General features: G+C 35.9%; 2 protein-coding genes across 12 annotated transcripts; one reads left to right on the top strand and one right to left on the bottom strand.

The window, feature by feature from the left end:
- The first annotated feature begins 2,221 nt into the window (after nt 1–2,221).
- Nucleotides 2,222–103,621, top strand: ANO5 (anoctamin 5). Of its 11 annotated transcripts, none has more exons than XM_081238946.1 (22): nt 2,222–2,345; nt 12,797–12,840; nt 25,378–25,428; nt 33,978–34,019; nt 36,603–36,716; nt 41,990–42,058; nt 43,146–43,430; nt 56,144–56,257; nt 59,215–59,330; nt 68,707–68,841; nt 69,333–69,438; nt 69,529–69,589; nt 78,172–78,323; nt 80,470–80,544; nt 82,136–82,358; nt 84,909–85,078; nt 85,735–85,832; nt 92,663–92,793; nt 95,829–96,034; nt 97,685–97,863; nt 99,233–99,338; nt 102,049–103,621. In XM_081238946.1, exons 1-22 carry the CDS (start codon nt 2,306–2,308, stop codon nt 102,268–102,270), a joined length of 2,739 nt encoding a protein of 912 aa, XP_081095072.1. In that variant the 5' UTR covers nt 2,222–2,305; the 3' UTR covers nt 102,271–103,621. The 11 variants fall into 11 exon arrangements, with proteins under 11 accessions (XP_081095072.1, XP_081095075.1, XP_081095076.1 ...); XM_081238949.1 differs by having other exon boundaries at nt 25,381–25,428; XM_081238950.1 differs by having other exon boundaries at nt 12,797–12,831.
- On the bottom strand, nt 82,457–83,015 carry LOC308620033 (glycine cleavage system H protein, mitochondrial-like; the record flags this gene model as incomplete). Its single annotated transcript, XM_081239384.1, has 1 exon — nt 82,457–83,015. The coding sequence occupies one exon, from the start codon at nt 83,013–83,015 to the stop codon at nt 82,494–82,496; it is 522 nt and encodes a 173-aa protein (XP_081095510.1). The 3' UTR covers nt 82,457–82,493.
- Nucleotides 103,622–121,885: the final 18,264 nt, after the last annotated feature.

A 121,885-nucleotide genomic window follows, 5' to 3' on the forward strand; every position in this document is an offset into this window, starting at 1 on the left:
GTGTAGCAATGGAGGAAATTGACAGATCCTAAAATGATGAATGGATAAGCAAAATAAAGTATTTCAGTGATAAGAATTCAGAGAAAATTTCTCAAGATCTCAAGAGTTATGAATGATACATACCTTTATCAAAAGAACACAAAGAGGAGCCAACTTTTTGTTAACAAAGTTTAGAAAAGTTGATAAAGTATTATCAAATTTGGCATCAAAATATTCCATTTAATTTTGCACAAAATCATCATTAAATGTCTTTTCATATATCACTTCAAATATGGTACAGAATCAAGAATAGAAAAAATAATTATATAAAATTATAGAACAATAATTTTATTGTTTTTATTTTTATTTAATCTACATAAAGCAAAGATCGTACCATCTGTTAAATCACAGTATCTACAGCACCTGGCAGAGTACCTGGTATATGGGAAGAACATGAAACAAATCACATCGTAAACCTTTTATTAGACTCAAACAATAATTAATCAAGAAGTAAAAACCAAACACTTGTATCATAACTAGCAATTTATTATAATTACATGTAAGTCTATTGCTTGACTTATGTATATTCACATTTCAAACACAATTCCAGAATGCATCAAGTAAGGAATTGCCTATAGTCTGAAATCACTTGACCAGAACTGATATATTCCTAGAGGTTTAAATAGAGAACAGATAGCAATGTATAGGGAAAAAAAGGTGATTTCCAAACCAAAACACTTGTCTCAAGGCCTATTTTCTCATCTGTAAAAGGTAATTCTTGGTTCTAAAATGTCAATAGAAGGGGGGGAAAATAGAGTAACATGAAAATTAAGAAAGGTCAAGTCTTCCTTGGTTATGTCCTTCTTATGCTTAAATCATCCCATGCCTGCCCCAAACTCAAAGTCATGCCCTCCTCAGCATTCTCAAGGCCCTCAGCTCAGACCTCTACCTCACCCTTAGTTCATCATCACTTATCTGTTTTTCCCTTGTTAGAGGGTAATTCTTCTTATGTCCCAATTATTGGGGAGGTGGCAGTTGATAAGGTCTGAAAAACCTAGAACCAATTCAGAGGAGCCTGTGAAGAGCCTGTGACCATTGGCTCTGCCTGAGGTTGAAGTTCTCAAGGCACTAAGACACACTCTGAGGTGGAGCAGGGCTCAATGGAAAATGGGTTAGTCTTGATAGCAGCTAAATTTTTAACACATTATGCCTGCACTGTATAATGTGACCCTCAAAAGTCCCTTAGGTGGCTACTGTTAGGCTTACAGAAACTTGACCAATGCCATCTAACTTTTAAGGGGCAGAGACTGAATTCGAATTCACGACAAACATGTTTGACTTTCCACCAACTGTGTTAGAAATCGCGTTTGAGTCTTGGAAGCGGACCCTGCCAGCTGCGAAGTTAATACGCACGCGCAGGACTCGCGAGGAAGGGGGCTGCTAGAACCTTGGAGACCTGGCCACGCGCGGGCCACCCTTAAGGGGGTGGGGTCGCCTTAAGGAAGGAGGGCTTTTTCTCACCTGACAAAAAATATCTCCTCAAGTGGGAAGGGGTTCTCTTCGAGTGCCGCCCATGCTAGGTGGAGTGCTGGGCAGATGGAAGAGGACCAGGCCAATTGGCTGAGGACGCAGCTGGCCCGTCGGCTGGCATCGGAGGATAGTTGAGAGAGAGGGGAGGCGGCAGCCCGGGAGAACCAGGAGCCCGGGACGAGGGCCAACCCGGTGGGATGGGACCAGCAAGGCCTGTTGAGAAGGGAGCTGGCCGGCCGAGGGGCCCGGGAGACAGCGGGCCCCAAAGCGGAACAGGAGGCGGCGGAGACGGGGCCGAGTGAGTCAGAGGGCGGGAGCGAAGAGGAGCGGGGTGGCCTGGGGCCCGGCAGGCCGGGGGGCGGGGAGATAGACGCCCCCGTGGAGGACTTGGGGAGGAGTAGGGAGAGGCGGGGAGAGAGCGCCCAGGCGGACTCAAAAGAAGAGCTGCCAGGGAGCTAGAGGAGACAGGGCTCGTGGAAGCCGGGAGACCAAGAGGCCGGCACGTTCCGGGAAACGCACTGGGAGGTCCCAGGAGCGCTACAGGGAGAGCGCGGTGAAGCCGAGGGTCAAGGGCCAGGTCTAGTGGAAGTACCGGCTGGAGAAGAAGCCCAGCTGGCTGAAGCCCCCGACGCTGGTGGAACCCGAGGAGAATGAGGTTTATAAAGAGGATCTCTTGATCCCGGCGCAAGTGCGGCGGCCCACGATCAGATTCAGTCTCCAGGCCAGATCTCGCCTCCAGTCGCAGCGGTCGGCAGTCGGCTGCCCCTCGAGCAGTGTCATCAACGAGCTGGCGAAGATGGGCGACCCGGATGTCCTGGAAATGGTGCAGGAGGAAGGTAGGAGCCGGCGGGGTGGCGAGAGGGAGAGGGTCGGGCTCCGTGAGTGGACCGCGCCAGTCTAGGCGCGGGGACCCCGGGGGACGTTGGCGGCCGTGCGGCCCGGATGCCGGGGATGTTCGCGTAGCGGCGTGCCTTGCGCGAGACGGGGACTGCAGGCGAACACTCCCTGCCCGGACCGGGGATTTTTTCGGGCTGCTCCCGCGAGGCCAGCACCTGTGCAGAGCCACCCGTGCGGTTCCGAGACCGCCCTCCTTGCTCCTCTGGACGCCGCGGAGCAGTCGCACAGTGCAGGGAGGCGAGGCGAGCACGCCGGGCGAGTGAACTGAGGTGCTCAAGCCTCTGAACCCAGGCGGAGGAAAGGAGTCTCTCACCGTGAGAGTCTAAGCTTAGGGCGCATGACAGCAGTTCCCTGTGTGGGGAGCTGGCCCTCGAGTCATGTTGCCCCTTTCTATTCACCGATTATTGCTCAAGCTTTGAGATTATTGTTAATTATGGAAGGGCAGACAGAACCCTAAGGTCCATCAGTTTGAGATTCTTATGCACTTGGGGAGGATGCTGTTTTTCGAGCTTTCATTGAATCTTTAGCTCCGTTGAAAAATGTTTGCCCATTGTTTGCTTCGGGGTTTCCCGTCTCCCAGTACCCATGATACTTGGACTTTCTTCCTGAGCCATGCCTGAGGCCCCAGGAACCGGCCAGAAGCTAAACAGGTGTGGGTCCAGGGAAATACCAAGCCCTCTGGGACAGGACGGAACAGAGAGAAGGCCAACCCGTGGAAACTCCCGTGTGGCCACCCCGGACCTGTATTCTGTGGGTCTATTTTAGTACACGCATTTTCCTGAAAATGCATGCATTTTTCTGGGTCTATCTCCAGGACCCTCAATGATACTCAGTTCTCTCAATGACACTCTACTTTCATGTCTTGTTTAGTGTTAGATCTAAACATGGAAACAGTTTTTTTTTAAGTAATGAATGATCTAAGAAGTCATACTACTTAGTCTTCAAAGACACCAAGAAATAAAGTGCATTATTGCATCCTCCTCCCCTTACTTAACAGCTTGAGATATACTTTATTTACATACAATTAAAGTCACCCATTTAACACGTACAATTCAAATTTTGGTATATTTACAATTTTGTGATCACCATAATCTAATTTTAGAACATTCCCATCACCCCAAATAGAAACCTCTTAGTAGTCATTCCTCCTACCCCACCCCCGCTTCCCTACCCTCAGCTCCAGGCAGCCTCTAGTCTATTTACTGTCTCTCTAGATTTGCCTATTCTGGACACTTCATGTAAACAGACTCACACAATATGTGGTCTTTGTAACTGGCTTCTTTCTCTTAGCATAGTGTTTTTGAAGTTAATCCATGTTGTAACTTGTATCAGTGCATTATTCCTTTTTATTGCCAAATAATTTTCCATTGTATAGATATATCCACACTTTATCCATTCATCAATTGGTGCACATTTGGATTATTTCCGCTTTCTTGGCTACTGTGAATAATGCTGCTATGAAGATTTATTGCAAGATTTTGTATGAAAATATGTTTCTATCTTTCTTGGGTATACACCTAGGAGTGAAATTGCTGAATCATATGGTAGCTCTATATAAAACATTTTGAGAAACTGCCAAACTGTTTTCCAAGCGTCTGCATCATTTTTCATATTTTCACCAGTAATATATAACAGTTTCAGTTTCTCCACATCTTCACTAACATTTGTTATCGTTTGTCTTTTTTATTTATAGCAACCCTAGTGGTTGTGAAATGCTATCTCAACGTGGTTTTGACTTACTTTGTTTCAATGACTAAATGTGTTAAGTACCTTTTTCAATGCTTATTGACCATTCATATATCTTCATTGGAGAAATGTCTTCAGATCCTTTGCCCGTTTAAAAAATTGAGTTATTTGCCTTTTAATTATTGTGTTGTAAGTGTTCTTTATATATTCAGTGTATCTGATTTGCAAATACTTTCTTCCATTTGGTGGGTTCTCTTTCCATGTTCTTGATGGTGTCACTTGAAGCAACTCCCCTTTTTTTAAACAAAAAATAATTTAAAGATAGAGGGAAATGCAACTATTGAAAACTTTAAACTTTGACTAACGGCTCTGCTAAATAATGCAGTAAACTTGTTAGGGAAAATGATTGATGTTCAGTGTGCAAAAGAAGTCAAATGTCTTTTAGACAAATAAAATTACAAGTCCTAGTCTGTACTTATTCAGTGGTTTCCTCCTTTGCAGAGAATTATTTCCTATTGTAATTTCAGTAATCTGAAGCTCTTAATAGATTTTTTTTTCATTTGAAGCATTCAGTATTTACTTATAATCAGTCCTTCTGAAGTAAAGCTATGAGAAATATATTCTTCATTGAAGGAAGAGTGGAGGGAAAAATGTGGAATATGTAACTTTATACATATAATGAAGGAAACAATATATCAATATGGCATTACAGAGATTGACCATTACTCTCTCTCAGATGTTAGAAGATCTAATTTAGCCTCAGGATAATTTTGCTTACTAGAATGTACACGTAAATCAGTGTTACTTGAGCTTGAGGTCATACTGAAGCTTCAGTCCATCCCAGAAAGGTTTTAGAACTTTTCCTGAAGTAATTTCAGTTCCCCTTTTCTTGGCAAAGACTTTTGTAATTGATTTATATTTCCTCTTGTTGTGATAAAAGCTTTGCCTCTGATTTGGGTGAAGGTAGGAGAAAAGGATATTAATGTGGAATACATGTATTTGATAGTTGGGTCTTATGAATGCATCCTGCCCAAATTCCTATAACCTGTTTTGTTCATAGATCCAGAATCCAAATAGCAAAGACAGTGGCATTGGTAAGAGCAGAGCCTAAGGAGCAGGGTGGTCCAGCCCACTCAGATGACTCTTATTTTTCTAAATGTCTTTCAATATGTTGATTAATTTGCTGAGTTGATTTTCTTGCCCATTATTAGTATTTCTGTTACTTCTAGGGTTATATGAAAAGTGCATTGCAATGAGGATGTATTTTTTAACACTGATAGTCATGTGGATTTTTGGAAACCCAGTTCTAAATATATGTTTCTTTCTGGAGTTTAATGACACAGTTATGAAAACAAAAGTGTTGGTTGCAGAAGGCTGAACAATACTGGGTTCCACAGCATGAATTTTTGAGCTACTTTTATTCCTGTGTTTTAAAATATAAATGGATTTCTTAGAGTAAGCTCCCCAATATAGGTAAGCTTGAATCTGTGTATTATGTAGTTCCTAAATCACCTTTGAAGAGTAAATATGAGAAAGTTAAACAATTGATTAACATGTGATAAAATTTCTTCCCGGAGAGAGAATGTTAACATTGTGTCTTTCAGACATAATAGATGTTTCTAGGATTTGTTATATTTTCTCAGTTTATTTTCTTAACAGTTGAACATTTAAGCAATCAGTGATCTCCAATTAGCTGTTTTCCCACAATCTAATAATTTTTAAAATGAAATTATAAGGGCAATGTGTAATAGACCATTTAAATAGTTATATAAAGAAACACTGCTAGTAAAATATCAATGTTGCTGAAATTGAACTATTGACTGGTTGACATTGTAAGGAAGTTCTGATTTGAAATATTCTTCCTTTGGCTGATTTATGACACATTCAGCATTGGAAAAGAAAGTTTAAGAGTTTAACATTGGAAAAGGCAGTTTTAAAATTGAATATAAAGTTGCTTGTGTCTTTACAACTACATCAAGCATTGTATTTAACCAAACCACCTATCCTTTAGTAATATGAATATTTGATTGCATATATGTTATTTTATGCTGCTGGAAGAAGTGTAAACTGAGAAGACCATTTGGTAAATGCAAGGGCTATTTTTGGGTTCTGGGTTTGCTGCAGTGTGTATTCTTAGTAATGTGCTTTCAGTGAAAACTCCAAGCTGTCTTTGGGCTGGCTTAAATTTTAGCTCATATTTTATGATTCTCCATAGTGATTGATATTAAACCCTTCGTAGTTCTGGTTTCTAGCCCACAGGAAAAGTACAGTCAATTCTATTGACTTTAGAGGAAGTTGCAGGAATAATGAGAAGCCGATCTAGAGTTGTTGGCTTCAAATCTTGCCTCTTCAGAGAGGCCTCTGTTTTGACAGAGGTTTGAAGATTATGCACAGTTTCTACATCTTTATACTCTGAGTGTGAAAGTGTATCTGAGTCTATGGCATGTGTGAACATGTGTGTGTGAGAGAGACAGAGTGAGAGTGAGTTAGTGAGCACTATGTGTCAGAGGGAGCATGGTGTGTGAGGAAATACATCTTCTTTAATCTTTCTGCCTTTCAGAAAGGGTTACGGTTTACAAAGTGTGCTCTACCTGGCTCTCAGGGAGCTTGCAGTCTTGTGGAGGGAGGTATAATTGGGCTAGGTACCCACAAAGGGCTTAAGTTCAGGATGGTATGGGGGCAGGGAAGAGGCTAACTGTGGGGCAGATGAGGAGGTTTCAGGCAAGGCTTGAAAGGAGGATGTCAAAACCAATATAAAGTGAAAAATAAGCAAGAATTAGACAAAAAAGATACTGTTGGGGCTTCCCTGGTGGCGCAGTGGTTGAGAGTCCGCCTGCCGATGCAGGGGACGCGGGTTCGTGCCCCGGTCCGGGAGGATCCCATATGCCGCGGAGCGGCTGGGCCCGTGAGCCATGGCCGCTGAGCCTGCGTGTCCGGAGCCTGTGCTCCGGCCACAACAGTGAGAGGCCCGCGAACCGCAAAAAAAAAAAAAAAAAAGATACTGTTGTTAGATCCAGGGCGAGGAAGCAGCAAGTTGAAAGGTGAAAGTGTAAGAGAGAACTAGTATGGACAGGAGATAATCTGGAGGAACAACAGACCCCTTTCCACATTCTCAAATAAATGCATTGCATCAAGTTCTGATAGCAGTTTGAAAATATTTTTTAACTAGGTGTTTTATGTTAAATGCAGCAAAAATAATTAGAGGAAGGAGGGGTTAATGCTTCCAGTTTTTCTACTTTCTTTTCTAAAATACAGAATTATAAAATACTCTATAACTCTAGCTTAAGGTGTGCATTTGTTTGCTCTGTGCTTGGAACTATATTTAGTTCTATGCACAGTAGTGACTGTTTTTGCCCTCAAGAAAATAACAGCCTCCTTACGTCAGTGTGCAAGTACAATACATTGAGAGACAAAGCATGTATTTCTTAGAATCCTGTTCCTTATCAACTCATTATAAGAGTTTGCCAGATTGGTTTCCTTTTTATTGGAAAGTCCAATGAGAGGTGGTCAAGACATTTTGGAATTTTGAGCTGTACATCTAGACAGTATTCATGGGTAAAACCCTTTGATGATGGTACTGTATAATATTTTATATTTTTCAAATAATTTTTACTTATATTTTTAATCTTTTAGATGAGAAAACTTGTACTCAGAAAAGTTGTGATATGGCTGTAGCTACAGTTTTTTAGTTTTCAAGCTTTGCTTATGCTAGCTATTAACTTTTTAATAGATCTTGCAACAAAAAGACCTGAATACAAAAGATATTCTTTCATCTTTATTCTGACACTCTAAAACTCATCCCAAAGAATTTTAAACAGTTCTGAAAATTAATAAAAGAATAGAATATATCCTAATAATATAGTAATATCAACAAGAATAACTAATATCCATTGATCACTTCTGTGCCAATGACTGCATGAAGCAATTTACACGCATATTTTTCATTTAATGCTTGCACATATCTTAGGAGATAGACATTAATGCCATTTATGTGATATTTGGTAACTCTGAATTTATGTCACATTCTTAAGTTGCAAGGAGGCAAGGAAATGTGTTTTTTTGTTTTTTGTTCTTTTTTTGCTAGAGCTCTTTGCTGTACCATAAAATTAGTATCTTGTTAGTAAAGAACAGGAAGAGAAAGGATATTTGTGGGGAGCCAGCAGCATCTGCTGTGTTAATTGCCCACCATTAATAATCTTCCCCATTTCATTAAATGAAATCTCGAATTGCTCAAACCTAGGAGTCTTTAATCTTCTTTGTCTCTCCACCTGCACATCTGAAATTTGATACCAGTTTGTTTCCAATTTTTACTCAGATATCTAAAATCCATTTATGTGCCTTCATTTGCACTGTTCCAACTCCAGGCCAGACTGCCATCATCTCTTGTGATTCATTGCAGCAACTTCATAATTTGTTTCCTTTCTCCATTCTTACTTTCTTTTAACCCATTCTCCAGTCAGCAAGTAGTGCTTTTCATAAAATTTAAATGTAAATTCTATTTAAAAGCTTTTTTGTGGCTTACTGTTTCTCTTAGGAAAAAATACAGGCATACAAGGTCCTCCACAAACTGTCTCCCACTCCATGCCTGTCCAACATCTTCTCAGGCCTCTCTGCCATTTACCTACTCATCTCTAGCTTGACCTTCGTTTCTTTCAACACCTAAAACTGTTCCTGTCTTACAGCCTTTATGTGTTCTTATGTGACTTGTATCCTCTCAACTTTCACATCTCAGTATAAACATTACTCCCTCAGAGAGATTTTCTGAGTTTCTCATGTCTAACTTGCACCCCTCCCTGTTTCTCTCTCCCTCTCTCTTTGCTCTTTTTGTCTCTTTTATAGCATTTATCACAATTTTTGGTCTGTCTCTTCTACTGTACTGTAAATTTCTTAACAACAGAAAATCAATACATGTTAGCCATTATCACCACTGTCATTATCAGTATTATACTGACGATCAATGTCAAGAGCTGTGAAAAGTCTGAGGTTTTACTGTACATGGAAGTTAACCAAGTAGCCTGTTACAATTTCATGTTTACTGGTAGAAGATATGAGACACCTGGATCAGAGACAAAGGACAGTTTACTATTCACAGCATTAATGATAGGGTGAGTAGCAGTGTGTTGCAGTTTCCTGAGCCCAACTTGCCACAGATCAATGCAGGGAGGACCTGCACATTCGGTAGGTGGTTTGCAGTACAGGAGAGCAATCTGAGCTTAGGGAACTTGAGTCTTTTTTATTGGTCAGTAATTTGCCTTCCCTTTGCTCTGGAGGGAGACACTGATCCAGTCTTCCAAGACTGTAAGCAAATGTGTCCTTTGCTCCTGAAGGAGTCTCTATCTCTATCTCAACAAAGATCCTTGAAAAGATAATCCAGAAGGAAGGGAAGTCCGTGTCTCATTTGCAAGATGTGCAGAAACTTGAAAGACCCAAGGAGAATTATATCCCAACAACAACTACCCTTAACTGTTCATCCCTAAGTAACATACTTTGGTTTTGCATAGCTAACTTTATATAACTGAAATATTACTAAATATATCTGCCTTTTTTGCTGAACTATTTTTGGGAGATTTATCTATGTTTTTGCATGTAATTAAAATTAATTCACTTTTGTTGCTAACTATAAAATGTGGTATGATTATACCACATTGTATTGATCCATTTTTCTATTTCTGGATATTTGAGGTGATGTTGATTTTCTAGTTAACCCCAATAATACTGTTATGAACATTCTTGTACGTTCCCATAGTGCATGTATTTCTACTGAGTTTATACCTAAGATAGCATTTTTAAACTTTTTGATATCAGAACCGCTTTATACTCTTAAGAATCATTAGGAACTTCAAAGAGCTTTTGTGTATGTGAGTTAAGTTTACTGGTATTTACCAAGGATATACACTTTTCCACTTCTGTTCAACATAGTGCTGGAAGTTCTACCCAGAACAGCTAGGCAAGAAAAAGGAATAAAAGACATCCAAATTGGAAAGGAAGAATTAAAAGTGCCTCTGTTCACAGATGATATGATCTTTTATTTAGCAAACCCTAAAGATTCCATAAAAAACCTGTTAGAACTATAAATGCAGTCAACATTTATAAAGTATCATAATATGAAGTCAACACACAAAAATCAGTTGCATTTTTATATATAAACAATGAACAATCTCAAAAGGAAATTAAGAAAAAATTTTTACATTAGTATCAAAAAGAATTAGATACTTAAGAATAAATTAACCAAGAATGTGATGACTTGTACAAATAAGACTACAAAACTTTGCTGAGAGAAATTTTAAAAGTCATAAATACATGCAAACATATCTCTTGTTCATGGATTAGAAGACTTAATATTATTGAGATGTCAATACCACCAAAGTGATTTATAGATTCAGTGCTATCTCTATCAAAGTTTTAATTATGTTTTTTGTAGAAATAGGAAAATCCATCCTAAAATTCATATGGACTCTCAAGGGACCCCAAATAGCCAATCAATCTTGAAAAAGAAGAACAAAGCTGGATGACTCACTGATTTCAAAATTAACTACAAAGCTACAGTTATCAAAATAGTATGGTACTGGTGTAAAGACAGATATATAGACCAATGGACTAGACTAGAGAGCCCAGAAATAAACTCTTGCGTGTATATGGTCAAATTATTTTTTACAATGGGGAAAGGTAAGTCTTTTCAATAAATGGTGCTGGGAAATTTGGATATCCATGTGCAAAAAAGTGAAGTTGGGTCCTTACCTAACACCATATACAGAAATTAACTCAGAATGGATCAAAGACCTAAATGTGAGACATAAAACTATAAAACTCTTAGAAGAAAACATAGGACAAAAGTTTCATGACATTGGATTTGACAGTGGTTTCTTGGATATGACACCAAAGGCACAGGCAAGAAAAGAAAAATAGACAAATTGACCTCACAAATATGAAAAAATATTGTGCCTCAAAACACACTGCAAGTAAAGTAAAAAGTCAAACCACAGAATGGGTTAAAATATGAGCAAATCATATATCTGATCCAGTTAGAGAACTCCTAAAACTCAATGATAAAAAACCAAACAACCTGATTTAAAAATGGACAAAGGACTTGAATAGGCATTTCTATAAAGAAGGTAGAAAAATGGCCAAGAAGAACATGAAAAGATACTCAACATCATAATCATTAGGGGAATGCAAATCAAAACTACAAAGAGGTACCACCTCAAATCCATTAGGATGGATTATCCTACTATCAAAAAAAATACAAAAGTTGGAGAGGATGTGGAGTAATTGGAAACCTGGTGCACTCTTGGTGGAAATGTAAAATGGTACAGTATGGTGGTTCCTTAAAAAAATTAAAAAAAGAATTACCATATGATCTAGCAATTCCACCTAGTGTATATACCCAAAAGAATTGAAAGCAGGATCTTGGAGATATTTGTACACCCATGTAGATAGCAGCATTATTCACGGCAGCTAAATGTGGAAGCAACAGAAGTGTCCATCAGTGGATGAATGGGTAAGCAAAATGTGGCATACATATACAATGGAATATTATTCAACCTTAAAAAGCAGGAAATTCTGACATATGCTACAGCATTGATGAAACTTGGGGACATGCTATGTGAAATAAACCACTCACACAATGAAAAATACTACATGATTCCTCTTATATGTGGTACTTAGAGTAGTCAAAATCATAGAGACAGAAAGTAGAATGGTGGTTGCCTGGGGCTGGGAAAGGGGAGAATGAGGAGTTGGTAATGGGTATAGTGTTTCAGTTTTACAAGATGGAAAGAGTTCTGAGATGGATGTTGGTGATGGTTGCTCAATATTATGAATGAATTTAATACTGTTGAACTGTATGCTTGTTAATGGTTAATATGGTAAAATTTTATATTATGTGTATTGTATCACAATAAACAAAATTGGGAAAGAAAAGAAAACTATACAAATAGTAGGTTTATATTTTCTGTATTTTCAGAATATATACTAACATTTCCTAAAATTAGAGTTACTGTGGATGGCTCTTAAGTGGTAGCAATATTTTATTCCATTCTCATTGTGATTTTCTCCTCCAAGTTTTTGACTTGTGAAATATTTCTCAGTGTTTTTCAAATTGGAGTCCATAGAGAATAAGAATCAGAATTCTATATTTAACAGTTTTTAGCATCAGAAACTTATTTGAAGATGTATTTCAGTCCAAATGACTCAGCACATAACTATCATGAAGATATCTGTGTCAGGAAAGTAATTTGGCCTATTTAAAACTGGTAGTCCTCTATTAGTACTTTACTTGTAACCAGTGTGGTTCAGTTCCAGGAAAACACACTGATAGAATAATAAATCTCACATGGTGAGAACTAACAGATAGGGATGGACATCCCTACTGAATGTTTTCCTCTCAGCAGTTGTGTGGCTATGGAATTACAACTGTATTAATCACAGTCAAGTTTATTTCTTAGTGGGTGAGATTATAACCTACACATTAGTATTTGATGATTTTCCTCTATATTATAGACAGTTTTTGGTGCTGAATTCTTTTGAGTTTGTTTTGAACAACTTAGCTCCAGGAAGATCTCGGATGTTTTCTTCCAACATTATTTTCTTTGGACTTCTTTTGTTTAAATTTTGAATTCTTATTTTCTCCTTATGCAGACTTTTAACATACTGTGATTGGTTGGCCATTTGAACATGATTTTGTTGTTGTTGTTGTTTAATTTAGAAAGAAGAGCCAGTGGAGAAAAACATTTTTTTGAAGTAAGTGAGGTAAGTTAAATATATGTGTTAGCCTCCTATAAGTCAGAACAAAAAATTGAGCCAAGGTTAGAAATGCATTTCATATGAATACTTAGGTCTTTGTACTCCAGTTATTTACTCATACTACATTCTTAATGTTTTGTCCTCCAACATATTCATTTTTAAGTAAGTAAAGCAAGTTCCATGTTTCATGCAGATTTAATACTGAATCTTTCTGGATGTTATAAGGAAGCAACCATAAGTTAGGATTTGTTTTGAGGCTTTCTGTGAAATAAACTCAGAAATACTGAGACTTGATGTGCAAGATAATAGTATTTGGCTTAATACTTTGCTTGCCTATAATGCAGGTATAATATTTGATAGCTTTTTTTGTTAAAGTTATTAGTAGTATGTGATTAGTACATTTTTACTGAGGTATAATTGACATATATTAATTTCAAGTATACGACATAATGATTCATATCTGTGTACACTGAAATATCACCACAGTAAGTCTAATTACCATCCATCATCATACAAAGTCACAGATTTTTTTTTCTTGTGATGACAGCTTTTTTTTTTAAACAGCTTCAGTGAAGGCTCCTATATTTTTATAAAGTCTTTATTGAATTTGTTACAATATTGCTTCTGTTTTATGTTTTGGTTTTTTGGCCTCAAGGCATGTGGGATCTTAGCTTCCCCCCAGGGATCGAACCCGCACCCCCTGCATTGGAAGGTGAAGTCTTAACCACTGGACCCCCAGGGAAGTCCCTTGTGATGATAGCTTTTAAGATTTATTCTCTTACCAACTTTCAAATATGCAATACAATACTATTGACTATAGTCACTTTGCTATAAATTACATCCCCACGACTTATTTGTAACTGAAAGTTTGTACCTCTTGACACCTTTCACCCATTTTGCCTACCTCCAGCCACCTCTCCTCTGGCAACCACCAGTCTGTTCTCTGTATTTGTAAGTTTTGTTCTATTTGTTCATTTGTTTTGTTTTTTAGACTCCACATATAAGTGAAATCATACAGTCTTTTGTCTTTCTCTGTCTGACTTATTTCACTTAGTGTAATACCCTCAAGGTCCATTGATGTAGCAATTGGCAAGATTTTATTCTTTTTTTATGACTAAGAAGTATTCCATTGCATATATATATATACATAAAAATCTATATATATATAATATATATATATGTCTTATTTATTAATCATCCATTCATGTATACTTAAGGTTGTTTCCATATTTTAGCTATTGTAAATAATGCTGCAGTGAATGTATGGGTGCATGTATCTTTTCAAATTAGTGTTTTCATATTCTTTGGATAAATAACCAGAAGCGGAATTGTCACATCCTGTGGTAGTTCTGTTTTTAATTTTTTGAAGAATCTCCATACTCTTTCCCATGGTATCTGTACCAATTTATATTCCCACCAGCAGTGGACAGGGGTTCCCTTTTCTTTACATCCTTGCCAACACTTGTTATTTCTTGTCTTTCTGATGATAGCGATTCTGACAAGTGTGAGGTCATATCTCATTGTGGTTTTGATTTGCATTTCTCTGATGATTAATGATGCCAAATGTCTTTTCATGTGCCTGTTGGCCATCTGTATTTCTTTGGAAAAATGTTTACTCAGATCCTCTGCTCATATTTTTTAAATTGTATTATTTATTTTTTTGCTGTTGAGTTGTATGAGTTCCTTATATATCTTGGATATTAACCTCTTATTACTTATATGATTTGCAAATATTTTCTCACATTCAGTAGGCTGCATTTTCATTTTGTTAATGATTTCCTTTGATATGCAGAAACTTTTTAGTTTGTTGTAATCCTGCTTGTTTATTTTTGCTTTTCTTGCATTTGCTTTTGGAGTCAGATCCAAAAATTATCTCTAAGACTGATGTCAAGGAGCTTACCACCTATATATTTTTTTCTAGGGTTTTATGGTTTAAGGTCTTACATTTAATTCTTTAATCCATTTTGCATTAATTTTTGTGTATGGTATAAGATAGTGATCTAGTTACATTATTTTGCATGTGACTGTCCAGTGTCCCCAACAGCCCTTATTGAAGGAGACACTATCCTTTCCACATTGTATTTTCTTGGCTCCTTTGTCATAAATTAATTAACCATATACGTGGGTTTATTTTTGGGCTCTCTATTCTGTTCTATTCATCTATGTTTCTGTGTTTATATCAATACCATTATGTTTTGATTACTATATCTTTATAATATAGTTTGAAATCAGGAAGCATGATGCCTCCAGATTTGGTCTTCTTTCTCAAGATTAGTTTGTTATTCAGGGTCTTTTGTGGGTCCAGACAACTTTTAGGATTGTTTGTTCAGTTCTGTGAAAAATGCCATTGGAATTATGATGGATTGAATTAATCTGTAGATTGCTTTGGGTAATATGGACATTTTAACAATATTAATCTTCCAATCCATGAACATGGATATCTTTCTATTGTTTTGTGTTCTCTTCAGTTGCTTTCATCAGTGTGTTACAGGTCTTTCACCTCCTTGGTTAAATTTATTCCTAAGTATTTTATTCTTTTTGATGCAATTATAAATGGGATTACTTTCTTAATTTCTCTTTATGAGAACTCATTGTTAGTGTATAGAAATGCAACTAATATTTATGTATTGATTTTTTTAACATCTTTATTGAAGTATAATGGCTTTACAATGGTGTGTTAGTTTCTGCTTTATAACAAAGTGAATCAGCTATATATATATATACATATATCCCCATATCACTTCCCTCTTGCATCTCCCTCCCTCTGTCCCACCCTCCCTATCCCACCCCTCTAGGTGGTGACAAAGCACTGAGCTGATCTCCCTGTGTTATGTGGCTGCTTCCCACTAGCTATTGATTTTACATTTGGTAGTGTATATAAGTCCATGCCACTCTCTCATTTTGTCCCAGCTTACCCTCCCACCTCCCCATGTCCTCAAGTCCATTCTCTAGTAGGTCTGCATCTTTATTCCTGTCCTGCCCCTAGGTTCTTCATAACCATTTTTTTTATGTTCCATGTATATGTGTTAGCATATGGTATTTGTTTTTCTCTTTCTGACTTACTTCACTCTGTATGACAGACTCTAGGTCCATCCACCTCACTAAAAATAACTCAATTTCGTTTCTTTTTATGGCTGAGTAATATTCCATTGTATATATGTGCCACATCTTCTTTATCCATTCATCCGATGATGGACACTTAGGTTGCTTCCATCTCCTGGCTATTGTAAATAGAGCTGCAGTGAACATTGTGGTACATGAGTCATGTGCATTCATTTTATACCCTGCAATTTTACAAAATTTAATAATTAGTTCTAACAGTTCTTTGGTGGAGTCTTCAGGGTTTCGGTTATATAAACTCATGTCATCTGTGAATAGTGACAGTTTTACTTTTCCTTTCCAATTTGTAGGCCTTTTATTTATTTTTCTTGCCTAATTGATCTGGCAAGCCAATACTATGTTGGCTGAAAGTGGCAAGAGTGGACATCCTTTTCTTGTTCCTGATCTTACAGGAAAAGCTGAAAGCTGTTTAGTATGATGTTAGCTGAGGGCTTGTCATATATAGCCTTTATTATGGTGATATATGTTCCCTCTATACCCACTTTGTTGAGAGTTTTTAATCATAAATGGATGTCAAATTTTGTCAAATGGTTTTTCTATATCTTATTATTTTTATCTTTGATATGACCATATGACTTTTATCTTTTGTTTTGTCAATGTGCTGTATTATGTTGATTGAGTTGCTGATGTTGAACCATCCTTGCATCCCTGGAATCAATTTCCACTTGATCATGGTATATGATCCTTTTAATGTATTTTTGAATTTTGCTTGCTAATATTTTGTTGAGGATATTTTCATCTGTGTTCAAGAGGTGTATTAGCCTGTAATTTTCTTTTTTTTTCTTGGTGGTGTCCTTGTCTGGTTTTGTTATCAGGCTAATGCTGGCCTCATAAAATGAGTTTAGAAATGTTTCCTCTTCTTCAATTTTTTGGAAGAGTTTGAGAATGATAGATATTAAATTTTCTTTGAATGTTTGGTAGAATTCTCCAGTGAAGCCATCTGGTCCTGGAATTTTGTTTGTGGAGAAGTTTTTGATCACTTATTCAATTTCCTTATTAGTAATCAGTCTGTTCAGACTTTCTATTTCTTTCTGATTCAGTCTTGAAAGATTGTATGTTTCTAGGAATTTGTCCAACTCTTCTATGTTGTCCAATTTGTTGACATATAATTGTTCATAATAATCACTGAGTCTGCTTACATTTACATTAATTGTACTTATTGCCATTTTGTTCATTGTTTTCTGGTTGTTTTCCTCTCTGTTCCTTTCTTCATCTCTTGCTCTCTCCCCTTGTGGTTTGATAAGTTTCTGTAGTGGTATGGTTGGATTCCTTTCTCATTATCATTTTGTGTCTACTATAGATTTTTGCTTTGTGGTTACCATGAAACTCACATATATTAGCCTGCGTGTGTGTGTGTGTACACACATACAGTTCATATTAAATTGATAGCTAGTTGTTTGAATGCATTTTAAAATTCCACATTTTTACTCCCTCACATGTTTTATGTTTTTGAGGTCACATTTTACATCTTTTTATTTTGTGTATCCCTTAACTAAATATTGTAGTTTTAGCTATTTTTACTACTTTTGTCTTTTATCCTTCATACTAGCTTTATAATAATCCACTACTTTTACTATATATTTATCTTCACCAGTGAGATTTTTGCTTACATATGTTTTCTTATTAATTACTGCTCATATTTTTTCAGCTTAAAGATGTCCCTTTATGTGGGAAACGGTCAGCCTTGAGAGCAAGCTGCGGACATACCAGGCATGCTGCCGCTGCTCGAAGGGACTGTGCCTACTTGTTCCCCTCCTTGTTTCATTCCATGGGAGATAAGTCACCGGGCCCAGAGATCAGAAAGAATTGTAAAATGAGACAAGCAAAGCTGTCTCCCCCCTGCACGTGCAGGTTATTTTGGATGATTCTGGGCTTATGGGTTTCCTCCCAGGGAAGTTAACCTTGAAGACGAGACAGTCTGTAGATGATGTAAACCACCATCTGGCAACCATTCTCCCTTTTTTCTATTCTATATAATCTGCAACTGTAGCATAATAAAATTTGCCTTGCAACCATCAGTTGACTTGGTCCTTCTGACCCCATTCATTGGTGCTACCTCAGTTCCTTCTGACCCTTCCCTTCTGACCCTGGGTGATGAAATCCTTTCTCCAGCTGGTCCATGGGACCTTTAATATTTTGTGTAAGTCCGGTTTAGTGGTAAGGCTTTAGAGGCAGCAGGAGAGCACAGGGCTGGGGCACACCCACTGCTTTTAGTGATGGAGCAGGAGAGTGCAGGGACGAGGCACTCGCACTGGCTTTAGCTGAACAGTGGGAGAGTGTTATCACTGTGTGCACCCACTGGTGCTAGCAAGGTAGAGGGAGAGGGCAGAAATGGCCCCCACCAACACCTCTATCCCTAGAGAGAGTCCTAACAGGCCCTGCCCCTCTGCTAGATGCTTTAAGATTGGCAAATTAATCATTTTTCACATATAGTTTAGGTGCTTTTCAAACTGCTTTTTTTGTGGTGGGTGCCAGGGTGAGTGAGTCTATAGATGAGCCCTTTAAGAGTAGAATCTTAGTTCCCTATAGCCCTTTGGGTCTCCTGAACATAAGCCCTGTTGGTTTTCAAACCATTCATTTTGGGGGCTTGTCCCTCCAGTGCAGGTCCTAAGGGTTGAGGTGCCTGATGTGGGGCACAAACCCCTCATTTCTCAGGAAGAAGCTCCATATTTGTGAGATCCTTCCTGATTATGGGTGAGCCGCACCCAAGAGTGGGATTTTTGGTGGGATTGCATCTCTGTTTTTCCCACCCTCATCATTGTGGCTCTTTTATCCTTTGTTTTGGAGGTGCTAGTCAGATAGTTTTCATTTTTTAGAGGCAATTGTTCCATTTGTAGCTGGAGATCTGGTGTGTCCATGGGAGGAGGTGAGTTCAGGATCTCCTTATACTGCCATTTTGAACCTGATAAGTGCTTATTGATGACTATGCCAGGGTTTAAGTTACTCAACATGAATGAAGTAAATATATTAAATAAAATTATAAATAATAAAGTTAAATACAATTTGCAAAAATATAGGACTCTCTTAAGCAAAGTCCTTATTTTATTTGTATAAACTTGCAAATAGATACTAACAACTTAATTTTTTTTCTTAATTTTTTTTTTTTTTGTATACAGAGTGTGAGCATTCTAAAAGTATTTCAGATAAAATAATCTTTCTGTTAGGCTCTAGTTGACCCAGAGCCATACTCATACAGTTGGATGTCCTTGAATTGGGTTAGGGATGAACAGCCAAATAGAAAAAATCTCTTTAAAAATAACTTTTTAGGGGCTTCCCTGGTGGCGCAGTGGTTGAGAGTCCACCTGCCAATGCAGGGGACACGGGTTCGTGCCCTGGTCCGGGAAGATCCCACATGCCATGGAGCGGCTGGGCCTGTGAGCCATGGCCGCTGAGCCTGCGCATCCGGAGCCTGTGCTCCGCAACGGGAGAGGCCACAACAGTGAGAGGCCCGCGTACAGCAAAAAAAAAAAAAAAAAAAAAAAAAAAGCTTTTTAGGAGTGACTGAAATTCCCACCCTGAGAAACACAACTTACCAGAATAGGTTGGCTGTGTGCTGCTTAGCTGGAAAAACTGGCTCATTTAGCTGGTTGACTTAAGATTTATAGAAGTTCTGGGATCCTTTAGAAGCTTACTGACCAAAGTGCTGAGAAAAATAGAATATGAGAATTGAATAAACTATGAAAAGCATTTGGTCCAGTTATTTTTACAGTGTAATTTGTAGACCACCTGAATAAGGATTATATAAAGAATTTCTTAAAAATGCAGACTCCTGGGACCAACCTCAGACTACTAATCAATATTGTTGGGGATAAGGTTAGGGAGTCATGATTTAAAAAGAGCACCCCAGTTTATTCATATTGCCGTTAAAGTTTGGAAACCACTGTCATAAAGCATAGACTCCACAACTAAAGTGATGTAATGTGGCACAGAGAACATATTTATTTATTTATTTATTTATTTAGTGATACGCGGGCCTCTCACTGTTGTGGCCTCTCCCATTGTGGAGCACAGGCTCCAGACGTGCAGGCTTAGCAGCCATGGCTCACGGGCCCAGCTGTTCTGCAGCATGTGGGATCTTCCCGGACCGGGGCACGAACCCGTGTCCCCTGCATCGGCAGGCGGATTCTCAACCACTGCGCCACCAGGAAAGCCCGAAGTTTTTTTTTGTTTTGTTTTGGTTTTGCGGTACACGGGCCTCTCACTGTTATGGCCTCTCCCGTTGCGGAGCACAGGGTCAGGACGTGCAGGCTCAGCGGCCATGGCTCATGGGCCCAGCCGCTTCACGGCATGTGCGATCTTCCTGGACCTGGGCACGAACCTGTGTCCCCTGCATTGGCAAGCGGACTCTCAACCACTGCACCACCAGGGAAGCCCAGAACATATTTATTGAGTAAGTTAGTGAATTAAGACAATTATCTAGAAAATAAAGAACAACAAAAATTAAAGCTTACATGTCTTTGGAGAAGACTGAGGAAAGATTTATAATAATAATATTGTCATTTTCATTTTGTTCATATTGACGTAGCAATAATATACTTCTTACAGATCTTTATATGTATTGCTCAAGTTAACTTCAAGTAGTTATGAATTACTTCATATTCTTTGCTTGTTTGTGTATCTTTCATATTTATATGTATATTCCAAACTTAAACTTCTGTAATAAAAAACATTCTAAGTCATATTTATACTGTTCCTTACCTCTGCACATTTCAAGAGCAACCATAGTATTTTAGAAATAGCATATGTCATAATTTTTAGTTGTTTTTAGTGTTACTTTTATATGATGGCAGTAAGTGACAGGGGAATGTTCAACCCTATGAGAATAGCACTATCATACCAAACTCCCTTTAGACTCAACCTATAGTTAGGTCTAGCATATATATTTTTTTAATATAAAGTATTTTGGAATAAAAACAGCCCTTCTCGGAAACAAAGATGAAGAATGGCTGATAAGATTTAGAGTTATTAAATGGGTATATTATTGAATTAGCTCCAAACTGACTGTTGCTCTTACTTCCAGAAAGATGGAGTAGACAAAATTTTCTCTATTTCTTTTGCTAGGTATAGCTAAAAACCCTGGACATTTTATGTAAAACATAAACTGTGAATGTTAGAGAAGAAGACAAACTGGCTAGGAACTTTGGGACCCAAGGAACAACAGTGAAGTTAGTTCCCTGGATTTTCTCTTTGCTTCCTATGTTGCAGACTGAGTGCTTGAGAAGCCAGTAATACAGAAATGGTAACTGGCACAGACAAATAAAGCATCAAGAAAAACCTGTACCCCCTAGCCAGTGGTCCAGGAACAGGGTGATGTAGGAGGACAGACAATTTTTGGTCAATAACTGCTCGTTGTAGCCAACCACCACGGGAAAAAATTGTTGTCCTGCCACCATCCCCTCCAAAAGAGCTCACGTGGGGAGACTAGACTTTCACCCCTGCCTGGTGTAACAAGGTGTCCTAGCTTCCCATAGAGTTGGTGTCAGAGAAGGCTGAGTGGGGAGCCAAGACTTTCATCCTCCACTGGGTGATAACGTGTCCCTCTCACACGCTCCCCTGCATGGTGTCAGTGGAGACAAGGTGAATGGCCTGGACTTCCACTCTTATCAGTGGTAACAAGGTATCAACCCTTTTTTGCTGTGTTGGTGTCAGCAGTGGCCTGGTGGAGAGCCAGGAGTTTTACCACTGTTTAGAAGTAGAAAATCCACTCCCATACCACTCCCTGCCATGGTGACAATGAGGCCATGTGGGGAGCAGCAGGTGGCACCCTTGCCCTTTCCAGATAGGTTGGGATCAGGAAAGACCTAATGATAAACTTGAGCTCCCACCCCACACAGCAGTAATGGGAAACTGTCCGACCACCTCACCACCCGCTGGTGCCCACACAGGCTGAGGGGGGAACCTGGACTTCTACCCCCATCAGGTAGTGAGGCATCGTCCCACTGACCCGACCAGAGTAGGTCAGAGGAGACCTGGTAAAACAGAAGATTTATATAGAATCTAGAGTCTTATAATAGCCCCAAAGCCTAGATTCCTGTAGAAAATCACATACAATGCCAAGAACCAGAAGGATATCAACTCAAATGAGAAAAGACAATCTCGAGATACCAATGTTGAGGTGACACAGATGTTAGAATGAGCTGATTAGGATTTTAAAGCAACAGTCATAAAAATGCTTCAATGAGCAATTATAAACATTGTTGAAACAAATAAAAACTAAACATACTCAGCAAAAAAGAAAAGATGTTTTAAAGAAGAACATAGTGGAAATTTTAGAACTGAAGAATAGGATAACACAAAAAAACTCAACAGCAGAGGGGAACAGATAGAGGAATGAATCACTGAATTTGGAGATAGAATAGAAATTACCCAACCTAAACAGCAGAGAGAAAGAAACTGAAGAAAAAATAATGAACCAAGCCTCCGGGACCTGTGGAACTATATCAAAGGTCAAACATTTGTGTTATTGGTAGTCCTAGGAGAAGAGAGTGGGCTGAAAAAAAATTTCGAAGAAATAGCAGCTGGAAATATCTCAGTTTGTTAAAAGACATAAACCTTACAGACTCAAGAAGCTGAGGGAACCACAAATAGGATAAACCCAAAGAAATTCATACCAATCAAACTGAAACTTGTTCAGAAAACTAAAGACAAAAAAAAATCTTGAAAGCAGTGAGAGAGAAACAACACCTTAAATCTAAGGGGAAAGTCATTAAAATGACAGCAGATTTCACATTAGAAACCATGGAGGCTAAAAGAAGCAATACAGATTTTTTCAAGAGCTCAGTGCCAAATCAGAATTCTATAGCCAGTGAAAATACCCTTCAGGAATGAACAGAGAAATCAAGACATTCACAAAAGAAGGAAGGCTAAAAAAATTTTTCACCAGCACATCTATTCTAAAAGATTGGCCAAAGAAGTTCTCTAACAGAAAAAAAAAATGATAGAATAAGGAATTTTGTAGCATGGAGATGAAGGGAAAAATCAACAGAAAGAGTAAAAGCATGAGTAAATGCAATAGACTTTCTGTCTCGAGTTTTCAAAATTATGTTTTGACAGTTGAAGTAAAAACTGTACAACGTCTGATGTGGTTCTCAATATATGCAGAGAAATAGTTAAGACAATTATAAACAAAGAAGGTTTGGGATTGTAAAGGGAAGTGAGGGTTTTATACTTCATTTGACAAGTAAAACATGTATACTGTAAACTGTGATAAATAATTATATATAATGTAATTAATATCAAAGCAACCACTTAAAAAACTATACAAAGAGATATGCTCAAAAACTGTTTAGATAAATCAAAATGGAATTATAAAAATATTTCCAATAACCCATGGGAAGTCATGAAAAATAAAACAGAAACATAATACAGAAGAAACAAACAGAAAACACAAAAATAAAATGGCAGAACTTTTAATTCCTAATACACCAGTAATTACATGAAGTGTAAATAGTCTAAACACACAAATTGAAAAGAAAAAAGAGTTTGGCAAAGTGGATTAAAAAATGCAAGTAAAAGGATTAAAAATATACATTATGGATGAAAATAAATGCAAAAACTAGCAAAAAGAAAGCATGGGTGTTATATTAATATCACATCATTAAGGTCAATTACACATTGGAGTAAAGAAAATTAGCATGGACAGAGCAGGACATGACATAATGATAAAAGGAGTCCATCCAACAATGAAACATAGCAATGCTAAATTTGCATGCACAAAATAATAGCATCATAATATGTGAAGCAAAAACTAATAAGTGGGGCTTCCCTGGTGGCGCAGTGGTTGAGAGTCTGCCTGCTGATGCAGGGGACACGGGTTCGTGCCCCGGTCCGGGAAGATCCCATGTGCCGCGGAGCGGCTGGGCCCGTGAGCCATGGCCGCTGGGCCTGCGCGTCCAGAGCCTGTGCTCCACAACGGGAGAGGCCACAACAGTGAGAGGCCCACGTACCCTGCCAAAAAAAAAAAAAAAAAAACCTAATAAATGGGAAGGAGTAATACACAAATCTACAATTATAACTGGAGACTTCACTCTTTTGTCAATAATAGATGGAACAACTGAATTGGAAATCAGTAAGATATAGATGAACTCACATCAACTAACAGGATGTAGCCAACATTTATATAGTATTCCACCTGACAGCAGCAAAATACACAAACGTTTCAACTGCTGATGGAACACATGCCAAGATAGACTATATTCTGGGCAATAAAACAAACCTCAACAAGTTTAAAATAATTGAAATAATGGAATGTGTTCTTGAACCACAATGTAATCAAACTAGAAATCAGTAACCATTGTTAACAGGAACATCTCCAACTATTGGAAACTAAACAGCATACTTCTAAACAATCCAAGGGTCAAAGAAAGCCTAAAGGAAAAAACAAAATGAAAACAAACAGACAAAAAAAAAGGTGACCTGAATAAAAGTGAAAATGCAACATATTAACATTTGACAGATCTAGCGAGAGTAATGCTGAAACAGAAATTTGTAGCAAATTTGTAGCCCTAAACATTTATGTTAGTAGAGAGGAAAAGTCTTAAATCAATAATAAGCTTCCCTTTCAAGAAATAAGAGCAAAATAAACCCAGACAAAACAGAAGGAAGGCAATAATAAAGATAAGAGCAGTAATCAGTAAGTTGAAAACAGAAAAATATTAGAGAAAAGCATTAAAACAAAAAGTTAGCTCTTTGATAGATAATAAAATTGGCAAACCTCTAGCTAGACTGACAAAAAGAGGAAAGAGAGAGAGGGAGGGAGAGAAAGCGAACTATTTGAGTGATCTCAGGGGTATGCGCTGTGGTGTGCGGGCTATCATGGAGCGTGAAGATTTAAATCCACCGTACACCAAGGGAGGCATCACTATTACTTTAACTACAAGTGATTTTTGTGTATTTATATCTATGTATGGCTTTTCTCTTGGGTTATAAGTATAAATCCTTAAGAATTCTGATGATGCATTTTCTAGGGTATTCACTTTAATAATTTCAAACAAATGGTGTAAGACCTAAAATAACCAATTAATTCTGTTCTTCCTTTTGGTCCCGTTCAAGATTCAGCATCATTAAAAGATTGGAGCTGCTTGTTATTTCTCTGCAATGTAGTACTTCTTAATCATTTCTTGTATCTCAGATTTTTTTTTTCTGATTTGTTAAAGCTACCTCCAAATTTCTCATTCTTTCTCAAGTGCCCTCTCTCTCTCTCTCCGCATAAACATACACACACATTATACACCCACACATGCACATGTATACACATAGATACACGCAGTTTTGCATCCAGTTTCAGGTGCTTCATAGCTCCCCTGAGTTGTAGGTCTAGTACTTCTGCACAGAGAACTTAGAGTTTTTATTGTTAAAAGTTATATACTCCCCACTTGCATTATTATTATTAACAGCATTCTATCTTCTCCATGGTGCTATTAGCAGGACCTGAGCAGCAGAGAGTCCAGTTTTCTCATCAGTGAAGAACCAAGGGTAAGCAGCCATCTGTACTGTACTTTCTTGCATGGACCTGACCGGGTGATTTTTTTGTAGTCAGCAATCATGACTATTTCTCAGTTCACAGTTGTTTTTCAGGTTCTTATACATGATATTAGAGAATTTATTACTTTGGAAAAAAATCAGTTTCTTATGGGGAAAAATGTCATCAGACACATTAATGAGAATGACACATAAGCACAGCACTTTGCTAGCATTTTACTTTCTCAGTTTTACAGATGAGAAAATGAAGGATCTGAGAAGTTTAATGACTTGACCAAAATTATCCATATGTTTAGGGGGGCAGATCCTGGACTAGATTAGAACTCAGGTTTCTGAGGCCTAATTTAGTATTCTCTCTCCATACATCTTTCTTCTTACCTGTAAGTACATGCCTAAGAATAATCATGAAGAAGTACAGTTTATTTAAAAATCAAATTTGAATATCAATTAAGAGGTTAATAAAGGGATTCAGAATTTTTTGTTAGTTGCGTAGTAAATAAAAGATGCTGTTTGGGAAGATGGGGAAATAGAGTTATACTTTTATACTGACAGTTTTGGTACAGATGTTTCCCTTTTCACTAGAGTACTGATCTTTATGTTCCAGAATGAAGGTTGTAGGATTGATCAGATTATAATACTTGAAATTTTATTGTTTTTATTTTTCTTTTTAATTTATGTTTATTTTTTGACCATGTAAAACATTCACGATTCCAAAGTGGAAAACTGTAGATCAAATAAAGTTTAGTGGAGCCTAAAGCTTATGCCATTTTGGTGTCACTTTTCTTTTCTTTTCTTTTCTTTTTTTTTTTTGTGGTACACGGGCCTCTCACTGCTGCGGCTTCTCCTGTTGTGGAGCACAAGCTCCGGATACGCAGGCCCAGTGGCCATGGCTCACGGGCCCAGCCACTCCGCGGCATGTGGAATCTTCCCAGACCAGGGCACGAACCCATGTCCCCCACATCGGCAGGTGGACTCTCAACCACTGCGCCACCAGGGAAGCCCTTGGTGTCACTTTTCAAGAAGAATAATGGGACAATAATTTACTTTAAAATTTTTACAAAAACGTTTGACTGTGAGAACACATTGCTAGAATCCTTCCTAAATCCTTGAAGGGACTGGTGCAAGTAAGAGGCCCTGAAGCTTAGACTTTATTAGCTTGAAGGTAAATCTATCTCAGTTTGAAACTATGAAACAAAGTGTTTCAGAGAAAAATTTCTTCCTTGTTTTTCCTCTTAAACCTTCTGTAGTAACCATTTTTATTTAGTTTATCTTTCCAATGTATCCTTTACTTTTCTGTGTGTGTGTGTGTGTGTGTGTGTGTGTGTCTACATACATATGTATATTTATATTCTTCCTGCTTCTTTAAAGGCAGCATACTGTATATACTGAACTGTTTTTTGGTTTTCACTTAAAAACATATCCTGGAGTTCACTCTATACTGTGTATCAATTTCACTCTAATTTGTTAGTATGTGGCATAGTATTCTATTGTGCAGGTTTAGGATAGTGTATTCATACAGTCCCTTTACTGATGGATGTTTGGGTTGTTTTTAATCTTGGAGATCTTTTCTCTTTTTAGTCTTTAACCCTTGGGAATCAGTTTTATAATATTTTCGCCAAATGTATCTTTCTAAGTAGGATTTAAGTATCAAAAAATAAAGGCATATGTAATTTTACCATATATTGCCAAATTCCCCTCCGTTTTGCATTTATAAGAAATATATGAGAGTCCTATTTCTCCATAGCTTCATTAACAGTGTATTAATAAGTTTAGATGTTTGCCTGTCTGTTAGAGAGATAGATAGTGGACCTTTTTTAGTTGAGAGCTTTTTCAGTTAGCTCTGTATCCTAGGATAGTTTAAACTTTCATTTCTCTCAATATGAGTGAGACATTTTATCTTTTTCTACATTGATGGTCATTTTAATTTATTTTGCTGGATCATTCTATCTATATTTCTTTGTCTGTTTTCCTGTCAAGCTGTTAGGTTTTCTTTTTTTTTTTTTCTTGATTTTTTTGGAGCTGGTCACATATTTATTATTATCCCCTTGCCCGTGATATGTTGCAAATAATTTCCCCAATTAAGTCATATACTAACAATTGAAGTTTTAAGTTCCAAATGATTTTAAAGTGGTTTATGGTATTTCATTCTTTATGATGACATTGTCTTTGGTCAAACAGTAAGTTATTAAAATTAAACAGTAGGTTTTCCTTTTTTAATCGACTTTGTATTTTAGTATAGTTTTAGATTTACAGATTTATTATGAACATTGTACATAAAGTTCCTTATACATCATGTACATTTTTCCCTATTTGCATCTTGCATTAATATGGTATATTTGTTGCAAATAATGAACCAATATTAGTACAACATTATTAACTAAAGTCCATACTTTGTTCACATTCCCTTAGTTTTTCCCTGGTGTTCTTTTTCTGTTCCAGGATCCCATCCAGGACACCACATTGTATTTAGTTGTCATGTCTCTTCAGGCTCCTTTTGGCTGTGACAGTGTCTCAGACTTTTCTCGTTTTCAGTGACCTTCACAGTTTTGAGGCATACTCGTCAAGTATTTTGTAGAATGTCCCTCAATTATGGCTTTCCTGATGTTTTTCTCATAAGTAGACTGGGGTAGTGCATTTTGGGGAGGAAGACAATAGGAGTAAAATGCTTTTTTCATCACATTATATGAGGGGTACATTGCCTACCCACATGACTTATCATTCTTGATGTTAACCTTGATTGCCTGGCTTGAAGTCATATTTGTCAGCTTGCTCTACTGTGAAGTTTTTCTTTCTATTCTCCCTTTTTATACTGTAGAAGAAAGTCACTATGTGCAGCCCACTCAAGAATTGGGGGATTATGCTCCACTTCCTTAAGGGTAAATGAATTATTTGGAATTCTGTATGAGAAATCGGTCTCATTTATTTATACATTATTTGTATATTAATTTATATCAGTTTGGGCTCAGAGATATTTATTTTATATTTTGCATTATAGACTCAGTACTACTTCATTTACTTTGTTGCTCAAATTGGCTTTGCTTTGATTATTAAGAACTTTTTGATTGATCCCTGTATCCCTTTGATATAACCCTATTGATTTTGCTTTGTTTTTAGCTTTTCTTACTTTCTGGCATTACAAGATGCTCTAAGCTCATCTCGTCTTGTACTTTTCCTGTGTCAGTCCCAGAATCAACCATTTTTCCAGGGAATTTTTCTTTTAATGTTATAGAAATATCACAAAAGAAAAATCTGTATCAATCTGGGTTCTATTAGTCATACTCAAAATAGGATAATTTGAGGAGGGCTTAATAAAAAACTTTTACAAATATGGGGTGCCAGAAAAGCCCAGTGTGTATAGATCTAGTAACTGTGAATCTATTATCATCCATAGAACTGAAGGGAATTGGGAGAGAACAATTATTAGATCCCAGGAGAGAGTCATGTACTTGAGACATTCTTGAGAGGCTTAATGACCTTCAGTGGAAGGATACAGCCTTCCTGTATCCAGCCTCAGAAAGGAAGACATTTACACTCTTTTCCCTCCTTCCAATCATTTGTGGGAAGCCAGAAGTCAAAGGAGCTGTTTGATACCTATCAGTATAACCAGTCACCCTCCCAAGAAAAAAAGCAGGGTAGAGATGGATAGAGAAGGGTTCTGCTGAGACAAGCCAAAGATATCCAGCAGGATATCATTGGATATATTTTCCTTTTGGAAAAAAATGTAATCCTATCATTATTATGATAGAACTTCACTACTAATGATTCTATAAATACAGAGGAATTCACATAATTTAACCTTTTATTTTAAATAAAGTAGTCAACAGTGGATTTGATTGAGTACCTAAAATGGCTAGCTAAATTGCTAGAAGGATGCTAAAACCATTAAATGAAACACAGAAAAATGGAGAAAATTATACCTAAAAGAACCTGTCTCAGAGTGAGTGCCATTTGTGTTAGAAGGAATAATTTGAAAAGTACTTAGTATTTAAAGATGGAGAATTGGGAATTGGAAAGGCACACTAGAGGCATGCCTTAATAACAATCAACATGCTGTTAACAGTTTTGAAGGAGTGTAGATCTTGTTCACCTCAGGGATGATATTCCAAATATTTAATCACATGCTTGGCATAGGCACAAACCATCCAGAATGTACCTTTGAATAAATGAACCAGAAGCAATAAGTATGACTATAGATTAGTATTTATAATTGATCTACGTATGTATTTAGATATGATTGCTCTGGGACTCAGACATTTGTCTCCTAGAGATCTTATTCAGTGTCATGGCGTTAAATACCAATGATATGTTGTAACACTTAAATTTAAGTTTCTAGTATAGACATCAGACTTAAATATTAAGACCTTCAGACTTAAATATCCAAGCCATTTCCCCATCATATGCATTTAAATATCTAAAGACATCTCAAGATTTACATGTCTAAAAGGTAATTTTTTCCCAGACAAAAAACTGCTCTTTTGAAGTCTTTCATATCTTAGCTACATACAATCTATTCTTCTAGTTGTTCAAGTTAAAAATTATCATCTTTATTGTTTATACATTACATACAATGAAATGCACCCATTTTAAGTGTACGGTTTGACAAATTTTAACAAATCACAGCAATCAAGATATAGATTTCCATTACCTCAAAAAAGCTTCCTTTTGCTGTTTCACCTCTGCCCTAGACAACCGCTGATTTGTTTTTTTAAATTTTTTTTCTAAAGTAGTATGTTAATGGAATCATACTATATGATGTATGTAATAATATATACTATTTTGTGTATGGCTACTGGCTTTTTTTGTTCTGAGACTCATCCAAAACTTCAAATGATACTGATAAATTGAATCTTGTTGAATATATCTGTAGTTTTTTGGTTTCTTTTATCTTGTTTTATTGCTAAGTAGTATTCCATTGTATGGATATACCAACATTTGTTTATCCATTCACCTGTTGATGGATTCTTGGATTGTTTTCAGTTTGGGGACTATTATAAATAAAGCTGTTAGGAACATTCGTGTAAGAAGTGTTTGTATAGACATATATTTTCATTTCTTTTAATTAATTTCCTAGGTGTCAAATTTCTGTATCATATGAAAAATGTATGTGTAACTTTATATGAAACTGCTAAACTATTTTAAAACGTGGTTGTATATTTTTCATTCCTACCAGAAATGCATGAGAATTTTAGTTGCTCTACATCCTCAGCAGCACTTGATATTGTCAACTTTTTAACTTTAGTTATTGAATGGAGGTTATCTCATGGTTTCAGTTCTCATTTTCGTGATGAATTATAATGTTACACATCTTTTCATGGGCTCATTGGCCATTCATACATCTTCTTCTGTTAACTATATGTTCAAATCTTTTCTGTATTTTTAGAAATTAGATTATCTTTTTATTGACTTGTAAGAAGCTTTTATGTATTCTGAATGCAAAACCTTTGTCAGTTGTATTTATTGCAAACATTTTCTCCCAATCTGTGACTTTCCTTTTCTTTTACTGTTCTTAAAAATACAAATTTTCAAAGTTTCAAAGTTCAATTTCTCATCCTTTTTCTTTTATGATCCATGTTTCCTGTGCTCTCTCTAAGAAATATTTGCACCAAAGTAGGGGAGATTTTCTCAGATTTTCTTCAGTTTTATAGTTTTAACTTTTACTTTCGGTCTAGGATTCATTTTAAGTTAACTTTTGTAGATGACTTGTGGTGAGAATTAAATTTATTTACTTTTTAAATATGCATATTTAGCGCTACCTGTTGAAATGACTGTCTTTTCCTCATAAACTACTTTAGAACCTTTGTGGAAACTGACCGTGTATGTGTGAGCTTATTTCTAAACTCTCTATTCTGTCCCATCATATGTCTATTCTTATGCCAATATTACACTGTCTTGATTATTCTCACTTTATAGGAAATATTGAAATCAGGTAGAGTAATTATTTCTAATTTGTTCTTCTTTATCAAAATTGGCTACTCTAGATTCTTTACATTTCCAAATAAATTTTAGAATCAGCTTGCCAATTTCTAAAATAAAATCTTATTGGTATTTTGATTGGTATTGCATAGAATCTATAGATCAATTTGAGGAGAATTTACATCTTAACAATATTGATCTTTCAATACATGACCATAAAATATATCTCTATTTTGATCTTCTTTAGTATATCTCAGCAATATTTTCATTTTCAATATACAAGTATTGCACATATATGTTAAATCTGTCCATAAATACTTCATATTTTTGATACTCATATAAGTATTGGGTTTTTAAACTTTCCAATTGGACATTGCCATACATATATATAATTTTTATCTTGGGTTTAAAAATTATGCATATTTAAAACACATGGCAGAATAATAATTCAAAATTTAGGAGTAAAGGTGTTCAACTTAGTATAATGAGAGAAAGATGCTATTGACAACTTCTATGTAGCACCAATAATATAGGTTTTCAATTCTATTCCTAGAGAAGAGACTCTAAAGAATCTTTTTACAAATAAATTAGATTAAATTTAATGAATTGAAAAGATATAGACAAATTATGTTTATGGCAAGTTTATAATATGTGAGCATTTATTTTAATATTATGGTAATATTAAAAAGGCAAGAAAAATGTGTACATTAAATATAACCACTTATTATATTAAAAAATTCAGTGCTTAGACAAAACCAGAAGTAAATACACCAATTAGTTACTGAAGTAACAAAGAAATAGGAATGATTTTTAAAATACCTTTTAATAAAAATACCTTTTAATAAAACACTAATAAGTTTTAGTGTTATCCATTTGTAATAAAACATGCACATATTCAGCACATGTTGGAAATATATAATAAAGTTATTAATTCTAAAATTTTAGTCTCTGGAATGTTAATTTTATCATTTTGTAATCAAGTGCTTTGGTGATCTTCATTTAATATACTTAAAATCAAGTTTAAAAAAGATTAACTCTTAAGTCAGTACTTTTTCAGGACCAATTGTTGATATTGAGCCCATTGGTTTTTGTACCATGAGGGTATCCGATATTGAAAAAGCTTCAAAGTAACTTGCCATTAGATGTGTTGATCACAAAGGGCTTTTTACCAGTCATTTAGGTAACTTTTTATACCCTGCATTCTCAGTACTCTTAATGTGGTGGCACTAGTTAACCCGTGACTCCAGGGCCAACTTATTCTTTAGGCACAGTAGGCACAGTATACTTTTTGGAGCCCATGGAAATGCTTTAATTTTAATTTCTTTTAAAATCAGAATTAAAAAAAACAAAAAAATATAATCATATATATTATTTTTTTAATTAAAAAAATTTAATAGAGGTAGGGGCCCATGAAAGTCATAATATGGTCCTATTTGGCCTCTTAGTGTGTGAGTGTTTCATTTCCCTTAACAATTCTGTGATGACTTTAGGTAAAACATCTGAGCAAAACAGTAACTTGTGAATCTCATGAAGGATCCCAAGAAAATCAAAGTCCTAATGTGAAATGTTTCAGCCCAACAAAAAATAACAGTTTAAAATATGCTTTATACAATGACCAACATCCATCTTGTATCTGTTGTTTTTAAATAACAGCAATATTAACTCATCTATACATAGTAGGCTCATCAGTTTACAGAGCAGGGACTTTCCCGCCTTAGTCACCAGTTGCTTAGGTCTCTTTAGCCTATTCCGGGAAAACAACAGTTTAAACAAAACTTTGCATGACAAGAACTGAAGCTCTTTGTTGATAATTTTATTAGATAATATATCATTTCATTATACTATAAAATACAATACTTGCCTTTTTTGTGCCATAGATTTTCTTTCAAATATTGATTATCCCCGATGTTTTTAATTAATTGCTTTGGTATTTTAAAAATAATGGTCATGGTAACTGAAGACTGAAGACAACTCAGCATTTAAATAATCTAATGACTTTTCCTTTTTTTCTTCAGTATTTTGGTAGTGAAATATTTTAATGGTAATGAAAGATTCTTAATCTTTTTTGGATCTGATTAAAGCTTTGGAAGCTCTTCCTAAAAAAAAGTAATTACACACACATGTACATGATAATGGTGATTTCAGTGTTTTTTCAGTAATGAAGTATTTTACACTATTGGGTAAACTTTTCATAACATACATGGTCCCAGAATAACTGTAGTAATTTTGCTTTCTTTGTCAGATGTGTATAGGCATACTTAACAGAATACCTATTATACCTATTTTACTTTACATTTCCATTCTCATGTTTTCCTTCATTATTCTTTTTTCTCTTCTTAATCCAGGTCCACAAATGTGTATTATTTAAAGTTATTGTAAAGGGATTTAGGGAAATTTACTTTGAAGTCTCCTTTTTTTTCTTTCATTTATTTTTTATTGTTTCCTTCCTATTTTTTTTGTTCTTTTCTTCTGTCTTCTCCCACCCTCCAATTTAATTATTACACATACACATGCATATTCACATGAGTGATCATACTGAGGGTCTTGTTTGTTTGCGTGTCTGTTTTTGTAGGGGATCTTTTCTTTAATCCTGGGCAGGATTTGCTAACTCTCTGTTGATTGCTTCACAGTCTGCAAAGCGATTCAATTTGTTCCTGAGGCGGCGTCTTATGGTAACCAGTGCTGAATGATGCTGCTTATGCTTTGGATGCATTGCTAGTGCTGCAGTGCTAGCCCGAGTCATTTTTGTTGCAATGAATACTATTGATTTGGGGGACTTTGTCACTGATTCCTATTCCCCAGGCAACTGGGGTTTTAGAATGGTGATTTTGAATCTTTTTTGGGTCTGATTCAAGCTTTGGAAACTTTTCCTAAAAGAATGTAATTAAATACACACACGTGCACATACACATATACACACATGCAGTTTACATACAGTTTCAGAAGTTTACGAATCCCCATCAAGAACCCAAGTTTATAAACCTCAGATAAACGACCTCATTCAATAGCCACCCAGATATTTACCTCACTATAAACAGGCATTTCCGAGAACAAATCAAACACAAATAACAAATATAAATACAAACCTTATACACACTGCAAAAAATGATCTTTATGTCATGTCCTGAGCAAAACAGAAGAATGATGTGTTTTAATAGTGTTCAATTATATGTAACAAAATTATCAGGTTTTTCTGCCCCAGTTGACTTCAACCAGTTTTTGTTAACAGTCCTAAGATATGTACCTCATGGTGATTTACAAGGCTACCAGTAATTTAAAAAAAATTTTTACAGTTTATAGTTAGGGTATGACATAATTATAGAAATTTGGGTTTTTCTAGGTAGCCAAAGGCTACCTTGGCTACCTTTCAGGAGAAGGGAATTACACACACCCATTTTGACTGAACATTCAGGAAATAATTAGATTCACTATTCTAGCTACTTTGTTTGTTCCCTAATAGACAAGAACTCTTGAGTGTGATTTTTGTTGATTTCTATGTGCACATCTTCTATTACCAGAACTTCTCTCTGTGGACCTAAATTTAGCTTGTTCAAACAATATGACCGCTTATAAATAGATGGTGTTTAAAAAAACCCTCTACCATGCAGAATATGACTGTCCCAGATTTAGAGCAAAAAGATTATTGTTTCTTCCCTCTAACTTTTTGCTTTGATTATATTTAATCTAATTAGTATTTTTTATTCCTTCCACAGTTGGCTCCACAAATTTTGGTGAATTTCATAAGATATGCTAATACTGTGATGATTTACAAGAGCTCAAATAATTTTTTTGTTTTGTTCACCTTTTTTTAGTAATTTATAATCAAGATATAACATGATAACAGTTTGAAATTTTTCAGGGTTTCCTTTTTGTTTTACTTTCTTTTAGGAAAATAGAGATGATTATGTATCCTTTGACTGGGGTGTAGAGAACTCAGACATAACATTTGAATTACTGTATTTTGATATGTAATCTCTAGACTCTCTGAATATTTTTTGTCTCTTCATTCTTTTTTCCACTCATTTCCTCCTGTGCATTGGGAGCTAGTTCTTTCTAAGACACATCAGTTATGCATTCATATAGATAAAATACAGTTATTCTGTTCATAGACCACAGATCAAACATGAGATTTTTGTCTTATTCTTACTTGACTGATCTACAACCAATCCTTTTTATGGGTGATCTGCCTGGCCTGACTTGAATGAAAAACAGCATAGAGTACCATAAAGGAAACTCAGAAACTAATATAAATACCAGTTATGAAAATTAAAAACCCAGTTTCCCAATCACAGGTTAGCTAAAGCAGTTGGAAAGCAGTTGGAAAGTTGCCTATGTTATAAATTTGCATCACAGGGTTAGAGAGATCACTGACATGCACTGCATCATCTATTTACATCATTCTAGGTATTATATGTGGCCTATTCCAAATATTAACTATTACATATTATATATAAACTATAAAGAAGACCAAATCAGTCAAACATGAAATCTCTTCTTTCTGAAGCTCTCTAGTATTTTTGCAGTTTTGAAAGGGGAGGAATTAATGAACTACACATGTGAAAGCTGAATTTGTAAGTTTGACGATTATACTGAGAGAATAACACAAATTTAAACAGCGGATTGCTTTTATCTCACTTAGGAAGTTGATATTGAAAGGAGATTTGCATGAGAGTTTACTTGTAGTGAAGCCAGCTGGCAAGCTAACTTGCGTTCTAATTTTTAACTGCATGTTGATTTCATTTTAACCCTTCAAAAGTTGAATTAGAAATTAGCAATTTTATGAAAACATACATATAAGCATTAATCATAAGTTTATGTTCTTGCAGTGAGTTTCATTAATTGGTCTATAATTAATTATACCCCCAAAGTAGTGTGTGACCATGAATTATTTGTTGGACTAATTGGTACGTTGTTTAATGAAGATAACAAATCTCTCTGAATATGCATTTTGGGATCAATGTATACATGTATTCATTTTGTGTTTTGGTATGATTGTAGCATTTTTATTGTGTGTGCATGTAGTAAATATGCTTAGCTTCATCTTGAGTCTTTATTTAATATGTAACTTCTTTATGGCATTTCACTTTCTTAAATAAGCATGATCTTCTGTTGATGAAAACTCTGGTTGTCTTCATCTGTCATTTCAGGACTGAAAAAAATTAGATGGTGACCAAATTTTAGCTAATCCCTTTCAAGTTTTTGCCATCTGAAAGTAAAACTATAATTTAAAGTTGTGTCATTCATGTCTCCTGCAGTTTAAAAAAGATGAACAAAGCAAAGATTCTATCTTCTTCCGAGATGGGATTAGGCAAATTGATTTTGTGCTTTCCTATGTTGATGACATAAAGAAAGAAGCTGAACTGAAGGCAGTAAGTATTTATGTAAGAGAGATGGGAATAATAAAAAGAAGCACATTCTATACTTTGACAGGGATGTTTCCTCTGAATTATGTTGTAAAAGTTAGCAGCCCCAGAGTGTTACTGAAAGCTGAAACTGCGTGAAAAGACTACAAAATAAGCAGCCTAAGAATGGATGTGTAAAGTCAATTTTATTTTTTGGATATTTTGGACAGTGACTTCTTTTTCTTCTCCCAAGTGACTGATATATTTTTTATATAGCTCACCTTTGATATTAAATGTGACCTCCAGAATTTGAGGTGTATGTCTGAATGTAATATTTATCTTTTGTGTTTAATTTTCATTTCAACTTTCATTAATCCATTTTATCTGAATAGCCTTGATATTATGTTCTTTCTGACCGTATCACTTTCTGAACTTACATTATTTATTCATTTTTTTACTTGTTTACTGTCTCTAACACCATAAATTAAGTTCACAAAACCAAGGACTTTGTCTTGTTCATTACTGTATACTCAAATGCTTAGAACAGCAGTTAGAGCATAATGGATGCTTAATAAATATTAGATATTTGAAATAATGAATTAATATATTAATTCATATGGGTAAGCTAACATTTGCTAACATACTTACATAGGAAATAAATGTCACATAAAGTAAAAAACTGTAGCTATCATCCCCATAAGGCCCTGTACATAGCCATTTCTGTCCATTTCTTCCACCCTTTGCCTGGAAATTCTTCCACCAGGCCTCTAAAATTCATTCACTATCACCATATTCAGCTCTTCTCTGAATGTCCCCTTCAAGCCTAGCTCCTCGTGTGGGTTTGGTGCCTTCCACAGCAGTCCTTTCAAGCGGTGGTGGTTTTCCCTTACACTTTTTCTGGAAATGGATGAATGCCTGCTCTCCTTTTATCTTATTGTTAATTACAGTCTATCCTCCCTCGCTCAGCCTTGAAGGTCCTGAGTTTTAAATCTCATTGGAGTTATCGCTACCCTGCATTGTTGCTGTCATTAATCTGTCCCTGGTCTTCTGTTCTATTTCTCAACAATTTTAGCTTCTGGATCACTATCACTGTCTCCACAAATACTCCCTTTTTAAGTATTGATTATCTCAATGGTTATCTAGATGATTATTTTGGCATCCTAGCCTCTCTGTTCCTTGAACTCCCTTTTGCAAGTATCTTAGTCTCTAACTCAGCCATTCACTCCCCTAGAACTTGTCATTACTAATAACTACAACTCTTTATAATCTCATTCAAAGTATCCAACTGTCTGACCAATTCCTCGAATGTGTCTGACCAATACTCTTCTTCCTTCAACTGCACCAAGACCAGATAAGATACAATTATCTTAACTACCTTTTTACTGCTACTCCTTATGTTTATGCTCTTTTTTAGGCTTATTCAGTTTAAATCTCATGTCACATTATACTCTATTGCATGTGCCATCAAATCCCTTGCCCATCTCTCAACTGTACTTAACTTTGAAAAACAGTTTTAGTTAAACCCAACTCTCCACCTGCTAATGCTAGAACCATGCAGAAAGACAGACATACAATTCACTTACTGGTTTTATCTCATATTTGTGCTGATAGATCTCAACTTGGTCCTTAATGCTATCTGCCAGTCATACTTTACTTTCTTAATTTATTCAGTTTCCCACTCTCCTGGGTGACTGTTTTACAATTTTTTCTCTCTCACACCTTCTATGTATCCTCCCCATTTTCAAGCTTAGCTGACCACTTTTCTAAGTCACTGAGAAAACTGAAGCAAATAGAAGAGAAATTCTTAATTTTCATTACCACATTTGTCCATCTACCAGCATCTTCCACCTGTATAATCTACCTTTCTTCCTTTTACCATAGATGAACTATTTATCCTTCTATCTAAAGCCAACACATTTGCTTGTGTTCTGGATCCCTTTCTTCTTGCCTACCGTTTAGGAGTCAACAAGACTCCCCCCAGGTTTGCTGACTCACTAAAAGGACTCACAGGACACAGCATGTAGCCATATTCAATGGCTATGTTTTATTGCAATGAAATAATAAAAGCAAAATCAGCAAAAGGAAAAGATGCATCGGGCAAAGTCCAGAGAAAACCAGGAGCAAGCTTATAAGAATTCTCTCCCAGTGGAGTCACACAGGATGCAGTTAATTCCTCCAGTAACAATGTATTACATCACATTGGAAGTACTGTTTACTAAAGAAGCTCATTAAAGACTCAGAGCTGTAGGATTTTATTGGGGGCTGGTCCTTGTAACCTTCTGCCTATCTCATACCAACATTCCGTAGTCCTGGAAAAAAGCAGATGTTCAGTATGAACTACATAGTTTGTACAAACAGCTGAGGTAAAGTGAGCCACTCTTAGTAGTTCTGGGAATGGTGGGAACCCTCACAAAAACCAGTTCCCAGACACCAGAACCAACCTTGCAAGCAGGACTTTCTAAGGATAGCAGTTTCAAGCCTGTTATATTAACTCTTTTCTGTATACCTACTTAGGGATATTGCTTTTACGATTCTTTCCTCTCTCTTAAAACTGCATTTTGTGGTGTTCTTTACAGGATCATTTCTTTCAATAAATAAATGTGCTGTTAATTCTTCCGTATTAAAAACAAATTAAAAAGCAAGCACAAAAATCTCCTCTTAATCTCAATTTCCCTGCCAGCTAATGTCCATTTGTCAATTTCCTTTTTGCCTAGTTTTCTCTTATACCCATTCCTATCAGGCCTTAATGTCACCCACTCTGCTTATCTTCAGATAAATGAATCCAATGATCAAGTCTCAACCCTCATCTTGCTTGACCTGTTAGCAGCATTTGCCACTGCTTACCATTCCCTTCTCTACAGTTTATGTTCTTCACTCAGCTTCCAGGTCTCCACATTCTCTTAGTTTTCTTCTTATTTCACTAGCTGCTCCTTCTCAATCTTTTCTTCTCCCTGATTTCTTGTTATTGTAGTGCCTCAGGTTCAGTCCTTAATCCTCTTCTTTTCTCAGCCTACATTGATTTCTTTGATGATGCCTCCTGTCTCACAGTTTTAGAATTTAAAACCATGTTTGGGCTAATTCCAACGTTTACCTTTCCAGTTTGTACTTCTTTCCCATGTGACTATTCTGCATCTCTATTTGGAAGTCTTACAGAATCTCAGACTCAGCAGGTCTAAAATGAACTCCTGGACTCCGCTGAAAGCCTGATTCATCTACAAGTCTTCCCCAACTACAATTATTTATCGTACATTTCAGTAGTTGCAAAGGATATAATCTACAATGTTTTGTAAATGGTCCAGTTTTTAGCATATATCTCTAGAAGGTAAATACCATGGAAATTTGACACTCACCATCATTTATTTTAAAAAATGAATCATATGAAGAAACTTTTTTAACACTTTGAATTTTACATCATTTATTTTTCTCCACCTAAAATTTTCCTTCCACTCTGTCCACATAATTTTTTCCTTATTTAAGTGCTTTATCTTTGGGAGTCTTTTATTGTTTGTTCAGTCTTAAGTTTGCTACAACAAATGTGTATATACCTTGAAATGTTTTTATTTCCTTTCACCAGAACAGTCTAAGCTTTAACCTCCTTCTTTTGTTTTGAGGGTTTTTTTTTTTTTACAACTGTACAAGTGTATAATTGATAAAACATCATGAATATACTACAATATTTGACAAGTAGTTATCAAACATCAAAAGTAACATCATCCTAAATGCGTCAATTAATTAAATGAACACAGGGGCTTTAAACAATATTTTCCACATCTTACTCCTCCGCCATCTAGTGGGAAGCAGACACAGCACAGGGAGATCAGCTCGGTGCTTTGTGACTGCCTAGAGGGGTGGGATAGGGAGGGTGGGAGGGAGACGCAAGAGGGAGGAGATATGGGGATAGATATATATGTATAGCTGATTCACTTTGTTATAAGGCAGAAACTAACACACCATTGTAAAGCAATTATAGTCCGATAAAGATGTAAAAAAAACCCCAAAAAACAATATTTTCCTTATTTGTAGATGAATGAGAATTATTCCTAGAATGAGATGGTTCAGCTTCAAGTATATTCTATTTTTATATATGTTTGTATAAATTAAGCTTGTTCAGATAAGTAGATTGGAGTAGAAAAGGTACTGTTTTAGCAGTTTGAATCTTTTTTGAGCTCCTGAATTATAGCCCCAAATTACAAAGTGATTTATCATAAAAGTAATGTTTAATGGTCTGTCACCTAATAATCCTCTTAGCTCGGCCTTCAGTTTTACTGAACTCAGAGAATTGGTGTCCACATGCCTTGCAAAAGCATTTGTTACTAAAGTGAGAAGATTCACTTTTTAAAATACTGATAACAATATTTTGAATGTCCCTCTCTGCACCTTGTTGTTTTGTTTTGTTTTTGCTTTTCTGGATGTTCACAGCCTGCCTTTTCTTTGGTAACCTAAGAGAAGGGCAATTGTGAAAGGGTATCAGAGAGAGGAGAATTATTCATAGACATATTCTCACATGTAGTAAACTTTGGAAATGGAGAAAAAGAACCCATTAAAATTATATTTTATTCCTTGTAAAGTTTGAAGATCTCTCAAGGTGGACATATCCATTTGAAGATGTGTCCTGTAATATCCTAGTGAAACCTTTTAAAATTTCAGTTACTATTTTTCACACTTAAGTCATAATTTTTTACATTTAAGTCACATTTATATTTTTTCACACTTACATAAGAGTTAAATCGTACTTGAATTATACTTAAATCACTGTTACAATTTTTTCACACTTAAATCATAAAGCCAAAAGATTTTTCAACAATCAGTTTTAAAGCCCACAATAATGATTATTTGCATTTAATTGAATTAAATTTAATTTTACTTTTTCTAAGTGAAATTATTCTTCATGATTAAAAAGTTATGATGATATTTTGGCTCAAAATTGCATTAAATATGTCCTTTATTTGAAGAATACTGATATCTTTGTAGTACTGAATCTTCCCAACTAGGAGTATAATATGTCTCTCTGCTTATCAAATTTTTTATGTTAATTAGTAAAGTTTTCTGCGTTTTCTTCAGATAGAGGTCCTGCATATTTCCTGGAGATTATTCCTAGATATATTGGATTTTTATAGTTATACTGTGATTTATAATATAGGTGAAAAGCAGGCCATGGCACTCAGGTGGGGGTAATACATAGAGTACTTTTATATACAACCAAGGGGCCATCTGGAGGCACAGTCATTGTGTAACAAGTCTGTTTATCGCTGGGCAAATAAAAGGGTTTTATATAATTCTACTAATTTGTTTTTCCATAGGAAAGAAGAAAAGAGTTTGAAGAAAATCTCAGAAAAATAGGTCTTGAGTTGGAAATTGAAGATAAAATGGTAAATGTAATTGTTAATCTATATCAGAGCCTTGATTTTTTTAAGTTTTGTTTTCTTCTCCTCTGACCTTTGACTGGCTAGACTTTGTGTTTGGGAGTAAAACAATAGCTTTTTTGGCTACTGACATGTAACTGGGAATGGTAGGGCCTGTGGTCTTCCAGGTAAATAAGTAGGTCAGTGCTTTGAATTTGAGATGATAAGGGATGAGTGGAACACTTTAAAAATAGGCATAAATAGTTCTAGTCAGGATCCAGAGAAAGTAAAGACATGGTTTTTGTTTCATATCTGTGTCATTTTGAAGGCAGCCTATAATCTAGCACCCTAACTAGTTAACCTGGCTATCTTGCAACATAACCTTCTAGTTAAGTCAAGACACTTTTTGTGCTCATGAATATGCCAAATTTTTTTTTAACCTCCTACCATTTACTGGTTTTCTAGAATTTCCTTCAAAATTACTTTTAAAGACCTATTTCAGATCCCACCCTGTCCGTGAAACTCTAATACTCTCTACTTCTAAATTAATAGTCTCTACTTCTTATTTATCCCTGTAATTTACTGAATTAGTAAATATGAATTATACCACATATTCTATGTGCTACTTAATTATTCTCCTGTGTAATGAACCCTTATTACCTAAAGTTCCTCCTTTAGGTGTAGGTGATACATCAAAACTGCGTAAGAAGAGGGAGTATATCTTACACTTTGTATGTATTTCTCATATACCCTAAACACAGTTCTAAGCTTATAGCTAGTTGCTAAAAACTTAAGAGATTTCCCAGAACCACATGTGTTTCTATGGACTTCAGACTAGTGTACATTGACCCTGAAATATATTTTTTTAAAATATTCTTTGTCTCTGTCTGTCTCTATGTCTCTCACACACACACACACACATATAGTATACACATATATACATATATATGTAAGTATAATATGTATAATTGTTTTGAGCATTTGCAAAGTTTTGCTGAAATTTTTCAATAAATTGAAAATACTTGATGTCTTTAATTTGTTTGAGATTTTGTAAAATTTTCTTTCTTTAATCAACTCAGTAACCTTTCTGTTTTTTTGCCTCAATTTTATACAGAACTCCGAAGATGGGAAAACTTATTTTGTCAAGATCCATGCCCCTTGGGAGGTATTAGTTACTTACGCTGAAGTGTTGGGAATCAAAATGCCTATTAAGGAGAGTGATATTCCTCGAGCTGACAAAATCCCTTTTAGCTGTATGCTTGGGCCTCTGAAGCTCCCAAGGAATGTGAAGCATCCTCATGCTGAATATTTCACTGCCCAATTCACCAGACATCGGCAGGAGCTCTTCCTCATTGAAGATGAGTCCAGCTTCTTTCCATCCTCATCAAGAAACAGAATTGTAGGTAGAGAAGACCTTTGGGCACATCCCTTGGTGTAAGGGATGTGTGCCTGTGTGTGCTTTTATATGTGTGCGTGTGCGATACTATGTCTACAAGGTGTTTCTGTGTAAATTTTGATAAGTGTTTGGTGGTGTTGGGCAGGTTTGAAAGGCTGCTTGGACCACTTAACCCTGTTAACCCCCCTACTTCTCCAGCTGTCGTTTAAAAATGAGTGGTTGACAGCGTGGACACAGCAAAGAGAGGCCTCTTGCAATATTGGAGAAATCACTTAATTGAGAGCCAGAGGACTTTGGTTTTGTAAGATTTTTGTAAAATGGTTTTATAAACTTATAGTTTGGTTTTATAAATTCAGTGCATAGCAGAAAGAATATTGGTCATTCCAACTGGAAATGGAATGTTTTAATTTCTTTGTTGTGGTGTTGACTGAAAAAATGCACAACCTAAAAGTTGAGAATTATGTTTTATTCAAGGACATTCCTGCGAACTCTGAGGAACTGTTATAACAGGTAAGGGAGGAGCCAGGGTACATAGGACTTGTTGCTGGAAAAAAATACATGTAGTGGTACATTAAAAGATTGCTGCTAATCACAAAAACCAGATATCTCAAGTTAGTGATTTTAGTGCTTTACTATGCATGGGAAGATGCAAGAGTCTGGGCTCATTGAAATTATTCCTTTGATATGACTCTTAACTATGTAGGACGTGTATCCTGTTTTTCTCCATCCTGAATTCCCTGTTGTGGGGAGGCTACAGTGGCTGACAGCTTGGTGGCAGGCAACATTCCTTGTTTACTGACATGGCAGGTGCCATGTTACTTTGTTCACAATAGATAGCATTTGAGAATCATCAGAACTTTTTCCTTTCATTTAAAACTGTTTTCAGTCTTTCTTTTTTTTAATTTTTGTTTTCATTCTTTTGAATAATAATATTTCCTCTCCATTTGTAGTCCTAGGATCTTGAAATTTCCCATTGAAAACCTCTCTCCTAATCACAGTTTCTGTGCCATTGTCTCTTCCTGTTAAGATAGGAGTAATAGCCACCTCATAGGTTACCCTGAGAATTCAATGCGTTAAGGTGTGAATGACTTTGACTAGTTTCTGGAACATAACTAAGGGTTCAATAAGTATGAGATATTATTATTGATCTGACTTTATAGGAAAAAAAATTCAGGTTCTTTGTTGCTCTTACCCCATGTATCTGTAACCTATTAATGAAGTTACCAGGGTTCTAACAATCACAAGACCCTTCCCCTTGAGACTACTTACTATCTTTCCCTGAAGAATGAGAGACTTCCTTCCCTTTAGGTTCAGCACTCTTAAGTGTCTAAGAAGAATTTTGAAATAATCATTTTTCTAGTCCCTAGTTATATATATATTTTAAAATTCACTGACAGGAATATTAAACAAAATGTAGTGCCTAGAATTTACATAAAAATTGCAAATCCACAAACTAAAAATTTTCTTCCTTTTCCTACCTGGATTAAACAGTAGCAGCAGCAACAAAAAATATAAGAGGCAACCTTTGAGGGAATGTTGAGCACACGGCATGGAATCAGAAGGCCTGGTTTCAGTTAATAGCTCTACTGTCTAAACAAGATAACCTCTTAAAACAGAGAGAATGGTAGACTGGCATTTTTCGGAAGATCAAATAAAAGGATATACATGAAGCACGCTGCAAACCGTAAATCCTTCAGATATACTTGTTGTATTAAAAAGTTGTTAACAAAAGGCCAGTGAAACTGTAGGAACAACTTAGCAACTTGCTCAGATATAGAAATGTCAGTACTCATTTATCTTTACTTATTCTTTGTAAAGAGTGCCAATGTCTTAGGTTAATTCAGCATTAAAACTCAACAGTTGGGATGAATTGGGAGATTGGGATTGACATATATATACACTAATATTTATAAGATAGATAACTAATAAGAACCTGCTGTATAAAAAATAAATAAAATAAAATTCAAAAATTCAAAAAAAACCCCTCAACAATTTCCTCTCCTTCATAGTGGAGCAATACTGTTCTTGCTCTGTTCAGGAAATTATTTGGAAGGTTGATGTAGAAAATACCCTTCCTTCCTATCTTCTTCCAGAATACTGTAGTTCACAAATGTACAGTATTACAAGAGCATCTTACATTGGTACAGAATTTCATACTTTTCAAAGCATCTTCACAATCATCATGACATCTGAGGCTCACGATATATATTTCTAATATCTAATTTATAGATGTAACATAATTTTATAAAACATTTTCACTTCTGACAGTTTTTGAGTTTGTTTCCAATTTTTCTGATGTTGCAAACATTCTGCTGTTTACAACCTGGTATTTACATATTTCGGCATATATGTAAATTTTTCTGCAAAATAGGTACCACATAGATAATTTCTGGATCTAACAGCATGCGCATTTAAAAATGTATATGTGTTACACTATCACCCTTTACAAAATTATGTACTAATTTAGAGTCCTATTAACAACATAGGAGAATGCTGTTTTCCACATATCTTTCTCAACCCTAAAAAGTACCAATCTTTCTTTTTAAACTGTAGCATAACATAAATAGAGATAGGCCCACAAGTGTGCACTGCTCTTTGAATTCAATCACAAAATGAACACAGCTATGTAACCACCACCCAGATCAAAAGAGAAAACTTTCCTAGCCCTCCAGAAGCCCTAGTGCCTCTTTCCAGTCACTATTCCTGCCCCTCTCAGCAGAGGTAGACTTTCACTTTTAACAGCAGAGATTAGCATAGTCTGTTTTTAAACTTTATAAAAAATGGAGTCATATGGTATGTATTCTTTTGAGTCTGGCTTCTTTGGCTCAACATTTATTTGGTTGATTAAATTAGCTATGGTTGGTTAATTGTATGAGCTTTTATTCATTAATTTTCATTACTTTCTATGGAAATTTATTTGTGTACTTATCATTATGGTTTAATTTGCAGTCTCAGATGAGATTGATCTCCTTGTTTATGTTTATTGGGCATTTAGACATGCACTTTTGTTAAGTCCCTGCTAATGTCTCTTGATTTTGTTTTTCAGTTAGGTCTTCCCTTGTTGATTTGTAGGAACAGTTTATACGTTCTTTATTTGAACCCTTTATTCATTATATATTTTACTGATATTTTCTTACTTTGTGCTTCCTTTTTCATTTCTTTTCATAAACAGATGTTCTTAATTTTAATGCACACTTGACTCTTGAACAACATGGGTTTGAAATGCAAGGGTCCACTTACACATGGATTTTTTTCAATAGTAAATAGTACACTACTACATGATCCATGGTTGGTTGAATTCTTAGATGTGGAACCGCAGATATGGAGGGACCTTGTGTACAGAAGGCAAACTATATATTATATTCACATTTTTGGCTGCCCAAAGGGTCAGTGCCCCTACCCCAACGTTGTTCAAGGGTCAACTGTAGTCTACTTTCTCGAGCCTTTACTTTATGAATAAAGCTGTTAACCTTTAACTACCACCAAGATCATGAAGCTATTTCCTGTATTCTAGAAGTTGTATTATTTTACTTTTCACATTGAGAACTACTGTCCACTTGGAATTAATTTTTCTTCGTGGTGCAAAATAGAGGTCTTTTCTCCCCCATATGTATAGTCATTTGACTTACACCAATTATTGAAAACATTCAGCTTTTCATACTGTTTTACAGTTCCCTCTTTGTCATAACTCATGTGTCTAGATATTCGTATATCTACTTCTGGGTTTGATTCTGCTGCTTTGATCTGTGTCTGTTTTTGTATCCATACTGACAATGTTGAACTATGCCTGAGTTCTGTTCCTGGAAAATTGGGACAATTTAAAGAAATCTCCCACTCTTCTTGTTCTGTAAAACCACTTACTGCAAAGAACCACCCTTCCTTATATGACTTAAAGAATATTCATAGATAACCCCTCGTTTGACTTGACAGCACTGTTTGCCACATAATTTATTCTAAATTCATCTGCTAATTGAAGTGTTCATCAGTATTAGTTGTCTCTATCCCAAATAATAATAATAATAATAATAATAATAATAATAAAAACTTCTCATTTATCTATGTGGAGCAGGTAGTTACAGCTTGGAACCAGGTACCTAGACTACACTCCCAAAGAGCCAAGGAAACAGGGATGTTATCTTTCTTGATGTTTACATTTAAAAGAGATGGTTCCTGGAAAACTTAAGAAAAACGCTCCTGAGTTATGAAACTGGCAAGAGGCTTATTTGGCTTTTAAAAATATTTACATACATCTCAAAGAGAAGAGAAAAAGAATTTATAATTACAAGTTCTCTAAAGGAAATGCTCTAAGATTTGGCACCAGGGAAATTTCAGTTCTTTCCTTCCTTCCTCTGTCCCTCCATCTTTCTTTACTCTCTTTCTTCTTTCTCTGTCTTTCTCCCTTCCTTCCCTCCTTCCTTCCTCCCTCTCTCCCTCCCTCCCTCCCCCTCCCTCTCTCTCTCTTTCCTTCTTTCTTTCTTTCTTATTGATATATTTTAACATATACCAAACTCATGTATCCAAATTTGTATTCTTCTTAAAGTAATCATATTTGCAAGTATATACTTAATCCAGTGACCCTGCAAATGTGCAAAATAATTTTGAGATTCCTTAGAATATTCTTACTGTTAATAATAGCAAACACTTAAATAGCACTTACTATGTACTAGGCATTTTTTTTTGTACAACATAGTGATTCAATAATTTTGCAGATTATACTCCATTTAAAGTTATAAAATACTGGCTATATCCCCTGTGCTGTACAATATATCCATGTATCCTATTTATTTTATGCACAGTAGTTTGTACCTCTTATTCCCTATCCCTGTCTCACCCCTCCCTCTATCCCTCTTTGCACTGGTAACCACTAGTTTGTTCTCTATCTTTCTGAATCTGTTTCTGTTTTGTTATGTTCATTCATTTTTTTTATTTTTTAGTTTCTACATATTGCATTCTACCGTAAGTGATAACTTACAGTATTTGTCTTTCTCTGACTTATTTCACTAAGAATAATACACCCCAGGTCCATCCATGTTGTTGTGAATGGCAAAATTGACTTCTTTTTTTGTGGCTGAATAGTATTTTAGATCTATACTTATCCTTACAATTTCTTCCTTTTGTTATTACTTTGTGGTAATAAAGGTTAGACACATTCCCACTCTTTGTTTCATAAATGGTTAGCTGAACTATGTATCCTCATTGATCACTTGAAACAAAGGACTGTTAGGTAAATTAACCAAAATTCAGTTGAACTTACTCCCCCAAAAGACCCTAAACTTTGCTGCACCCTCAACCTTAACCAATGTTGGCATGTAGACTAGCCCTTCCTTAACACAAAGAAAGACACTTCCTGAACTTGGCTTACTTCTCCCTATAAAAGAAGTCATTTTATGCTTGGCTTTTCAGATGTTCCCAGATCTCTCTATTGCAACAGTCCCCCTCATCCTCTTGCAGTAATCATTAAAATCTTTCCTAAGTTTGGATTTGTTCTTGTTTGACAACACCATGCTGTATTTATTACCATAGCTTTATAATAAGTCTTAATATCTGGAAGAGTAAAATTTTTCACTTTGTTAGCTCCCCAGTACAGAGTTCTTTTTGGAGAATTTTTTGGTGAATGTTTCCTAGGGAAATAATGCAAAGTATGTAAAATAGTTAATATTTATCACATTATTTATAAAATTAAAACAATTTTGCATAAATTATCATTTATTTACCAAGACATAATATTGAACTGCCCTTAAAATGAATAACCGGATTAAATAATATGATCATCTAATGTTTGTCAAGGGTGACAAACATTGCAATCAACAATTCCTTAAACAATAAAATATTTAAAAGAGGAGGTGAAGAGAAGTATATCTAAAACAGTGCTAAGAAGAAGGACCTGCAAGATGGTGGAGGAGTAAGATGTGGAGATCACCTTCCTCCCCACAAATACATCAAACACATCCACATGTGGAACAGCTCCTACAGAACACCTACTGAACACTGGCAGAAGACCTCAGACTTCCCAAAAGGCATGAAACTCCCCATGTACCTGGCCGTGTGGCTGACAGGGTCTTGGTACTCTGGCCGGGTGTCAGGCCTGAGACTCTGAGGTGGGAGAGCCGAGTGCAGGACATTGGACCACCAGAGACCTCATAATATCAATCGGTGAGAGATGTCCCAGAGATCTCCATTTCAACGCTAAAACCTAGCTCCACTCAATGACCAGCAAGCCCCAGTGCTGGACACCCCACACCAAACAACGAGCAAGACAGGAACACAACCCCACCCATAAGCAGAGAGGCTGCCTAAAATCATAACAAGTTCACAGACACCCCAAAACATCACTGGACACAGTCCTGCCCACCAGAAAGACAAGATCCAGCCTCATCCACCAGAACACATGCAACAGTCCCCTCCAGGAAGACACCAAAAATAACGGGAACTACAAACCTGCAGCCTGCAAAAAAGAGACCCCAAACACAGTAAGTTAAGCAAAATCAAAAGACAGAGAAACACACAGCAGATGAAGGAGCAAGATAAGAACCTATCAAACCAAACAAATGAAGAGGAAATAGGCAGTCTACCTGAAAAAGGATTCAGAGTAATGATAGTAGAGATCCAAAATCTTGGAAATAGAATGGAGAAAATACAAGAAATGTTTGACAAGGACCTAGAATGACTAGAGAGCAAACAAACAATGGTGAACAACACAATAAATGAAATAAAAAATTCTCTAGAAGGGGGGCTTCCCTGGTGGTGCATTGGTTAGGAATCCGCCTGCCAATGCAGGGGACACGGGTTCAAGCCCTGGTCCGGGAAGATCCCACATGTTGTGGAGCAACTAAGCCAGTGTGCCACAACTACTGAGCCTGTGCTCTAGAGCCCACGAGCCACAACTATTAAGCCCATGTGCTGCAACTACTGAAGCCTGTGCGCCTGAAGCTCATGCTCTGCAACAAGAGAAGCCACCGTAATGAGAAACCTATGCACCACAATGAAGAGTAGTCCCCACTTGCTGCAACTAGAGAAAACGTGTGCACAGCAACAAAGACACAAAGCAGCCAAAAAAAAAAATTCTCTAGAAGGAATCAATACCAGAAAAACTGAGGCAGAAGACTGGATAAGTGACCTGGAAGATAAAATAGTGGAAATAGCTACTGCAGAGCAGAATAAACAAAAAGAATGAAAAGAATTGAGGAGGGTCTCAGAACCCTCTGGGACAACATTAAACACAACAACATTCGAATTATAGGGGTCCCAGAAGAAGAAGACAGAAAGGGACTGAGAAAATATTTGAAGACATTATAGTTGAAAACTTCCCTAATATGGGAAAGGAAATACTCAGTCAAGTCCAGGAAGTGCAGAGAGTCCCATACAGGATAAAGCCAAGGAGAAACACTCCAAGACACATATTAATCAAACTATCAAAAATTACATACAGAGGAAAAATATTAAAAGGAGCAAAGGAAAAGCAACAAATAACATACAAGGGAATCCCCATAAGGTTAACAGCTGATCTTTCAGGAGAAACTCTGCAAGCCAGAAGGGAGTGGCAGGACATACTTAAAGTGATGAAAGGGAAAAACCTACAACCAAGATTACCCTAACCAGCAAGGATCTCATTCAGATTCAAAGGAGAAATTAAAACCTTTACAGACAAGCAAAAGCTAAGAGAATTCAACACCACCAAACCAGCTTTACAACAAATGCTAAAGGAAATTCTCTAGACAGGAAACACAGGACAAGGAAAAGACCTACAATAACAAACCCAAAACAATTAAGAAAATGGTAATAGGAACATGCATATTGATAATTATCTTAAATGTAAATGTATTCAATGCTCCAGCATTTAGACTGGCTGAATGGATATAAAAACAAGACCCGTATATATGTTGTCTACATGAGACTCACTTCAGACCTAGGGACACATACAGACTGAAAGTGAGGGGATGGAAAAAGGTATTCCATGCAAATGGAAATCATAAGAAAGCTGAAGTAGCAATTCTCATATCAGACAAAATTGACTTTAAAATAAAGACTATTACAAGAGACAAAGAAGGACACTACATAATGATCAAAGGATCAATCCAAGAAGAAGATATAACAATTGTAAATATTTATGCACCCAAATAGGAGCACAACAATACATAAGGCAAGTGCTAACAGCCATAAAAGGGGAAATCGACAGTAACACAATCATAGTAGGGAACTTTAACACCCCACTTTCACCAATGGACAGATCATCAAAAATGAAAATAAGAAACACAAACTTTAAATGACACATTAAACAAGATGGACTTAATTGATATTTATAGGACATTCCATCAAAAAACAACAGAATACACTTACTTCTCAAGTGCTCATGGAACAGTCTCCAGAAGAGATCATATCTTAGGTCACAAATCAAGCCTTGGTAAATTTAAGAAAATTGAAATTGTATCAAGTATCTGTTCTCACCACAATGCTATGAGACTAGGTATAAATTACAGGGAAAAAACTATAAAAAATACAAACACATAGAGGCTAAAGAATACGCTACTAAATAACCAAGAGATCACTGAAGAAATCAAAGAGGAAATCAAAATACCTAGAAACAAATGACAATGAAAACATGACACAACAACCCAAAACCCATGGGATGCAGCAAAAGCAGTTCTAAGAGGGAAGTTTATAGCAATACAATGCTACCTCAAGAGACACGAAGCATCTCAAATAAACAACCTAACCTTACACCTAAAGCAATTAGAGAAAGAAGAACAAAAAAAACCTTCAAAGTTAGCCAATGGAAAGAAATCATAAAGATCAGATCAGAAATAAATGAAAAAGAAATAAAGAAAACAATAGCAAAGATCAATAAAACTAAAAGCTGGTTCTTTGAGAAGATAAATAAAATTGATAAACCATTAACCAGACTCATCAAGAAAAAAGGGAGAAGACTAAAATCAATAGAATTAGAAATGGAAAAGGAGATGTAACAACTGACACTGAAGAAATACAAAGGATCATGAGAGATTACTACAAGCAATTCTATGACAATAAAATGGACAACCTGGAAGAAATGGACAAATTCTTAGAAATGCACAACCTGCCAAGACTGAATCAGGAAGAAATAGAAAATATGAACAGACCAATCACAAGCACTGAAATTGAAACTGTGATAAAAAATCTTCCAACAAACAAAAGCCCAAGACCAGATGGCTTCACAGGCGAATTCTATCAAATATTTAGAGAAGAGCTACACCTATCCTCAAACTCTTCCAAAATATAGCAGAGGGAGGAACACTCCCAAACTCATTATGTGAGGCCACCATCACCCTGATACCAAAACCAGACAAAGATGTCACAAAAAAGGAAGACTACAGGCCAATAACCCTGATGAACATAAAAGCAAAAATCCTCAACAAAATACTAGCAAACAGAATGCAACAGCACATTAAAAGGATCATACTCCATGATCAAGTGGAGTTTATCCCAGGAATGCAAGGATTCTTCAATATACACAAATCAATCAAAGTGATACACCATATTAACCAACTGAAGGATAAAAGCCATATGATAATCTTAATAGATGCAGAAAAGTTTTCAACAAGATTCAACACCCATTTATAATAAAATCACTCCAGAAAGTAGGCATAGAAGGAACTTACCTCAACATAATAAAGGCCATATATGACAAACTCACAGCCAACATTGTTCTCAATGGTGAAAAATTGAAACCATTTCCACTAAGAGCAGGAACAAGACAAGGTTGCCCACTCTCACCACTATTATTCCACATAGTTTTGGAAGTTTTAGCCACAACAGTCAGAGAAAAAAAAGAAGTAAAAGGAATCCAAGTCAGAAAAGAAGTAGTTAAAATGTCACTGTTTGTAGGTGACATGATACTATATATACCGAATCCTAAAGATGCTACCAGAAAACCACTAGAGCTAATCAATGAATTTTGTAAAGTAGTAGGATACAAAATTAATGCAAAGAAATCTCTTGCATTCCTATACACTAATGATGAAAAATCTGAAAGAGAAATTAAGGAAATGCTGCCATTTACCATTGCAACAAAAAGAATAAAATACCTAGGAATAAACCTACCTAAGGAGACAAAAGATCTGTATGCAGAAAACTGTAAGACACTGATGAAAGAAATTAAAGATGATACAAACAGGTGGAGAGATATACCATGTTCTTTGATTGGAAAAATCAATATTGTGAAAAAGACTCTACTACCCAAACCAATCTGCAGATTCAGTGCAATTCCTATCAAACTACCAATTTCAGATTTCACAGAAGTATAACAAAAAATTTCACAATTTGTATAGAAACACAAAAGACCCCGAATAGCTAAAGCAATGTTGAGAAAGAAAAATGGAGCTGGATGAATCAGGCTCCTAGACTTCAAACTATACTACACAGGTACAGTAATCAAGACGGTATGGTACTGGCACAAAAAAAGAAATATAGATCAATGGAACAGGATAGAAATCCCGGAGATGAACTTACACACATATGGTCACCTTATGTTTGATAAATGAGGCAAGAATATATAATGGAGAAAAGACAGCCTGTTCAATAAGTGGTGCTGGGAAAACTGGACAGCTACATGTAAAAGAATGAAATTATAACACTCCTTAACACTGTACACAAAAATAAACTCAAAATGGATTAAAGACCTAAATGTAAGGCGAGGCACTATAAAACTCTCACAGGAAAACATAGGCAGAACACTCTATTGACATAAATCACAGCAAGATCCTTTTGGACACCTTCTGAAGAAATGGAAATAAAAACAAAAATAAACAAATGGGACCTAATGAAACTTAAAAGCTTTTGCACAGCAAAGCAAACCATAAAAAAGATGACAAGACAACCCTCAGAATGGGAGAAAATAATTGCTAACAAAGCAACTGACAAAGGATTAATCTCCAAAATATACAAACAGCTCATGCAGCTCAATATCAATAAAACAAATAACGCAATTCAAAAATGGGCAGAAGACCTAAATAGACATTTCTCCAAAGAAGATATACAGATTGCCAACAAACACATGAAAGGATGCTCAATATCACTAATCATTTGAGGAGTGCAAATTAAAACCACAATGAGGTATCACCTCACATGGGTCATAATGGCCATCGTCAGAAAATCTAGAATCAACAAATGCTGGAGAGGCTGTGGAGAGAAGGGAACCCTCTTGCACTGTTGGTGAGAATGTAAATTGATACAGCCACTGTGGAGAACAGTATGGAGGTTCCTTAAAAAACTAAAAGTAGAACTACCATATGACCCAGCATTCCCACTACTGGGCATATACCCTGAGCAAACCATAATTCAAAAAGAGACATGTACCACAATGTTCATTGCAGCACTATTTACAGTAGCCAGGAGATGGAAGCAACCTTAGTGTCCATCGACAGTTGAATGGATAAAGAAATGTGGCACATATATACAATGGAATATTACTCAGCCATAAAGAGAAACGAAATTGAGTTATTTATAGTGAGGTGGATGGACCTAGAGTCTGTCCTACAGAGTGAAATAAGTCAGAAAGAAAAACAAATACCATATGCTAACACATATATATGGAATATAAAAGAAAAAAAAATGGTTCTGAGGAATCTAGGGGCAGGACAGGAATAAAGGCACGGACATAGAGAGTGGACTTGAGGACACGGGGTCGGGGAAGGGTAAGCTGTGAAGAAGTGAGAGAGTGGCATTTACATATATACAAATGTAGACTAGATAGCTAGTGGGAAGCAACCATATGACACAGGGAGATCAGCTCAGTGCTTTGTGACCACCCAGAGGGTTGGGATGGGGAGGGTGAGAGGGAGATGCAAGAGGGAAGGGATATGGGGATATATGTGTATGTATGGCTGACTCACTTTGTTATACAGCAGAAACTAACAACATTGTGGGGCAATTATACTCCAATAAAGATATTTTTAAAAAAAGAAAAAGTTTATGGAACCAAAAAAGTAAAAAAAAAAAAGTTATGGTCAGCTTGGGAAGATTCTTTTAACCTCTATTCTCTCCTGCCTTAGAAATAAACTTTTTTTTGAGATTAAAAAAAAATAGAACAGTGCTAAAATGGCCAAAATCATCAGTCAGAAAAGCAGAAATACTGGAAAGTTCCTCAAGACAAAAAACAGATGAGATTGAATTGAGAAACATACAGAAGCAGAGGACACAAAGCCCAAATTATATAGAGGAAAAAACTGATAAAAATATGTAAATGATTGCAAAGTAGTTGCAGAGGTGTGATAATCTTGAGTGAATAAATTCTGATATCAAGAAAAGGCCCTATTCAAAACATCAGAGTAATTAATCAAAAGTATTCAAGACAGCTTGGCCAAGTGTCCATTCTACTCCATATTATCCTACCTGAGCTATTAGTAGCAGTGGTATTAGACTCTAACTTGAAACCCTGATTATAGTATGAATTCTGGTACAAAGGACTCCCAGAGGAGCTTTGGACAGGAGAAGAAAAATAACCTATATGACCCATTCCCCCTCTCCCCAAGGGAGTAAGGAGCTCTCATACCCAGGAGGTGAATTACCTGTGCCTCCATACAACCCCAACCTCTACATCTTCCCCCAAACAAAAAGGGGAAGGTTCCTTCCATAATCAGAGCCTGTACTGAGGCAAAGTAGACTCTGTTAAATTGTGACTTGAAAAAAATATAGAAAGCATAAAGTTCTGAAATGTGTGTTTCCTTATGCTTACCTTATAGGTTTATTATATTCTCTCACGGTGTCCTTTTGGCATAGAGGATGGGAAGAAAAGGTTTGGGATTGAAAGACTGCTAAATTCTCACACTTATTCATCTGCATTTCCACTCCATGATGTAAGTATGTGCTTCGTCTTGAAATACTGAGCCCGTTTTCCCTTTCCCACATTCAGAGGCTGCCTTGTGGGGAGAAGGAATCTTCCATTTGCTTCATGTTTTATGACAGGTTGCTTAATCTCGCTCATGTTGGGAAAATCCCCACAGACTCCCTAGGTCCAAGCTGAGAACTATGCTGAAACACATAGTTAACACCTCTCTACATTGAGATTTCAGTGGAAATTCATTTAAAAATTATTACATTTGCACATGAATTTTCTTTAGAACCCATATTGAAAATAGCAGTTATAGTAAAAGAACATTTTAGAACATAACTTTTGGAAATTTCTATCCATCAAATCTTATTTATAAAGTTTTTAAGTTGTAAAGGACTTAAATTGCATGCATTCATGTATTCATTCATCAAATGTATAATTGGTTTTAATTATATGTAAAGCATTCTGTTAGGTATTACTGGAACACAACCATGAATCCAAGCTCACAGACTAGGAATTTCTGGGAAATAAAGCATAAGTACAACTGCAAAAAAAGCTAAAGACTTCAGTCCATAAGAAAGATTCAGACAAACAACCGAGATTCTGGAGTAGGATTGAGGCTGGCAGATCATGTACAAAAATATGGAGTTCAACAAAGAAGTGACATTTTATAAGGTGCACCCATTCAACCAAACCTAAAACTTGGCTTGTCAACTGAGATAGCCTAGTTTCTGGGGGTTTCTGAGAGAAACCTTTCCTTTTGGATATTCAGCGTTTAAATTTCATCACCTGTTGTCAGTAGATATTACTTGACTGAACACATTTAACTAGTTTGGGTCATCTCCTGGAACCTTGGTTTCCTTTTTTCCTGTTTAACTCTGCTATACTTATAAAGACTTTTTGATGATGACCTCTTTTCAAGAAACACATTCCTTTGGAATATAAAAGAACTAGGTATTTCTATTTAAACAAGTGGCATCTAAATCATTGCCCTTTTTTTAAATTTTATTTTTTAATTTTTATTTTATTATTTACTTATTGGCTGCATTGGGTCTTCCTTGATCCACGTGGGCTTTCTTTATTTACAGCAAGCAGGGGCTACTCTTCTTTGCAGTGTGTAGGTTTCTCATTGCGGTGGCTTCTTCTTGTGGAGCACGGGTTTCTAGGCGTGCAGGCTTCAGTAGTTGCAGTACACAGGCTCAGTAGTTGTGGCTCCCGGACTCTAGAGTGAAGGCTCAGTAGTTCTGGCACACAGGCTTAGTTGCTCCTTGGCATGTGGGATCTTCCCAGACCACGGATCGAACCCATTTCCCCTGCATTGGCAGGTGGATTCTTAACCACTGTGCCAGCAGGGAAGTCCTGCCCGTGTTTTTGAAAATGATGTTGCTGTCATGGTTTCCAAAAGCCCAAAGCCAATCTCTCTCCTTTTCCAGCTTTCCTCTGTCAATATTTATTCAACAGTATGTTAACTGTTGACTCTAGGTCTGTTCAACATTGGTTAGTTGATTATCTTTGGTATGTTAGAGGAATTTTCAAAATGAGAGGCAATTCTCAACACTAGTATCAATTCAGGTGAATTTAACTTGTGTTAGAGAAACTACCCCACCCCGCATACACACATACACACACTTTTCCCTGGGGCAAAAGAACTTCTAGGGTATTATGGATTCTAAATAATGCAACAGCGTTTGATCAAGTAGAGAGATCTATAGTGGGTTAATAAACACTTTGCAACACATTCTTTTTTAATCATTCTTCGCAAAAGGGTTCATTCTTTTTTTGAAGATTTTGAGGATTTTTTGTTTGTTTTTAGGGCATTGATTCTTTTCTTACTCTCACCAGGTCATAAAGCCAAACTGTCCTCAGTCACTAGCAATTTTACTCCATATATCTAGCCTTCCAGCAGAGTCCTCCACGGTCACTAGAAAATCAGTGTTACTGAGCTCTTGCTACAGAGAGCTATCATTTACTATTAATTTTACCTTTTTTCCTTTCTTCTCTCCTGAATACAGATTTAGGTACTGGATTTTTCTCTTATGTGCTTTAAAGAACCCCCCCTTTTTTTTTTTAAAGATACACAAATAGGCAGCTTTTTTCTTTTTTTCTATTTCATTTCTCAAGATTCAGTAGGACAAGCTACAGAAGAAGACAAAATTTGGAATCTGGATGATATAAAATCTTATACCTTGTCATACAGAGATTTTCATATGTGCTTAATTTTAGATTGAGTGTTTGCTCAGTGTTGTCTTCAGTAGTTTACTTGTCTAGGCAAACAGTTAAAGAGAAAATATTGAACAGCTATGTGTAGACAGTGCTCTGCTAGGCCCTAATTAACTTTATATTAATAAAGCCTACTCAGTACCTAAAAATGGGGAAGGAACTTACACGTGAAACAATATTGAGGCTTTTAAGTGCTAAAGTCTGTTGTATATTTTAAGTTCTTTGGGAAACAGATATCAGTGATGGCCAGTGAGGACAAGACAGGTTGCCTAGAGGAGATTCCAGTCATAGCTGTGTGACTTTGGATCATTCACTTATCTTTGCTTAGGGTTCAGTTTTTCCATCTATAAAATAAAAATGTCAGCCTATTTCCAAAGTCCCAGCCAGTTATACAGTTGTGGGAATCCCTGAGCTGTGACTGTTGGAATTTGAGTAGAGATGAAAGGAAGACTCCAGATCAAAGGAGCAGCTTGAGTAAAGCCAAAGTCTCAGACTTCAACTTGTGTTTTTAGATAGCTGGGTGTGAAAATTTAATACATAAAGCACTATTATTTTCATTTATTGTAGAGTGTAGCAAATGTACTACACTCTACAATACACTAAGTGATTTAGTAATTTACATCAATAGAATATGAAAATCTAAATCAAAAAGTGAAAGAGAACATTTGCCTCATTCACTAGACTTTTTATAAAAGCAGTGTTCCTTTATTCACCCTTGTCTTTTGCTTTGTCATTCAGTAATTTCTTCTTGCGTGTCTGTAGGGTCAATATTGGAAGCCATCAGAACCTCCTAATCCTGTCAATGAAAGGTACACACTTTGCCAGAACTGGGCTCGGTTTTCCTATTTTTACAAGGAGCAGCCTTTTAATTTGATTAGGTAAGTTTCTTAAACAAAATCAAACTGATTAAAACTTGATTATGTGGTTTTTATTCACAATGGCATCGTATTCCATTCTTTTTACTACTCTTCTCACCCACTACATTTCCCATCTTCCCAGTTTTGTATCTACGCTACCATTTAGTCATTCATTTGTGAGCAAAATGCTGTTGCCAGAATGGTCTTAACCACAGTGCAGAGATAGCTTGATGGTTCAGAAGTTGGGCCTTAACATTTAGGTAGATGGGGTTCAAATCCAAGCTCTTTCTCTTAGAAGCATATAAATATGGTCAGGTTATTTAACCTCTATGAGACATATCTGTAAAATAGGAATAGCAATAGTACTTTCCTTATGGGGTTATTTGATAATTAAATGATATATGTATATTTTCTTAGCATGGGGTTAGCACTTAGTGTTTAACACAATAATTTTTTGTTTGTTTGTTTTCCTCTGAGTCTAGGAATTTAGAAGATAGCAGAAAGGTCATGTATGGATGTTTGTGTGTGTGTTGATCTCAGAAAGCTGTGAAGGCAATTGTTCTATTATCTCAATTCTTTAGACAGTTTCATTAGCTATGCAAGAAGACTATGGTTGCAGGTTCTTGCTTTGAACCATGACAATATTACATGCATACAGGATGTTAGGAGACTCCTGCTATGATTTCAATAAAGAAACAATCAGATTACAGACCCCTGGTTGCTAGTAGCAGTATTTTTACTCAGTGAGGTATGCTTTTACTGCTCTGCTTGCGCAGCATCACAGCCTCCTTTTTATGAGACTGATTTTGATGTCTACATCCAAACCAAGTGAAATGTTAGTCCAACAGTTTCATTTAAGGCAAATAAGAGGGGAAATTTTTAAGAATAAATAGAAGGCAACTAGCATATAAACTGTGGTTTCCATAAATCTTTATATGAACTCTTGATTGGAGAGATATTTTAATTGTTCTGATTAATGGCCATTTAATTTTTTTAATTATAAAAGTAGGACATGTATCTAAAAATTTCCAAGCAATAAAGAGATGTGCAAAGTTTTAAGTGAAATTACACCTCCAGTGAATTCCACAGAAGTAAATATGGCTATTTGGTAGTAGCCATTCAGTCTTATTTTTATGTTCATGTGTAGTAAAATACATACACCTTTTTTTTTTTTCCTGGAGCAATGGAATCTTTATTTACTTTTTTGCTAAGATTTTCTTTTATCACTAAATAGTATATTATTGGCATACTTCCCTTTGAGTACAGACAGATCTATCTTGTGCTTTTTAACACAGTACAGGGTACCATATTATAAATTTTGCATAACTTATTTGTCTATTCTTCTATTGAAAAAGATTAGGCTGTTTCAAATTTTTCACTATTACAATTAGTGCCCTTGGAGAATATTTTCATGGTATGTTTTCAAAAAAGCAAAATTGTCAGAATGAGGTTTACATATTTTACATTGTTCAAAATATATTGAGAGTATTTAGCTGTCTACAGATGTTTCTGCTATAAATATTCCCCAAAGGTTTGTACTTATAACCCTTGATATAGACAAATGCATTACACCTCAGGTCAGTACCTTGTTAGCACTTGCTGATTTTCTTGTACAACAAAGTGGAAGCTCAGATTTTTTCATCAGATGGCAGTATCTACCTTAAATTTAATAACATTTTAAAGCTTTTCATCCTATTATTATAACTTTTCATTTATAGCAAATTATACCATTTCAGTAATGAAATAATTTTTTAAATAAACTTAAATTTTTAACACAATTTAATGTAAAGAATTGATAGCTAGGTGTAAAGTTTTTAACTAGGTAATCGAAAAGACAAGAAAGAAAACACTTTATTATCACAGAGGGAGGAACTGCAGAAAACAGCTCTTATTCCTAAGGTTTCTTCTCAGTGGTTATGTAGGACAATATCTTTATTCTTAGTAATAGACAATAAAGTATTTAAGGGTAAAGGACCATGATGTACGTATTCAACCAACTTACTTGCAAGTGGTTCAGAAAAAGGCATATATATATGGGGAAATATAATATATGAAGTTAGATAAAATGCAAATAGACCAATATTTTTACAATAAAATAATTAAAGGATATATGGGTATTATTTGAATTATTCTTGTAACTTTTTTATATATTTGAAATTATTCCAAAGAAAAATCTTTAATAAAAGGAGAGTCCAGAAATACATCCACATTTATATAGTCAACTGATTTTCAACAAAGGTGCCTGGTCATTCATTGGGGAAAGGCTAGTCCTTTCAACATATGATGCTAGAACAAGTGGCTACCTACATGAAAAATGTGAATCTTGCTTCTTTTCTGTACAAAAATTTAAACTAACTTGAAATGGATGAGAGAACTAATTGTAAGCATTACAACTATAAAACTTCTAGGAGAACATATAGGAGAAAATTGTATGTAGTTTGGAGTTAGGCATGGACTTTTCAGATCAAACACAAAAAGCACAATTTAAAAAATGTATAAATTTAACTTCATTAAAATTAAAAATGCATGCTCTTTAAAAGACAGTTACAAAAATAAAAAGGCAAAACACAGACAGGAGAAAATACTTGCAACACATATCAATAAAAGACTTTTATCCAGAATATTTAAGGAACTTTTGCAACTCAATAATAAGACAAAATTTAAAATGGACAAAAGATAAAAGATTCATCACCAAAGGAATATATTTCTGGATTGCCAATAAGTACATCAAAAGATGTGCAGGGCCTCCCTGGTGGCGCAGTGGTTGAGAGTCCGCCTGCCGATGCAGGGGATACGGGTTCGTGCCCCGGTCTGGGAGGATCCCATATGCTGCGGAGCGGCTGGGCCCGTGAGCCGTGGCCGCTGAGCCTGCGCGTCCGGAGCCTGTGCTCCGCAATGGGAGAGGCCACAACAGTGAGAGGCCCGCGTACCACGGAAAAAAAAAAAAAAAAAAAGAAAAAAAAAAAAAGATGTGCAACATCTTTATTCACTAAGGGGATAAAAATTAAAATGTCATTAAGATACCACCACACACACACTAGAATAGCTAAAATCTAAAAGACTGACAACAATAAGTGCTATCAGGGACGTGGAACAACTTGAAATCTCAAACGTTGGTGGTGGGAATGCGAAATGGTATAGCAACTTTAAAAAACAACTTTGACAGTTTCTTATAAAGTTAAATATGCACTTTCTATTCTACTTGTCCCAAAACTATTATAAAAATGTTTATCATTGCCTCAGTGATTTGAGGTACTACCTTTATCATATACTAGATTTCTATATGCAGTTGAGCTGCTTTCTGGATGTTCTGTCTATTCTGTTGATCTAGCTAACTATCCATGCAGGCTGTTTATTTAATTTAATTTTTATTTTATATTAGAGTATAGTTGATTTGCAATGTTGTGTTAGTTTCAGGTGTGCAGCAAAGTGATTCAGAAGGCTCTTTTAATTGTAGTGGCTTACCTCTAGTATGTTTTATTATCTAGTTGGGCTAATACCTCATCATAGCTCTTACTCTCAGTGTTTTCTTATACATTCTACATGTTTCTTCTTCCATATAAACTTTAGTATCAACTTGTCTAGCTTGTTACTAAAAAAGATGGTTGGTATTTTTATGGGGATCAAATTAAGTTTATAAATTAACTTAGGTAGGCTGGTATTTTGATGATGAGACATTCTAATCAAGGAAAAGTTGTCAAGGGAAAGGTATGTCTTAGTTTAAGCCTTGGGTTTTTCAGGAGTGTTATAGAATTATAAAACTTTCTTAAGTTTAAGCCTAAGTATTTTATATTTTTGTTGCTATTATAAATTATGTATTTACTTACATGTTATATGTTACTGTCTTCTGAGTGTTAGTTTTATATTCTAATGCCTGATGAATTCTTTATTGAATTAGTTTTATTGATTCATTAAGGCTATCCAGGTATATTATCATGTAATCTTTAAATAGAAATATTTTACTTTTCTTTACCAATTCTTATGTCTATAATTATTTTCTTTTATTCAATTAATTGGCTGATAGTTACAGAACAATGTTGAATAATATTTGGTGTCTTTGCCTTGTTCCTGATCTTAGTGGAAATGCCTCTGGTGTGTCCTCATTTAGTAGGAAATTCTTTTGCCTTTATACATTACTTTATCATCTTGCCTGGGGCCTTGGAGGGTTTTGTTTGCTTGTTTGTTTGTTTTAATTTTTATTTCTTTATTTATTTTTGGCTGTGTTGGGTCTTTGTTTCTGTGCGAGGGCTTTCTCCAGTTGTGGCGAGCAGGGGCCACTCTTCATCGCGGTGCATGGACCTCTCACTGTCGTGGCCTCTCTTGTTGCGGAGCACAAAGCTCCAGATGTGCAGGCTCAGTAGCTGTGGCTCACGGGCCTAGTTGCTCCGCGGCGTGTGGGATCTTCCCAGATCAGGGCTCGAACCCGTGTCCCCTGAATTGGCAGGTGGATTCTCAACCACTGTGCCACCAGGGAAGCCCTTGTTTGTTTGTTTTAAAGTCTGCTTGTTTTAACACATTATGTCTTGGAATTGGTTGTTCTAAGTCAGTTTTCCCTGTTCCTGGTGGATCCTTTAAATATGTATCTTTTATTTTGTTTGTTTTCTTTGGTTGTTTGTTTTTCTGGAAAGTGTCTTGGGTTATAGTTTTAAAATATAATTATTTTCCAGTGCTTTGTTTATTTTCTTTGGACTCCAGTTATCTGTATATTTGGTCTTTTTTGCCTGTCTTCATATCAAACAATTTACCTGAGACCCTTTTTACTTCTCTATGTCATTTTCATTCTTTTGATAGGTATCCTGTTTTTCTTATCATCTTTTATTAGATTTTCACTTGGTGTCCATTTATTCTCTTGAATACCTCATAATTTCATCATCAGTTCTGACATGATCTTATAGGGTTCCTCTCTTTCCTCTGTTTTTTGGTTTCTTTCATCTCTTGTTTTATTTATTCCTGTTTTTTCCCACTTCTCTTCTTATTTTTATATTTCTGATATTTTCTTACATTTGCAGTTATTTATTTGAGAACATTTAATTCAGTTTATACTGCTTTTTTACAGTATTCCTCATGTTCTTTTGGGAGAATTTTCATTAGCTGAAGCTCTTTGTTTCACATTTTCAGGTGTTTTTTAACATAATTTTGTATAGTATGCTCTGCTTTTTTCTGTTTCTGTTTAATTCATGGAGTTTCTAGCATTAGAGTACACTCTTCTGTTAGTTTTTTTTTTTTCCTATTCCATGCAGTTTCTTTCATGGATGATATCCTGTGCTTGTCATGCACTTTTTCTTTCATTTCTATAGAATCCTAACTTTCTCTCTTTTCTGCCACTTTTAAGAAGTACCACCCTTTATATCTGATTCTTCCCCAGAAACATTGCTTTTCTGAGGCTGCCACTTCCAGGCTTACTCATTTTCAGATCCCTTTCTTTTAGCTAGTACTATGAATTACCAAGTCCCAACATGTGTTCAATATTATGGCATTTAGTTAGACTTTTTCCCAGGGATTATTTTGTCTGTGTTTGTCTGATGTCCCCACCCTACTATACATGTTTTCCCTAGAATTTCTTTAGCATCTTCTTCACTGCTCTCTGTACCTCAGGTATGGTAGCTGGTAATAGGTACTTAGTTCGAACTGGGTTTATTTCTTTACTTACAGGTAATTTGAAGATCATGGTGTTCTCTGTCATGATGCTTGAAGGCCTATATCAGGTGTGGTTTTATTTCCTCTCCTTTTTGATTTTATAGTTTTATGAAAGTTTTTTATGGGAAGACTTGATAAAAATAAAAATATCCTTAAAAGTAGAAAGGAATTGTCTATAGATGCATAATTAAATGCCCACATTCCTTTAATGAACATTTATTTAGCATCACTAGATATCAGCAAGAGGCTAGGGCTATAAAGGTAATCAGAACGTGGTTTCCTAACACAAAGATATTTGCAGGAAGGCACACAAATGCATAATAATTACAGCAGAGTGATACTCATGAAAGAACAGAGCACACAGGAAAGAGCACCTACCTTTATGACAACCTCAGGGAAAGTTTCACAGTGCTTATTCCTGAATGTGTCTTGAGAGAAGTAGCAGGTTGCTAGGTAAACAAGTTAGGTAAGAATATCCCAGGTAGAACAAGTACAGAGCACTGGGCTAAAGAAGAGCATTGTGCATTTAGTTCTTCATTTAGGAGGCGTGGCTGGTAAGATTTGAATGTTTATCAGTAAAAAATCATGAAGAACACTGCTAAGATGAAAGGACAAAAACTTTGAAGGAGGAAACGGTCATTGTTTAATCTTGTGCTTTAGAAACTTTACTCTCTTGGAAGCAGGACAGATAGTAGAAGGATGCAAGACCGAAGTCAGGGAAGTAAGGAGGCTGTTAAAATTTTCCAGTAATAGATATTGAAGGTCATATCCAAGGCACTGGTAACAGGAAAGAGGAGACTATGGATTAGAAAAAGGCTTTTATGGGACTTCCCTGGTGGTCCCAATGGTTAAGACTCTGCGCTTTCAATGCAGGGGGTGCAGGTTCAATCCCTGGTCGAGGAACTAAGATCCCACATGCCTCGTGACACAGCCAAAAAAAAAAAAAAAAAAAAGAGAAAGAAAGAAAAAAAAGAAAAAGACTTTTATGACAGAATTTATTGGACCTAGTGGATTGGATATAGAGGGTTAAAAAAAAAAAGGATGACTAGGGGTGCCTGGAAAGAGATTTAGAATATAGGATTTGAATTCCTAGATTTCACATATTTCATGTTATCTCTACACCAAACTTAAGTTCCATGTCCAAATATTTGTAAATATTTTTACTGCCTTTTGGGTATTGATCATTTTGTCATATTAGATTATATTTTTTCAGGGAGAACCGGGAATACAAAGGTTACCATCATTGGTTTATCAGTCTTCAATTTTATATGCCTTCTGATCCCATTTTTTCTTTCCAATTTAAGAGCTCCAAACAATTTTTCTTTTGATATCATCTATTGGGGTGGCTTAATGCTTATAAACAAAATTGATATACTGCTATATAGCAAATAGGTTAGAACAAATATATTTACAGTGACTATAATGGTGCTATTAAAAGCCAAGATAGTGTAATCGCTAAGCTAAGTTTCTCAGATGTCCATGAATTCATGATAATAATGAATCTCTTTTGACCAGATGTTTGCGTTTTGTTCATTCATTCCTCAAGCCTGTATTTATTTCAATTCCATCATCATTGTTTTGATTATTTGCTATGTCTCAGACTAAGTACTAAGTCCTGGGAATACAAAATTAGACCAGTGCCTTCTCACAAGATCTCACAACGAAGACTATTCAATGTCTTCTACCTATAAGATGCCCTGTTAAATGTTATGGGGCCACAGATGAGTGCAAAATCTAGCAAGTAAAATGGACAGGTTAAGAAATACCATAAGTGTAAATAAAAGGCTAATTTTTCTAAAAAATTAATACTCAAAAGTATTTATTCTCCTTATGTTTGATACTTTACAGAGTATCTCATTATTGGCTTTTTCTCATTTTCTTTGTTTTGAATAATAAGAATTTAACATCTTAAATGTTATTTCAATAATATGTAAATAATATATACATACTTACCATAATACAAATCTAAGACATGTCTCTTGCTTTTTGCATTCTTAAGAGATGGTTTAGTTGTTAATCTATTATTAAGCTCCCCAAAGCCAAAGTTTAGTAAAATTATTTCTATAATTCAATATATAATAAATGTTCATTTGAGAATTTCTCTTTTTGAGAATCTTTTAAATACTAATTAAAGGTCTGGAGTTCTTGAGGACTTTTTTTTAATTCTCAAGGAATAAGATTCTTGAAATTTGAAAGGAAGAAAAATGTAGTTCTTTGAAATATCCAGTTTCTTTATGAATTCACAAATAATTTTTTGTTTAAACGTATAGCAGTAATATTGATGTTTTACCTTAAAAATGATTGATTCTGTAATTTTTAAAACATCAAATGGAAATACACACGGTGAATAGTAAATTTTCCCAAATCAAATATTTTAATACTTTTTTTTAGATTTTGATGTTATGCAGTAGTATAATAATTGCTGTTTTTCAGCAAAAACAAAAAAAGAGAAAAAGCAAGTTTACTCATCCTGAGTGAGTGAACCTAAGGAAGTTGTAAATGGTAAATTAACAAGGGAATACAATGGAATTATAACTTAATTTCAAGTTTATAGTAATTTGAAAAGCAGAACAAGGGAAAACAACAATGTAAAAATGTTTATTATCACTGAAAATAATGAAAGAAAGAAAGAATAAAAGATAGTACAAGCAGAAAGATGTCTGTTTCATTAGAAAAGATTAGAAATTTTGAAAACTGAAGAATGGGATATTCAATAAAATTAATATTGAGTGAAAAAAATTAAAAACCTTCTCATTGGGAAATTAAGTTTATGTTATGTAAAATTTAAACCCTTTATGTTTAGATTTGCCTGTTTTTGAGAATGTGTGGAAATTACAATTTAATAAAAAGTGCTGTAATAGGTTTATATACATCATGCTATTAGAGCCCAAAAGGGATTACATCTCTCTGTCTAGGAAACTATGGAAAGACTGCACGGATTTGGTGAGCTGAGCTCTATATGAATAAGGGAGAAGATTAACCTATTTTGTGTTTTTTTTTAAAAAAACTGGTTTTATGAGACAGAGAAAACCTTGTTCTCTGGTTCTTTGAGAGATTCCTTAAGGAGAGAGTCGGTTTAGAAAACAACAGAAAAAAAAAATCCAAAACTTGGTTATAAGACTTGAACATTTATGCCAACTAATGCTGTCACTTTTTAACTCTTTGTAAAGCAAGTGCTGAACTGTATATTTTATGGAACTTTATTAAACACTCATTTTTGATTCCTTGGTTTGCTCCCTGTCTTACAATTCTATAAGCATCCATCAAAGGTCCAAATTTAGAGGAAGATGGAAGTTCAAACATACAACCACTCTCATCTGTTGTGGTCTGAGTACATTCTTCAGTTTTAGAGAGAGATAAAGCAAAAGCCTGTGCACAGATTGTGAATGTGATTTTGATTTGTTAATTGCTAGAAGAATGTTCTGCACTTTATTTCAAAACATTTAAACTCTCTTTAAACTTTAAAAGCTTTTCAAATTACCTGATTATTTCAAAAGTAAATCTTAACTTCCACTCAGTTGGCTTCTTACTTACATGTGTTGTCTCTTTTAATCCTTACACCAATTCTACGGCTAAGCATTATCCTGCATTTTATGATGTGGAAGCTAAAGTTTAGAAAGATTAGTAACTTTATCAAAATTACACAGCTGGAAAGCAATGGAGCCAAAATTAGAATTCAAATTTGTCTGAATAAAAACCAAGACTCTCAGGATTGTATCATTCTTACAACCTCTGATTCTCTTTTTACCCTCTTTCATAGGGATTATTATGGAGAAAAAATTGGCATCTATTTTGTCTTTCTCGGATTTTACACAGAAATGCTGCTTTTTGCAGCTATAGTTGGCTTAGCTTGTTTTATTTACGGCTTATTATCGATGCATGATAACTCAAGCAGGTAAGTGCAACTGAGTTGCCCAAATAGAGAATCTTATGCTAACTGAAACTGTTGCTATTATTTTTCTGGAATTTGTGTCAGAATGTTTCCTATGGCAGCGGATAATTGATATTTCTGAAAAAGATCCAAACACAGCAGCTACCCCTCACCGGGTGCTTTATGGAAAATTTGTTTTTAATGATGGGCTCTAAAGATTCTGTTCCTCAAAGCATGATTTGATCTACAAAAATTGCTAGTTCATTTCCCCTTGTGCCATATGTAAGAAGCTGTATAAAGTTGTTCCAATAAGAACAGCTTTGGACTTTCACCCAAACACATCACTTTTAAAATAACTTTGCTCTTGGGAATTCTCTGGCAGTCCAGTGGTTAGGACTTCACACTTCCACTTCCGGCAGCATGGGTTCCATCCCTGGTTGGGGAACAAAGATCCCGCATGCCATGCTGCGTGGACAAAACAAAACAAAACAAAAACTTTCCTCTTCCCTCTGCAGCACTGAGATCTGTGACCCTGAGGTTGGGGGTCAGATTATCATGTGCCCACTCTGTGACGTAATGTGTGACTATTGGAGACTAAATTCTACCTGTTGGGCTTCAAAGGTATGTATGTATTGTGGTGTGTTGAAAAGACTTGCAATTTCCCTCCCTCATTTGATACTAAGTAGTCTTTGTGATATTATTGTTTTACAGTTCTCCCATTTATTTGACAATGAGTCAACTGTGTTCTTTGCAATATTCATGGGAATTTGGGGTGAGTAAATAGTTACATAAAAACAGCTTTCTCCATGTTATCTGTTTTATGGCCATTCATATAACATATACAGTTGGCATACCTTATAAACCAAAGGTGATTTTACATCTTTATGTCTTTGCTAACATCAGTACACTGATGGAGTCCACATCAATGGTCATTCGTCTTGATCCTTGGTCCAGAAAGGTCTCTATTAATCATCTGCTCATTTCTCTGAAAAACACTATAATTTTTGAAACTTCATATGTATTCAGATTACCCTGTCTCAGCACTGTGGTAAAAACAGGTTCAATAAGTGCTTAATTCAGGAGAAATAAACATAAGTATTTGGTGGCTGGAGGATATTGAGTCATGGATACAAACTGGAATGAGACTCAAAAATTATTGAGGGTTAATACATCAACAATGAATTTAAATTTCCTGTGTCAAATTCTAGTTCCAGCTTCCAGTTCCATTTGGTAAAAATCTCCCATGTAAGGTGGAATTTCCCTTAATTTTGGAAATGTCCCAGTATCTCTTCTCTTTTGTATCACGTGGGAAGTAAAAGTCTTATGAAGTTATTCCTGCCATCAGTGAGGAAATTATTTTCTGTAAGAGTAACTTGGCAAGAGGAGGCCTAAAGACTTCTAAAACATGTCTAAAAATTTGGGGGACTCTGGGAAAAGATAGACTTTTTTCTCTCCAATTTAACAAAAAAAGTCTTTAACAAGCGCAAGTGTGTGCATTTAAAAACTGGCCAAGGAGGTACTTCCCTGGTGGTGCAGTGATTAAGAATCCAGCTGCCAATGCAGGGGTCACAAGTTTGAGCCCTGGTCCAGCAAGATCCCACATGCCCTGGAGCAACTAAGCCTGTGTGCCACAGCTACTGAGCCTGCACTCTAGAGCCCATGAGCCTGTGTGCCACAACTATTGAAGCCTGTGCGCCTAGAGCCCATGCTCCACAGCAAGAGAAGCCACCGCAATGAGAAGCCCGCGCACCACAATGAAGAGTATCCCCCACTCGCCGCAACTAGAGAAAGCCTGTGCGCAACAACAAAGACCCAACACAACCAAAAATTAATTAATTAATTAATTTTAAAAAGAAAAAAACTGGCCAAGGGAGCAAGGTAGCTTGATTCAGGCAATAGGACACCAACATTTGTGGGGGTGTGTACATGAAGCAGAGGTTCTTATGGGTTTCTGTTATTTCTGCTTGACTGCTATGGGCTGAAGAGAAAAGGCCAGATTCAAAGAGAGAATGGAGGACAGAGAAGTCTTACCCACAATTCTCCAGCAACCTCCTCTGGTTAAGTTAGTATATGGACATCTCTTCATAATGTGGCTACCAAATCCTGCCTCTGTCATTTTTTGGAATCAGAAATGGATGATAGGTACACAAATTACAACAAATGTAGTAGTTTTCAGTTCTCTCCATTGACAGAGATTGTACACCAACACGAACCTTATATGTCATAACAAATAAAGGAGCAATTATGCATGGAACACCCAGCAGCTGCAGTAAACATGGGGGTAAAGATATCACTTCAAGATAGTGATTTTGTTTCCTTTGGATATATACCTAAAAGTGGAATTGCTTCATCCTATTATATTTATATTTTTAATTTCTCAAGGAACCTTCATATTGTTTTCCATAACAGCTACACCAATTTACATTCCCACCGACAGTGCACGAGGGTTCCCTTTTTTTTCAGTTTTGTTCTTTTGCAAACGAATATCCAATTTTCCCAAAACCATTTATAGAAGAAACTATTCTTTCCCCATTGAGTATTCTTGGCTCCTTTGTCAAATATTAATTGACCATAATACGTGGGATTATTTTCTGAGCTCTTGATTATGTTCCATATGTCTGTGTGTTTCTCTTTATGCCATGCCAAAAGTACCATGCTATTTTGATTACTATAATTTTGTAATATAGTTTGAGATCAGGAATATGATGCCTACTGCTTTGTTCTTTCTCAAGATTGCTTTGGCTACTTGGAGTCTTTTGTGGCCCCATACAAATTTTCGGATTGTTTTCTCTATTTCTGTGAAAAATAGCATTGGAATTTTGATAGGGATTGCATTAAATCTGGAGGTTGCTTGGGTACTATGGACATTTTTATATTAATTCCTCCAATCCATGAGCATGGACTATCTTTCCATTTATTTGTGTCTTCTTCAATTTCTTTCATCAGTGTCTAGTAGCATACAGTGTACATATCTTTCATTTCCTTGGTTAAATTTATTCCTGGGTATTTTGTTCTTTTTGATGTTATTGTAAATGGGATTATTTTCTTAATTTCTCTTTCTGTTAGTACGTGGGTAGTATATAGAAACACAACTGTTTTTTTTTGTTTGTTTGTTTGTTTTGTGGTACGTGGGCCTCTCACTGTTCTGGCCTCTCCTGTTGTGGAGCACAGGCTCTGGACTCGCAGGCTCAGCAGCCATGGCTCACGGGCCCAGCCGCACCGTGGCATGTGGGATCTTCCCAGACCGGGGCACGAACCCCTGTCCCCTGCATCGGCAGGCAGACTCTCAAGCACTGCGCCACCAGGGAAGCCCTCACAACTGGTTTTTATATATTTATTTTTATCCTGGAATGTGACTAAATTTATTTATTCTAACAGTTTTTTGGTGGAGTCTTCAGGATGTTTTTTATAATTTAATGTTATTTGAAAACAGAAACAGTTTTACTTCTTTCCTTCTTTCTTTCTAATTTATATGTCTTTTATTTATTTATTTATTTTTGACTAATTGCTCTGGCAACGGGAAAGGCCACAACAGTGAGAGGCCCATGTACCGCAAAAAAAAAAAAAAAAAAGAATAGACATTCTTGTCTTGTCCCTGATCATAGAGGAAAAGCTTTCAGCTTTTCACCATTGACTATGATGGTAGCTATGGGCTTGTCATGTATAGCCCTTATTATATTGAGGTACATTCCATTTATACCTATATTTCTGAGAGTTTTTATCGTGATGGATGTTCAATTCTGTTAAATGCTTTTTCTGCATCTGTTGAGATGATTTTTTAAAATTTATTTTGTTTATGTGGTATACCGTGTTGATTGATTTGTGGATGTTGAACTATCCTTGTATCCCTGGAGTAAATCCCACTTGATCATCCTGTATAATTCTTTTAATATATTGCTGAATTTGATTTGCTACTCTTTTGTTCAGGTTCTTTGCATCTATGTTCATCAAGTATAATTTCTTTACTTGTAGTGTCTTTGTCTGACTTTGGTGTCAGGATAATGACGGCCTCATAAAATGAGTTTGGAAGTTTTCTTTCCTCTTCTAGTCTTTGGAAGAGTTTGAGAAGGATTAATTATTCTTTACATGTATGATAGAATTCACCAGTAAAGCTATCTGATCTGGACTTTTGTTGGTGGGGACGTTTTTGATTACTGATTCAATATCCTTACTGGTAATTGGTCTGTTAAGATTTTCTATTTCTTCATGATTCAGTTTCAGTAGGTTGTATGTTTCTAGGACTTTATCCATTTCTTCTAGGTTATCCACTGTGTTGGCACATAATTGTTCATAGTAGTCTCATGATCCTTTGTATTTCTGTGGTATTAGTTGTCATGTCTCTTATTTAGTATCTACTTTTATTTATTTGAGCCTTATCATTTTTTTCTTGGTAATTATGGCTAAAGGTTTTCTATTCAAAATAGAAGGTTATCTTTTCAAAATAAAACAGTCATTGATCTTTTCTATTGTTTTTTTGTCTCTTTTATTTATTTACCCTCTGATCTTTGTTATTTCCTTCCTTCTACTACCTTTGGCTTACTTTGCTCTTCTTTTTCTGGTTCCTTAATGTCTAGAGTTAGGTTGTTTATTTTAGCTTTTCCTTGGTTCTTAATGTGGGCATTTATCCCTATGTACTTCCTTCCTAGAACTGCTTCTGCTGCCTCCTGTACGTTTTGGTATATTGTATTTCCAGTTTCATTTGTCTCAAAATATTGTTTAATTTCTCTGTTGATTTTTCTAAGTTTGTTCAGTAGCATGTCCTTTATTCTCCACATATTTGTGAATTTTCCAGTTTTAACTTTTCCTGTAATTCTAGTTTCATACCATTGTGGTCAGAAAAGATGCTTGATGTGATTTCAAACTTTTGAAATTTATTGACTTCTTTTGTGGTGCTAATATATGGCCTTTCCTGGAGAACATTCCGTGTGCACTTAGAAGAATGTGTATTCTACTGCTGTTAGATGGAAAGTGCTGTCAATGCCTGTTAAGTCCCTCTGGTCTAACATGTAGTTTAAGTCCAATGATTCCTTATTAATTTTCTGTCAGGATGATCTATCCATTGTTGAAAATGGGGTGTTGAAGCTCCCTACTATTATTATATTGCTGACAATTTCTGTCTTCAGGTCTGTTAACATTTGCTGTATATATTTTAGGTGCTCCTCTATTGGGTGCATAAGTATTTATAAGTGTTATATCTTCTTGTTTGGATCTCTCTATCATTATACAAAGATCTTCTTTTCCCTTTATTGTGATTTTTGTCTTAAAGTCTATTTTGTCTTATATAAGTATAGTTAATCTTGCTTTCTTTTGGTTTCAGTTTGTATGGAATATCTTTTTCCATCCTTTCACTTTTAGTATATATGTGTCCTTACAGCTGAAGTGAGTTTCTTGTAGGCAGCACATAGTTGAGTCTTGTTTTTTTATCCATTCAACCACTCTGTGACTTTTGATTGGAGAATTTAGTTAATTACATTAAAGTAATTATTGACAGATATGGACTTACTATTGACATTTCGTTAATTGTTTTGTAATTCATTTGTTCCTTTCTTCCTCTCTTGCCTTCTTCTTTTGGGGTATGATAATTTTATGTAATGGTATGCTTAGATTCCTTTTTCTTTATCTTTTGCATGTCTTTTATAGGTTTTTGCTCTGTGATTACAGTGAGGCTTTTATAAAACATCTTATAGTTATAACATTCTACTGCAAGCAAAGCAAATTAATTCCAAATGCATACTAATGCTCTATATTTTTACTTTCCTTCCCATGTTTTATGTTTTTGATGTCACAGTTTATATCTTCTTAGCTTGTGTATCCTTTAACCAATTATTATAGTTATACAATTCTATTGTAGTTACAGTTATTTTTACTACTTTTGTCTTTTAACCTTCATAATAGATTTACAAGTGAGTTATCTACCACCATTATAACATGAGTACTTTAAATTTAACTATGCATTTACCTATATACTAATGAGATTTGTACTTTTATATGTTTTCATTTCAGTTTAAAGAGGTCCCTTTAACATATCTTGAAAAGCCATTCTAGTTGTGATAAATTCTTTCCACTTTTACTTTCTGGAAAACTTTCCAGGTAGAGTATTCTTGGTCCTCAAATTTGTTCAGTACTTTGACTATATGCTACTCCCTTCTGGCCTGCAGTTTCTGCTGAAAAATATGCTGATAGTCTTATGAGGGTTCCCTTATACATAAGTTGTTTTTCTCTTCTTGCTTATAAGATTCTCTCTTTGTCTTTAACTCTTGACTTTTTAAATATAATGTGTCTCAGTGTGGTTCTCTTTGTTTTCATCGTTTTTGGAACTCAGTGGGTTTCATAGATATGATATTTGTTTTTTTCCCCATGTTAGAGAAGTTTTTACCCATTATTTGAATGTGCTGTCTCTCTCTCTCTCTCTATTCTCTTTCTGAGACCCCCTATAATGCAAATGTTAGTCTGCTTGATATTGTCCCATAACTCCCTTAAGCTGACTTCATTTTTTTTCACTCATTTTTCATTTTCATTTCATTCATTTTTTCTCCTCTGACTGAATGAATTCCACTTGCCTTTCTTGGGGTTTACTGATCCTTTCTTCATTTGATGTAGTATGCTGCTGAACCCTTCTATTGAATTTTACAATAAAATTATTGTATTCTTCAGCTCTATGATCTCAGTTTATTACTTTCTTATATTTTCTGTCTCTTTGTTCAGATTCTCACTTTATTCATGCATTGTTCTCCAGACCTCAGTAAGCATCTTTATGACCATTATTTTGAACTCTTTATCAGGTAAATTGCTTGTTTTCATTTCATTAAGGTCTTTTTTTTCAGTTTATCTTGTTCTTTTATTTGGAACATATTTTCTTTTGTTTCTTCATTTACCTTGGCTCTCTTTGTTGATTTCTGTGCATTAGGTAAAACAGCTACCTCTCCCAGTGTTGAAAGTGTGGCCTGTGATTGTTCAAGCTGCCTTCTTTATTCTTAGTGGCTCCCAGTATTTGGGGGGTGTGCCAAAACCCATCAGTGTCCCAAATGGGAAGATCTCAGTCAGCACCTAGATGCAGGCTGTTTGGAAGCTGGACCCACAGGCAGCAGCTTTTAAAGTCTGCAAATAGATCTCTTTCAAAGAAAGATTGGAAGATGGGCATTTGTGTCTACTGCCTCTGCTTTTAACCTTGGGGAGAAAACCAGTTAGGAACTGTTTGTTTGCTGCAGCAATCAAAGCAGTATGGTACTGGCATAAAGATAGACATGCAGACCAATGAAACAGAATGGAGCCTAGAAATAAATCCACATGTATATTGTAAATTAATCTTCAACAGGATTTCCAAGAAAACAAAATGGGGAAAGGATAGTCTCTTCAACAAATGGTGCTGGGGAAATCTGGATGGCGACATGCAAAAGAATGAAATTGGATCCTTATCTTTGTCAACTGAAAAAAAATCCACAACCTGAAAGTTGAGAATTATGTTTTATTTGGCAGACTTTCTGAGGACTTCAAGCCCAGGAGGCAGCCTCTCAGATAGCTCTGAGGAACTGCTCTGAAGAGGTAAGGGAGGAGCCAGGATACATAGGAGTTTTGCAACAGACCAGGTAGTCAGAACATCAAAAGATTACTATTAATTAAAGAAAACCAGATACCTTAAGTTAATGAATTAGCGCTTTTCTTTGTATGGGAAGATGCAAGAATTTGGGCTAATTGAAATCATTCCTTTGATATGCACCTTAGCTATCTAGGGCCAATATCCTGTTCTTTCCCATCTTGAGTTCCCTCAGGGCTCACCATCTGGGCTGTAGTGGCTTGATGGCTACAACATCCTTTGTTGACCGATATAGCAGGCAACATTTTTCATTCACATCTTACACCATCACAAAAATCAATTCAAAATGGATTAAAGACTTAAACATAAGACCTGAAACTGTAAAAATCGTAGAAGATAGTATAAGGAAAATTTATATGACATTGGTCTTGGCAGTGATTTCATGCAGATGACACCAAAGCCCAGGCAACAAAAACAAACAAAATAAGCTAGACTACCTCAAACTAAAATGCTCTGCACAGCAGAGACAACAATGAACAGAATGCAAAGGCAACCCATTGAAAGGCAGAAAATATTTGCAAACCATCTATCTAATAAAGGGTTAATCTCCAAAATATATATAAGGAACACCTGTAGCTCAATAGTTTAAAAAAAAACAAAACAAAACCTAACCTGATTAAAAATGGACAAAGGACTTGAAAAGACATTTCCCCGAAGAAGTTATACAACTGGCCAAAAGATATATGAAAAAATACTTAATGTCATTAGTTATCAGAGAAATGTAAATCAGACCACAATGAGATGTTATCTCACACCTGTCAGGATGCCTATTACGAAAATGATGAGGATGTGGAGAATTATAATGAATTCTTGCATACTACTGGTGGGAATGCTAAATGGTACAACCGGAAAACAGTGTGGAAGTGCCTCAAAAAATTAAAATAGAACTGTCATATAATCTAGCAATCCCACTTCTGGGTATTTACCCAAAATAATTGAAATCAGGATCTCGAAAAGATGTTAGCACTCCTATGTTCATTGCAACTCTCTCCACATTAACCAAGATGTGGAAACAATCTAAATGTCCATTGACAGATGAATGGGTAAAGAAACTAGTGTGTGTGTGTGTGTGTGTGTGTGTGTGTGTGTGTATGTAAACTAGTTATGTCTATGCCTTAGAAGGGTTTTAAGGGAAGGTTTTTCTGTGGGTGTTGGTAATGTTTTATATACTTTTCTGTAAATATGTTATTCTTTAAGTAAAAGTTTGTTTAAAAATTATATATATTGTATATTATACTATATAATATTATAATACATATATATATAGAGAGAGAGAGAGAGACAGAGACAGGGAGAGAGACAAAGAGAGAGAGAGAGACCTACTGTGTTATGAAGTGGTTCCTATGTTTTCCTTAAATTTCCCTAAGCCCGAGAATATGGTACGATTGCTTGAATGATTTCAGTAAAAGACATGCAAACAAAATCTAGGTGTTAGTAAAAAGTCAAGTTTAAATATTATTTCAAATTATCTGAATGAAGAGAGAGAGAATAGCGTGCCTGAAAAAAAATTTTTCTTGCATGGACTGCTGTCTAAGAAGCTAATTTGTATTTCTATATATGAGTTATTTCAATACTATGATATAGTATTCTGTCAAAATTAATAATTTTATAATTTTATCATCAAACAGCGACAGAAGAACCATCATACATACAACCAAAATGATTTTTTAAAGTAAAGAAAAATCTAGTTATTATCTCCTTATTCACTTATTCCTCCATCTCTTTATTATATTTGTTTTTATACATTTCTTTGCCCATAGTCACATTGTTTTTGGAGTTTTGGAAACAACGACAAGCCAGACTGGAATATGAGTGGGACCTGGTGGACTTTGAGGAGGAGCAGCAGCAGCTCCAGCTGAGACCTGAATTTGAAGCTATGTGTACACATAGGAAAATTAATGCAGTGACTAAGGTATATTAGGAAACTGAAATAAGCAGTATATTTCAATGGACACACTGCTGTGGGTGGCCTCTCAAATAGTGATGTGTATTTTAATTTGCCTTTAAAATATTCTACAACATATAAATCACATAAACTTATTTACTTGCTTCTAATATACATTTTGAACGCATGCAAAAGTAGGTAGAAAAGTATAATGAGCCCCAGGATGGAATCATCACCCAGCTTCAATTACTATTATTTCATGGGCAATCTTTTTTCATTTATACACCTACCCCTCCCTGCCACTAGATTATTTTGAAGCAAATCCAAGTCATCATATCATGCAATACATAGTTTTAATACTAAGTGAAATAAAATGAACTGGAAAATAGTGTGCATGCTGTGGGCTTTGTATATAAATATATAGACATGGAAATGATACTAAGTTAATTCATGAAAATTAAAATAGTATTGTATTAAGGTAGTGGGCTTACGAGTGATTGCTTTATTCGACCAAAGTTAATTCACCTAGTCCATTCTAATTAATTATAATGGGAAGATCATTGCACTGGTGTCTGGAAAGGAAAGTCTAGATTTTGGGATAACTGGCAAACTGGCTTTATGTTGTTGACTGAGTTATTTGACTTATTGGTACCTCATTTTTGTTTCACTTGAAAACGGAAGATACTTTGCAGACTCTTGGCTGCATATTCTTAAAGTCCCCACCTTTCCATAATCTATAATCACCATGTTACCTGATGCTATTAAAGAGAGAATAGAATATGCCTCTAAAAATCTCTTCAGTAGAATTCCCTACTCTGTTCAGGACACTGTTCTTGTGTATAATACTCAACATTCTTCTCACAGTGCAGGCATCCACTAAACATTTATTAAATTGCCTTGAAACATTACAAAAAATTCAGTAAATGAATGAAGAGAAAAATCACCTCAGAAAATACATTAACAATTTGGGTGGCTATTTGAAATTAATAAAAAATATATTAAAAGAGAGATTGTCATAATAATGATATGATGTGTACTTGTTCATACTTAATGGGATAAAAAAGAAAATAAAAGCAGGCCTATTGGCTTTGCCAAACACTGTTGACCAAAAGCAAGATGTACTGAATGTTTACATTTGAAACCAGTTGAAAAACAATATGTATTGATTCACTGTGAATCATCTACTTCACTTAGCTTTAATGGCTTTGTAAATGAGAGTTTTTTCTTTTTTCTTTTTCTTTTTTTTACTTCATTGCAGTGATTCTTCAGTGGTTAAGCACAACCAGAATTCTTACATTTGAGTCTGTTGGGAACACATACATGCAGGAATGGACACACACGTGCACACATAAATATGCACATACACATGAACACACAGACACATTGGATACATACATGCGTACACATGTACATAATCAGATGTATCCACACATATCCTGGGGTTCAATAGAGCTCTTGGGCAGCCTACCCTGACTGGTATGTTCTGTTTGCATTCAGTCCTTTCTGAAAAACCCTTGAGACTGTACAGATGTAAAATCTTATATGTTAAATAGAGTTACATGATTTAGATTTCTGCTGACAACTATTTTTTACTGTATGACAGTATTTTGGCCATAAGCTCTAACTGCCTCTCGATATAGCTAAAAATATCAGCTGGTATAATTACTATCTTCCATTAATGACTGAAAAAACCATAATTGTAGAAAAGTCTGGGCCCCTGAACTGTGTGGAAGAAGACAATCCTATAAATATAAAGAAGGCATCCTACTTAATATCATACAGAGCAATTACAGAGCAGTGCATTCAACTCAATTCAATTTAACTCAATTAGAAAATTTTAACATCATTAAGGCATGTCCACTTAAGCAGCAGCCCTCAGGTTTTGACTTTGTTTTCCTGTCTCCCTCTCCCTAAATACAACTCTAATTCAACACTCAGGAAATAATGTGTATCCTTTATATCTCATATCATTTGTAAAATATTTCATCTAAGAGCCCTAAAGGTTTCTACCTAAACGTAAGGAACCACTACTAGAATGTAGCATTCCATGAGCTGTGGTGAACCCATTGGGGAGGTTTCTGCTTTAACATGGCTTTGTGATTTTGACTACTGCTTGGATTCCCAACTTTGAGGGTAGATTTTGAATTTTGCTATGATTTCTTCAAAATTACAGGAGATGGAGCCTTACTTGCCTCTGTGTAGTCGTATTCCATGGTACTTTTTATCAGGAGCCACAGTGACTTTATGGGTGAGCATTGTTTAAAAACTATTATCATCTATTGATGTAAGATCATACTGGGATTACCTCAATAGTTTTGTCTGCAATGGCTCGAGTCCCTCTCTTCTCTCCCACTCCACAGTATTTTTTTTTATCTTGAATGGAGCTCTTATATAAAATAAACTGTAATTTACATGGATGTGCCATGATTAAACCTTGGGTAAAGAGTTGGGGGGAGAGAGAGGTGCTATATCTTAAAGCCCGTCCCTACCCCCCACCTCCAACTCTTTGTTAATTTGGTGATAACTTGAAACCAGAACAGTATAATAAATAATTTGATTACATACTATTTGTTTAGTTTTTTTAAATTATTAATTTATCTTTTATCCGTTTAACATACTTATACAAAATGAAAAACTTTATACCATTAAGGTTCATTCTCTTGCCAAGATAAATGGAAGAAAATGTTACATCTTCTACATGAAGAATTTAATTAGCATATCCCATTGTTAGGGAGTCAGATTTTTTCCATGCCTTTTACCTGATAGATTTCTCCATCATCATAATCTATTTCCTGCCCTCCCCTTTCAAAATTTATGTCCTCTTACAGTTGACCTTTAGTTTTAGGAAAACTAAAACCTCTGAGAAGTTAGCCTGTTGAAGTATAAATAATTAGCAGTTGTAGATTGTATTTTAACCTCACTATTCCATATTGTCCTATAATATTTTATCTTTAACCTTTTTTGATAAAGGTATTGGTTTTTCTATTTTAAATGTGTGTTTTCCTAGATGATATAACAATCATTTTAGGAGATATGATAGAATAAAAGGAGGTGATAATCAATTTGGGACACTCCTTGAAAAATATTCTGGAGTGTGGTTCCAGAAAGATCACTGTCATTTATTTCTAGTACTCATTCAATTTGATTCAGTTCCTCAACTTTCACAATAAAATTCTCCAATCATTGATATAAAGATCTTTGTGATTTTGTAATATGTAAAGGTATAAAATTTATACAAATATCTAAATTACCAGGCATATCAGACTACTAATGGCAGTATTCTGAGGGGAAATGAAATCGAATCTTTAAACGTATTTTTCTTGAGAAAGTAAGTGATCTTCACACTACACATTTAACTACAACCTAGAGCAGAGGTTACCAAACATTTGCTGTAAAGGATATATTATAGGCTTTGTGGGCCACAAATCGTCTCTGACACATAATTGTCTTCATTTTTCTTTACAACCTTTAAAAATGCAAACAAACAAACAAAAAATATTCTTACCTTAAGGGCCACGCAAGAACAGTAAGGCCACAAGCAGACTCTGGCTTGCTGGTAGTTTTCCAACTCGTTCTATAGGATAGGCCTAGAGGATGGTCAATGAATACTTTTCTATTTTCGATTTAATCAGCTGCTACCATACGCTTTATTGCTAACCCTTTTACGTTCCTAGTTTTCATCTCCTGCCATCTATGGTGAGAGGGACTGACTTGGCTTGCTTTCCATGTCAGATCTGCTAAACTTAATATATGTGTTGAAGAGAAGAGTGTGTTTCAGATATATATGCATCACAGGGATTCAGAGGCCAGAGTGACCAGTTTTTGTTTCCCTTCCCCAGATGTCTCTGGTCGTCGCGTGTATGGTAGCTGTGATTGTATACCGCCTGTCAGTCTTTGCTACATTTGCTAGCTTCATGGAAAGTGAAGCATCCTTAAAGCATGTCAGAAGTTTCCTCACTCCCCAGATAACCACATCTCTCACTGGATCGTGCTTGAACTTTATTGTCATCTTGATCTTGAATTTCTTTTATGAAAGGATATCTGCCTGGATTACAAAAATGGGTAAGCCGGCCAAATCATTAGTATGACTCTGAAAAAGGGTTCCTACCAGTGCTATACCTGCATTCTGGATAATCCCCAAGGGAGTTCTTTTGTTTGTTTGTTTGTTTCAAACTAGTTTATTTAGGGGTTCCATTTTCACTCCTCAATAGATTTTATGTATTTCTCATATGCTTCTTCACTCATTAGTTCATCTAGTTCTGAAGGGTTACTGAGTGTCATCTTGATCAGCCAACCATCTTCATAACAAGATTTGTTGACAAGTCCTGCATTTTCTGCTAGAGCTTCATTAATTTCATTTACTTCTCCTGATAGAGGAGAATAGCGTTCACTAGCAGCTTTCACACTTTCCAAAGCACCAAATTCCTCTTGTTTGTCCAATTTTGTCCCAACTTCAGGCAGACTACAGTAAACAACATCTCCCAAAGCTTCCTGTGCAAAATTGCTGATTCCCACTGTTCCAACACCGTTTTCTGTTGTTACCCATTCATGTTTGTCTGTGAATTTACCACCCGACAGCAGAGCGGGGCCGGTGCGCAGCACCCGGACAGCGCCCTCCCGCAGTCCCCAGTGCCACGGCGGGCAGGGCGCCTTGGGCGCAGAGATGGCGCGCAAGCTGCAGACCGCGGCCCACAAGCTCCGCGCCACTCGCAGCGCCATGTTCGAAGGGGTGCAGAGGGTCTCCGCGCGCTGGGAGTTCATTTTTTAAAGGCACATTTTAAGGCAGTTTTGCTCTACAGGTAGACCCATAGCCTGCTACTTCAGAATCCCCTAACAGCTACATTCAAGCCTATTAGAGTGGAAGCAGGGAAAATAACTAAAAAGAATTAGGACTCTGTAGATCTTTTTGAGTATTCTTACCTTAATCCTTCCTTGATGGGGTTAGTTGAAGCCTAAATAAAATCCTCACACGTTCCTGAAGACACAGATAATTTTTATATCGTGTGTATGGTGTTTAGAAGGTATTGGATTTTGAAAATCATTGTGAGGAAAACAGAAGAATCAGGTCCTCCTGAATAAATCTAAAAATTAGTGCTTCTCTTTTCAGTTGCCATGTGTTAGAACCTGGATTATGTTCTTTTAAAAATTTCTCCTAAAGCCATGAGGGAAGGTGAAGGCGTCACAGGTGGAGTGGTAGGTTCAGTCAGGAAGACTAGCACAGAGCACAGTTGCTCCTGGCCTTGCCCCCAGCAAGTTGGAGATGAGATCAGAGACTCAACTCCAGGCCTCAGCTTCTTCTGGGACTGCTCTCTCCAGGAGCTCATGCCCCCCTCCTCTAAATCTGTACACTGACAGTGTGCCCAGTGGTAACCAAAAGGGCAGCACAGTATTTACTCTGCACTAGAGTAAGCACTGGGAAGCAACTGTCATTAAAAACTATTTTCAGGGCTTCCCTGGTGGCGCAGTGGTTGGGAGTCCGCCTGCCGATGCAGGGGACACGGGTTCGTGCCCCGGTCTGGGAGGATCCCGCATGCCGCGGAGCGGCTGGGCCCGTGGGCCATGGCCGCTGAGCCTGTGCGTCCGGAGCCTGCGCTCCGCCGGGGGAGAGGCCACAACAGTGAGAGGCCCGCATAACGCAAAAAAAAAAAAAAAACAAAAAACTATTTTCAAATTTGGAGTTCTTCTCTCTCAGTTTTACTTATTTTTTCTGCTAGCAACAGCCAAAAAATAAAAAAATTATAGCAATTAGCACCTACAAACAAAGCACCTAAAAAATCTCAGCTTTCGTCAACGAGAAAAATCTCTTGTATTCACATTAGAGATTTTGTAGGAATGCAGCTAAATTTCAGTAAAATGGAAGCGTTATCTGTGTCTTTAGAATATGTGTTAGTATTTCAGTGTTGCTGAAAATGTCATGGATTTGGCTGGATCAGCTTGTACTCTTGGGAGGTCATCAGTTCAGAAAAGCACGGCCCCTTACTCTTTCATGCCTCATGTTTTTTTTACTGTGGTGTGAAGAGACTCTAACTTTTTCTTATCTATGGAATTCATAAAATGATAGATCATGATCATGCACTTTAAGTGAAGGAGAGGGAAAATATGTACTATTACTGCCACCGTTTGCATGACATTGTTTTCTAAACTGATAAAGCCGTTTAATTCATGAGAGGAAAGCACAATTCAGTTTGAAACCATCCTCTGCCCTTCATAAGATTTACTTTGTTTACACCTGATTGAAACCAGAGGAGCGAGATCTGATGTGTTTACAGGGTATCATATAATGTTACGGGGATGAGCATAAGGCTCTTCAGTCTAATAGGCACTTGAATTCCATATTTTGACTGTGTGACCCCAGGCAAGTACTTCATCCCTCTAAATGTACTAATGACGGTTTCCCAGCATTCTCTGGTGATTAGATTAACACACAATCTCTAGTAGAAAGCCTAGTGCACATCCATAGCTACTTCATATTGGTCAGCTATGACCAGAGTGGGGAAGATTTCAACAGACTCTCAGAATAATATGACTAGATATCCACTTATCTCAGGGAGTAAAATAAATAAGAAGAAGCAGGAAGGTGCATTATTAAACCTTGGTGTTTTTATTTACCAGAAATTCCTCGGACTCACCAGGAATATGAGAGCAGTCTTACCTTGAAAATGTTCCTGTTTCAGTTTGTAAATTTTTACTCGTCCTGCTTCTATGTAGCTTTCTTTAAAGGGAAGTTCGTGGGCTATCCTGGAAAATACACATATTTGTTTAATGTGTGGAGAAGTGAAGAGGTAAGAATTCTCTAGAGAGGTGAGGTTTGTGGCTTCAGTAACTCATTGTTAACTAAATACCTTTAGGTGTGCCCGCATTAACTCAGATTTTATCAAGTTGCAGGAAAAGTTTAAGACACTGACTCTGTCCACAGAGCATATTGGTCTTAGAATCCTGCTATCTGATAGACTTTCCAGTTCCTTTTGGGCAAGAAGTTATATTGTACCTATTGTTTGGTATAAAATGTGAACTATGAACTGGAATAAGTAAGTTCTGTATTCCTGAAGACTTCCATCAAAAGATGAATAACTTGCTAGAGGTACAGCAAAAAGGGCTCTACCATGGGTACAGAGTTAGAACAGTTCGGTGGTTTCCAAACCTGGCTGTGCATCCAGATCACATGGAGAAAATAACAACTTCCAGCCCTAATCCAGATATAAAGATTCGGAATTTTCTAAGGCCCAGAAATCTGTTTTTAACATATTTCACAGCTGAATCTAATGTAGCTAGACTGGTGATCATGCTTGGAACTTGGAACTAAATATCCATTTATATTTCTTTAATATCTGTTCCAATGCAAATCTTCAGATTCTCACCCTCTGGTTTGGGATTTCTTTCGTTGCAGAAGTCCATCTTTCATCCTTTACTTTATTTTTCTCCTTTTTCTTCTTACTAGTGTGATACTGGAGGCTGTCTAGTAGAATTGACAACCCAGTTGACCATTATAATGACTGGAAAACAGGTCTTCGGAAACATTAAAGAAGCCATTTATCCGTATGTATAACTTACAAGTTTTTGCTTTTTTTAAAGTAAGCATGAGAGGTTTCCTCTGGAAAAAGATGGAATTCTTTGATTATCATTGTGCCTTTGTTAGCTAATGTTTAAGTCAATAGCAACCAAAAAACTTCACTTTTAATCAACAGTCAAGAATATATTGTGACTTCCCTGGTGGCACAGTGGTTAAGAATCTGCTTGCCAAAGCAGGGGACACAGTTTCGATCCCTGGTCTGGGAAGATCCCACATGCCATGGAGCAACTAAGCCCGTGCACCAAAACTACTGAGCTTGTGCTCTAGAGCCCACGAGTGACAACTACTGAGCCCATGTGCTTCAACTACTGAAACCTGTGTGCCTAGAAGCCCGTGCTCCGCAACGAGAAGCCACCGCAATGAGAAGCCCGTGCACCGCAATGAAGAGTAGCCCCCACTCGCTGCAACTAGAGAAAGCCCATGTGCAGCAACAAAGACCCAATGCAGCTAAAAATTAAAAAAAATAATAAATTAATTAGTTAATTTAAAAAGAATATATTAAGGTAATACAGACTTTTAAATATACATCTATTGCTTGAGAAAGTTTAGGGAAAGGTAGTTATCTCTGTCTCCTGTGAAGTTTCCACTGGGAAATCTAAATGTTATATGCTCCGTAGGTTATTCTACATGTTGCATTTTATTTCTCAAAATTACTAAAAGTTGAATTCTTTAAAAGTATCTGTGTGTCACGGACACATCTGTTACTGAACCAAACTCGGGTCCACTCACCTGCCTGCAGTAAGGCCAATCTACTGACACCGGGTTACGGTGAAGGAAATTGCAGTGTTTATTGTAACTCACCATACAAGTAGTCTGGGACAGCTAGTGCCTGATGGGTTTCAGGAAAGCATTTTCAAAGTCCAGGTGAGGGAGGGGGGTTTGCAGGGTATGTGATCAGCTCATGCACAATTATCTGATTGGTTGATGATGAGGTAACAGGGCTGTGTCACAGGGGTTAACATTAGGCTCTAGTAGGTCTGGGGGCTATGTGCTCATGGTCATCAAGTAGTTAACATCTTCCATTTGGTGGGGGTTTTCACATCTGTAAGACAACTCAGGAAATGTGCATCAGATATTATTCTCTATTACTTCCGACAGGAACTAAAGCAGAAGATATGCGGAGGAGTCTGTCCCAGGAAGACCCCATAGGGTCCTTCTCAGTTACACATCTAGGCACAGAAACTGTTTATGAATGAAATTCTGGCACGTGAAGAAATCACTCTCTGTCCCCAAAGCATAGCAATAATGAATACATTATAAAAAAAAAAATGACAGTTGATCTCAAATATAAGGTGAAAATTCCCATGGATAAAAAGAGGAAGAATTAGGGACTTCCCTGGCGGTGCAGTGGTTGAGAGTCCGCCTGCCGATGCAGGGGACACAGGTTCATGCCCCAGGAGGATCCCACATGCTGTGGAGCGGCTGGGCCTGTGAGCCATGGCTGCTGAGCCTGCGCATCTGGAGCCTGTGCTCCACAACGGGAGGGGCCACAACAGTGAGAGGCCTGCGTACTGCAAAAAAAAAAAAAAAAAAAAAACAAAGAATTATAAGCCTGTAATCTTGTGGGGCTCTGAGTTAGGAAGTTATAGTGTCAGGGTGTAACACCTATAGGATGAAGTGGACCAAAAGTGCACCATTTAAGACAGGGGACTAGCCAGTTTAACTGTACTTAAAGCTAGGGACTGGGTGTATTCTTACTCATGAAAGATGGTTGAAAGTACCCTCCCCCTCTCTCACCCACTGCCACAGTTTCATAGTACTCCTGGGGTGCTATTTCATGTGCTGACAAAGGAAGAACATAGATGTATACTTTCAAATGGTATTTGATACACCACATCCCTAATATTGCCACAGAGAAATAATACCAAACTGTTATTTTCAATCCTAGCTCTAGATCAAGAACCTGGAGGCAGAATGGAGGTAAACCCTAAACAAAACACAAGAGGGAAAATAAATAAATATGCCCAGAGAGGAAAAGAGACAGGACAGTAAAAGAAAAAAGAAACAAGTAAATTTAAGCCTACAGACCAAAATTCAAAAACTTACAAGATTTAATGCTACAAAGGCCACTAACAAAATCAATTCTTAGAAAGTGAACTTACTCCAGGTAGGAGATTCTGGCAAAGCCTAAAAACATAAAAGGAGGTGATACTGTCAATAAAAAGGATAAGGAAATAACAAATTAAAACAGATATAAATGAAACAAGAACAAATGGATATGGGCTTACCTGGTGGCACATTTGTTAAGAATCCGCCTGCCAATGCAGGGGATGTGGGTTCAAACCCTGGTACGGGAAGATCCCACATGCTGTGGAGCAACTTAGCCCATGCACCACAACTACTGAGCCTGTGCTCTAGAGCCCATGAGCCACGACTACTGAGCCCACATGCCACAACTACTGAAGTCAGCGTGCCTAGAGCCCATGCTCTGCAACAAGAGAAGCCAGCGCAATGGGAAGCCCGCGCACTGCAATGAAGAGTAACCCCTGCTCACTGCAACCAGAGAAAAAGCCCACATGCAGCAACAAAGACCCAACATGGTCAAAAAAAATAAATAGAATAAAATAATAAAGTAAATAAATTTTAAAAAGAGAACAAATGAATTTAAAAAAGAATTAATTATTAAATGTAAAATCATACTTTAAATAGAGAAAAATAGATGGTATCAATTACAGATCAGACACAATTGAAGAATGAATTAGTTAATTGGAAAATAGTACTGAGAAATTCCCACATTGTACGGTGCAACAGAGAGACAATGAGGTTAAAAATATTCAAGTGACAGGAGGCTATATAGTGGCTTCTACATTAATCTGCTAGTAGTTTCAGAAAAAGAAAATTCAGTAAATAGTGGAAGAAAAAATCCTTTGAATAGGTAATTGCTGAAAATTTTCCAGAAATGAAGAAAAACATGAGTTCCAGAAATGAAAATGAATCCTGAGTATGAAGCAAAATAAATAAAATTAAATTCACACCCAGATATGTTATGGTCAATCTACAGAACATCAGAGATAAATAATCTTAAGATCTTTCAGAAGAAAAAGGAATGCCATCTACATTCAATAGATTTCTCACTAATAACATTAGATGCAAAAGTATTTTCAAGATTCCTAGTGAAATAAAATGTTCACCTTAGATTTCTAGAAGCATTTTAACTATTACATAAAGTACAGGTGAAATAAAGGCATTTTTAGACATGAAAAAACTAAGAGTTTACATTCATAGACCCTCATTAGAAGAACTACGGAAAAAAGATGAAAGTGTGTAATGCAAGAAACATTGGTTAGTACAGCAATTCGTAGCTCAAAAAAAATGTAGTACTTTGGTATAAATCTTTAAAATATATGAGATTTGTATGCTGAAAACTACAAGTCCTGTTGAAAAAAAATTACATCTATGCGAGTGGAGAGAAATGTGTTGATGGATTGGTAGACTCAACTTAGTAAAAATGCCAGTTATCCCCCAAATTGATAAATAGATTTGTTATTCCAATCAAAATATCAGTAGGATTTTAGTAGATATAGACAAGTAGATGCTAAAATTTATATTGAAGGCAAATGAACTAGAATAGTCAAATTTGATAAAGAAGAATAAATTCGGAGGATTACACTATTCAATTTTATGACTTATTATAAAACCATTTAAATCAACATGGGATTGTTGAAGGGATAGACATATAGGTCAAATGGAACAGAGATTGAAGAAATAAATCCACACAAATATGACCATTTTATTTTTGACAGAGGTGCAGAAATAATTCATTGAAGAAACAACAGTCTTTTCAATAGCTGGTGCTGGAACAACTGGACATCCATATGCAAAATAACAAAACTCCACGAGTTAATTCAAAAATTAACTCAAAATGGATCATAGATGATAAAACCATTTTTTTTTTGAGAAAGCAAGGGAGTGATTACAAAATTCAAGATAAGGGTTACTATGTGGGGATCAAGGGGTTTGTAATTGGAATGGAACACATAGAAGCGCTTCTGCGATTCCTAGCAAAGTTCTCTTTCTTGAACTGGGTGGTCTCTTTTACTTTGTGATTCCACTTACATGCATGCCCATCTTTCTGATATTGTCTTAAAAATCTCAGGTGTTCTTTTCCCTTTTTAGCATTCCTTTTTTCTTTGTATTTTGGTTTTGATATAAGCAGAATATGTGTTCCTTTTAATTCACACATTTGCTGCAGTATTTCATATTGTCTTATTTGTTGTTTTGCCAATTTGGAGGGTGTAAATGATATCTCATTTTGGTCTTATTTTTCATTTCCCTGATTAAGAACATGAATGAGTCTCTTTTGACCATACGTGTTTTCTCTTCAATGAAGTGCTTATTTGTGTTGTTTAATCATTCTTCTACTTGTATGTTTATCTTTTTCTAATTGATTTGTAGAAATACTGTATAACTCTGGTTACTGTGTTTTTGTTTGCTTGCTTTTATGTGTTGCAAATATTTTATCCCAGCACAAGTTTTGGTTTTTTATTTCTTAATAGTACTTTTTTTTTTTTTTTTTTTTTTTTTTTTTGTGGTACGCGGGCCTCTCACTGCTGTAGCCTCTCCCGTTGCGGAGCACACTCCGGACGCGCAGGCTCAGCGGCCATGGCCTACGGGCCCAGCCGCTCTGCGGCATGTGGGATCCTCCCAGACCAGGGCACGAACCCGTGTCCCCTGCATTGGCAGGCGGACTCTCAACCACTGCGCCACCAGGGAAGCCCCTTAATAGTATCTTTAATCACAGTTTCTCATCTTCAATACTATTGACATTTTGGACCAGATAATTGTTTGGTGTGAGGTGTTGCCCTTTGCGTTGTAAGATGTTTTTCAGCATCCTTGAACTCTACCCACTATATGCCAGTAGCCCACCTTCTCCCCAGTTGTGACAGCCAAAAATGCCTCCAGATACTGCAAAGGTCCCCTTGTGGGCTAAATCACTTCCAGTTGGGAACCACTGCTGTAGATGGACAAAAGTAGATACTTTTAATATAGCAAAAATTTTATCAATCTTTTCTTTTATGGTTTAGCATTTTTAAAGTCTCGTTTAATACACCCTTTCCTACCTTAAGATCAAAAACCTATTCTCATATAATTACATTTAAATATTTTTAGCATTTTAACATTATTGTTGCCTTTCTCTTTTAAATTCTTAATATACATGGAAAAGATTTTTGTGTTTGATATGAAGGTCAAATTTAATTCCTTACACACACACACACATATATATATACATATATATATATATAATATATATCATGTTACCATTTATTGAGAAGTACCTCTTCCCCACTCTCCATGATCTGCAATACCATTTATGCCAAATGGAAAATACAAGGCTATTACTAGGCCTCCATTCTGTTCCAGGATTTGTCTATCCCTACACCAATACTACACTCTCTTAATACAGCTTTATAATAACTCTTCATATCTTGTGGGACAGGTTTTACCAACTTATTCCTCATCTATAGAATATCTTGGCTATCCTTTGTCTTTTGTCTTTCTGTGTAAATTTTAGAAACATCTTGTCAGATTTCACATGGGAAAGTATTTTGGTTTTTTGACTGAAATTACATTCCAGTTGTTTCAATAAAACAACTGACATTTTATTATGCCAGGTCTTTTTATTCATGAACATTTAGTTTGGACTTTAATGACTTCAAATGAATATTTAAATGTCGGCATACAGGTCTTATAAATCTTTGGTCAAATCCATTTCTAAGTACTTTTCTTTTTAATTGTTATTGTAAATGGTATCTTTCTAAAATTATATTTTCTACCCTGTTTTGTGGGTATATAGGAATGCAATATATTGATAAACTCTATTATTATTTCTAATAATTTTTGTCTAACTTCATTTGGGTTTTCTATGCAGGTAATCCATTCACATTACTGTTAGTAATCATAGATGTCTCCTCTATTTCCAATTCTTTTGCCTTTTTCTTTTTCATTTTATTGTGCTGGCTAAGATCTCCAATAAAGTCTTGAATGTGATCATACACACCCTTATTTTGTTCTTGATTGTAAAGGGAATGCTTCTAACTTTTTCCTATTAAGAGTGATGTTAACCCCAGGATTTTGGTAGATGCTTTTGGTCAGATTGAGGTAATTTTCTTCTTTTCCTACTTTTCAGTCATAAATAGGTTTTAGTAGGTGATTGAAATATATCAAATGCATTTTTCTTCATCAATCAACATGATTTTATATTTTTCTCCTTAAATTTGTTAATATGGTCTCTTACATTGATTGTGTTTCTGATAAAAATAATATTTTTGTTCCTTAAGTAATCCAATATTATCATGATATATTTTATATAGTATAGAATTTAGTTAGGTAATATTTTATTTAGGATTATTGCATTTATTTTCATGTGTTAGATAACCTCTTCGTTCCCTAGTCATATATTTTCTATTGTAACCCACTTCTCATTTCCCCAAGTGGCCTTCTGAGTATCATGACAACATAAAGTTTAGTGAATTAAATAGATAAAAACCATCCTGTAGTGATCCTCTCCTCCATGTGCTCTTTAATAGAACTGTCTCTGAGTAAATACATTTCCCTGCAGAGGGTCAGGGTTGTCTTACTTTCTCAATCACCCAAGTAAAGATCTTTTGCCTCATCAAGTACTGTGAACAGAACACAAGGTTCTGACTTGGACTTTAGCTGTAGTCTTACCTCTATATGTTCCGTGATCTAAACTTACTTACCCTTCCTCACCGTCATTTTTTTGATCTAAGACTGATTCTCTGACCCCTTTCTTTTAAACCCTATTTCATGTATTTACTTTTATCACTTCCAACAGCTTGGCTCTGAATTGGTGGAGACGCCGAAAAGCTCGAACAAACTCTGAAAAGCTATACAGTCGATGGGAGCAGGACCATGACCTTGAAACTTTTGGTTCTCTTGGGCTATTCTATGAGTACTTGGAAACAGGTAATTTTCAACCACTGCCTTGAAACATGGAATAGGCTGAGTAAAATAAGTATTTTTCAGCTCTTAATATTTCTTCCTACCTTGCACTTAGTAGGTGTTCAGTAAATCATTGGCTAGTGGATGAAAAGATAGATGGATGGGTATGGAAAAGATTGGTTCAATATTTCTATTTCCCACCGAATAGAATGCAGAATGAAATTAATTTCAAAACACCAATCTCAGATATTTTGCCAATCAATTTAATGTTAATACTGTTGAACCAAATAAAATAAGGATCACTATTTTTTGTAGAAACAATCAAAATATTTATTGACAGATGAATGGATAAAAAATGTGGTATACATATACATACAATGGATTTTTATTTTATTCAGCCTTACAAAAACCAAATCCTGCTCTACGTGACAACATGGATGAACCTTGAGGACACTATGCTAAATCAAATAAGCCAGTCAACTGTGTGATTCCACTCCTACTCACATGAAGTACTTAAAATAGTCAAACACATAGAAGCAGAGATAGAATGGAGGTTGCCAGGGGGTGGGGGGGAGGGGGAAATGGAAACCTTCCCCCCCTTCAAATAACACTTAACAAGGGCAGATTTGTTTTAACCTAAAACAGGAGAAATGAGTGCCAGTTACAAACATTCATACAAATCTCCAATATCAATTCTTGAGAAAGATCTTAATTTAATACCATGTCCAACTAGATTATTTGGCTTAGGTTTTTGTTTTGTTTTGTTTTGTGGCAGAGTCCTAACCACTGGACCACCAGGGAATTCCCCTTGGCTTAGTTTTATAAGGCAGAACACTGTCTCTCCTTCCATGTCCACAGGAGAAAGGGAATGTTGCCGTATATTTTCTGAGTCTCTTTTTGTTAACTATGAAGACTTGCATTTTGTAAGGCTAATCTCTGGAATTCTGTTATAAGTAAGGATCAGTTTTTAATACCTGTCTCAAATTCATTTAAGTAGCTTTCTCCTTTCATTTGCCTCATGACTGCTCATAGAAAAAATACGTTGAAGAACATTTACAGAGTCTGACATACATTTAGTGTATGTCCCTTGTTTCAAGCTGAAAAGAAGAAGGCAAAAGCAGTTATGCAAGGGAAACCCAAATTGAACGTAAGAAATGCATAAAATATTCTAAGGATTGAAAAGAGAAGAGACCTTGAGATGAAATTTTAGGAGAGATAATAATGGGGACTGCTTGTGGAGTCTATCCAGGGTGTTTCCTCTCAAATGTCCTTCTCTGCTTCTTTGGTGGAATTAAAGAGGACTGTTTTCCCAACTTATTCTCATAGCCCATAAAAGTCATGGTAGAATAATGGAGATGACCTGAATTTGTTACCGATTCTCCACTGTAACACATACATATGATACCTGGATTAAAATAGGTACATCAGGACAAATAGGAAGAAGTCTCCAGTTATAAAATTAGGTAGTCCTTGCTTTATGGAGTGATAAGGCTGTAATTTTTAATTAATTGCTTATGTTTCAAGTGAATTTGTACATAAATGTTTCAGAGATTATAACTGAAATTAAAAGATGAAATCAGGGTTTCATAACAAGATTAACTACCATTTACTGAGACACCACTAAGAGTTAATTTATTCTGGATATTTTACATACATTATCTCTAATCTTGAAACATTCTACAGAAATAGTCATTTTATCTTAGAGGGTACTGAGACTTGGATAGATTAAGTAATTTGCCATGGGCCACAGAGATTATAGGTAAAGATCTGGGATTTGAACCTAGAAATTCAAACTGTTTCTACATAATACTTTGTCTTAACTTTCTATTTCTTGGTTCAGTAGATAAGTCAGGAAGTAGGCAGTTTGTTCCCTTGGTTTAGTAGATGACAAGACTGATTCTAATGAGAAATCTTATGAGAAGAGCTGAAATCCAGAAACACTCAAGATCTAACTAAAAATAGAGGACTAGTGGAAGATCCTTTTTTTTTTTCTTTTTTCCTTCAATGGAAAGCCATTTTTTGTATCTCTTATTATTTTTTCTTCACTCTTGTGGGAGGCCCAGTTTGCCAGCTGCATGGATTCTTTCACCCCACTGATGGAAACAAAAGAAGAAAAAGAGAGAGAGAAGCCAGCTTACACAGGTGTTAAGCTTCAGTGAGGAAAGAGAGTAAAGCTTATTTAGAAAGATGTCAAGTTAGTACAGAGGATCAGGACCTTAACAAATACCTCATTCCAGGATATTTATATTTCCTTTGCCCACATATACTTCTGATGCTTTATATGATTCATTTCCGAATTTGGTGTCAGATATCTTGTTTGTTCTACCCTTTCCTCTGTTAACATCTTCAAATCTTAAATAATGCATTCGTTCATAAGGCTTACAGTTGAGTGTTTTTATATACCCCAAACATACAAATGAGTCAGTCATTATCCCTGATCTTAAAAAGTACATAGATTTGGGGCTTCCCTGGTGGCACAGTGGTTGAGAGTTCGTCTGCCGATGCAGGGGACATGGGTTCATGCCCCGGTCCAGGAGGATCCCACATGCTGCAGAGCGGCTGGGCCCGTGAGCCATGACCGCTAAGCCTGCACGTCTGGAGCCTATGCTCCGCAACAGGAGAGGCCACAACAGTGAGAGGCCCGCATACCGCAAAAAAAAAAAAAAGTACATGGATTAGCAAAATAGAAAACTTGATTACCCCACTGATGTGCCAATACCCATGTAAATGCTGGGGTAGCATAGACCTAAACATAGACCATAGTAAAAGACTGCGTTTTATGAATAATAATAATATCTTATCTAACAAGAATAAATGCTTTCTTCAGACAAGCAGGTCTCAAAAGAAACAGCAGGGTTGGAGCTGAGCTGTGCATGACCAACTCAACAAATAAGTCACTGTGCTTCCTATAGGGAAGAGGGCGTGGACAGCTGGAAAGAGGCCTGGAGTGTTTTGCTGATGTAGATCCCTCCAAAATGAGGGAAGTAGCAGGAGTTAGAGTGTTCCCCGTTTTCCCCTCCACAATAATGAGTTTGTGAATTTTTCTTTTATCCCTGCAGTTATCCAGTTTGGATTTGTTACATTATTTGTGGCCTCTTTTCCTTTGGCTCCTCTTCTTGCTCTCTTGAATAATATAATAGAGATTCGAGTGGATGCCTGGAAGCTTACTACTCAGTACAGGAGACCTGTAGCTGCTAAGGCTCATAGCATAGGTGTTTGGCAAGATATTCTTTATGGAATGGCTGTCCTTTCTGTTGCAACTAATGTAAGTAGAGCTATTTCAGTGGAATAACTGTACTTTTTTTCTTTTCTTGAGGATGGGGAGATGTGAATGATGTTTAACTCAATCTTTATTTACATTGATTTCATCATGGTCCATAAAGGTAAAACATCCCTAAACTTTTATGTGCTAAACAACATAGTCAACTCTATGACATGCAAACTCTTAGATATACAAGGAAAATTGTAAAAAACATGCTTATTAAAATACCATGATATAGTTTCATAGCATGTGACAAAGTAGACAGAAAATAAGTAATGGTATAAAGGATTTAATAATAGAATTAAAGCTTGATTATACATAAAGTTGTGTACTACAAACAGAATACACAACATTTACCTGTCATTTTTATGGAGCACTTATTAAAAATGATAATAAAACTGAATTCCCGAAAGCAGAAATTTTACAATGAATATTCATCTACAATAATGGTATAAAAAAATGAAGTTAATAATAAGATAGCCAAAAAAGAAAATTTAACCACTTACATTCACGCTTCCAAGGAAGCTTATTGTACAAAGATGAAATAAAATTGAAGTTATAAGGAAAGCTTAATTAAAATGAAAACCTATCAAAATTTTCCTAGCTGATTTTAGGAATCAGACAGAACCATATTTATAAAAATGATATACCAATAAATGCTTTTATTATTGAAAAAGAAGAAGGAAACCATGAGCTGAACATGTAACTTATGAAACTAAGAAAAAATGTAAAACTAATCAATAAAAAGTAGTAATAAAAAATTAATGAAGATATAAACAAATAAATTAGAAAACAAACAAAAAGCAATATAATTGCTAAATAAGTCGAGTTGGTTCATTGAAAAGATAAACAAAACTGAAAATCTCAAACAAAAAAAGAATTACAGGGTACAAGTGAGAAAATTATAAGAATGTTATGTATGCGTTTATTCTAATAATTTTTTAAATCTATTTGAAATTGTGACTTTTTTAGAAATAAAACTGCCAAAATATATTCAGTAAGTGATAATAAAACATGAAATGGACCAGTAACTATAGAAGCAATATTAAAAGATTTTAAAAATCTACCACTAAAAATGTAGATGGCAGAGCCAAATGGTTTTAAATTGACTTATCTTACCTAAAGGAAACATGACATTTATAGTATTCCAGAGCTTAGGAAAGGATGGGAAAATACCATTCCTGTGGCATCAAATACTGAAATTAATTGCACTGAACTGTGGGAAATATATCCGTATGGTCTTCTATTTCTTCATTCTCCATTCCCTACACACACACACACACACACACACACACACACACACGCACACACACGTCCAGGCCAGTAAATTTGGTTAAGAAATGTAAGAAATAGCAAGCCATGATGGAAGGAAATAGACACAGGCATGGTGTTTTTGGAGACAGATACATTTAGGTTAAATTTTCAATGTAGCACTTTCTAGCTATGAAATCTTGGAATACTGATTATACACTGTAAATGAGCTATTTTATGTTCTAGGTCCTTCTAGGTCAAAGACTCATATATTAACATGATTAATAATAGCATTTTAATCATTTTGCATCCATAAGGCATATGGACCTGAAAGATATACAAATCAGACATTTGTAAAACTGCATTGTTAGCTCACGATCTCCCTCTTGTTTTGTCCTTTAGGCTTTTATTGTTGCATTTACATCGGACATGATTCCCCGTTTAGTTTACTACTATGCCTACTCAAAAAATGCCATTCAGCCTATGAAAGGGTATGTCAATAACAGCCTGTCAATATTCCTGATAGCCGATTTTCCAAACCACACTGTACCTTCGGAAAAACGAGACTTCACCACTTGCAGGTTTTCTCTTTTTTTCATTTTGCTTTTTAAATGTATTTCTTAAGTTCTCCATTTCCTTCATGGCTTACAAAAAAAAATTTACTTGGGACAGTAAAAATCCTGGATAAAGTGCATGAATTCTAGAATTCACACATTGTATGGTTCTGATCTGAAAAAGTAGTGTGCCCAAAAGTAAGATAATATTATGGGTAAAGATAATGTCAATTTTGAATTGTTTCTTATTTTCTAAGTTTATTGGAAAAATTTTCTTCAACAAATACCTCCTTGGTCCCAAGTTATAATATCTATAATCATACAGCATGGTCATATTTTACATGCATTTAACCTATTTGAATTTAACTATGTGTCCTCAAAAAGAGGCAGAGTAAGGAAGAGAGAAATAACAATATGATTAGTTCACCAGCCATCCCATTTAAAAGGTTTCTTCATGTAGGGAGTGTGAACTTGGATTTGTAAACCTGCTGCTTTCACACTCAGTGTCTAACATACTGTGAGGATATTTTTACTCTAGGATTTAAAGATTATATATATTTATTTATGTATGTGTGTGTGTATATATATATATATATATATATATATATATATATATATATAGTACATCAAGTCTTTTAAACTTAAACCTTAAACCAACTGCTTCATCTGGGATTCCAACAACAACAAAAAAAAAACAGCAAAATGTTGCAACACAGGTAGACAAAAGCATTGTCATATTCTATATTTATATAGAGAGGGATCATAACATGGGCAACTGTCAGATTTCTTGATGTCATCACTTCCTACCTGAACTAAATCTTTGAACATTAATATCTAGACACTTGCAGAAAAAAATGAACTCACAAATTGAACACCAAGAAAACCCCAGAAGGATAATAGGGAAAACGAAAACAATGCAGTGTCATTTAAGCCGAGAAAATAGAGTTTCAAGAAAATAGGAATGGTCAACAATGTCAAGTTCTGTTCTTCACAGGACAAATAAGATCTGGATTAAAATGTTCCTTCAGTTTAATGATAGGAGACAGTTGGTGTCAGTGGAGTGATGATAGAACTAAGTGTGTTAAGGAGTAGGAAGAGAGGGAATGGAATGGAAAGAGCAAATTTTGCTATAACTCTCTAGAGAAATTTGTCTCTGAAGGACAGGAGAGCAGTTTCACTTGTGTCTCCTGATACATATATACTATACAAAAGTAACATGGCTATTCTTTTTATCTGTATAGGAAAGATAAGTGTTTCATAATAACAATTATTTTCCTTTGACTTGACTTTTGTTGTCAACTGAAAGGGTCTCTTACAAGAAATAATATGAATTTATACTAGGTCTCTTTGTTTGAAGTTATAGCTTATATTTTGCATTTACTTCCATTTTTTTCAGGTACAGAGATTACAGAAATCCTCCTGATCATGAGGAGAAATATTTCCATAGTATGCAGTACTGGCATGTCCTTGCTGCTAAGATGACCTTCATCATAATTATGGAGGTGAGCCTTTATTAACTTTCATGCCAGTTAGTGTCTTTTCTCCCTTTAGGCATATATTTCTAAGCGTATTTGTTCCGCAGAAAATTAGCATTATCTCAATAGACTATTTTGAAGGAAGTACTTGTTGTCATAAAAAGTAAGTTAGGAATATTTTAAGTACAGTGGATTGCCTATTACTCACTTACTCTTGTTGCAGATACCAAGGTAACAGAAAAGAAAAAATAAGACCTCTTTCTTTGAGGTCAGTCAGAGGGCAGAGGACCCACTTATTTTACTGAATACCTATTATTAATAAATAGTGGTTCCAGAGGCTATAATAATAACTTTGTAAGTTCGGCTTTATTATTCACCCTTGACAAATGAATCCAACAGTCAGCAAAATTAGTTAGTTGGTTTAAAGATAGATAATTGGCTAATATTAGAGCTGGGTTTCAATGCCAGATGTCTCACTGCCAAGCCTCTAACCTGTCCACTATATTATGTTTCCTACCTTGTGTAATATCTAGGGTAATTATGAATATAAGACATGCAATACAAAAGAGCCAATACAGAAGGGGTATTTGACTAAGTTACAAATTGAGTGCTACAAATCATAAAACATGAAGGCCAATAAGGGGGAGATAAATAAATGTTAGGCATTTTTTCACTCGACAGTAAAGGCCAATAATAGACTAGATAAGTCTAATGCAAGAAAACACAAATTCCTATCAGTTTTTAATTTGTTTTATTTTTATCAAGGTTATACATGTAAGTAATTTAAATCCTTACCCCTCTCCGTTCCTTATGAATTTATCACTTTCATTCCCACATTTTCCATCAGCGGTTTAGATCACCTTTCAGCCTGGTAAATTACAAAAGGAATTCTTTGGAATTTTTGTTCCTGTTTATTTATTTTTTTATCATCCCAGGCTCCGACTCACCATCATTCTGGGACTTCTCTTATACTGAATGCTATATTTTCTTCAATCTATTTTTCTCCCATTCTTGAATTACTAGCTTATGTTGATAAAGCACATCTTTCATTAATTTTCTGAGGAAAATAATGGACAATTTTTGAGAACTTGAATATTAAAATTTCTTCTTTTTCCGCATAGATAATTAATTGGTATAGAATTTGATTAAAAGTCATTTTACCTGAAAATTTTTGAACCAACTTTTTTTAGGTATTCCTGAAATTTTCCAAGACATTGCTCTATTTTCTGTCAGCTTCTAGTGTTGCTATGAAGTACAATACCTTTCTAATTTTCCATTCTTTATGATTTTTTTATGTATCAATAAGCTTTGAGGATTCTCTCACTAGTCCTTCTTTTATGAAACTTCACAAGACAGTTATGTGATGTTGGACTATAAATATTAATTGTTCTGGACACTCACTAAGCCCCTTTGACCTGCAAATGTAATTACCCTTTAAGTTGAGAAAATTTGCTTGTACTATTTCTTTGATAATTTACTTCTTTTCTCTGTTCTATCTTTCTGGGACTTCTGTTATTCAGATGTTACAACTGTTTTGAAATTCTATTATATTTATCATTTATTTTCTCTCCTATAAATAGTCAGATTCATATCTTTGTCTTTTTATTCTACTATTCTCTTGCTCTCATCATTATCTAGGTATCCTCTTAGTTCCTATTTGTGTGCTTCAGCCTTACCCTTTCATGTTAGAGACTTTCTTACGTATTTGGTTGTTCTTGGCAATCTGCTCGTATTTAACAGTGAAGCAATGAAAGCCGATTATAAGCTTTGTGTGCATACAGGAAGAACGTCACTTGGGTGGGCTTCACTGTAGAGTGATAAAGGGGCCTTTTCATTTGAGACCTACAACATTTTGGTATCTATAATTCTAACTTCTCTGATTAGTTATTTTTCCCAGAGAAAAAATCCTCCAACCTCCTGTTTGTTGAGCTATTTCATGACTGTGTTGAGAGCCAAGAAAGGCAGGAGGGACTAGAGATCTCATGGTTCAGAATGCTGAATTGCATTGAGTTGCCCTGTTTTCAGTATGGTGCCACACCTCCATCTTTCACCATCTCTGCTACCTGTGAGTTCACAGCTCTCTGTCTTAATTTCTGCAGAAAATATAATTTCTGCAGAAAATAAGGTACTCAGTTGCTGCCAGGGAGGGGTTGGAGAGAAGTAGTTCCTGAACATGGTGGAGAGAGAGGCTCTGAAAATTCATCTGTCCCTTATACAAATTTTTAAATAAGCCTCTTATTTTTAACTCCATCCACACTCCACCTTCAAAGCCCTTAGTACCTTCTTTTCTGAACTTTTCTGACCTTTTCTGAAACAAAATTGGCTTTTGTCTTGATTTCTACCATCACTGTATCAACAACTGCAAATTTAAGTGCCAGCTTTCTTCACTCTCTCGAGTCTGTTATCACTGTTTCCTCCCTTTTTTGTGTCTTTGTGAACAATAGAATTTTTAAATTTCTTTATAAATATTTTATTAGGTTTTCAGGAGGAAGCATAGGTGAAGAGTATATTCAATAACCACGTTCAACTGGAATCTCTGTAATCACATATTTTAGTATATATTTGTTTGCTTAATGTTGGTCTTTGTAGGAAAGTTCCAGGACAGGGACTATATCTCTTTGCTTTTCCTTCTAGCTACTGTATCGAGCAGTTTGTTGAACGAATGAAACAATTTGTACGAACATCTGAACATTTGACAACTCTAGCAGTGTGTCTGATTTTCTTTTGTTTCCTCTAGCATGTTGTGTTTCTAATCAAATTTTTGTTGGCGTGGATGATCCCTGATGTTCCAAAAGATGTTGTGGAAAGAATCAAGCGAGAAAAGTTAATGACTGTCAAGATTCTCCATGACTTTGAGCTTAACAAACTAAAAGAGAACTTGAGAATGAATTCTAGTGATTTTGCCAAGCATCTCATTATTCAGGAAAACAAAGTACATCTGGCTAAATCAGCAACCTAATCAACATAACAAGTAAGCAGCTGGTTACCTGTCTGACTTCACGGTTTTCCCTGGGTTTGGGGCCAGAAACCAGAAGCCGTGTGTCAATTTTACCCTTTCTTCTTTTTTGCTTAACTCAAAGTTTTTGTACACTCATATAGAGGCCAACTTAGTGGAGGCTGGAAGAATACCACTTGTCTGCTTCATTGGCTGCGCCCTCCCCAGATACTGTTTTCTGGAGTTCTATAAATGATTGTTAAATGGACGTGTGAAATCAGAATATTGGAAGATCATGGGATGTTGCAGTTTAGAATTAAACACTGCACTTGAGCTGTCCCATCACCTTCCAGTGCAGCTGCACATTTTCATGGTCTTCATTCTATTGTGTTGTGTTATATCTCTGTCCCACCAAGAAAAGTATTGGGACAAAAAGGAAAGAAGTGAAGAGGTCTACTGAGCCATATATGTATCCTGCCATTTTAGACTATGCAGATGAAAAACCAATACCAGATGAGATAAGAAAACTTACATATTAAAAATATTGGGTAAATATCATGGCAGGGGTTTGTTCCCAAAATCATCCTGAATAAGGTAAACTTCCATCAGAATTCCAGATAGTCCTTCCAGGTAAATACAAAATTGATTTTTCAAGAGACTGAACATTTGGGTTTCAGCAAAAGACTAACAACTAATTTCTTTAAATATAACATTTCAGAAACAGTAGTTTTAAGACTGGATTGTCTTATCTGGGAAACAGCATTAAGAAGGTATTAGATTGTTTCAGGTCTTTAAGTAAATGAAAGATATAGAGAAGTGAGTGTGTCTTCTTAGTAGTTAATAAATGCAAGATAGTGTATATCAATTAATTTATTGACTTCAATCTAAAACATCATTGAATTATTTTTAAAAATAATTTTTCTTCCACAACACCTATTTTGCATCATGAAACCTGTTTGAGCATTAACTATTTGTATAAGTTAGGTGCAAGTTGTTTATGAAATTCTATCTTGTTTAAAGCAGTCTCAAGTCTTCTAATGAGTTTACAGTTTTTTCTAATGATGCACTGCTGTACAATGCTCAGTGCCTTGCTCCTGTGCCTTTGCCCCACAAGATGTGGTTGTACTGTTGATTTGATGTGATGTAACATCTCAGGTGTGAGCTTCTTTTAGAGAAATTGTTAGTTTAACATCAATCACAGAGTTTAACACCAAATGTGGATCAACCAAGTAAGAATGAAGTGATGGATTTGATAGCTAAGTAAAAAAAAATATATTCGTTGAATTATTTCTCTCATACTTAAGCCTATGGCACATGTACCCCAATTCTTTTTCTTCTTTCCCTTAAAAAATACTTAATATATATTTTAAACACTATAGAGAGATGTAGTTTAATTTTATAACATTTGAATCTCTAGTTTCAAATTACACTTCATTTTCAAAAGAATAGTGTTTTTTAATTGCATAAAAAAGAAGAAACTTTATTACAAGATTTTTTAAAAAGTAGTGTTTCATTATTTGATCCTAATACGATTTTATAGAATTGCCAGTATTAAGTGTATGGCAGGTAGTATTAATTAATGATCAATATTAAGCATTTAGAACTGAGGATTATGAATTTATAAAACCATGAGACAGTTACCCAGTATTGGCAGTAATTTATCATCCACTGGGTAGATTTTTTTTTTTTTTTTTTTTTTTTGTGGTACGCGGGCCTCTCACTGCTGCAGCCTCTCCCGTTGCAGAGCACAGGCTCCGGACGCGCAGGCCCAGCAGCCATGGCTCACGGGCCCAGCTGCTCTGCGGCATGTGGGATCCTCCCGGACCGGGGCACAAACCTGCGTCCCCTGCATCGGCAGGCGAACTCTTAACCACTGCGCCACCAGGGAAGCCCCACTGGGTAGAGTTTATGAACACTTTTGCATAATTTGAAATGATCTCATTATTGAAGAGTGATTTCACATGTGGAGGAGATTATTTTCTTGAGAGAACCAGTTAGTGTTACTATGAAATTAGCCACAGATGCAGTATTTTTGCTTGTCAAAGCAAACTCTGTTACTATGATGTTGTACAGCTCATACTCCTTCCTTCCTGGGAGCTAATAAAAATAAGGAAGAGCATGGAAATCGGTTTCTCAGATATAAGGTTTAACTTTTATGGCTTAACAGTGTTTATAGAGCTAGACTGTAAGATAAATAAAGACAAGTTTAATTCACATGGTTATCTGTACACTGCAATCTTAAAACAAAACAATTCAAGTGTCAGGTTTCTAGGATGTATGGAGAAACTAACAAGGGAAGAAATAGTTTTTTTTTTTTTTTTTTTTTTTTCTTTTTGTGGTATGCGGGCCTCTCACTGTTGTGGCCTCTCCCGTTGCGGAGCACAGGCTCCGGACGCGCAGGCCCAGCGGCCACGGCTCACGGGCCCAGCCGCTCCGCGGCATATGGGATCCTCCCAGACCGGGGCACGAACCCGTATCCCCTGCATCGGCAGGCGGACTCTCAACCACTGCACCACCAGGGAGGCCCAGAAATAGTTTTTAAGATAAGTAAATAGTTCTTATGATAGGTAGATATTTTCCTTTTAAAATGTTGACAAATACTTTATATTCACATTTCAATTTTCTGCCAAGAAGTTTCTCACATCTTAAAAGGAAATACAAGTATCTCTCACTTTCCTAAAAGCTTGATGAACAAAATCCGAAAGCCAAATCGCTTCAGATAGATTTTGTCTTGTCTAGTTAAACCCATTAGTTATTGTAAGAGGGCTGAGTTGAGCACCTGACTACCAGATGTAAGTTGGTATTTATCAGCATGGCAGATGTTTTTATAATTCAATCAAATCCATAGTTTTTTTTTCAGAAATGTTCCAGAAATCATTTGAGACTTTATTTGAAATAATATGAAGTACAAAATCCAAAAAAAAACAAACTCTTTTCAAATGTCATCTCAAATTTTCACCTTCATCAGTTTTTCTTTGCACAAAAGAAGCGGAATCCACTTCAAAACATCTCTTTTAGAGGAACCCATCAAGAAGAGGGTGGTGTCTTAATTAAATGGAATGCTATCTTATTTTTGCTGCCTCTCGTGATTCCTCTTGACTTTAACAGTCTTCTTTTAACTAAGCCATCAAGCAAATTATCAAGGAAAAGAAAAAGGAAAGAAGAAGATAAAGAAGAGGAGGGACAGAGGAAGGAGATAAGAGTTCCATCCTTATGAACCTGTGTGTGCTCCTATGGGGAGAGAGGTGTTGTGAGGTGCATTGTGCAGCTGTGGATGCTAAGAAGAATGTCTCTTTCCTAAACCATCTAATGAGGGTGAGAGAAAAGCCAAAGAAATTTCAAGTTGAACACTATTATATGTCAAAAGTAAAACTTTGATTTCAAAGTGACTTTGTAGTGTCAGCTGCCATGTGTAGCCCTGGGTCTCTGTTGATTACAACAGTTGAGGCTGAGGAATTTGTGCTGCTGATTCAAAAGGTGAATATATTGTTGTGAAAAAACAATATATTCTCTTTTGTTTTCAATCAGTACCAGTTATTATGTTATCAAAGAATGTTATTAAGGAAAATAGCATTGCAAGAAGTACCATTGGCCAGGCTTAGGTGTCTGCTCACATGAATCCCTATTACTGTAATGTTATTTTTTTTTTCTAGACGGTATTTTACTCCACTACTTTATGTGTAATAATTTAAGTATGTCAGTTATTCCAGGATTATGTAAAAACTCAGGAGAATATTAAAGCGTGGTTCAATGTGTGTTAGATACCTGCTTCCCTCTCCTAAAACTGTTCGACTAGCTGTGTCTTTCCTATGAAAGATTATGTGCCATGGTGTTAACCAAGAAAACAAGTGCTTTCTTTTCTTCTCTTTCTTTCTTTCTTCCATTTTTTTTTTGCAAGGAGGGTGGTATGCAGGTACACAGGAAAAGTATCTCTTAAGTTACATATACATAAATTTTATAAATCTCAAGAGATTCAAATATGCACAATGAATAAATTAATACTTAATTTTAAACTACATTTTGACATGAGCTCAACTTATTCTTACAGTAAAATATTGATATGCTTTTTCTGAATTTGAGTGCTCTAAGAGGTTTTGAGGTCACTTTTTGTTGTCTAGAAATATTAGAATGCATTACATATAACATGCTTAATTCACAAAATTACACGTTTGTCACATTTAGAGATGCACATTCCTTGAAGAAGGAGTCTAGGTGGTCCAGAGAAAATGGAGAAGGTGGTAATTTTTTGTTGTTTTGCCTTTTTATCTTTTCTACTTTGAAAGGTGATTAAAATGAACAGAAAGGCCCAAGGAGAAAAATAATGTGTTGAGATATTTTCCAAATTTTTTTCTAGGTCCACCTTTCCCCAAAAGAAATCCACAACCAGCTTCCTTGGAATTGTCTGGGCCGCTTGTGAGATATGCATATCCCTTGGCCCTATCCCATATCCTTAGGAACAGAGTCTCTGGGAGAGGAGCTTTTAAAAATCTTCAGGGTTACTTTGGGGTATGGGATATAAGACTGATGAGAATTTCATAAAAATGCCAAATTCCCTAGCCAGAAGTATTTTTTTGTAATAACTCTCAAACATTTATTTATCATTCCAACCTATCAGAGAAATATGTAGACTCAGGATTTCCAAATTTGTCAAACTGTTCTAATCCTGCAGTGTGTAGAAGTAATTGAAATCTTACACCCTCAGAGCCCTAAGCCTGTGTAGTTAAGAAAATAATTACATAAAATAACTATAGAAAATACTTTTTAAAAGAAGGGAGATAAGATTAAATATATTTTATTTTAAATATATTTACCAATATATTTTTATTTTAAATATATTTTAACAATATATTCAGGAAAATAAAACTGCATACTGGTGAGAAATTAAATGCATCACATTGTAAGTTTTAAAAATGCAAATAGATTCTCAGACAGGATATAATCAGGACAGCAAAAGTACTGTGAATATTGCAGAATAGAGAATTTGTTATAGAGATAGGCCTTTTGAAATTGTGGAAGGAACTGGGAAGTAATGGTCTGGGAGGGAGATTTTGGAGGGCCAGAAGAAAGGTACCATTTAGCTCTCCTGAAACACCACCATGTGTGGACACACTGGAGTGTGCACAAACATCCAGGTGCTGAAGTGAGACTAGGGAGGAAAGCTCAGGAAGGAGTCTGTGGAAAGCTGTGGCTCCTGCGTAGCTACTGCTCTGAGCTTTCAGCCAAGCTTCACTCGGGGGCTCAGGGCCACCCCTGGCCAGAAAGATCTGGATGTGGAGTGGAAGAGAGTATGGACAAGTAGAGCCCACTGGACACCCTTCTGTGTGTCCCTCCCCATAATTGGCTTCAAAGACACTCAGAAAGAAATAGCTGTGGCTTCCCTTCTGTCTGCCTCTTTTGTAACGCTAACCTGACGCCATATAAGGAAAAGACTTGTGGTAAATGCAGCTTGACCAAGTTGACAGAGTACAAACTACCATGTGGACAAAAAAAATTAAAATAAAAATAAATAAATTAAAATAAACTATTGGTCATTTGAACAATGTGATTAAAAAATAACCTTAATTTACCTTCATGAAATGTTGTACTCAATAACTGAAGAATAGGAATTTCTTTTCATGCAAATTCTAAACATTTGCAAAACCTGACCAAATACCAGGCTATTAAAAACAAACAAACCAAAAACCCCAGCAATTTCAGTGGAAAAAATTGATCAGATAATTTTCTCTGTTTACAATAAAAATGAAACTAGAAAACAATAATAAAAAGATAACTAGGAAAATTGTATTACACATTTTGAAATAACTCATAGATCATAAAATGGAATTTAGAAAATAATTTCAGTTACACGGTATCCGTGTAGCTGAAATTTTATGGGTGCACTAAATACTTCTTGTGGGTGGTTTTCAGGGAAAATGTATAGCTTTTAATTAGGCTACTTAAAAAGAACAAAGAGAAAAACAGTAAGCATCAAAAGAAGAGAATAGCAATATAAATTTTTTAAGAAAAGGAAAAGGAAGAAAAATCAATTTAAGAGGAAAAATTAATGAAAAACATACAGAAAACATTATTCTTAATGGGAACATGTTAGGCTCATCCTGTTTTTAATCAGCAACAAGAAATTACACTTCCATAATAAAATTCTGGGTTTTATTCAGACCACTGAATCCTGAGAACAGCTAGAAAAGCTGGGTAAAATGTTTAAAAAATTAATTGAAAACTTCAGAAAATTTCAAGGCAAAGGGGGACTTGCCTTACAGAACCAGTATCTAGAAAAGAAAAAACAGCCTGAGGGAGTTAAAGCGTTTATGGTGATTATTTCCTCTTGAGAAAATTGGAGATTCCAAAAGCAAAAATAATAGCTTAAAAGAAGAGAAGTTAAGCTGAACATTTAACAGACTTAGGGCTTAGGAAAAATAGTTAAGTTAAGGTTCTGCCAAGAATAAGTAGCCCTGGTAAAGTCCCAGAGCTTTCTTTTGAAACATTCCACATAAGGACACAGAAAGGTTGAAAGTAACAGAATGGACAAAAGATATGCCAGGGAAACACTAAAGTAAATGAAATGAAATAAAACAGATTTATACATATATCAGAAAAAGAAGATTGTGAGGCAAGATGTAATATTAGAGACTGATATATTTTACAATGAGAAAATGGTAATTTAATCCAAAAATGGGTGGAAGACCTAAATAGACATTTCTCCAAAGAAAATATACAGATTGCCAGCAAACACATGACAGGATGCTCAACATCACTAATCATTAGAGAAATGTAAATCAAAACCACAATGAGGTATCACCTCACACCCATCAGAATGGCCATCATCAGAAAATCTACAAACAACAAATGCTGGAGAGGGTGTGGAGAAAAGGGAACCCTCTTGCACTGTTGGTGGGAATGTAAATTGATACAGCCACTATGGAGAACAGTATAGAGGTTCCTTAAAAAACTAAGAATAGAACTACCATATATGACCCAGCAATCCCACTACTGGGCATATATCCTGAGAAAACGATAATTCAAAAAGAGTCACGCCCCCCAATGTTCATTGCAGCACTATTTACAATAGCCAGGACATGGAAGCAACCTAAATGTCCATCGACAGATGAATGGATAAAGAAGATGTGGCACCTGTATACAATGGAATATTACTCAGCCATAAAAAGAAACAAAATTGAATTATTTGTAAAGAGGTGGATGGACCTAGAGTCATAGAGTGGAGTGGAGTCAGAGTGGAGTCATACAGAGTGGAGTAAGTCAGAAAGAGAAAAACAAATACCATATGCTAACACATATATATGGAATTTAAAAAATGGGGGCCTCCCTGGTGGCGCGGTGGTTGAGAGTCCGCCTGCCGATGCAGGGGATGCGGGTTCGTGCCCCGGTCCGGGAGGATCCCATATGCCGCGGAGCGGCTGGGCCCGTGAGCCATGGCCGCTGAGCCTGCGCGTCCGGAGCCTGTGCTCCGCAACGGGAGAGGCCACGGCAGTGAGAGGCCCACGTACCGCAAAAAAAAAAAAAAAAAAAATGGTTCTTATGAACATAGGGGCAGGAGAGGACTAAAGATGCAGATGTAGAGAACTGACTTGAGGACACGGGGTGGGGGGGCGGGGAGGGGAAGCTGGGACAAAGTGAGAGAGTGGCGTTGACATATATACACTGCCAAATGTAAAATAGCTAGTGGGAAGCAGCTGCATAGCACAGGGATATCAGCTCGGTGCTTTGTGACCAACTAGAGGGGTGGGATAGGGAGGGTGGGAGGGAGGAAAAGCAGTAGGGGATATGAGGATATATGTATATAGCCGATTCACTTTGTTATACAGCAGAAACTAAACATTGTCAAGCAATTATACTCCAATAAAGATGTAAAAAATGGTAATTCAAAAAGCATACATAACTTCTAAATATGTGTTATCTAATAACACTTAGGAAAATATATTTTAAAATGTTGATAGAACTAAAAAGGATAGTAAATCTACAATTTTATTTGGAAATGTTTACATGTTCTTAATAACTGATAACTAAAGCAAAAAAAAATGCAATAAGGATATAGAAGATTGAAACAGTGCAGTCAGTGTGACAACTGACAGATAAAATTACATCCAACAATGGCAAAACACACACTTTTCAAGTGCACATGAACCAAAATGGAACATACCCTGAGCCATAAAGTGTACACAATTAATTTCAAAGGGCTGAAATCATTTAGTGTATGTTCTCTGACCATAGTGAATTAAACTAGACTTCAGCAAAGATATTACAAAAGCCTCCAAATGTTCAAAAATGAAACAACACAGTTGTCAATGCCATATGGATCAGAGAAGAAATCTCAGTGGATATTAGATAATATTTTTAAATGAAAATGAATGTTGATGTTTCAAAATGTGTGGGAAGCAGCTAAATCACTGTTTTAGGAGTAATATATAGAGATCTCAATGCTATATTTTTTTAGAATAAATTATGAAAATCAGTTAAGCTTCTGTCTCAAATATATCGGGAGAAAATTAGCAAAATAAGCCCCAAGAACGGAGAAAAGAACAAATAATAAAAATATTATTAGAAATCAATGAAATAGAAAGCAAGCATACAATAGAGAAAATTAACAAAGACAAAAGTTGATTCTTTCAAAAAAACAACAAAATTGATAAACACCTAGCAAGAAATGAATAAGAGAAATCACAAAATCAGGAGAATGTCTTCATGACTTGGGATAGGCAAAACAATAACCACTAAAGAAATAACAGATAAATTTAACTTCTTTAAAATTAAGAAATTATATTCAACAAAAGTACATTAATTGTGAAAATATATGCCACAGATGAGATATTTCCAAAATAAAGAGCTTCAGAATTTACAAAGAAGTTCTGTATAAGTAAAATAAAAAAGACTGACAGCCCAATTTTACAGGTGGGCAAAAGACTAACCAGACATTTCACAGAAGAGGTTATCCAAGTTGCCAATAAAATATGGAAAGGTAAACAGCATCATTAGTTATAACAGAAATGTCGATTAGACCAGTACACCCCCCACTAGAAGGATAAATATGAAAGGACTGATAATACCGAGTGTTGGAAAGGGCAGGAGCAGGTGGAATTCTCATACATTGCTAATGAGACTGAAATTTTTTACTATGACTGAAAATTGTTTGGTATGAGCTACTAAATCTAAATATTAGTTCACCCTATGATGGAGCAATTCTTAAATACTTATTTCCACCAAAAGACATGTAAAGAATATTCATAGCAGCTTTATTTATAATACTCCAAACTAGACACAATCTAAAAATCCAACTACAGTATAATAATTTTGTCATAGTAATTAAAAAGAATAATCATAGTAATGAAAATGGACTACTCAAGGATAAATTTCACAGAAAATAAAAGAAGGTCAATGAAAAAGTATTTTTACATGTCTACATGTTTTTGATATTTATAGACTTTAAAAAGAGGAAAAAAACTAACCTATGATGTAAAAATCAGAATTATGGTTACTTTTGGGGGGAATTATCATTTGGGAGAACACATGAAGGAGATCCTTGTGCTGAGAATGTTTTATATTTTCATTTGAGTTGTGGTTACACAGATGTATACATAAGTGTAACTTCATCAAGCTGTACACTTACTTATTCACTGTACTCTATGTAACTTATACATCAATAAAAAAAGCATTGAACTTATAACCATGTAATAGAAGATACTTACAATATATATTTTTGACAAAGCCATAATCACAATATTTTTGAAAGCTGCCACAAATTTATGAGAAAGACAGCATGTTGTAAAAATGGTCAAGAGGCTTGAACACACACTTCAAAAAAGATCTCCAAATAGCCAATGAACACATGAAACATGAAAAAGTTCTCTACTTCATTAGCATGCTGGGGAATTAGTATTCAGGCAATATCCTTCATGTACATAGATGCAGAAATCCTCAAGAAAATATTAGCAAATCAAATCCAACAATGTGTAAAAACAATTACACACCACGACCAGGTGAGATTTACTTCAGGTATGCTAGGCTGGTTCAACCTTCACAAATCAATTAACGTAATGCATCATATCAACAAGCTAAAGAAGAGAAAATATTACACAATCATATCAGTAGATGCAGAAAAAGCATTTTACAAAATCCAACCCTCGTTTATGATAAAAATTTTCAGTAAACTAGGAACAGAGGAGAGTTTTCCCAATTTGACAAAGAACATCTACAAAAATTCTACAGCTAAAATCATACTTAATGATGAGAAACTTGAAACTTTTACACTAAGAGCAGGAACAAGGTGAAGATTTCCCCTCTCACCACTGCTTTTCAACATCTTACTGGAAGTACTAACAAATGCAATAAGACAAAAAAGAAACTAAAATGTATATAGATTGGGAAGGAAGAAATAAAACTATCTTTGTTCATACATGACATGATCACCTATGTAGAAAATATGACAGAATGGGGAAAGAAACCATCTGGAACTAATAAACAATTATAGCTAGGTTGCAGGATACAAGGTTACTGTACAAAAGTCAGTCACTTTCCTATATACACAACAGGAATGAACAAATGAAAATCGAAATTAAAAACAAAATATCATTTACATTAGCAGCCCCAAACTGAAATACTTAGGTATAAATCTAGCAAACCATATACCTATCTATATGAGGAAAACTACAAAACTCTGATGAAATCAAAGAACTTAATACACAGAGAGATTCCATATTCCTGGATAGGCAGACTCAATATTGTCAAGATTTCATTTCTTCCTAATTTGATTTATAGATTCAATGCAATTCCAATCAAAATCCCGTTAATTATATATCAATAAATGTTTTTAATTCCAACAAGATATTTTGTGGATATGAACAAACTGATTTTTAAAAATTATATGGAAAGGAAAAAATCCAGAATAGTCAACACAATATTGAAGAAGAAAAAACTTGAAGGACTGACACTACACTCCTTCAAGACTTGCTTTAAAACCATAATAATCAAGACAGTATGGTATTGGCAAAAGAACAAATAGATCAATGGAACAGAATAGAGGGTCCAGAACTAGAACTACCTACAAAAATATAGACAATTAATCTTCGACAAAGGAACAAGTACAATACAATGCAACAAAGATAGTCTTTTCAATAAATGATGCTAAGACAACTGGACAACCACATGCAAAAAAAAAAAAAAAAGAAACAAAAACTATACACAGACCTTACAACCTTCACAAAAATTAACCCAAAATGGGTTGCAGACCAAAATGTAAAACACAAAACTATAAAACTTTTAGAAGATAATATAGAAAATCCAGATGACCTCGGGTTTGGTGATGACTTTTTAGATACAACACCAAAGGAACAATTCATGAAAGAAATAATTGATAAGCTGAACTTCATTAAAATTAGAACTTCCTGCTCATGAAAGACACTGTCAAGAGATTGAAAAAGACAAGCCACAGACTGGGAGCAAAGATTTGCAAAAGACATATCTGACAAATGACTGCTATTCTTCACAGGAGGAGGAGAGAAGGTGGGCAGGAATAGCAACAGTAGCAGCAGGAGAATATGAGGGAAGTTTGAGCAAATTTGAGCAATGTTTTCGACTCAAAATGGATGATGGAATCATTTTCAATGTTTAGGTATGATAATGGCGTTATTGCTATAATTTTGAGAGTACATATATTTTAGAGATGTATTCTAAATATTTGCGGGTGCAGTGACATGATGATTATATCCCTCGAAAAAATTCTAGATTGGGGAGGGGAGTTTAAATTGGAGGAGATATAAACAAAACAAGATTTCCAGGTGCTAACATTTGTTGAAATTCAGTAATGGGAACATATGTGTTTTTAAGAGCTATTCTTTCTACTTTTGTATATGCCTGACATTTTTCACAGTAAACAGTTAAAAACAACAAGCTACAAACTGTCTGACCAGCAATTTCACTCTAAGAATAGCTGTTACAGAAATACAAATTTGTGAACTACATATGGAAAAATGTATGTAGAAAGTCGATAGCTCAAGTATATTCTATTCATTGTGGCAATGTCTGTAACAAACAAATATTGGAAATAACCTAAAAGTAATTAGTAAAGAAATGATTAAATAAGTTAACGTTATGGGATACAACACAATCCATTCACTAAAATCAATATGTAGATTTTACAAAACAGTCATCTCATTTGTGTACAGTTAAGCTCACAATTTAACTCACACTAGAAACTGGGATAAGCAACAAAAATATTATGCTATATTTTTTTTCTGTAATGACTATCTTGATCGCCACCTGCTGGTAGGCAGGGAGAAATATAATTTTTATCCATTACTAGGTTTCCAACTTTGTTGGATCCAAAGACATAAACAGTACTTTTAGGTGGGTCTCAGTAATTCATGGATAAAAATGCTCACTTTCTCAGAGAGCCTGTCTTCTGTCTTGTTTCTACTGTAAAGATGGTGTTCCAGTTTATTAGTGGAAGGAAATGTGGCACGGGAGAAAGGTCTCTGGTCTCATGCTGATTTTGGTGTGTGTGCTGCTCTCTGCTGTTCTTTGGCAAAATAACCCTTGTAGGTCAGGTCACTGGGAGCCCTGCTGTCATCCTATGGCAATTGAACATGTAGTATTTTCTAGTGACATCCTATGGCATGTAAATCTGCAGTAGTGTCTTGGATAATACTCCTTGAGAACAGCAACTATCTTCCACTTGCCAGCTCTATTCTCTTCCAGGTTTTGCTAGCTAAAAGCCCCTAGGTTTATGCCATGTCCCCACCTTGCCCCTGGCCCAGTGGCCTGCTGCTTTCAGCCTCTGCTAGATAGGGCCCTGAGTCTTCCAAGTGCACTTAGTGGCAATGTCACAGGTTCTCAGCTTAGGACCCCCTATACACAAAAAATGAGGAAGCCTTGAGGAAGATGAGATGTTCCTTCTGATCAGACCCATCTACTTGTTGTTATGCTGGACTGATCCATATTAATGTGAAGTCCTCGGTATAACTTCCTAGCTTCCTCCTAGGGACCCCACCTGGAATGGGGGCAATTACTCCCTGCTTTCAGTGTCCCCCCTGCTTATTGCAGAGACTGAAATAAGGATTTGGGTGAAGTACTATATTTAGGATGTGATTCCAAGGAGTGAGAAAGTGAGACAGAGAATAAAGCATGTGTTTATCAGTGGTTACCATTATGGGAAACTAGAGTTCAGTCTCACTGAGAGTCCTCAAAAACTGTGTAAAACAAGGAGTATTTAAGAAACATAAAATAATATATTCTTAGAAAGAGAACAACATAGAAATATTACTAGCTATAATTAATAATTGTAGTTAAAGGATATTGATTTTTTTTCTTTAATAAACTCTAAAGAAGGAATAGCCAACTCATATGTCCTAAGAATCCAGACTGGAAGTTTAAGAGTATGAAAGATTGCTCAGGAAACAAGAAAAATCTCAAATAAACAACCTAACCTTACACCTAAAGGAACCAGAGAAAGAACAAGCAAAACCCAAAGTTAATAGAAGGAAAGAAATCCTAGAGATCAGAGCAGAAATAAATGAAATAGTGATTAAAGAAAGAAAGAAAGAGAGAAAGAGAGAGGGAGGAAGGAAGGAAGGAAGGAAGGGAGGGAGGAAGGGGAAAGAAAGAAAAGATTAATGAAACTAAAAGCTGGTTCTTTGAAAAGATAAACAGAATTGATAAACCTTTAGCCAGACTCATCAAGAAAAAAATGGAGAGGGTCCAGATTAATAAAATCAGAAATGAAAAATGAAAAGTTACAGCCAACACCACAGAAATACAAAGGATCATAAGAGACTAACTACTCTGAACAACTATATGCCAATAAAATGGAAAACCTAGAAGAAATGGACAAATACTTACAAAGGTACAGTCTCCCAAGACTGAACCAAGAAGAAATAGAAAATATGAACAGACCAATTATATAGGTTGATATACTGGGTCAGAAATGATTACTTTTTATTCTCACAAATAGCATAAAAGCAAGAGGGAGGATGCTAGCAAAAGCAAGTTGAGGGGAAGTAAAGACACAAACAAGGGGTTATGGTAAATGGTGGCTTCTGTTTCCGGTACCAAGAGACACAACTCCAGTATGTCAACAGCAAGTCCCTTTGGTGGGTCTCTGATGGATTGTGGACCCTGAGAGAGCAGGGTTTAATATGTGGAAACAGATGTCTGCATTGTCTGTGTCATTCATTGCAGCTGGGAAGAGTCTAGGATAAAGGGAAATGTGGGGTGGAAGCACCGTGCTTGCTGACAGCTTCTTGTCTCGGCAAAATGCTCTTTCTGGGAAGATAGAGGTCACCTTGCATCTTATGGAATCACTAACATATTGAAGGGAGAAAAGAATTACAAGGGGTAAACTGAAAGTTTTAAATAAGATGATGAACGGGGGGTTAGCTTATAAACAAGTCAGATAATATGTGTTCATAACCACTTGCTTTTCATACTGGAACTCCAATTTGTATTACTATTTTCTTTCTTACATCCTTCATTATTTTTATTCCTTTATTCTTTCTTTCACTCTCTCTTTATTCCCTTCCTTTCCTTTTCTTCCCTTCCCTTTCCTTCTCCTCTTCTTTTAATCATTTGATCAGAGTAATCCAGTGGAACTTTTCACAACTGAAAACCATCTCTTTCCTTGTTTGGAAGATATTTAAGATGTTCTAAGCTGCCTCTCCTAGGACCAATTCTGCAGAGTTAGGAAATAAAGTTTTGAAGGAGGAAAAAAGGCATAAAGTCATTCCTTAGTTCTGCAGAAATCTGTTCTGCAGCAGAAATTATTCACCAGCTTTTTATATTGCAAGTTTTTTTAAACCATTTAAAAAATATCTTGTATCTTTTGGTGGTCAGTACATTCAAAGATAACTTAATATTTGTACTGTCATATTTTATTAAAGTTTTACCAAGCAGTTTATATGAGAAAGCAGTATAAAAATTATAAAACAGCTCAAAATAGAGATGAATAAAGTTTGGTGGGAAATGAGGATTAGAACATTCAAGGAAATTTGGGCTTTACCATCATCATAGATGCTGTCAGTCTATATTATTGGTAGAGAAATATGAATTCACATACTGTTGAGTGAGTGAGGAAAAAAGCAGTTTACATAATAGCATGCTTAACATGAGCCCGTATCAGTTAAGATAGCTATTTAACTGGGGCACAATGACTTAAAACCAGATATTTTTTATCTTAGGTACAGGACGTCTTATAGGCAGTTGCAGGACTTTCTCATTGTTTTAATTATACCAGCAAGAATACAGCTCTTTCTTTTTTCCACTCTGTCATCCGTAACTGTTGTTTCTAATCCTCCTTTTCATCATTTTATATTACAAGATGGCTACTATATCTGTAGATGTCATCATGGTATTTGAAGCAGGAAAAGGGTGTATTAGTCAGGAACCTGAGTTGAAAACAACAAATTCACTCTCCCTAGTTTAAAAGTAATTTGCAGTATATTCAGCAGCTCATGAAATCACTGGAAGGGTGGGGAAAAGATCCTCAGTTTGGCTTTGAGGAGAAAATCTCTAAATCCATCTACAAAACACACCAGAAACTTCAGCCATTGCCATTGCTTAGCACTAAGTTCCAGGAACTTGGCCTTACTGAAACTTGAGTTTATGACTAAACCTGCATCAAGAATGTTACCCTAGTCATAGGGTAACCAACTGTCCAGGTTTACCTGGTACTGAGCAAGTTCCTGCGGACACAAGACTTTCAGTGGCAAACTGTGAAAGCCCTGGCCAAACTAGGATGAATACGTCACCCTACCTCACCACTGTTAGGAAACAGTCACCTCTGCCACTGATGATACCAAAATCCAGATACCTCAGCCATCTACCATCCAAGATAGCAAGTGGAAACTCCACACAGATCCTGCTCCCTAACAGTGCTCACTTTCAGGTCCTTCTCATGAGAGTGTCTAATAGACTGGGCTTAAATTGATTGCCTGTCCAGTTACGAAACGCTAACTTCTGTATCAGGCAATTCAAAAGATAATGAGCTGTCACAAATATGATAAATGTCTACTTCAAAAGGTGAGGGGGCTGGGCTTCCCTGGTGGCACAGTGGTTAAGAGTCCGCCTGCCGATGCAGAGGACACGGGTTCGTGCCCCGGTCCGGGAAGATCCCACATGCCGCAGAGTGGCTGGGCCCGTGAGCCATGGCTGCTGGGCCTGCGCGTCCGGAGCCTGTGCTCTACAACGGGAGAGGCCTCAACAGTGAGAGGCCCGCATACCGCAAAAAAAAAAAAAAAAAAGGTGAGGGGGCAGTGGCAATCAGTTTGCTCCTTGTGCCTTTCTGTTCTATAAAAAAACAGATAGGGCTTCCCTGGTGGCGCAGTGGTTGAGAGTCTGCCTGCCGATGCAGGGGACACGGGTTCGTGCCCCGGTCTGGGAGGATCCCACATGCCACGGAGCGGCTGGGCCTGTGAGCCATGGCCGCTGGGCCTGAGCGTCCGGAGCCTGTGCTCCGTAACGGGAGAGGCCACAGCGGTGAGAGGCCCGCGTACCACCAAAAAAAAAAAAAAAAAAACAGATAAAATTTCCCAGAAGCCCTCATTGGCCAAAACTGGGTCACATGGCCAACTGTAGCTGCAGGGGAGACTGTAGAGAAAGCCCTCTAGGGGAAGATCACAATAGAGAACAGAGACATGAGTTGGAAATGGCCCTGGAGGAGTCAACCAGCCATGTCTGCCACAAGGATACATGTGAATGTGTATACCTTTTCCTATATGGACAGCAAGTGCTGTCTGCAGCAGTAATTTTCTTGCTGTTGTTTTTTGTATTTTTCTTCAGGATATGGTCTGTAGATCATCAGCATCAGAATTGCCTCAGATTTTAAAAAATCTGACATTCTAAATTTAGAATCCTCGACCCACCCTGGATAGACTAAGTCACAATCCCTGGGAGCTAAAGCCTGAGGGAGTCTGCATTATTACCAAGCTTCCTCGGAAATTCTGTTGCACATTAAAGCTTGAGAATTACCAAAATGCAGACACATTTTCTAAAATGTAAAGAAAAGTTATATGTGAGTGGTAGGATTTTAGATGAAATTAACATTTTTTTTCTTGTTTTACTGTTCGAAATTTTAGAATGAGAAAGAACATTTTTAAAAGCTGTTGTTAGATTTAAAAAGGGAGAATCAAACAAATACATCCATAGTTTGCTCAAAGTAAAATAAAAGAAAGGAAGAAGTAATGAAGAAATATAAACAACACAGCACACAGAAACAGAATAAAAAGATCTTATAGGAGTAAAGTCAGTCTCCATATACTGATGACAAAAAGTGGAAGAGGGGTGGCGTAGACTCAGAAGTAAGCTGAGTACGAAGGGCTGAAACCAAGTGTTTGTATAGATTATGGACTTTAACTGGCTTGCCTACAAAAGAGAAGGTTAGAAAGTGAGGAAATGGTTTGACCATCATTATTAATCTTAACAAACATGCTCCTTCACATTTTTAATCATGCATTATCTTTTACAAAGTCATCACTCACTTCTTATCCTATTTAAAACTTACAAGCAACTCCATTACAGGGGTGGGTAAGGTATCACTAACTCCACTACATATATGAAAAAAGGGAATATCATGTCTCACACTCTGTGAATTAGCAGCAAAGTTTGACCTAGAGCATTGGAGATTTGCCTCTCTGCACCTTGTTTCTACCACTGTAAAAACATAGCCGCCTCATTCCATGCAATGGCACCAAGAAGGGAAAGGGAATTCTACACAGTGATGGATGCAGCTCAAACACCATCTCCTCCTGAAGCTTACATCAGTGTCTAGATGGGACAGATATTTATCTCCTCGGTTTCCCACTGCCTCTTCTACAGTCCTCTGCCTCAGTTCCCATAACTCATCATTGCAGGAGTTTATTTTTATGTCTCTTTCCTCTACCAGCTGGATGTTTCTTGATGGTAAAGACAGTCTTATTCCTTTTTATATTTCTAGTCATTAGCATAGCACCCAAAACACTATGATTGATTAATAATACTGGTAAATAAAGGGATGAAAAACATAGGTGCAAATAAGTATCTTTGTTCAGGTGAATCTGAGTTTAGATTCTACCTCAAACACTTCAGAACGATGGGACCTTGGGTATTTTTACTTTTCTATCTGCAATATATTGCATTATTCTGCTATGAAATATTATATTGTATCATATCACATCACATACCTACCTCACAGGGTTGCAATAAGGATGAAATGAAATACAATTTATGAAACATTTCAAACAATGTCTGGAGCGTGATAAACAGTCAATGATATGTAATGCTTTTAGAAAGTAGGATGGCATATCGATGTGTTTTTATCTTTCGAACTAGAATCAAAACTCCGTTAGGATGGAAAATTGTCTTGTTCATCCCTTTATCCCCAGAATCTGAAATAGTCTGATACATAGCATATGTTTATTAAATATTTTTTGAGCAGATGAATGAGTTGAATTTTGATGGAAATATATGGAATGATCCAAAAATGCCTAATTTTGCCTTAACAATCATGATTTTCCTCCTCTGTGTGTTCACTAAGGGGAGTTTATATGTAAGGATTCCAAAGAGGAACCAAAAGACTCCTTTATGATAAGTTTTATTGTGTTTTATTATTCTTATAAGTTTTATGATGAGTACACCCCTGCAGACCTCTGAGATGGAACGTGCAGCTGGAGCTTGTGAACTAAGCGAGAAATTATCCATTCCTCTCAATCTAGTTATTGGAATTGTACCAACTTTTGTACAAGCACATGAAGAAAGAAAAACAGAAGAGACAAGAAGGCCAAACCTTAATATCCTCCCTCAGTTGCATTAATGAAAGAGGTATAAAAGGGACAACAAAAAGAGGTGCTTGATGCTTTAACCTAGTCACTTGGCCCATTAGTACATGTGGACTAACTGATGTTTTACATTTCATCTGGGGAATCAAGTCTCTTTTGAGGGAGGATCAAGAAGGGAGATGGAGCAAAGGAAGTCAGGGGCCTCCTTTAAAAATAAAAAATAATTTAAAAATATATAGTGTATGTTTATAAATGAAACCATTTTTATCTATATTCACATATCCTTCCCAGTTATTAAGCACAGTTTGTTACTAAAAGATAGAGAGAATCCATCTTTCCTGGGTCACCATATAAACAAAATCCAAGGTTGCACTCTTTCCTGTGGAGGATAATAGAACTGTGGACTTGAAATTCAGTGAGCAGAGGAAATAAATCTTCAATGCCCTTCTAGTCCAGGACTTGCATGATGCTGCATCTTATCCTTCAATGGAACAGCTGCCTCTAGTAGGTGAGCCAAGCATGGGGGAAAGAGATCTGATAACCTGTGGCATCAGGTATCAATTTGAATCTAGTTTTGAATCAGGATTTAGTTTTGAATTCTGAATCCAAAATACCAAATTGCTGTGTAACCCTAGTCAAGTCACCTAAGCTCTCTGCTCCTCAGTTTTATCATTTGTGAATTAAGATCTTTGAACTAAATAATCTTTAATTTCTAAAATTATGTCTCAACCAAAAAAAAAAAAGTCACTGTTTCAGTGTCCTCTATTTAAGGAAATATAAATGACTTCAGCAATCAAACTGCCAGCTCCCCCCACCCCAAAGTAAATTTAAAACCTGTGTGGATCATGACTCATTTTCAAAAGAAAGTGACACTTGCACCAGAGTTT

Source organism: Mesoplodon bidens (assembly GCF_964165515.1).
Source record: "Mesoplodon bidens genome assembly, chromosome: 7".
NCBI classification, from domain to species: Eukaryota; Metazoa; Chordata; class Mammalia; order Artiodactyla; family Ziphiidae; genus Mesoplodon; species Mesoplodon bidens.

Excerpts from the sequence above, each read along its gene's own strand:
- ANO5 (XM_081238946.1), top strand. The coding sequence starts at position 2,306 with ATGGGCGACCCGGATGTCCTGGAAATGGTGCAGGAGGAAG. Across the intron at positions 43,431-56,143 it reads CCTCATCAAGAAACAGAATT|GTTTATTATATTCTCTCACG; the intron begins GTAGGTAGAGAA and ends CTTACCTTATAG. Across the intron at positions 85,079-85,734 it reads ATGTGTGGAGAAGTGAAGAG|TGTGATACTGGAGGCTGTCT; the intron begins GTAAGAATTCTC and ends TCTTCTTACTAG.